Source organism: Oncorhynchus kisutch, linkage group LG5 (assembly GCF_002021735.2).
Source record: "Oncorhynchus kisutch isolate 150728-3 linkage group LG5, Okis_V2, whole genome shotgun sequence".
NCBI lineage: Eukaryota > Metazoa > Chordata > Actinopteri > Salmoniformes > Salmonidae > Oncorhynchus > Oncorhynchus kisutch.
Window position 1 is genome coordinate 60,053,296 of NC_034178.2, and position 119,878 is coordinate 60,173,173.

General features: G+C 42.5%; 5 protein-coding genes and 2 pseudogenes across 11 annotated transcripts; 4 read left to right on the forward strand and 3 right to left on the reverse strand.

Annotated features, from left to right (window-relative positions):
- Positions 1-18,423: 18,423 nt before the first annotated feature.
- On the reverse strand, positions 18,424-36,311 carry LOC109891366 (ubiquitin-associated protein 1). Its single transcript, XM_020483844.2, has 7 exons — positions 36,125-36,311; positions 29,264-29,304; positions 29,017-29,141; positions 28,002-28,778; positions 27,685-27,831; positions 26,659-26,760; positions 18,424-21,102 (listed from the first exon to the last, which is right to left on the reverse strand). Exons 2-7 carry the CDS (start codon positions 29,295-29,297, stop codon positions 20,962-20,964), a joined length of 1,326 nt encoding a protein of 441 aa, XP_020339433.1. The 5' UTR covers positions 29,298-29,304; positions 36,125-36,311; the 3' UTR covers positions 18,424-20,961.
- A 4,839-nt stretch (positions 36,312-41,150) lies between these two features.
- On the forward strand, positions 41,151-54,478 carry LOC109891367 (ubiquitin-conjugating enzyme E2 R2). 2 transcript variants are annotated; one of them, XM_020483845.2, is made up of 6 exons: positions 41,151-41,521; positions 42,486-42,675; positions 44,104-44,190; positions 44,291-44,388; positions 45,290-45,424; positions 51,186-54,478. In XM_020483845.2, the coding sequence occupies exons 2-6, from the start codon at positions 42,499-42,501 to the stop codon at positions 51,475-51,477; spliced, it is 789 nt and encodes a 262-aa protein (XP_020339434.1). In that variant the 5' UTR covers positions 41,151-41,521; positions 42,486-42,498; the 3' UTR covers positions 51,478-54,478. The 2 variants fall into 2 exon arrangements, with proteins under 2 accessions (XP_020339434.1, XP_020339435.1); XM_020483846.2 differs by having other exon boundaries at positions 41,199-41,823; positions 51,186-54,474.
- On the forward strand, positions 51,934-52,091 carry LOC116374254 (uncharacterized; annotated as a pseudogene).
- Positions 54,479-54,783: 305 nt separating the features above from the next.
- On the reverse strand, positions 54,784-55,954 carry LOC109891630 (endonuclease domain-containing 1 protein-like; annotated as a pseudogene).
- Positions 55,955-60,397: 4,443 nt separating this feature from the next.
- nudt2 (nudix (nucleoside diphosphate linked moiety X)-type motif 2) lies at positions 60,398-64,664 on the reverse strand. Of its 4 annotated transcripts, none has more exons than XM_020483849.2 (3): positions 64,499-64,664; positions 62,260-62,389; positions 60,398-61,736 (listed from the first exon to the last, which is right to left on the reverse strand). In XM_020483849.2, exons 1-3 carry the CDS (start codon positions 64,628-64,630, stop codon positions 61,429-61,431), a joined length of 570 nt encoding a protein of 189 aa, XP_020339438.1. In that variant the 5' UTR covers positions 64,631-64,664; the 3' UTR covers positions 60,398-61,428. The 4 variants fall into 4 exon arrangements, with proteins under 4 accessions (XP_020339438.1, XP_020339437.1, XP_020339440.1 ...); XM_020483848.2 differs by having other exon boundaries at positions 62,260-62,392; XM_020483851.2 differs by lacking the exon at positions 64,499-64,664 and adding an exon at positions 64,328-64,457.
- Positions 64,665-65,360: 696 nt separating this feature from the next.
- On the forward strand, positions 65,361-72,456 carry LOC109890283 (Rieske domain-containing protein-like). Of its 2 annotated transcripts, XM_020482265.2 has the most exons (3): positions 67,572-67,737; positions 71,267-71,301; positions 71,853-72,456. In XM_020482265.2, exons 1-3 carry the CDS (start codon positions 67,572-67,574, stop codon positions 72,138-72,140), a joined length of 489 nt encoding a protein of 162 aa, XP_020337854.1. In that variant the 3' UTR covers positions 72,141-72,456. The 2 variants fall into 2 exon arrangements, 1 of the variants encoding a protein (XP_020337854.1); XR_004209909.1 differs by lacking the exons at positions 67,572-67,737; positions 71,267-71,301 and adding an exon at positions 65,361-65,399 and having other exon boundaries at positions 71,853-71,964.
- An 8,299-nt stretch (positions 72,457-80,755) lies between these two features.
- On the forward strand, positions 80,756-114,547 carry rhobtb3 (Rho related BTB domain containing 3). 2 transcript variants are annotated; one of them, XM_031825557.1, is made up of 13 exons: positions 80,756-80,853; positions 81,130-81,438; positions 81,895-82,123; positions 91,141-91,333; positions 99,135-99,292; positions 99,726-99,834; positions 101,165-101,569; positions 105,150-105,259; positions 105,936-106,041; positions 107,050-107,223; positions 108,277-108,443; positions 112,114-112,210; positions 113,042-114,547. In XM_031825557.1, coding segments are annotated over exons 2-13 (1,869 nt in total). In that variant the 5' UTR covers positions 80,756-80,853; positions 81,130-81,436; the 3' UTR covers positions 113,161-114,547. The 2 variants fall into 2 exon arrangements, with proteins under 2 accessions (XP_031681417.1, XP_020339443.1); XM_020483854.2 differs by having other exon boundaries at positions 80,817-81,438.
- Positions 114,548-119,878: the final 5,331 nt, after the last annotated feature.

Consider the following 119,878-nt stretch of genomic DNA (forward strand, 5'->3'; position numbering starts at 1 on the left):
CATAGATATCGAAATAGATTTTGCAACGCTCGCACACGCGAGCGGTGAAGTCATCCTGTAAAATAGAAGTTCTATTTCTAACGCAGATTGCGCTGCAAGTCCTGCCTCTCCCATCTCCTCATTGGTTTAACAGAAGCAGCTACCCATGTGCCAGCTCCTCATTGGTTACACCCACGTGCCGGTAATGCACCTGATTTATGAAAGTTGCCAATCACAATATAACGTCAATGTTTTATGAGCTGAAATTAAAGATCCCAGAAATGTTCCACATGTACAAAAAGCTTATTCCTCTCAAATTTTGTGCACAAATTTATTTACGTCCCTGTTAATGAGCATTCCTCATTTACCAAGACAATCCATCCATCTGACAGGTGTGGCATAACAAGAAGCTGATTTAACAGCAAGGCCATTACAAAGGTGCATCTGGTGCTGGGGACAATAAAAGGCCACTCTAAAATGTGTAGTTTTGTCATACAACACAATGCCACAGATGTCTCAAGTTTTGAGGGAGTGTGCAGTTGTCATGCTGACTGCAGGAATGTCCACCAGCGCTGTTGCCATAGAATTTAATGTTCATTTCTCGACCATATGCCGCTTCCAACGTCATTTTAGAGAATTTGGCTGTACGTTCAACCACCCTCACAACCTCAGACCACGTGTAACCATGTCTGTCCAGGACCTCCACATTCGGCTTCTTCACCTGCGGGATCGTCGTATTTCTGTCTGTAATAAAGCCCTGTGGTTAAAACCTCATTCTGATTGGCTGGACCTGGTTCCAAAGTGTGTGGGCCTATTCCCTTTGAGAATGGATAAGTTATTAATTACACTTTTGGAAGGTGTATCAATACACCCAGGCACTACAAAGATACAGGCATCCTTCCTAACTCAGTTGCTGGAAAGTAAGGAAACCGCTCCGGGATTTCACAATGAGGCCAACAACAACGGTGACTTTAAAACAGTTACAGAGTTTAATGGCTGTGATAGGAGAAAACTAAGGATGGATGAAAACATTTTAGTTACTCCACAATCCTAACCTGATTGACAGAGTGAAAAGACGTAAGTCTGTACAGAGTGCAAATATTCCAAAACATGCATCCTGTTTGCAATAAGGCACTAACGTTAACCTTCAAAGAATGTGGGATAGAAATTGACTTCATGTCCTGAATACAATGTGTTATGTTTGGGGCAAATCCAACACAACACATCACTGAGTCCCACTCGACATATTTTCAAGCATGGTGGTGGCTGCATCATGTTATGGTTATGCTTGTCATCAACAAAGACTAGGGAATCTTTCAGGATAAAATAAAGTGAATAGCACTAAGCACAGGCTAAATCTTAAAAGCAAAACCTGGTTCTGTCTGCTTTCCAACAGACACTGGGAGACAAATTCACCTTTTCAGCAGGACTATAACTTAAAACACAAGGCTAAATATACACTGGAGTTGCTTACCAAAACAACATAGCATGTTCATGAGTGGCCTTGTTACAGTTTATTTAAATTGGCTTGAAAATGGCTGACAAGCAGTGATCAACAACGAACTTGACAGAGCTTGAAGAATTTAAAAAATAATAATTTGCAGACCTACCCAGAAAGACAAAAGGTGTTGATTCTAACATGTATTGATTGACTCAGATAGTTCAATACATATCTAATGAAGATACACTGAATGTACAAAACATTAAGAACACCTTCCTAATATTGTGTTGAACCCCCCTTTTGCCCTCAGAACAGCCTCAAATCATGGGGGCATGGACTCTACATGGTGTCAAAAGCATTCCACAGGGATGCTGGCCCATGTTGACTCCCACAGTTGTGTCAAGTTGGCTGGATGTCCTTTGGGTGGTGGACCATTCTTGATATACACAGGAAACAGTTAAAAGTTGTTTTTTTAAACAAGCAGCGTTGCAGTTCTTGACACAAACTGGTGCGTCTGGCACTTACTACCATACCCTGTTTAAAGGCACTTACATTTTTTGTCTTGCCCATTCCTCCTTTGAATGGCACACACACAATCCATGTCTCAATTGTCTCAAGGCTTAAAAATACATCTTTAGCCTGTCTCCTCCCCTTCATCTACACTGATTGAAGTTGATTTAAAAAGTAACATCAATAAGGGATCGTAGCTTTCACCTGGATTCACTTGGTCAGTATATGTCATGGAAAGAGCAGGTGTTCATAATGTTTTGTACACTTTTTTTAAAATGAATTTCTTACAAATGTTAGAATTTTTTCCACTTTGACAAAGCATTGTGTAGATCGTTGACAAAAAATATATAAATATATATTTTAACCCCACCTTGTAACACAACATGTGAAAAAAAGTCAAGGGGTGTGAATACTTTCTGAAGGCACTGTTTGTGTGCAGAAATGCTTGATTGTGTGTTTGATGTTAACAGACAGGTCTATTTTCTGGGTGACCTGAATATTGACTGATTAGCTACTATCTGTCCTCTCAAGAGGAAGCTTCTAACTGTGATTAATGCCTGTAATATGATCCAGGTTATCGCACAACCAACAAGAGTGCATACCAATAGTGTTAGATGTGAAATCCAGTTGTCTTGATCATGTCTTCACTAATGCTGCTGAGCTTTGCTCCAAAGAAATATCAGTTCCCACTGGCTGTAGTGACCATAACATTGTGGCAATAACAAGGGAAAGCCAAAGTGCCAAAGGTTGGGCCTAAAGTAATACAGTGGGGAGAACAAGTATTTGATACACTGACGATTTTGCAGGTTTTCCTACTTACAAAGGATGTAGAGGTCTGTAATTTTTTATCATAGGTACACTTCAACGGTGAGAGACGGAATCTAAAACAAAAATCCAGAATATCACATTGTATGATTTTTAAGTAATACATTTCCATTTTATTGCATGACATAAGTATTTGATCACCTACCAACCAGTAAGAATTCCGGCTCTCACAGACCTGTTAGTTTTTCTTTAAGAAGCCCTCCTGTTCTCCACTCATTACCTGTATTAACTGCACCTGAACTCGTTACCTGTATAAAAGACACCTGTCCACACACTCAAACAGACTCCAACCTCTCCACAATGGCCAAGAGCAGAGAGCTGTGTAAGGACATCAGGGATAAAATTGTAAGGATTTTTGTTTTAGATTCCGTCTCTCACAGTTGAAGTGTACCTATGATAAAAATTACAGACCTCTACATGCTTTGTAAGTAGGAAAACCTGCTAAATTGGCAGTGCATCAAATACTTGTTCTCCCCACAGTATATAAGAGATCATACAAAATGTTTTGATGATGTAAAACATGTATGTTGGTCTGATGTGTACGAGGAAGTGATTCCAGAGGCAACACTTAAAGTATTTCTAAAATTATTCATGCCAGTTGTTGACAAAGCATGCACCTGTTAAGAACTTAACTGTGGGGCCTCCCGAGTGGCCCATCGGTCTAAGCCACTGCATTGCAGTGCTTGAGGACATCACAATTGCCATAAAAGTTTGCTTATCGACCTGTCCCCAAATTAATATAGTTGGTTCAGAGTTCGTTTTGATATTTCAACCTGCTTGTCCTGATCACATCTGGTGTGGGTGGACAAAATCAACATGCGCGTGAGCGGTCTGGTCAGCATGTTAGGCAGAATGAGTCATTCTGTCAATGAAAGGGATATTTGGTCAATAGAATAAACAATCATGGCATCAAAAGCCTGCAGTTTCACATTACCACAGGTATCAACTGATGAAGTGCTCAAAGCGTTCATGTGCTTACCTGAGGAAAAGTCACCTGGGCTCGATCTCATTGACAAAAAACGACTGACTAGCAGCACCCTATATTGCAGTGCTAATTAACCTTATTTTTAACCTCCCATTACTCAAGGGAAAGTTTCCTAAATGAATGGAAGCATGCAAAATTGTGTCCAATTCCAAAAGACAAAAAAAATACTTTTTAGTGTATCAAAAAGTAGCCTACTGTCGTCATTTAGTAAGATTTTGGAAGCAATTGTCAGTAACCATGTATGGGAGTATATAGAACAAATGAAAATGCTCAAAGCCTACCAACATGCATACCGTAAGGATCACTCGACTGCAACAGCTCTGGTTGATTTAACAGATCAATAACTTAGGGCCTGGTTGCATAAAACATCTTCAGTGTATCCCTTAAGTATTTACCTCAAGGAATAATTTCCCCTTATCTAGGGGAATTGTTTAAGGCGGTTGCATAGGGCCGCGCAAACGTTTTCCTTAGGTAATGGCATACTTAAGGGGTTTTACAGTAGTTTGAAGGCATGTATGGCAGAAATTCTCTGGTTATCACGATTCACTATATGAAGGTGATCTCGTCAAATAAAATCACATTTATTTTAGGAGATCACAAAATAGAACTTCTACATTCAAGACAGGATGTTTCTTGGAGTTACTTTTTTCTCAACTAGTTTCTATTACTTTCTAGCATGTCAGGTAGCCATGGATTGTGCACATTCCATTGTTTAGCTAAGTAGCTAGCTAGCTATACACCTAGCTTTCTGGTAGATATTTTCCATTTGCAACCAGGGCAGAGGAAAGCAACATTCAACTCCAAAAATGATATTTAAATTGACACCCATACTGAATGAAGCACTTAAGGGACCTCATGGGCACCCTTAACATTTTCCACTTAATTTAAGAGGGATATTAGCTGTAAAATGTTGTACTTGCTGTATACAAATGATTTCCCTCTGGTGCTATCCAAATATATGGCAACCATGTTTGCTGATGATACCACTGTCTATGTAACAGGCAATTCTGTAGGGCAGCTGAAAGAGGCTCTTGAAGCTGACAAAAATATTTCAAATTGGATAACCCAGAACAAATGAGTGCTAAATATAAAGGAAACCAAGGCAATGCTAATATGTACGAAGAGGAGAAGGAAGACGCTACCCTCCTTACAGCTGACGGACACCCATAGAAGAGGATTTAGAGACACGGCTGTTTGTTGTTTAGCAGCACACGGTCTCTCTTGTTCATCACACATTTCACAGCTCTGCAACAAAATCAGAAATATATGCCAGAGCACATTTTAAAACAAACCTCAAGCTCTCATCCATAGTCAAATTAACTACTGTACTGCTCTGTCATCTGGAGTAATGCAAGTGTTGGTGACCTAAACAGACTGCAGATGGCGCAAAATAAGGCAGCCAGAATGGTTCTATAATGTGGTTACAACAGGTCTTCCAAAGAGTTACATAATGCACTCAAATGGCCGACTGTCAAGGAACTGACAGAAAATACACAAATCCTTTTTCATAAAATTAACCACTGAAAGACCAACCGGTATATAGGATAAACTGAATATGGTGAAAGACAAACGCTGTCGTAACACAGAGCAGAACCTTGGCCTCCTTTAGACCACCAAATCCCAAATTAGAGCTGGGCAAGATAGCTTTTAGTTTCAGGGCAGTAAAGACCTGGAACGTCTTGCCAGAATGTTCCAAAAACTTGCCAAATAGTTGTTTTAAGAGATTAATTCACAAATGTCTTGAACAACTGAAGTTGGTCTTAGAGGATATTGTAATATGTTATGTTTAAATTCATATATGCACATGAGGTTCTGGGGGGTCGGGGGGTGTATTATGTATAACTAGTATTATGTGTAGGTAATGGGAATGTGAGATCCTAATAAAATAAAATAAACTGTTAGAGCCCTCTGGATTGATGATGAATTGAAAAACTGCATGGTTCAAAGAAATGATGCCTAAAAGGTGGCAAAGAAGTCAGGCTGCTCAGCTGATTGGTTGACATAACTTAAATTGAGAAATGTTGACTAAACTTAACAAAAAAAAGAAATTATATTACAAAACCAAGATAAATGACATAAAACACAATGGAAAAAGACTTGAGTACCTGATACCATGGGCAGAAAGCCAAATTAATCTCCATCGTTCATTGAAGTTGATGGGTCATTTCTAACAAAATCTTTCAATATTACCAATCACCCGAGTGGTGCAGCAGTCTAAGTCACTGCAGTCCCTGGTTCGAATCCAGGCTGCATCACATCCGGCTCTAATTTTGAGTCCCATAGGGCGGTGCACAATTGTCCCAGCTTTGGCCGGGGTAGGCTGTCATTGTAAATAAGAATGTGTTCTTAATTGAAATATATATATTTTTCAATTACTATTTCACTAGGAAAGTGAAATGACAACATTTTATTTTTGTATACAATATCTAATAATGAAAGAATTTGGTCAAGTTAATGTGGGAGGTGGAAAAACAATGGTTATCCGTAAGCTGCCAGGTATAGACAGCATTGATGGGATACTATTGAAAATGGTAGCAGACTGAATTTCCAACCATATTTGCTATATCTTTGGCTAAAGCTTAAATGTGTGTGTGTCCACAGGCGTGGAAGGAAGCTAAAGTAATTCCACTGCCTAAAAATAGTAAAGTGCAATTTGCTGGCTCTAACAGCTGCCTGCTCTTAGTAAACTGATGGAGAGAATTGTATTTGCTATTTTTCAGAGAACAAATTAACTGACTTTCAGTATGCATATAGAGAAGGGCACTAAACTTGTACTGTTCTGACTCAGATGACAGATGATTGGTTAAAATACATGGATAATAAGATAATAGTTGGAGCTGTATTGTTAGATTTAAGTGCAGCTCTTGATGTTAATGATCATAAATTGTTATTGAAGAAACTCACTTGCTATGGCTTTACATCACCTACCATCAAATGGTTGGAGAATTATTTATGCAATAGAACCCAGTGTTATTCAATGGAAGCTTCTCTAACAGCAGATATGTACAGTGCGGTGTCCATTAACAGTAACAGCCCAAGGCAACTGTCCTATCTATTTTTACAATTGATTTGCCACTGGTCTTACACAAAGCTAGAATGACTATGTATGTGGATGATTCCATTTGGATCATTGCCATTTTAAATAATTACAGCCAGTCACAGAATGGGTGATAATAATAAACGGGTCTCAAATACAACTAAAAGCATTGTATTTGGTTTAAAACATTCTAAGACCTACACCTCAACCATTGAGCAAGTTGAGGAAGCTAAACTCCTAGGTATAACATTGGAAGCTCAATTATCATGGTCAAGTCATATTGACAAAGTGGTTCTGAAGTAGTTTTAAAATATATATATATATATTGTTTTTTGGCACAACAATAACTTGTACTAGCTGTTCAGGCTCTGGTCTTGTCCCATCTTAATTACTGTCAATTAATATGGTAAAGTGCAGCAAAAGAAAGACCTCGAAAAAATACTGCTGACTCATAACAGAGCAGCACACCTTGCCGTTAACTGCACGTACAGAACTAACATCAGCAACATGCATGCCAGTCATTCCTGGTTGAGGGTTAATGAGAGACTAAGTGCTTCTCTACTAGTTTTTATGAGATGTAGTAATGTAATGAATATTCCAGATTGTCTGCATAATGAAATAAAATTCAGCTCAGACACCCATACATTATCCACAAGATATTTACATTTAAGTCATTTAGCAGACACTCTTGTCCAGAAGGATTTACAGCATTCATCTTAAAATAGCTGGGTGAGACAACCACATATCACAGTCATAGTAAGTACACAATGAAGTAGCTATCAGCAAAGTCAGATATAGTAAGGGGGAAAGCTTCAAGTGCGTGTTAGTTCACAAAAGGCTTTTGGAAATATAACACTCAACAAAAATATAAAAACGCAACAACTTCAAAGATTTTACTAAGTTACAGTTCATATAAGGAAATCAGTCAATTGAAACAAATTAATTAGGCCCTAATCAATGGATGGGAATACAGATATGCATATAAAAAAGGCGGACCAAGGCACTCTTCATATAATTGATTAAAATGCCTTTATTAGTATGGCACGTTCAATAGAAACAACTTTTTTTTTTTTTTTTTTTTTAACCAACACGTTTCGGCTGCATGGCCTTCGTCAGGGAGTACCAAAAAAAGGAATGCAAAGCTTTTCAATTAGCCCTAATTGGAAGAAGGTGTGGTTACACAATTGATTGGACACACCTAGTAAGCAATACTATACACATTAAAAGGTGAAATACTGTAGCTATGTTATCATAAAAATACAACTCCAAACTAGAAGTATCAGAACACTAAAATATAGTTTTAACCTTATATGACTGGGAGAGGTGTCAAGAATAAGAAAGCTATATATTCCATAGTACACTAGAACACAGCAAAACATGAACAGTCGAACCATAGCTGAGGGCAATTGAGCAAAATGTCCACTAGATGACAGCAAATGGACCCATCACGACCCTACAGGAAGGGTGAGAAATCCATATCTTCATTTAAACCAGGGTATTTAGTGGCCTGTAGTTTGTAAATCCATATCTTCATTTAAACCAGGGTATTTAGTGGCCTGTAGTTTGTAAATCCATATCTTCATTTAAACCAGGGTATTTAGTGGCCTGTAGTTTGTAAATCCCAAAACTTTCCCTTTGGTTAACTGTTTAAGACGGTCACCTTTTCTAATAGAGGCCGGAATATGATCAATACCCATAGCTTGTAGGGAGGCAGGGTTGCCATGGTGTAGGGACTTGTAGGGCCTTGCCATGGGGTAGTCTTCATTGCCTACCCGTATGGCATACTTGTGTTCCGCTAAGCGGTCTTGCAGGCGTCTCTTTGTCCGTCCAATGTAGAACACCACTGTGGACATTCCAATCTATAGATGACATTTTATTTATTTATTTATTTTACCTTTATTTAACCAGGTAGGCAAGTTGAGAACAAGTTCTCATTTACAATTGCGACCTGGCCAAGATAAAGCAAAGCAGTTCGACAGATAAAACGACACAGAGTTACACATGGAGTAAAAACAAACATACAGTCAATAATGCAGTATAAACAAGTCTATATACAATGTGAGCAAATGAGGTGAGAATGGAGGTAAAGGCAAAAAAGGCCATGATGGCAAAGTAAATACAATATAGCAAGTAAAATACTGGAATGGTAGTTTTGCAATGGAAGAATGTGCAAAGTAGAAATAAAAAATAATGGGGTGCAAAGGAGCAAAATAAATAAATTAATTAAATACAGTTGGGAAAGAGGTAGTTGTTTGGGCTAAATTATAGGTGGGCTATGTACAGGTGCAGTAATCTGTGAGCTGCTCTGACAGTTGGTGCTTAAAGCTAGTGAGGGAGATAAGTGTTTCCAGTTTCAGAGATTTTTGTAGTTCGTTCCAGTCATTGGCAGCAGAGAACTGGAAGGAGAGGCGGCCAAAGAAAGAATTGGTTTTGGGGGTGACTAGAGAGATATACCTGCTGGAGCGTGTGCTACAGGTGGGAGATGCTATGGTGACCAGCGAGCTGAGATAAGGGGGGACTTTACCTAGCAGGGTCTTGTAGATGACATGGAGCCAGTGGGTTTGGCGACGAGTATGAAGCGAGGGCCAGCCAACGAGAGCGTACAGGTCGCAATGGTGGGTAGTATATGGGGCTTTGGTGATAAAACGGATTGCACTGTGATAGACTGCATCCAATTTGTTGAGTAGGGTATTGGAGGCTATTTTGTAAATGACATCGCCAAAGTCGAGGATTGGTAGGATGGTCAGTTTTACAAGGGTATGTTTGGCAGCATGAGTGAAGGATGCTTTGTTGCGAAATAGGAAGCCAATTCTAGATTTAACTTTGGATTGGAGATGTTTGATATGGGTCTGGAAGGAGAGTTTACAGTCTAACCAGACACCTAAGTATTTGTAGTTGTCCACGTATTCTAAGTCAGAGCCGTCCAGAGTAGTGATGTTGGACAGGCGGGTAGGTGCAGGTAGCGATCGGTTGAAGAGCATGCATTTAGTTTTACTTGTATTTAAGAGCAATTGGAGGCCACGGAAGGAGAGTTGTATGGCATTGAAGCTTGCCTGGAGGGTTGTTAACACAGTGTCCAAAGAAGGGCCGGAAGTATACAGAATGGTGTCGTCTGCGTAGAGGTGGATCAGGGACTCACCAGCAGCAAGAGCGACCTCATTGATGTATACAGAGAAGAGAGTCGGTCCAAGAATTGAACCCTGTGGCACCCCCATAGAGACTGCCAGAGGTCCGGACAGCAGACCCTCCGATTTGACACACTGAACTCTATCAGAGAAGTAGTTGGTGAACCAGGCGAGGCAATCATTTGAGAAACCAAGGCTGTCGAGTCTGCCGATGAGGATATGGTGATTGACAGAGTCGAAAGCCTTGGCCAGATCAATGAATACGGCTGCACAGTAATGTTTCTTATCGATGGCGGTTAAGATATCGTTTAGGACCTTGAGCGTGGCTGAGGTGCACCCATGACCAGCTCTGAAACCGGATTGCATAGCAGAGAAGGTATGGTGAGATTCGAAATGGTCGGTAATCTGTTTGTTGACTTGGCTTTCGAAGACCTTAGAAAGGCACGGTAGGATAGATATAGGTCTATAGCAGTTTGGGTCAAGAGTGTCCCCCCCTTTGAAGAGGGGGATGACCGCAGCTGCTTTCCAATCTTTGGGAATCTCAGACGACACGAAAGAGAGGTTGAACAGGCTAGTAATAGGGGTGGCAACAATTTCGGCAGATAATTTTAGAAAGAAAGGGTCCAGATTGTCTAGCCCGGCTGATTTGTAGGGGTCCAGATTTTGCAGCTCTTTCAGAACATCAGCTGAATGGATTTGGGAGAAGGAGAAATGGGGAAGGCTTGGGCGAGTTGCTGTTGGGGGTGCAGTGCTGTTGTCCGGGGTAGGAGTAGCCAGGTGGAAAGCATGGCCAGCCGTAGAAAAATGCTTATTGAAATTCTCAATTATGGTGGATTTATCAGTGGTGACAGTGTTTCCTATCTTCAGTGCAGTGGGCAGCTGGGAGGAGGTGTTCTTATTCTCCATGGACTTTACAGTGTCCCAGAACTTTTTTGAGTTAGTGTTGCAGGAAGCAAATTTCTGCTTGAAAAAGCTAGCCTTGGCTTTTCTAACTGCCTGTGTATAATGATTTCTAGCTTCCCTGAACAGCTGCATATCACGGGGGCTGTTCGATGCTAATGCAGAACGCCATAGGATGTTTTTGTGTTGGTTAAGGGCAGTCAGGTCTGGGGAGAACCAAGGGCTATATCTGTTCCTGGTTCTAAATTTCTTAAATGGGGCATGTTTATTTAAGATGGTTAGGAAGGCATTTTAAAAAAAATATCCAGGCATCCTCTACTGACGGGATGAGATCAATATCCTTCCAGGATACCCCGGCCAGGTCGATTAGAAAGGCCTGCTCGCAGAAGTGTTTCAGGGAGCGTTTTACAGTGATGAGTGGAGGTCGTTTGACCGCTGACCCATTACGGATGCAGGCAATGAGGCAGTGATCGCTGAGATCTTGGTTGAAGACAGCAGAGGTGTATTTAGAGGGGAAGTTGGTTAGGATGATATCTATGAGGGTGCCCGTGTTTAAGGTTTTGGAGAGGTACCTGGTAGGTTCATTGATTATTTGTGAGATTGAGGGCATCAAGTTTAGATTGTAGGATGGCTGGGGTGTTAAGCATGTTCCAGTTTAGGTCGCCTAGCAGCACGAACTCTGAAGATAGATGGGGGGCAATCAGTTCACATATGGTGTCCAGAGCACAGCTGGGGGCAGAGGGTGGTCTATAGCAGGCGGCAACGGTGAGAGACTTGTTTTTAGAGAGGTGGATTTTTAAAAGTAGAAGTTCAAATTGTTTGGGTACAGACCTGGATAGTAGGACAGAACTCTGCAGGCTATCTTTGCAGTAGATTGCAACACCGCCCCCTTTGGCAGTTCTATCTTGTCTGAAAATGTTGTAGTTTGGAATTAAAATGTCTGAGTTTTTGGTGGTCTTCCTAAGCCAGGATTCAGACACAGCTAGAACATCCGGGTTGGCAGAGTGTGCTAAAGCAGTGAATAGAACAAACTTAGGGAGGAGGCTTCTAATGTTAACATGCATGAAACCAAGGCTATTACGGTTACAGAAGTCGTCAAAAGAGAGCGCCTGGGGAATAGGAGTGGAGCTAGGCACTGCAGGGCCTGGATTCACCTCTACATCGCCAGAGGAACATAGGAGGAGTAGAATAAGGGTACGGCTAAAAGCTATGAGAATTGGTCGTCTAGAATGTCTGGAACATAGAGTAAAAGGAGGTTTCTGGGGGCGATAAAATAGCATCAAGGTATAATGTACAGACAAATGTATGGTAGGATGTGAATACAGTGGAGGTAAACCTAGGTATTGAGTGATGAAGAGAGAGATATTGTCTCTAGAAACATCGTTGAAACCAGGAGATGTCATTGCATGTGTGGGTGGTGGAACTAATAGGTTGGATAAGGTATAGTGAGCAGGACTAGAGGCTCTACAGTGAAATAAGCCAATAAACACTAACCAGAACAGAAATGGACAAGACATATTGACATTAAGGAGAGGCATGCTTAGTCGAGTGATCAAAAGGGTCCGGTGAGTGGAGAGGTTGGTTGGTGATTTAGACAGCTAGCCAGGGCATCGGTAGCAAGCTAGCATAGGATGGAGGTCTGTTGTTAGCCACCTCCTGCGCTCCGTCAGTAGATTAGTGGGGTTCCTTGTGGTAGAGGGGATCAATCCAAATCACACAACAACAACAAAAATAAAAACAATAGATATAGTTATAGAGGCCCAAGAAGAAAACATAATAATAATAATTAAAATAATTTAAAATTAAAAATTAAAATTAAAAAAAATTGTCCGATTGTCTATTCAGATAGCAGCCGGTAAGACAGCTAACGGTTAGCAGGCCGCAGATGGGCGTTCAGGTAACGTCGCGACGGAGGAGCCAGCCGAATAACTCCTTCGGGTAGATAACGTCGGCAGTCCAGTTGTGAAGGCCCGGTGGGGCTCCGCGAAGGCAGCAAAACGGGTCCGGATAGGCGACTGCAGCCCAGGTGCGATTGATGGAACTCAGGAGTGATTGACGGAGCTTGCTAGCTCCGGAACAATTGATGTTTGCTCCGGAATCGACGAAGGCCGATAGTCACACGGATAGCAGCTAGCTAGCTGTGAGATCCGGGCATGAATGTCCAGAGAGCAGTCGAAATCCAGGGACATGGAGAGAAAAATTGGTCCGGTATGCTCCGCTCCGAGCCGCGCTGCGCCATACAGAACTGGCGATAGACTTTCGAGCCAAAGGATAGCCGATGACCACAAACCGTGGTTAGCTGAACACCAACGACTTGCCAGTAAAGGAGCCAACTAGCTTCTGAACTAGCTTCTGGATTAGCTTCTGGCTAGTTTCAGGCCAGCCTCCTGGAGTTTCTGGCTAGCTTCTTGGAGGATTACAGATCTGAGGTAAATAATACTTTTTTATAAATATACATTGGTGAGGCGGGTTGCAGGAGAGTGTTTTGAAGATGAGTTGATGGAAAATAAAAATAAAATGTATGTGAAAAAGTTGTAAATATATATATATACAGGACACGACAAGACGAGGACAAAAGACGTCTGAACTGCTATGCCACCTTGGAGAAGTGGTGAGTGGTTTTACAGTTAATGAAATGCTTGGCGTAATACTCCATTTAGGAAGCTGTGTCAACAAAATACTTCTTCTGTACAATATTACTGCAATGGTTGCAATGGTTACATTTAAAAGAGACCTTGGGTTTGTGGTCAAGCCAAGTTTTTTGAGTCACCCGGAAGATAACTGTGGACTAATTTGTCATTTAGGGTAGGACATCTCTTAAAGCTTATGACTGGTGGCTCAGGAAAGACTTGGCATAGTAGCTTATCACTTTGGATTATTCCCCAATTATTTTAATGATTATTTTAATGCTCTCTGCTTCAGTCCTGTATTTTGTAACAAAATACACTCTCTCTGGTGTATCACAAGGCATTCCCCTTCGCAACAAGTTCTCTCTGTCAAGTAATCCAGCCCTTATACCTGTATCTTTCAGGACCTGAACGCTGTAGCACTGATTCAAGAAGCGATTCTCCAATTCAGCAGATTTGACACTGTAGTTTGTTTCCTGATTGCAAATTCTGTGGACTCTTTGGAATTGGCCATATGGAATGTTTTCTTTTAGCCTTTTGGGGTGAAAGCTGTCTGCCCTCAGAATGGTATTCCCATCTGTAGGCTTCCTAAAGATTGATGTGTGCAAATAACCTGTCATTTTTACTAATGTCAAGGTCCAAAAAATTTACGTTATCCTTGCTGTACTCCATAGTTAGTTTGATGTTAGGGTTAATGTTGTTAAGGTATTGATGGAAGGAAATAAGTTCATCTTCTGAGCCGGACCAAAGCAGGCAAACATCATCAATATGGAGTCCCCACTATATAATCCGGTCAAAGAAATGGTTATTAGAAGGAGCCAAAATGAAGTCATTTTCCCATTTACCCAAGTACAAGCCAGCGTAGGAAGGGCGGTAAGCTCCCATGGCACACCCTTTGACCTGTTTAAAGATACGGTCCTGAAAGATGAAGATGTTATGATTAAGAGTCCATTCAGTCAGCGAGACAATGAATTCTGTAGGAGGCATCTCAGTCTCAGGCCGGGTACTCAAGAAATGGTGCATAGCTGCCAAACCTTGTTCATGCTCAATGGTGGTGTATAGAGACTCCACATCCATGGTGACTAAAAAGGAAGCTGTACCTATATTGTTCAATTCATTCATTTTGTTCAACACATCTGTGGTATCTTGAAGACAGGCTGGGAGTGACGTCAGAAAAGGCTTAAAGTAATCAATGTACGTAGAGATGGGTTCTGTCAGACTTTCATTACCACTAATGACTGGTCTGCTGGGGGATTTAACATTTTTGTGGACCTTTGGAAGAAGGTAAAAAGAAGCCATACTGTCATTGAAAAGAAATTTGAACTCATTGTCTGAAATGTAGCCATTCTCCTCAGCTTCTGTGAGGAACCCTTTAAATTCAGTTTTTAGGTCCTCTGTAGGGTTGAAGGTAAGAGATTGGTAGAATTCATCGTTGTCTAATGACCAATTTACCCCTTTTACCAAAGAGCACCTTCTATCTACCAAAATGTACTATTGTGTACCTTAGTAGCGCTTCCCTCCCACTTTCTACAGATATGCATATGTTGGTCACAGATACCTTAATAAAAATGGGGCTTCACAAAGGGCCTCAGGATCACATCACAGTATTTCTGTGCAATCAAATTGCCATCAATAAAAAGCAATTGTGTTCGTTGTCCGTAGTTTATGCCTTCCCATACCATAACTCCACCACTACTTTAGGGAACTCTGTGCACAACGTTGACATCAGCAAGCTGCTTGCCCATACGGCACCATCTGCCTGGTACAGTTGAAACCGGGATTCATCTGTGAAGAGCACACTTCTCCAGCATGCCAGTGGCCTTCGAAGGTGAGCATTTGACACCGAACTGCAGTTAGGTCAAGACCCTGGTGGAGGACAACGAGCATGCAAAGGAGCTTCCCTGTGACGGTTTCTGACAGCTTGTGCAGAAAATCTGGTTGCTGGTCTCAAAACGAACCCGCAGGTGAAGAAGCTGGATGTGGAGGTTGTGGGCTGGCGTGGTTACATGTGGTCTGCAGTTGTGATGCCGGTTGGACATACTGCCAAATTCTCTAAAACCGTATTGGAGGCAGTTTATGGTCTAGAAATGAACAGTAAGTTCTCTGGCAACAGCTCTGGTGGACATTCCTGCAGTCAGCATGTCAATTGCACACTCCCTCAAAATATCTGTGGCAATGTGTTGTGTGACAAAACTGCACATTCTAGAGTGGCCTTCCATTGTCCCCAGCACAAGGTGCACCTGTCTAATGATCATGCAGTTTAATCGGCTTCTTGATATGCCACCCCTGTCAGGTGCATGGATTATCTTCGCAAAGGAGAAATGTTCAGAGAGAGAAATAAGCTTTTTGTGCGTATGGAAAATTTCTGGGATCTTACATTTCAGCTCATGAAACCTACCTGTTGCATTTATATATTTGTTCAGAATACATGTTTTTTGGGGGAGGTTCTGTGGGATTATTTAAGATACTCTTTGAAGAGATAGGGCTTCAGACATTTTTTGGAAGACAGACAGGGACTCTTCTGTCCTAGCTTCAGGGGGAAGCTGGTTCCACCATTGGGGAAAGAGGACAAAGAGGAGCTTGAACTGGGTTGAGTGGGAGCTTCCCTCCCAAAGGGGTGAGGGGGTCAAGAGACCAGAGGTGGCAGAACAGAGTACTCAGGTTGGGGTGTAGGTTTTGAGCAGAGCCTGAAGGTAGGGAGGGGCAGTTCCTCTTGCTGCTCCATAAGCAAGTTCCAATGGTCTTCTAGTGTATGCAAATTTTGACTGGAATCCAAGCTGAATGTGCAGAGGAGCGGGGTGACATGGGAGAATTTGGGTAAATTTAACCCCAGGCAGGCTGCAGCATTCTGGATAAATTGCAGGGGTTTGAAGGCACAAGCAGGGTGCCCAGCCAACAGCGAGTTGCAGTAGTCCAGATGGGAGATAAGTGTCTGGATTAGGACTTGCGCCGCTTCCTGTATGAGGTAGGGTCGTACTCTGCGGATGTTGTAAAGCATGAACGAGTCACTGCTTTGATTTTGGTAGAGAACGGCAGGGTGTTGTCCAAGGTCACGCCTTGATTCTTTGCACTCTGGGATGGGGACACTGGAGTTGTCACCATGAGACTCTTTACAGTCCCCAAGTCCAAAACAAATTCACAGCAATGCACAGTATTATACAGAGCCATGATGATCGCATGGAACTCCATTCCATCTTCAATTTCAAACAAAATTACCTTAACTGCAGGGACTGTGATGGGACATGTTTTATTGTATTGTTTGTATTATATTTTTGTTGTATTATTTAAATATCTTTGTATTTTACATTTGTGTTAATTTCCATGTCTACAAGTGTACCAACGTTTTGTTACTTGTCATGTTGTGTGTTTTGTGCACCCCAGGAAGAGCAGCTGCTGCAAAAGCGAATGGGGTTCCAAATCAACTACTGGTGCTTGCCTGTTCATGTCACTGCAACGTTACACAAGCCCTTGAGCAGGACTCAAAACCATTACATTACACGTAAAACATTGGACGAAGGCATCTTCTGTATGGGGGAGTTGTGTTAAGAGTCCCGACATTGTCTCAATGTTAACACGCGTTGCTTGCGGTACGGTTTTGGAAGCATAAACAACTTATCTTTCATATTAGCGATAAATATTTTTTTTAAAGACCTACACACTTTTATAAGGTTATGGCTAGTGTTCCCATACAGCCATATTTCCATGTTCCAGCGCTGGTTTACCAAAAACAGACTGAAGAGTGCACTACCTGTGCTAACTAGCTATCTCCGGACAGCTGTGTGTAAGCGTTAGGATGCCACAAACCTGTTGTCACTGAAAAATACTGTCAGCTGCAACTGTGTTGAACGTGGTGAAAAACAGTCTTGCAAATATATTTTTGATGTGATATGAAAGAGGGATTTATGTTAATAGAAGAGTACCGCAATTGAGAATCGATTCATGTTTAGAGGGAGTATTTGGATGCTTTGGCTTCCAGAGCCATTTCGTCTTTAAACAGAACATGTAAGGTCCTTGGACTATAAAGGAGTCATGTTAGGCTCCTTTAGTCCAACATTAGGCTACGTTACACAAGAGAATAGTGACTAGACCATACAGGGGTCAGGGTTGGGAAAGGTGATCAGTCTGAGGCAACCTCTGCTGCCTTGGAACAGTTGAGCAACTGGTCACGACCTGCAAATAAAATACATAATCTAGTCTGATCACCAAAGTCTATATTCCCAACAGTGTCAAGATCAGGAATAGTAAAATAAACATGGTATATTAAGGAAGCACACAGGAAATACAAATATAGGTCATGGCCTACATTGTCATGCATTGGCTTTTAGCCCACATTCAGCTTAGTTCCATTTAAGTCTAGTTCTCTTTGGTGTTTCCTGAGTCCCAGTCTGTCGGTGCTGTCAAACAAACTCATTGTCACTCATTATCATGCCTAATGTTTGGCTTGACAATGACAGCATTGGAGTTGGCAATATAACAAAAACAGATCTGAGACCAGGCTACAGTACTTGTGGTGTTCACAGGTCATAGAAGACTGGTTACTTAGTTGTAAGCAGTATGGTTATTACTCGACTCAGCTGCTCAATAGGCAAAGTCTAGCTGTAACCATATTGCTTTCACCTATACAGCTTAGAGATCTCTGTGAACACAAAAAGTAATTTTACACTCTGGCATTTTCAAAATGGAACAAAACCGTTATATGCTCTGTGATGTCACAGTAATGGTATATGAACAGAACAGCTCATCTGCTTTGACAGACAGCAGAAATATGGCTCCATTATTGTTTTTTTCTGCTGACCACACCAAAGGTTTTTGCCATTACCCATAATGCTCAGGGAACAATCATCTCTTTGCATTGTTGTCGCTTCACCATTGTGCTGCTGTACACACCAAGTGAGAAACACCCCAATCTATGAAATATTGATCATTTCTAATCTGCTTGAGTACTAACAAATTCATTGTTTTCCAATAACCATGGACAAAACCCATACACCTTATAAATAGTAACAGCCACACCATTGAAAAGATGTGTACATTTAATCACATTGAAGAATTGCCAAATGATTCAGGAGTAAACTGACATTTTTTAAATCACATTTCAGGGGCTACCAGGAACACAACTCCTTATTTTTTTATAATTTAAGACGTCATATCAGACCCACACTTCAAGTCTCTCACTGACTCCGAGGCTTACTACAAAACCAAGATCTCAAGTTAAGATTAGACCCAATAATGTCCACAATACAGAAAGCAGGCCAGCAATATTTTTTCCCCTCAACCATCACCATGTTCCATGTGGCTTGGCATCTTGTGCCCCCCCCCCCCCCCCCCCCCCAGTTTCTTATGAAAGCCCCTTCGGTCTGCTCTCCTCTACCACTCTCAGATGCAGACGCACACACGTATTGCCAACATATTATCAATACAAAGATCAAACTCCACAGACCGTATGCTCTCAATAACAGATCCTTCTTACAATAGTAGGCCTATGTGATAATGTAAATCTGCAACAATTGATTTGTGCATGTCTTCTGGTAGAACTAGGTACAACCTCAGAGGTAAGTGCCAATTTTCAGTCACATTCCCATGTACTGCATTCAACTTCTCAGCCCTGAATCTTAAAATCAAATGTTAATGTTGTCATTTGTCACGAGATCCTCTTGATTACCAGAGAGATCAAGACAGTTGTATTCTAAAGACATTGGTCATTACACTAGGAAAGTAATCATGAAGCTTGAATCGACTGGCTGCTTGGTTGGGAGAGGAAAGCAGCTTTCTGCACACAAGATTCACACATGAAATGGAGAGCATCATGGCACTGCAAAATCACCTGTAGACTCATATACACAGGTCAATAAAAAAGGGTTGATGCAAGGTGAAAACATAGCTATATGAAATACAATTATAAAATCAAATAAATCACCCTAATGAATTTGGTTAATAATTTAACTGACAAGCTGTTTGATCTTCTGACCTGTTCTTGGAAGATTTGCCAGTCCGATTCCTATGCATGACACCAGGCAAAGAGGCAAAAACACTTTCAGATCAGCATGAATGTGTGTTACAAAGATCACAATCATAGTTGATAGCAGAGCCTGATCTTCAGTAAATGAGGGGAGTAAATGACAGCAGACAATTAAATCAAATGTTTTTTACAGATTTCCTCCTCCAGTGAGTGTGTCTCCAGCAAAGGCAATCTGTCATTTTGGGAGTTACTCACTGCTTAGACCCAAGGTTTACTGGGTCCCAAAAATATGCCAGTCAGTCACACATCATAAAACATATTGCACAAAAGTTTAGGTTGCAAAAACAATTATTTTTTCCCAGCTCTCTGTCCAGTCTGAATCAAAACCAAAAGGGACCATTTCAAAGCACCACTTGCATCCTAGTGCTTGCTTCTCATACAAGGTTCTCATTTTAGATCATATTTCATCTCTTTATTACTAAATGTCAGTGTCATTTTAAATAAGTCAATATCTATCTTGGCGAGGTGTGTGTGTTTGTCTGTACAGTTTGTCACACTTCTCTGTGCCAGTGAGTGTTTGTATGTGTTTGGACATGTTTCCTGCAAAATAATTTGACCACCTCTTCTCCACTGGTCTTGCAGTCCTTTCCAGTGCAGGACGAGCCAACGGGCAGTAGTAGCAGTTATGTTATTATTACTTTTAAGGTTTGTTAATGCAGTTCCTAAAACAGAAAGCAAAGAAAGAATCTCTATACAAGGACTCGGGAAACAATAACAATGTGTGTCCTTTTGAACAAACTGACAAATTAACAAGCAAAACGACAGCAGAGAAAAGATGAGGAAGATCGGTGAACGCCAGTCGCGGGAACAGAGGGGGCACTTCTTGAACTCAGTTCTCTGTTCTGCGACGATGCCAGTTGTGTTTTTAGGTTCTGGCGTCAGTCGGTCAGTTAGTCACACATGGGCCACTTGGCGTCCCCTCCACTCTACCATTTTGTAGGCCTATGTTGGGCAGCGGAAGATGGCAGCTTAGTTAGCTGGGAGTGTTAACTGTGCATCTGTAGAAAGTAGAGCCTGGCTAGTGGTTCCTCCTAGTTCGGGGCCCATTGTCCCCATCCACAGAGTCAGACACACTCACCAAAGTGCTGTGCAGCATTGGGTCTCCTCTTCTATGCTCCTTTGGGAAGTTCATGCCTCCTTTCCAACCATCACGGTGCACACACGTCGATTGACATGCTAGGAAATGTAAAAGAAAAAAACAGGCAAGTTTCCCTGGTGTGGTCAGCACAAACCAACCACCTCAACTCGCAGGTGCTCCTCATATTCTTCCATTTACACCCCCACACTCTAAGAACAGAAGAATAGACTATGGAAGTGTACGTGTTTGCTCGCTTAGAGTCACTGTGTGAGAGTGGAACAGAGTGGGATCATGAGCGGAAGTCATGAGCTGCGTTGGGTCAGAGTTCACCCCTCTGTGCTGCAACACTGTTGAAACATGGGGGTTGTGCGTGTGTGTGTGTGGGGTGGGAGGAAGCCAGCAAGGAGCATGTGGGTGGATGGTTGAAGCGGGGGCTCAGCTGGCTGTGGCACGGGACATGAGGTCCTCCAGAGCCTTTTCCTGGTCGTTGTTGTGCACCAGTAGCACCTCTTTGATGGTGTCCCTTTCAAAGCCCATCTCGCCGAACCGTGTCATCAGCGACAGGAACTCTAAGGCCTGAGGAAATCATGAAAAACATACATTGTAATTGGGAATTCTTGTTACGTATTGTTTGTCAAATTTAACTAGATTTTTTATTTTTTATTTACAAACATTTGCAAGGCGATCTATGAGAACCTGAACAGATCAATGATATTAGCTATCTGGTTAGTAACATAGTAGTATAAAGTCGTTATTTACAATCAACAATGTAGTTATGAATACAAGTGGGTTGGATTTTCATTGTCTTCAAGTGGCCTTACGCAGGAGCTAACGTTCATGAGTTTCACACCTTCTAATGTTGCTTGATAGGCCTATCAGCGGGCCAAAATGGCATGAAAAGTGATAAAAATATTAACAGTATTGCAGCAATTTCTGCAGTTCAAAAATAAAATAGGTAGCAATGCAACCGATGCCCTATCCTAAACTGGTTGGACGCGAGAGGCATCTTGATGTCATTCAATAGCCATGTCATTTTGAGCCGCATCACATCTCATGCTAGCCCTAGCCACTTACCTTCACTACCTACCAACACAGCTACACCAATCCAATGCTTTAAATCTTTGAGGCGGTGTGAATGAGTGCACAGGTGAGGAGGGGTGCAATATGGGATTGGGCTCCATTCAGCCTAATAGTAAGAAATGCACGGTCTTTCCGCTTTCTAATTAGTCATCAATCATCGTTGAAGCCGACTTCTCAGATAAATAGTAATGTCGTTTTGTTTAATTAGATAGTTAGTTGTCATTACTTTGAGCTCTGAATAACCGCTTATCAAGGATTACTTCGAGAGTGGTTTCAACATGGTCTTCATGACAATTTACTTTAATATGGAGCCAAATAAATAAGACTGATAAAATCATGGGCAGGCTCAAAGATCTGGTTGTCAGCACTGGATATAAGGTGGTCTTCACCATGGAGCACTTGGCTAAGGTAAGAATGACAACCTAGTGGTTTGTGTGTGTGTTAGACATCTGTGTGTTTGTCCAGAGTGTCAAATGAATGAATACCAATATGAATTCAATCCTTCTTACCCACTGCCATCTGGGCCTTCAACAACACCAGGTCGTAGTTACATGGCACTACCCAGTCCCTATCTGCTTTTACACACTAGTACTGTACTATTTTATTTGCCTCTACTGTTATATTTATGCTTTTGTGCAATTGTCTTGTAGTATTTTTGATTTTACTTTGCATGTATGAAAAACAAAAATTTTATATCTCAGCAGACAAGATTGTTCCTCCTTGCCATGGAGACGTCAGCGACACTTTCCAGTACCCGTTAGATTACTTGAAGTTATTAATTACACTTTTGGATGGTGTGGCAATACACCCAGTCACTACGAAGATACAGGCGTCCTTCTAACTCAATTGCCGGAGAGTAAGGAAACAACTCAGGGATTTCACCATGAGGCCAATGGCGACTTTAAAACAGTTAGAGTTTAATGCCTGTGATAGGAGAAAACTGAGGATGGATCAACAACATTGTAGTTACTCTACAATACTAACCGAAATGACAGAGTGAAAAGGAAGCCTGTACAGAATAAAATAATATTCCAAAACATGCATTCTGTTTGCAATTAAGTAATACTGCAAAAACATTTTGTACTGAATACAAAATGCTATGTCAAATATAACATTACTGAGTTCCACTCTCCATATTTTCAAGCATAGTGGTAGCTGCATCATGTTATGGGTATGCTTTGGACTGGGGAATTTAAGATTTTTTAAAAGTATTTTTTTTAAAGAAACAGAATGGAGCTAAGTACAGGCAAAATCCTAGATGAAAACCTGGTTCAGTCTGCTTTGCACCAGGCACAGGGAGATTAATTCACCTTTCGGCAGGACAATAACCTAAAATACAAGGCCAAATCTACACAAGTTGCTTACCAAGACAGTAAACGTTCCCGAGTGGCCGAGTTAGAAATGGGCAAATATTGTACAATCCAGGTGTGCAATGCTCTTAGAGAGAAAGGGGATTCTACCATGTATTGACTCATGGGTGTGAATACTTACGTAAATTTGAAATTTGTGATTGAATAAATTTGTTGACATTTCTAAAAACATGTTTACACTTCGTCAGATGGGTGTGCAAAGCGGGGACCGAAATAAATACAGCTTCTATCTCAAGGCCATCAGACTTAAATAGCCATTACTAACATTGCGTGGCTGCTGCCAACAGACTCATCTCTAGCAACTTTAACAATGAACAAATGTATGTAATAAATGTATCACTAGCCACTTTAAACAATGCCACTTTATATAATGTTTACATACATTACTCATCTCATATGTATATACTGTACTCTATAGCATCTACTGCATCTTGTATACGCCGTTCGGCCATCGCACATTCATATTTTTAGTTAGTTAAGGAATTTATGGATTTCACATAACTGGGCAAGAGGGCAGCCATCAAAATGAGTCTTTCCACCACAAAAGGGCTTTATTACAGGCAGAAATACTCCTCAGTTTCATCAGCTGTCCAAGTGACTGGTCTCAATCGATCCCGCACGTGAAGAAGCTGGATGTGCAGTGGTGTAATGTACTTAAGTAGTACTTTCAAGTATATTTACTTAAGTAGTTTTTTGGGGTATCTGTACATTACTATTTATATTTTTGACAACTTAATGTACTTTTAGTTTTTTTTAAATAATGTACGTTTTGCTCTGTTTTCCCTGACACCCAAAAGTACTCATTACATTTTGAATGTAAAAGGGTCCAATTCCAATCCAACTCTGATCTGGCAGACTCACTAAACACATGCTTTGTTTGTAAATTATGTCTGAATGTTGGAGGGGCCACTGGCTATTGGTGTTAAATAAATATATATTAATTATACACACACACACACACACACACACACACAGTGGGGAGAACAAGTATTTGATAACCTGCAAAATCAGCAGTGTTTCCTACTTACAAAGCATGGTCTGTAATTTTTTATCATAGGTACACTTCAACTGTGAGACGGAATCTAAAACAAAAATCCAGAAAATCACATTGTATGATTTAAGTACTTAATTTGCATTTTATTGCATGACATAAGTATTTGATCATCTACCAACCAGTAAGAATTCCGTCTCTCACATACCTGTTAGTTTTTCTTTAAGAAGCCCTCCTGTTCTCCACCCATTACCTGTATTAACTGCACCTGTTTGAACTCGTTACCTGTATAAAAAGACACCTGTCCACACACTCAAACAGACTCCAACCTCTCCACAATGGCCAAGAGCAGAGAGCTGTGTAAGGATATCAGGGATAAAATTGTAGACCTGCACAAGGTTGGGATGGGCTACAGGACAATAGGCAAGCAGCTTGGTGAGAAGGCAACAACTATTGGCGCAATTATTAGAAAATGGAAGAAGCTCAAGATGACGGTCAATCACCCTCGGTCTGGGGCTCCATGCAAGATCTCACCTCGTGGGGCATCAATGCTCATGAGGAAGGTGAGGGATCAGCCCAGAACTACACAGCAGGACCTGGTCAATGACCTGAAGAGAGCTGGGACCACAGTCTCAAAGAAAACCATTAGTAACACACTACGCCGTCATGGATCAAAATCCTGCAGTGCACATAAGGTCCCCCTGCTCAAGCCAGCGCATGTCCAGGCCCGTCTGAAGTTTGCCAATGACCATTTGGATGATCCAGAGGAGGAATGGGAAAAGGTCCTGTGGTCTGATGAGACAAAAATAGAGCTTTTTGGTCTAAACTCCACTCGCCGTGTTTGGAGGAAGAAGAAGTATGAGTACAACCCCAAGAACACCATCCCAACCGTGAAGCATGGAGGTGGAAACATCATTCTTTGGGGATGCTTTTCTGCAAAGGGGACAGGACGACTGCACCGTATTGAGGAGAGGATGGATGGGGCCATGTATCGCGAGACCTTGGCCAACAACCTCCTTCCCTCAGTAAGAGCATTGAAGATGGGTTGTGGCTGGGTCTTCCAGCATGAGAACGACCCAAAACACACAGCCAGGGCAACTAAGGAGTTGCTCCGTAAGAAGCATCTCAATGTCCTGGAGTTGCCTAGCCAGTCTCCAGACCTGAACCCAATAGAAAATCTTTGGAGGGAGCTGAAAGTCGTATTGCCCAGCGACAACTCCGAAACCTGAAGGATCTGGAGAAGGTCTGTATGGAGGAGTGGGCCAAAATCCCTGCTGCAGTGTGCAAACCTGGTCAAGAACTACAGGAAACGTATGATCTCTGTAATTGCAAACAAATTAAGTTCTGCTTTTCTGATGTATCAAATACTTATGTCATGCAATAAAATGGAAATGAATGACTTAAAAATCATACAAGGTGATTTTCTGGATTTTTGTTTTAGATTCCGTCTCAGTTGAAGTGTACCTATGATAAAAATTAGACCTCTACATGCTTTGTAAGTAGGAAAATCTGCAGTGCATCAAATACTTGTTCTCCCCTGTGTGTGTGTGTGTTATATATATATATATAGTGCAGTCTGGTTTGCTTAATATAAGGAATTTTAAATGATTTACACTTTTACTTTTAATACTTAAGTATATTTAAAACCAAATACTTTTAGACTTTTACTAGTCATTTTCTATGAAGGTATCTTTACTTTGACTGAAGTATGACCACTGTACTTTTTCCCACCACTGCGGATGCAAAGGTCCTGAGCTGGCGTAGTTACACGTGGTCTGCAATTGTGAGGCCGGTTGGACGTACTGCTAAATTCTCTAAAAACAACGTTTCTCTTATGGTCGAGAAACTAACATGAAATGCTCTGGTGGACATTCATACAGTGAGCATGACAATTGCACACTCCCTCAAAAACTTGAGACATGTGGCATGGTGTTATGACAAAACTGCACATTTTAGAGTGACCTTTTGTCCCCCAGCACACGATGCACCGTTGTAATGATCATGCTGTTTAATTAGCTTCTTGATATGCCACACTGCCACTGGTGGATGGATTATCTTGCCAAAGTAATTCATGTTCACTGGCATGGATGTAAATACATTTCGGCACAACATTTGAAAGAAATTAGCTTTGTGTGTATGGAAAAATTCAGGGATATTTTACTTCAGCTCATAAAAATAAATAAAAAACAACACTTGAAAATGTTGTCTATACTTTTGTTCAGAATAAATCGTGACAATAAATCGTTTGAAACAATCAACCAGTGTTGGTGTTCTTCTCTCAAGTGTTAATGGATTTTTTTTTAAATAACAGTATCTTAGAATGCAGTTGTAATTCTTTATTTTGTCCGAAGTCAACTCTAAAAGCTCATAACTCAGGGTCAGAAATATATCTTGATTTGGGACAGTTTGCAATTTTCAGAAATAGTCAATATCCCGATGTGACGGATTTCCCTAAGCCGCCACACATTTGAGAAGAAAGGTGGAGGGAGGAGAACGGAACATGCTTGGTGTATCTAAGTGCAGGGAAACCTGGAAGTGACCCTTACCTTAGGCCACTCAACATTTGTGTGTTGAAACAGAGATAATGGAGTTGGCTGGATAGTCATCCTAACTGTCTTTGGTTCTGCATGCTGAGTTCATCTGTATAAACGTGCATATCTATGTGACGGTAGAGACTGTGGGTGAACTCACCTTCTCTTCAGAGCACTGGTACATCTCTAAACCCTCCTCTACGGCACTGGGCTCAAATCCCCGCTCACAAAGACGCGTATGAGTAAACAGGTACTCCAGCACCTGGGTCACAGGATGACAGGCATTGTTGATCTTTTGGTGATGGCTTCATGTGCAAGTCCAGACTGTCTATTTGCTAGGTGGGTTTACAAACTGAGAGCAAGATAATTATGACTGCAAATATGGTGACCAAATTCTTGGAGGTGAATTTATGAAATAGCTAATGTTGGCATTTAATAGAAATACATGAATATTCATTGTTGATTAGAGGGATAGCTAAATTCACATGATAAAATATTATACTTGCGTGATGCTTGAGGAGACTTTCTTTTTGGAAGCTTGCTGTCAAACATATCAACTACCACTGTGTCATTCCATTGTTAGCTAATGTTTATTCAAATGTTTTTTTGTAACCTTTATTTAACTAGGCAAGTCAGTTAAGAACAAATTCTTATTTACAATGATGGCCTGCCCCAGCCAAACCCGGATGACGATGGGCCAATTGTGCGATGCCCTATGGGACACCCAATCACAGCCAGATGTGATACAGCCTGGATTCACGTCTTGCACTGAGATGCAGTGCCTTAGACCACTGCACCACTCGGGAGTTAACTAGCCCCTAATGAGTGTCTCCTACAGTACTACTGTAATCAATCACTGCAATGCCATCATAGTGTTGAGGCATCAAACAAAGGTGATGGATGGTGTATTTTGAGACAAAAGAAAACACTGCGTGAACGCAATTAATTTATTCACAAAAACCATCCTCAACTTGTTGCCTGGTGGACTTTTTTGTGATGACAGACAATCACATAACGTAGACACCTGATGACTTCACAGTCAACCATGACACAGAAAATTCTCTGGGAGCAATAGGCAGTGAGTGAATGACATCACAGAATCAAATAGAACATTTCTTTGTAACAGATTGTGTAGAGAAAATGGACCTAGGGTGCTGTGATCGGGAGGGAGAGCGGAGGGTCGTACCTGCTCCACATTCTGGCCTCGCCTCTGCATGGCCCGCAGGACCCCCTCGTAGGAGTACCCCATGGACACGATGGTCTCCACACATTGCCGCCCACTGGGAGACAGGTTGAGCAGTGCCGCGCCACACGGGAGAGGACCTGCATTTATCTTTGCAGAGAGAGTTTTTATAGCATCACATCTGTATAAGAGTCCAAAAAAAAGCATCTTCCTCTGGTCCACAAAACCTCTAAGCTTTTCAGAAGTTTGAAATAATTCAGCAATACATTTAGTCATTGAAACAAAGCAAAGCCCACTTCACCTTCTTTGTGTCAGCTTACCTGCTTTGGTGCCCCATTTTGGGTGTGCCTGGGTGGCTCCTCTGTCTTCTGCTGGGGTGCCGGTGGGCTGCCGGTGGATAGGCTAGGTGGTACAGGGGCTGGAGAGTAGGAGTCAAATAACAAGTCCCCTTGGTCCGACAGCTTGGGGAAGGTCAGCGAGCGGATGTTGCAGGGCCGGTCTGGGTCCATTGTCCGTCCCTGGGCCAGACTCCCAGCTCTGTCCATGTCTAGTTGCGCCACCAGCCCGTTGAGGGAAAAGGCCGTTTTTGCCGGAAGGCTGGTGGCGAGGAGTTGGGGTGGAGGCGTGCTGCCTCGTGATGCCAGCTCGGGCTGGGGTTCCCCAGGTGGGGATACAGACTGCTGCTGGGGCTGTGGCTGGCTCTGGAGGATGTTGCGCAGCTCCTCCCTATCGTCCAGCGTTTTCAGCTCCAGCTTGTCGAAGGGGTCCTCCTCTCGCTCAAAGTCAGCCAGGTTAAGGTACTGGGGCTCCGGGATGCTGGGAGCGGTCTGCCTGGCAGGCGCGGGCAGCGGGGTGAGGATGGCGTTGTGGCGCAGTGCGGCCATCAGCGGATTCAATGCGGGTGGGAGAGCATCCTGCTCCTCGGCGGGGCGAGGCCTCTTGCCCCCGCCGGCCAATCCCCCGTCAGGGTCTTGTGCGGGGGGTAAATGCTCCCTGCTCTCCACCCAGGCCAACTCTGCAGCTCGGGCCTCTGCCGCCCTGGCTTCGGCCAGCTCCGCCCCCCAGCGCACACTCCGCCTCTCCAGGGAGAAGTCATACTGCAGTGTCCAAAGAGAGACAACCAGCATGACTAGTTAGAGCGGAGCAGCAGACAAAGGACTAAAGGAATGGAGACTAATCAACCTGGGTGAATCTGGTTGAGTCATGAGATCTTATTTTCAACATTTACAGAGGTGCCCCCCTAATACAGACTATTACAGGGAAGCAATAAAAATGACCAAGCATCCCCATCATTGAAATGCTTGATGCAACAGTGACATAAATCAGAAGGCTTACCTGCAGGTCTGCAAGCACAGAGAGACAGTCGGGCAGGCAGAAGCCAACAGGAAGACCCACTTTGGCAGGGCAGCGGAACTTATCGTTGATTTTAAATGGAACATCATCAAGGTAGCTGATGGGTCCTGGAAAAACAGGATGAATGAATGGCCTAAATGAAAAATGACACCATGATGCAAATGCAGGAATATTTTAAAACAAAATGAGCAGATGGAGAACAGAGGAAGAGGCCGAAAGACACACTCACCATTGTTGTGGGTATCAGACTTCCTCGCAGCCATTTAGAGTCTGTAAAACACAAAGGGCTCTTGAATGAACGAGAGATGCCTTAGAGGAAGCAGTGAGGGTGTTTTCACACAGTCCTATTTAAAGTGAACTCTGGGGTAAAAACAAAGAGCAAAAGTCGTCAGATCTCTTTGTATTCACACTGCCCTTGCCTTTGAATGAGGACTCAACTCTTTTGCCAGTTCACTTCAACTATTTTGTGGTCCTCTTTGCATTCACATTGCTATGTTAAGAAAGGAACCAATATCTCTTTCCAACATGCTTCTGGGTTTTTACAATGTGTAGGACAAGCCATTCAATCAGAAAGCGTTATTGGACAGCTAGCTATACATTTTGTACGCTAATACATTGACAGCATTTAGTTAAAATATGAGACAGAATTGCAATCAGAAGATGATATTAATATTTGCATTTGATTGGTAACAGAATAACTACCACTATTATTATAAAACCCTGCTGGTCATCTATGAACATCTTGGCCATTTTCTGTTATAATCTCCATACAGCACAGCCAGAAGAGGACTGGCCACCCCTCATAACCTGGTTTCTTCCTAGGTTCCTGCATTTCCAGGTAGTTTTTCCTAGCCACCGTGCTTCTACATTGCTTGGTTTTTTGGCGTTTTAGGCTGGGTTTCTATATTGTGACATCAGCTGATGTAAAAAGGGCTTTAAATACATTTGATTATTTATTCCGCAATTATTCAATCAATGCTGTAATTGAAAAAAACATTTGTACACCCAAGGTAGGCTACTACCCCGTTAAGAGCTAAAATAGAGTACAAAATCTGTTTCTCACCAAACATGTCATCTTCTCACACTATTCAAACCCTACAATCAATGAACAGCTTATGAAGCTCTCAGCCTATTGATCACATAATGCAAACAATCTGAACAAAGACATTTTGTTGTGTTGTAGTAGTCTAGTGTGTGGTGCGGGAATAATGACATGTAAACCTGGGGAGCTTTGCGTTAAAATTGTCTTCAAAAAAGGAGAACCAGACCGCTGAATTCAAGAGAACCAAACTCAGACCACCTCACGAGATGGTTACAGTTCGGGGGATCTTTTGAAGGGTCTGAGTTCATTTGGAGAGTTCACACTGCACAAAAAAAAAGAGAACCGCACTGAGTACACAAAAATTGGTTGAACGGGACCAAGTGTGAAAACACTCTGAAACAAGACAAAACATCAACACCATATCCACCATTATGCAGAGCATTTGGAAGTACAGACCCCTTGACTTTATTTATACTTTTTTTAGACATTGTTACATTTCAGCTTTATTCTAAAATGTTATTATTTTTTTATCCCCTCAATCTACACACAATACCCCATATTGACAAAGCAAAAACAGATTATACACTACCGTTCAAAAGTTTGTGGTTACTTAGAAATGTCTTTGTTTTTGAAAGAAAGGCATGTTTGTATTGTATTGTGTGTGACTAGTGTGCATTGTGTATGTCGTCCATTATGTGTGCAGAGTCAAAAAGGAGTCCATGCAGAGAGTAGAATGTAGCTACCTGGACTATCTATACACACAAAACTATGTGGACACTTATTCAAATGAGTGGATTCTGATATTTCAACTGTGGCTGACAAGTGTATAAAAATGTAGCACACAGCCATGCAATCTCCATAGACAAACATGGGCAGTAGAATGGCCTTACTTTAGAGCTCAGTGACTTTCAATGTGGTGCAATCTTAGGATGCCACCTTTCCAACAAGTCTGACAAATTTCTGCCCTGCTAAAGCTGCCCCTGTCAACTGTAAGTGCTGTTATTGTGAAGTGGAAACAAGCTCACAGAACAGGATCAACAACACCTCAGCGTGAAGTGGTAGGCCACACAAGCTCACAGAACGGGATAGCCAAGTGCTGTAGCATGCAAAAATCATCCGTCCTCGGTTGCAACACTCACTACAGAGTTCCAAACTGCCTCTGGAAGCAATGTCAGCACAAGAACGGTTCATCGGGAGCTTCAAAAATTCAGTGTCTATGGCTGAGCAGCCACACACACAAGCCTAAGAGCACCATGAACAATGCCAAGCATCGGCTGGAGTGGTGTAAAGCTCGCCACCATTATATTCTGGAGCAGAGAAAACGCATTCTTGGGAGTGATGAATCACGCTTCACCATTCGACAGACAAATCTAGATTTGGCTGATGCCAGGAGAATGCTACCAGTCCCAATGCCGTGCCAACTGTAAAGTTTGGTGGATGAGGAATTATGGTCTGGTGCTGTTTTTCATGGTTCGGGCTAGACCCCTTAGTACCAGTGAAGGGAAATCTTAATGCTACAGCATACAATGACATTCTAGACAATTCTGTGCTTCCAACTTTGTGGCAACAGTTCGAGGAAGGCCCTTTCCTGTTTCAGAATGACAATGCCCATGTGCACAAAGTGAGTTCCACACAGAAATGGTTTGTCGAGATCGGTGTGGAAGAACTTGATTAGCCTGCACAAAGCCCTGACCTCAACCCTATCAAACACCTTTGGGATGAATTCAAACGCCGACTGCGAGCCAGACCTAATTGCCCAACATCAGTTACCGACCTCACTAATGCTCATGGCTGAATGGAAGCAAGTCCCCGTAGCAATGTTCCAACATCTAGTAGAAAGCCTACCCAGAAGAGTTGAGGCTGTTATAGCAGCAAAGGGGAGGACTAACTCCACGTTAATGCCCATGATTTTGGAATGAGATGTTCGACAATCACGTGTCCACATACATTTGGTCATGTAACATATTTGGTTAATAATTTAGCAGTCTTATGACTTGGGGGTAGAAGCTGTTCAGGAGCCTTTTGGTCCAGTACGTAGCGCTCCAGTACCGTTTGCCATGCAGTAGCAGAGAGAACAGTCTATCATATTATGGGTATGCATGTAATCGTTATGGACTGGGGAATTGTTCATGATAAAAATAAAAAATAAACGGAATGAAGCTAAGCACAGGCAAAATCCTAGTGGAAACCGGGATCAGTCTGCTTTCCACTAGACACTGACATGAATTCACCTTTCAGCAGGACAACCTAAAACACAAGGCCAAATCTACATGAGTTCTTTTCCAAGACAGTGAATGTTCGAGTGGCCTAGTCACCTGGGGTGGTTAGAGCGTTGGGCCAGCTCGAATCCCCGAGCTGACAAGGTAAAGAAATCTGTTGTTCTGCCCCTGAACAAAGCAGTTAACCCGGGTGTTAACAAGGCAGTTAAACCACTGTTCCCTGGTAGGCCATCATTGTAAATAAATTGTTAAATTTATTTATTTTTAAAAGTTAGCTCATATTAATCTGCTTGAAAATCTGAAAATGATTGTCTAGCAATGATCAACATCAAATTTGTCAGACCTTGAAGAACTTGGAAAATAATCCAAATAAAATTGGCAAATGTTGCACAATCCAGATGCGGGAAGCTCTTAGCGACTTACCCAGAAAGACCCACAGCTGTAATCACTGTGAAAGGTAATTCTAACACTCACAGGTTTGGACACTTACCTAATACCATTTTTTTTCAATAGATGTTAAACAAATATTAATATTGCTTCCACTGACAGAGAAGTGTGTAGATTGATGAAAAAGAATAACAATTAAATACATTAATACCAATTTGTAACAAAGAAATGTTGAAAAAGTCAAGGTGTGTAAATACTTTCTGAAGGCACTGTAAATATTTACCCCAATTTCCTCAAACCCCAGGAAAAATCCACTCTGTACTAGTACCCCATATATATGTATTTTTTTTTATTTAACTAGGCAAGTCAATTAAGAACAAATTCTAATTTACAATGACGGAATACCCCGGCCAAACCCTCCCCTAACCCACAATTGTGCGCCGCTCTATGGGACTCCCGATTGCGGCCAGTGGTAATACAACCCGGGATCGAACCCGGGTGTGTAGTGACGCCTCTAGCACTGTGGTGCCTTAGACCACAGCACCACTCAGTGCCCTAAAATGTCTAAATTAAAAGTTTAAGTTACCCAGTAAAATTCTACTTGAGTAAAAGTCTAAAAGCAGCTGGTTTAAAATGTACAATGGTGGGAAAAGTACTAAGTAAAAGGTACACAAATTCCTTATATTAAGAAAACCAGACTGCACACATTTTTAAAACACTGTTTACTGTTATGTAATACAGCCCCCCCAGAAGCAGATCATACTTCGGGATCACAACACTTTTTAGGCAAGTCGTCTTGAGATCCCTAAAGATTGGAAAGCTGCCGCGGTCATCCCCCTCTTCAATGGGGGTGACACTCTAGACCCAAACTGTTATAAACCTATATCCATCCTGCCCTAACTTTCTGAAGTCTTCGAAAGCCAAGTTAATGAACAGATCACTGCCCATTTCGAATCCCACCGCACCTTCTCTGCTATGCAATCCGGTTTTCTAGCTGGTGCACCACAGACACGCTCAAGGTACTAAACGATATCATAATCGCCATCGATAAAAGACAGTACTGTGCAGCTGTCTTCATCGACCTGGCCAAGGCTTTCAACTCTGTTAATCACCGTATTCTTATCGGCAGACTCAACAGCCTTGGTTTCTCTAATGACTGCCTCGCCTGGTTCACCAACTACTTCTCAGAGTTCAGTGTGTCAAATCGGAGGGCCTGTTGTCCGGACCTCTGGCAGTCTCTATGGGGAGGTACAACAAGGTTCAATTTTTTGGGTGGACTCGTTTCTCTGTATATATCAAAGATGTCGCTCTTGCTGCGGGTGATTCCCTGATCCACCTCTACGCAGACGACACCCTTCTGTATACTTCTGGCCCTTCCCTGGACACTGTGCTAACTAACCTCCAAACGAGCTTCAATGCCACACAACTCTCCTTCCATGGCCTCCAACTGCTCTTAAAACGCTAGTAAAACCAAATGCATGCTTTCAACAGTTTGCTGCCTGCATCCGCCCGCCCGACAAGCATCACTACTCTGGACGGTTCTGACTGAATATGTGGACAACTACAAATACCTAGGTGTCTGGCTAGACTGTAAACTCTCCTTCCAGACTCATATTAAACATCTCCAATCCAAAAATCGGCTTTCTATTTCGCAACAAAGCCTCCTTCACTCACACCACCAAACATACCCTCGTAAAACTAACTATCCTACCGATCCCCGATCCTCGACTTCAGCGAAGTCATTTACAAAATAGCTTCCAATACTCTACTCAGCAAACTGGATGCAGTCTATCACAGGGCCATCCATTTGGTCACCAAAGCCCCATATACCACCCACCACTGTGACCTGTATATGCTCTCGTCGGCTGGCCCTCGCTACATACTCGTCGCCAGACCCACTGTCTCCAGGTCATCGATAAGTCTATGCTAGGTAAAGCGCCGCCTTAGCTCACTGGTCACGATAATACCCACCCGTAGCATGAGCTCCAGCATGTATATCTCACTGGTCATCCCCAAAGCCAACACCTCATTTGGCCACCTTTCCTTCCAGTTCTCTGCTGCCAATGACGGGAACGAATTGCAAAAAAAAAAAATATATATATAAAAAAAAAATTCGCTGAAGCTGGAGACTTATATTTCCCTCACTAACTTTAATCATCAGCTATCTGAGCAGCTAACCGATCGCTGCAGCTGTGCATAGCCCATCTGTAAATAGTCCACCCAATCTACCTACCTCATCCCCATATTGTTTTTATTTACTTTTCTGCTCTTTTGCACACCAGTATTTATACTTGCACATCACCATCTGCTCATCTATCACTCCAGTGTTCATTTGCTGAATTGTAATTACTTCGCTACTATGGCCTATTCATTGCCTTACCTCCTCACGCCATTTACACACACTGTATATAGACTTTTTTTTCTCCGATTGTGATATTGACTGTAAGCTTGTTAATTCCATGTGTAACTCTGTTGTTGTTTGTGTCGCAATGCTTTACTTGATCTTGACCAGGTCGCACTTGTAAATGTAAATAAAGGTGAAATAAAAAATAAATGTAAAAAGTAATGGGTGGACTTATTAGCGTACCATGGAGCAAAATATAGCTCGATCAGTCGGAATGTCGATGCAGTGACAGTCGATGCAATGGCCACCCGTCCTTAACAACATATTTTAGTGCACTTTACTCAAACCATAATCAACAAAAACACGTGACATTTTCAAGCAGCTATAGCTAGCCAACTGTAATCTCATCTTGGAAACATTGAACGAGTCATACTTGCATGACTCATCCACAGAGGTAGCAAGAGTAGCGACAACTTTTTATGAAATAACATTCCAGTAACCAGCTAAGTAATTCATTAATGAAATACATGTGATGTGTAAAGAACGTACTCGAAAACGTAACTAACTATGACAGTCATTAGGGTGTACTTTTCTAGCTGTCAGAGTGGCTTTAAAAGTACCCCTTACTGACTGTAGACTGCTAGCTCGGTAGTCACAAGCTGAGACAATCTACATAGTTAGCTAGTATTTTGAGTGATTCATCCTTGGAAAACAAATGGCGAGTAACTGTTAGATTAAGATAATTCAAGAGGAGAAAGATAGCAGGCTAACATAGCATAGGACGGTAATTTAGTCAGTTTAACGTTAATACGTTAGCTACAAATGAGCTAACTAACTTTTTCATGACCAGCTAACGTTAGCTTGATAGCTGACACAAAATAACCCACAAGTTAACGTAAACCTTAACTGAAAGTCTGGAACATAGCTAGCTAGGAAGACAATCAGAAATAAAGAATATCCGATGTGGACATTTTAGATAACGTTAGCTAGCTAATGTTAGTTTGGTGGCCTGCACTAGACAGTGCTGGCTAGTTCACTCCCTCTCCGCCACCGCCCCTGAAAGAAAACTGAGATAACATCTTCCATTAACCCCCTTACCCGTATTATCTGCTCCGTCTTGCTTCTCCAAAAACGTACGTACACCTCAAAGCAAAGACACCTTCTTCAAACTTTATGTTAAAATAAATGTTATTGGAATCGAAATCTCTTTCATGCTTCATAGTGAAACGCCATCTTGATTTATTCGCCTTCCTTCCTATGGTTCCTGTTTGAAGTCACGTTTTCACTTGATGACGACACAAGTGTAGATAAATAAACATACAGGGTGCAATGTCATTTTATTCACAGCATTCTCTCATCACATTGAATTGCACATAATAGTTTGTTGTGTACGTTTTTGTAATATTTTTTTACATTAAAAAATTGAAAATTATACACTTTTGGACACAACCATAACAGAAATTGGACAACGAATGTAATTTCTCTCAGAAAACACAAAATGTAATTTAAAAAACATAAAACAATTAAATAAAACAATGGCACATGCCAGTGCAATGTATAGTATTTTTTTTGTCTATCATCCTTTGGCAACACTGAAGAGATGTTCCCAGACATTTTCTTTATAAGAATTTTGTCACCCTACTCTGGATTCATTCATTATTTAATCCCCTCGAATATTGTCTGAACTGAATAGGGATCAGGAGATCATGATGGCTAGTCAATCAAGTGTTTACATGGAAACATGGTTAGTGTTCCCTTGAGAACCATAACCATGCCAATGTCGTTGAGTCATTTTCATAAAACAGTGACGAGCTTGGTGTCCAATGTTGCCCAAAAGCTTATCACCATGAGATACTTCAGCATTATGCATGAAGACCTTTCAGAACAAAATAGCACTAAAGCTTCATCTGCTCACGGCTACAAATCTCTTTAAAGCCACAATCCTAAGGTTTGGTTTGGTATAAAGTTAAGGGATGGCGCTGGGGAAATGTAACCACTCTCAAATCCAAACCCAGGTCTATGTGACTGTTAGTCCAACACCTTATGCATTACACAAATAGGTCCAGGTAAGGTGTTGTACCAAGGTCACTACTCAACACCCTTCATTCTAAAAACATGTCCCCACACCAACATAACGAATTCGGGGGGTAGCCCAACTCAATCCTGAGTCTCTTGGCGAGATGGCTGGGTGTTGGTCTAAGTTCCCTACAATATGATATGCTAATTGAAATGACAATTGAACAGCAGGTAATATCCCAGATTGTGCCTTGAATGAAACTAAGATCAGCCACACACTTATATTCCTTCCAATGCATTGATCAAGGATAACATCAGAACTGACATTATCAAATCAATAGTGATGTCATCATCATCAACAGTCAAATGCAAGTGTACTGTACCACAGTAGCCCTTATGATGCAAAGATCCAGTTTAGGAAAATGCCTCAATACCTAATGATTGAGAAATCTAGATTATCATCATTTTGGATTGTCTATCCTTCCCATTAATTTGTGTAGCATGCTTTAGAGCCATATACAGTGCACCTTCGTGAAGTATTCAGAACCCTTGACTTTTTCCATATTGTTACGTTACAGCCTTATTCTAAAATGTATTACATTGTTTTTTCCCCTCACCAATCTACACACAATACCATATAAAGACAAAGCAAAAACAGTTTTTGAGAAATGTTTGCAAAATTATAAAAAATAACAAATGCAAATTTCACATTCACATAGGTATTCAGGCCCTTTACTCAGTACTTTCCCTCGATCGTGACTAGTCTCCCTGCTGCTGAAAAACATCCCCACTGCATGATGCTGCCACCACCATGATTCACTGTAGTGATCATGCCAGGTTTCAGACGTGACGCTTGGCATTCAGTCCAAAGACTTCAATCATGGTTTCATCAAACCAGAGAATCTTGTTTCTCATGGTCTGAGAGTCATGAGGTGCCTTTTGGCAAACTCCAAGCAGGATGTCATGTGACTTTTACTGAGGAGTGGCTTCCATCTGGCCATTCTACCATAAAGGTCTGATTGGTGGAGTGCTGCAGAGATGGTTGTCCTTCTGGAAGGTTCTCCTATCTCTACAGTGGAATATCTGGTGCTCTGTCAGAGTGACCATCGGGTTCTTGGTCACCTCCCTGACCAAGGCCCTTCTCCCCCAATTGCTCAGATTGGTGGGGTAGCCAGCTCTAGGAAGAGTCTAGGTGGTTCCAAACTTCTTCCATTTAAGAATGATGGAGGCAATTGTGTTCTTGGGGACCTTCAATGCTGCAGATATTTTTTGCCACTCTTTCCCAGATCTGTGCCCCGACACAATCCTGTCTCGGAGCTCTACGGACAATCCCTTCGACATCATGGTTTGGTTTTTGCTTTGACATGCACTGTCAACTGTGGGACCTTATATAAGCAGGTGTGTGCCTTTCCAAATCATGTCCAATCAATTGAATTTACGACAGGTGGACCCCAATGACGTTGTAGAAACATTTCAAGGATGATCAATGGAAAAAAGGATGCACCTGAGCTCAATTTAGAGTCTCACAGCGAAGGATCTAAATACTTATGTAAAACTTTTTTGACATGTCTTGAGTCAATAAGTATTCAAACCCTTTGTTATGGTGAGCCTAAATATGATCAGGAGTAAAAAGGTGATTCACAAGTCACATAAGTTGCATAATAAGTTGCATGGACTCACTCCGTGTGCATTTATGGTGTTTAAACATGATTTTTAAATGATGCCCCCATTCTCATAGATGTGTCTGTGGTTGCATCACTACCATCACTGCCTGGTATGGCAACTACTTGGCCTCCGACTGTAAGGCACTACAGAGGGTAGTGCGTCCGACCCAGTACATGACCAGGGCCAAGCTTCCTGCCATCCAGGACCTGTATACCAGGCGGTGTCAGAGGAAGGCCCTAAAAATCATCAAAGACTCCAGCCACCCAAGTCATAGACTGTTCTCTCTGCTACCGCACGGCAAGCGGTACCGGAGCGCCAATACTCTCTGTTTATTATCTATGCATAGTCACTTTAACTCTACTTATATGTACATATTACCTCAATCACCTCAACTAACCTGTGCCACCACACATTGACCATGTACCGGTACCCCCTGTACTGTTATTTTACTGCTGCTCTTTAAATAAATCTTTATTTTTTTTAAACAACATTTTACTCATTTATTTTTTATTCAAGATGTATTTTTCTTGCATTGTTGGGTAATGGCTTGTGTGTAAGCATTTCACTGTAAGGTCTACTACACCTGTTGTATTTGGCGCATGTGACAAATAACATTTGATTTGATTTGGAAAAAAACACTATTATCTGTAAGGTCCCTCGGTCGAGCTGTGAATTTCAAACACAAACTCAACCACAAACACCAGTAAGGTTTTCCAATGCCTCGTAAAGAAGGGCACCTATTGGTAGATGGGTAAAAAAATAAACAATAAAGCCATTGAATATCCCTTTGGCATGGTGAAGTTATTAATTACACTTTGGATGGTGTATCAATACACCCAGTCACTACAAAGATACATGTGTCCTTCCTAACTCAGTTGACGGCGAGGATTTCATCATAAGACCAATGGTGACTAAAACTGATACACACTTTAATGGCTGTGATAGGGGAAAACTGAGGATGGATGAACAACATTGTAGTTACTCCACAATACTAACCTAATTGACAGAGTGAAAAGAAGGAAGCTTGTACATAATACGAATATTTCAAAACATGCATCCTGTTTGAAACAAGGCACTGAAGTAATACTGCAAAAATTGTCGCAAAGCAATTAACCTTTTGTCCTGAATACAAAGTGTTATGTTTGGGGCAAATCCAATCCAACACATTACTGAGTACCACTCTCCATATTTTCAAGCATAGTGGTGGCTGCATCATGTTATGGGTATGCTTGTAATCGTTAAGGGCTGAGGAATTGTTCAGGATAAAAAATAAACAGAAGGGAGCTAAGCACAGGCAAAATCCTGGAGGAAAACCTGGTTCAGTCTGCTTTCCACCAGACACTGGGAGATAAAAACTTTTCAGCAGGACAATAACCTAAAACACAAGGCCAAATCTTCACTGGAGTTGTCTACCAAAAAGACAGTGAATGTTCCTGAGTGGCTGAGATTTGACTTAAATCTACTTGAAAATCTATGGGAAGACCTGAAAATGCTTGTCTAGCAATGATCAACAACCAATTTGACAGAGCTTGAAGAATGTTGAAAAGAACAAAGGAAATGTTGCACAATCCAGGTGTGGAAAGCTCTTACAGACTCAGAAAGACTCACAGATGTAATTGCTGCCTAAAGGTGCTTCTACAAAGTATTGACTCAGGGACGTGAATACTTATGTAAATTCAATATTTCTGTATTTAATTTTTCCATAAATTAACATTTCTAAAAACATGTTTTCATGTTATGGGTTATTGTGTGTAGATGGGTGAGGGGGAAAAAACGATTTAATCAATTTTGAATTCAGGCTGTAACAATAAAATGTGTAATGAGTCAAGGGGTATGAATACTTTCTGAAGGGTCTAGCATGCACCATCTCTTGGATTCGATAATGCTCTCTCCGGCACACCAAAAATAATCACACACGCACCTCTCGTTGGTGACAAGACTAGAGTAAGCATTCTAACATGTTCTAGAGTGACTAACTTGTTTTTGCTTTAATGGTATTAGTTTGACAATGAGTAGGCTTACACAGACCAATTATCATTGAGGGTTATATACCCTAGATCAGGGTTTCCCAAACTTGGTCCTGGGGCCCCCTGGGTGCAAGTTTTAGTGTTGGCCCAGGCACTACACAGCTGATTTAAATAATCAAAGCTTGATGATGAGTTGGTTATTTGAATCAGCTGTGTAGTGCTAGGGCAAAAAACAAAACGTACACCCAGTGGAGGCCCCAGGACCAAGTGTGGGTAACCATGCCCTAGATTAGAATCTGTGCATGGGTTCCAATTCACCATATTTTGATGTCACTATTGACAGTCCATAATCTCAACTCTATCTGTAAATTATACATACAAACATTATAGGCCTAAACTACGTGAAATTATGTAAACTGTCATTGCATTACAAAACCTATCAGCCAATTTAAAAAAATTGCACATCTGAGAGGACCGCGCATGTCGGACGTGAGTCTATCTACGCAAGTACGTAGTGGAGAGACAGACACGCGCAATGATAGCCGGAAGCATCGATAGGGTGAAAATAGAAATCGATCAAATTCAGTGTAGTTCGTAAGTGCAAAGCTTCGACGGACTGCCTTTTCCACGAAAGTTAGCTCGATAAATTACAGACCTCTTGACGTGGCGGTGGAGGAAATGTTGTGGAGAGAGAAGGCCGTTTCTTTTTTCAAGTTACTTGGTGGGGGTTGAGCTGACGTGTGGAGAAGTTCGAGCTGCCAGAAAAGAGCAGATAAACAAACAAGCAGGGAGTCAGCTGAGCGCCTGCCTGTCCAAACGGGGGCTAACGTTAACCAGGCGAGACTGGGTAAATGTCAGCGAGATCAAATCGTCGCTAGAGTTTTTGACCCAATAATTGCTAAAATAGTGTTCTAACGTTGGTGTTTACCCACACGCCAAGTTCAAAGAGTGGCACAAAGAAGAAAAATACCACGCGAGGACAACATTATTTCACTGTGTTCCTGTCGCCTAGCTTGATAGAACACTGTCAACAACTTGATATGTGCCATTGATTTGACTGTGCTTTCTTCAGCAGTTAGCAACAAAAGAAACGTATTGCTTTATCCCATTGAAACGGTACAATATAGTACAAACGCTGAGTGGATAGAGGTAATTCGTGTGTCATTAACTTAAATCCGTATGAGTTGTCAAAGGCCTAATCGTTGCAGTCAACGCCAGGCTTTGCTACACGAATAAAGACAGCTTGTCCTGCTTTGAGTTCGTAACTAATGATTACATATGATGTTTCCGTTTGCTAGTCTCGTCATTGCCCCATCTGTACTCAAACGGCATGCAACTTTTCCTTAATAGCCTAACTCATAAATCTTTTCGAAGTTAAACTATTGTTTGTTTATATTGCTCATTAGGTCCCGGGAGTTTCCAGCTTAAACCCCTCCCGTATATGCATATATAATATTGTTATAGGCCTATGTATTTATTGTAGCCAGTAAGCCAACAAGGCCCAGTTATTGTGCCGCGTTGATTTGCTTGTCTGAACTAGGAACATTTCTGACTTGCTAACTGGTTGAACGCAGCACGTGTATAACTAGAACCACTTAGCAAGTCTGACATTTCCGAGTTTCCTAGTTCCGACAAACACGTGAACTTGGCATTGTTTGATTTGGTTGTGGCATTATTAAAACGTAATTCAATTAGCCAACCCACAAGGAGGAAATTCTGAAATTTGAGTGTTGTACACTTAAAGTTACCTGAACATCCCTTTCGCCTCTCTCCTTTCCCCTAATTTACCACTCTCCCTCTCTTTGTGTCAGAAGTGGGATAGCCATGGCCCACCATTCGACGCCCAGCTCCCAGAAGGCCCTGATGATGGAACTCAAGTCCCTGCAGGATCAGCCGGTGGAGGGCTTCCGCATCGGCCTGGTGGAGGAGTCAGACCTTTACAACTGGGAGGTGGCCATATTTGGCCCCCCTAACACACTGTATGAGGGAGGCTACTTTAAGGTGAGGCAACTGTGGAGGGATGGGGAAGGGAGGGGTCATTCATTGGATGCACAACACATTGTTGTGTAGCATGTTTGTGCGTGTATGACGTGTTCAGGTGTTTCTCACTCCCTGTCACTATTTCAGTCTTCCATTCTCCCACTCTCTCCTTTCCTATCCAGTCTCTCACCCCCTTCCTACCCGGCCTCTCACCCCCTTCCTACCCGGCCTCTCACCCCCTTCCTCCCCGGGCTCCTCCTCACCCCCCCTACCCACCCGGCCTCTTTCCCCCTTGCAGTGTGATCGTTATGCTCCAGACTCCTATTTTTAGCTGTGGACGGATATAAATGGCATCTCAGCATAGAGGTAGAGAGAGAAGGGCATGATGAGGCTCTTCTCCTTTTTCCCTGTATAACTTATTCAGTGTGGCTAGTCCTCCACATTAGCATATCAGTTTGGTGTGAGAGTTCACATCCAGCCCAGGGCATGCAAACTCTTCCAAGAAGGCAAAACTGATTGCATTGACAGAGATGCAATGATCATTATAGCATATTTTGTGAGTGATCTCATGGTCAGGTTGTATACTGGTTGTGTAAATGTTTTTTTGGCAACCACATATGTTTTCGTCTTGCTATCGGACCAGATAAACTGTCTTACAGATAACAAAAATATGCTTTTATATGATGCCTTCTCCACCATAAATCCAGTTAGAATGAGAATCATCAAATGTCATTATCACATTCCAACTTTTTCTGGATTTGGAGACTAGGTTTTCAGCTAGTGGTTGAGGCAGAGGTATGCCTATAACAAGTAAGCTACTGTTTGCACCTGTTATAGGTTTAGAATTTTAAAATATAGGTGCCGTAGAGGGAACTGATCCAAAAGGGGAGTGTAGTGAAGAGTGTCAAAGGTGAAGTTCACACTGACCTCAACATGTCTACACAGGGCATGTTTTGAAATGGTGCTAATGCTATCTGGAAGCAGAGCAGTGCTCCCCAAAGGGCTGGGGCTGCTGGACAGAATGTTCTCACACTTCTCTTTGGTTTAATTTTGATAGTGGATTCATTTCTATAGTGGATTACACACAGTGGAGAGAGGCAGTATATTTGTGTCAAATTGAATGGCTATGGTAGCGTGTTGATGGCACAGGCCTGGAATGTTGCACATATAACAAGCACTGTGTGTGATTGGATTTTGCTGAATTGGCACAATTCATATTGTGGGAGGTAGCGATAGAGAAGTACATTTAGTCACACACGTGCATGCACATACTCCTGTACATGTACACATGCAGACACACACACACGTGGCATCCAATACACACTAAAATGACCTACAAACCAGGATCATTCTCATGCCAAATTCTAAAATCGAACTGTAATTGTCAGGGTTATTTGGCTGTCAATTAAATGTTTGAAGGTGATGGCAATTTCTGTGTCTCTCTATCAGTCTCACATCAAGTTCCCCATTGACTACCCCTACTCTCCTCCGACCTTCCGTTTTTTAACAAAGATGTGGCATCCCAACATCTATGAGGTAAGAGTTAAGCCCAGTTAATGTATTCCCAATGTATATGAATTCAAAAATATTTGAAGAGTTTTCTCCATCCAGAAGTTGACAGGTCGTGTTCCAACAGAACGGCGACGTGTGTATCTCCATCCTTCACCCTCCCGTCGACGACCCCCAGAGCGGGGAGCTCCCCTCAGAGAGGTGGAACCCCACTCAGAATGTCAGGTACCTCACCTAGCTCCAAACCTGTTTCAACATGTATAAATACTTGAGGTTTGCTTAATTTAGCTCAATGGAACAACTGAACCAATGGAATAGTCTTAAAAGTAAAAAGTCCCCCCCACCTTGCATGCGGGTCAAGCTATAAAACCAAAGTGTTTATCTATTTGAAATGATTTATTAGATGTATTTGATGTAGGTTGGTCACTTCATTGGTGCTCCCTGTGTATAGCTCCATTCTTGTGTTTTTGTGTTACTATTTTATTTTTAAACTCTGCATCATTGGGAAGGACTCGTAAGCAAGCATTTCACGCTAAAGTCTACACCAGTTGTATTCGGCGCATGTGACAAATAACATTTGATTTGACTTTTACCAATTTTTAGCAGTTTTCCACAAAAAGACAATCAACATTTACAATATAAGTTGATACAAGTGACACTGGATTACATCGGCAGAAAGAGCCATTGACTTCACAACCTACTGGCTACTTGGGGGAGACAAAAATGCAATATGGTGTGTCATCATAACTGCTCAAATATGTGTCAAATGTTTAAAATGCAGAGCATAGGAATAGACACAGTCCCTAACAGCAGTAAAAGTGTCAAAGACACATTACCCTTCGTGGGACAATTCCTCAACCCCCGGGGCAGGTTGAAAGTTCTGAGTGTGTGTTAAAACCAACCACCCAGAGGAAGTAGCATCAAATGGAGCAACACTGGGGGATGGTGAGGTAACACTGCTCTCACAGAGGAAGTCAGGTCAGATAACTCACCCACTCAAGGAAAATGAAGGCCACATTACTTAGAAGGTAAGCTAAGGTAAACTGTGTACTTTAAGGTAATGTTCAGGTAATGGGTTTGTTTTAGAGGACATAAAGTCATATTAGTGACGTGTGTGTGTGTACAGGACCATCTTGCTGAGTGTGATCTCTCTGCTGAATGAGCCCAACACCTTCTCCCCGGCCAACGTGGATGCCTCAGTTATGTTCCGCAAGTGGAGAGACAGCAAGGGCAAGGACAAGGAGTACGCAGAGATTATCAGGTAGGAAGAACATATGCACACTAACCCAACCATTGAGTACCTTTTTCACAACAAACAAGTTGGCTTACCCACACACTAGGGCTGACCTCATTTAGTCTACTGGTTGATTGTTTGGTCGATAGGCTATTGGTCGACCAACATTTTATTTTATTTCATGGTGCACAAGACGCCTGTCTCAGTGGATTAACCCATTGTGGCGGCTGTGGGGATGGCACAGTCCATCACTCTAAGATGTGATATGGAAATTGTATATGGCAATATTATGTAAAAATGTTGGTGCAACACTAATAAATCAAATATTATTTTATAACAAATGCCCTTTCTCCCGCGTTGGATACGGTCGCTGTCTGCTGTTCTGAAACAAAATCTTCAGTTCCCTGTAGAATTAGAACCTTTCCCTATGTTGCTACGTGCATAATAACAAAGTTAACCATCATATTGGGATTGAGAACAATGCAGCGGAGGCAGCTGCCGCAGCAGAGACAAGGGAACAGCCTTTTCCTCATCCTAATTGTCTAAGAAAATTGAGGAGAGAAGAAGAAACCCCAACTTAATTAGGTCTATAATCAATAGCCTGGCTTTATAAATCATCCATATGTATGTCTACATAAGTAAGACAGATCCTGCTTCTGTTGCCTGTTTGAGTTATTTATTATATACATTTTTAAAAACCTTTATTTAACTAGGCAAGTCAGTTAAGTTCAGAACAAATTCAGTTAAGAACAAATTCTTAATTACAATGATGGGCACAGTGTTCAGGGGCAGAACCACAGATTTTCACCTTGTCGGCTCGGGGATTCGAACTTGCAACCTTTCGGTTACTAGTCCAACGCTCGAACCACTAGGCTACCTGCCGCCCCGTTTAGTAGCCTACCTATTCCGTGAGCACCAAGCCTCATGCAAAATATCACATGAAGCAATTTCACAGATTCGGCTGTTTTTAATCCTTGCTATGCTGTAATAAAGGCTTTACAATGTGTTTTTGTTAGAACAGACAGGTATTACTTATGTATATACTGTTTACACTGTTCCAAACAGGCAGAACAATAGTATTGTAATTTAACAGCACCTATTTGTCACACATAATATGCACCCAGGTCTCGCTCCTATACTCTCCTTTTTCTTGATCTCCTTCTTATTGTTATTATTACAATTATTATGATCATCATTATAATAATAAGTAATGTCATTATCATTAGTAGGCTTAGTATAGCAGCCTTGTATAACCACCATCGTGCCTTAGGCCTAAGAACGCATCCTGTTTAGTCTTAATACTGTAATTTACTTAGGCCTATAATTCAAAATATAGGCTACTGTATCGGTGAATCAATTATTAATTTGTTCATGTCATCACACAGCATACGAGACATTCATGTTTTGAAATGCAATCAATCATTTTAGTTTTGAAATCAAATAAAGAAAGCTTTGAATAATTAGTATGCTGTAATAAAGGCTATATACACTGCTCAAAAAAATAAAGGGAACACTTAAACAACACAATGTAACTGCAAGTCAATCACACTTCTGTGAAATCAAACTGTCCACTTAGGAAGCAACACTGATTGATAATACATGTCACATGCTGTTGTGCAAATGGACTAGACAACAGGTGGAAGTTATAGGCAATTAGCAAGACACCCCCAATAAAGGAGTGGTTCTGCAGGTGGTGACCACAGACCACTTCTCAGTTCCTATGCTTCCTGGCTGATGTTTTGGTCACTTTTGAATGCTGGCAGTGCTTTCACTCTAGTGGTAGCATGAGACGGAGTCTACAACCCACACAAGTGGTTCAGGTAGTGCAGCTAATCCAGGATGGTACATCAATGCGAGCTGTGGCAAGAAGGTTTGCTGTGGCAAGAAGGTTTGCTGTGTCTGTCAGCGTAGTGTCCAGAGCATGGAGGCACTACCAGGAGACAGGCCAGTACATCAGGAGACGTGGAGGAGGCCTTAGGAGGACCGCTACCTCCGCCTTTGTGCAAGGAGGAGCAGGAGGAGCACTGCCAGAGCCCTGCAAAATGACCTCCAGCAGGCCACAAATGTGCATGTGTATGCTCAAACGGTCAGAAACAGACTCCACGAGGGTGGTATGAGGGCCCGACGTCCACAGGTGGGGGTTGTGCTTACAGCCCAACACCGTGCAGGACATTTGGCATTTGCCAGAGAACACCAAGATTGGCAAATTCGCCACTGTGCTCTTCACAGATGAATGCAGGTTCACACTGAGCACATATGACAGACGTGAGAGTCTGGAGATGCCGTGGAGAACGTTCTGCTGCCTGCAACATCCTCCAGCATGACTGGTTTGGTGGTGGGTCAGTCATGGTGTGGGGTGGCATTTCTTTGGGGGGCCCGCACAGCCCTCCATGTCCTCGCCAGAGGTAGCCTGACTGCCATTAGGTACCGAGATGAGATCCCCAGACCCCTTTTGAGACCATATGCTGGTGCGGTAGGCCCTGGGTTCCTCCTAATGCAAGACAATGCTAGACCTCATGTGGCTGGAGTGTGTCAGCAGTTCCTGCAAGAGGAAGGCATTGATGCTATGGACTGGCCCGCCCGTTCCCCAGACCTGAATCCAATTGAGCACATCTGGGATATCATGTCTCGCTCCATCCACCAACGCCACGTTGCACCACAGACTGTCCAGGAGTTGGCGGATGCTTTAGTCCAGGTCTGGGAGGAGATCCCTCAGGAGACCAACTGCCACCTCATCAGGAGCATGCCCAGGCGTTGTAGGGAGGTCATACAGGCACGTGGAGGCCACACACACTACTGAGCCTCATTTTGACTTGTTTTAAGGACATTACATCAAAGTTGGATCAGCCTGTAGTGTGGTTTTCCACTTTAATTTTGAGTGTGACTCCAAATCCAGACCTCAATTGGTTGATACATTTGATTTCCATTGATAATATTTGTGTGATTTTGTTGTCAGCACATTCAACTATGTAAAGAAAAAAGTATTTATAAGCATATTTCATTCATTCAGATCTAGGATGTGTTATTTTAGTGTTCCCTTTATTTTTTTGAGCAATACATACATACATACATGCATACATACATGCATACATGAGGTTGACCGAGTAATCGGAATGGCCGATTTAATTAGGGCCGATTTTCAAGTTTTCATTACAATCGCATATCTGTATTTTTGACACTTGATTTGGCAGACTTTTTTATTTTTATTTAACTAGGCAAGTCAGTTAAGAACACATTCTTATTTTCAATGACAGCCTAGGAACGGTGGGTTTAACTGCCATGTACAGGGGCAGAAAGACAGATTTTTACCTTGTCAGCTCGGGGATTCAATCTTGCAACCTTACAGTTAATTAACTAGTCCAACGCTCTAACCACCTGCCTCTCATTGCACTCCACGAGGTGCCTCCTGTTACGCGAATCCAGTAAGAAGCCAAGGGAAGTTGCTAGCTAGCATTAAACTTATCTTATAAAAAACAATCATAATCACTAGTTAACTACACATGGTTGATGATATTACTAGTTTATCTAGCGTGTCCTGCGTTGCATATAATCGATGCAGTGCGCATTTGTGAAAAAGGACTGTCATTGCTCCAACGTGTACCTAACCATAAACATCAATGCCTTTCTTAAAATCAATACACAAGTATATATTTTTTAAACCTGCATATTTAGTTAATATTGCCAGCTAACATGAATTTCTTTTAACTAGGTAAATTGTGTCACTTCTCTTGCAACAGAGTCAGGGTATATGCAGCAGTTTGGGCGGCCTGGCTCGTTGCGAACTGTGTGAAGACTATTTCTTCCTAACAAAGACAGCCAACTTCGCCAAACGGGGGATGATTTAACAAAAGTGCATTTGCGAAAAAAGCACAATCTTTGCACGACTGTACCTAACCATAAACACCAATGCCTTTCTTAAAATCAATACACAAGTATGTATATATATATATATATATATATATATATATATATATATATATATTTAAACCTGCATATTTAGCTAAAAGAAATCCAGGTTAGCAGGCAATATTAACCAGGTGAAATTGTCACTTCTCTTGCGTTCATTGCACGCAGAGTCAGGGTATATGCAACAGTTTGGGCCGCCTGGCTCGTTGTGAACTAATATGACATAATTTTACGTAATTATGACAACACTGAAGGTTGTACAATGTAACAGCAATATTTAGACTTAGGGATGCCACCCGTTAGATAAAATACGGAACGGTTCTGTATTTCACTGAAATAATAAACATTTTGTTTTCGAAATGATAGTTTCCGGATTCTACCATATTAATGACCAAAGGCTCGTATTTCTGTTTGTTATTATGTTATAATTAAGTCTATGATTTGATAGAGCAGTCTGACTGAGCGATGGTAGGCAGCAGCAGGCTCGTAAGCATTCATTCAAAGAGCACTTTTGTGTGTTTTGCCAGCAGCTCTTTGCTGTGCTTCAAGCATTGAGCTGTTTATGACTTCAAGCCTATCAACTCCCGAGATTAGGTTGGTGTAATCGATGTGAAATGGCTAGCTAGTTAGCGGGGTGTGCGTGTTTCAAACGTCACTCGCTCTGAGACTTGGAGGAGGAGTTCCCCTTGCTCTGCATGGGTAACCCTGCTTCGAGGGTGGCGGCTGTCGATGTGTTCCTGTGTTCCTGGTTCGAGCCCAGGTAGGAGCGAGGAGAGGTACGGAAGCTATACTGTTACACTGGCAATACTAAAGTGCCTAATAAGAACATCCAATAGACAAAGGTATATGAAATACAAATGGTATAGAGAGAAATAGTCCTATAAATACTATATTAACTACAACCTAAAACCTCTTACCTTGGAATATTGAAGTCTCATGTTAAAAGGAACCACCAGCTTTCATATGTTCGTTCCCATGTTCTGAGCAAGGAACTTAAACGTTAGCTTTTTTACATTGCACATATTGTACTTTTACTTTCTTCTCCAACACTTTGTTTTTGCATTATTTAAACCAAATTGAAGATGTTTCATTATTTATTTGAGGCTAAATGGATTTTTATTGCTGTATTATATTAAGTTAAAATAAGTGTTCATTCAGTATTGTTGAACATGTTCAATTTGGTTTAAATATGTAATCAGCTTTTTTTGGTCCACCAATAATTGGTTATCGGTGTTGAAAAATCATCAGTCGACCTCCATATATATATATATGAGGTTGACCGATTTTTATGATTTTTCAACACTGATACCGATTAATCGGGCATTTTTTTTTATTTGAATTTTATTTTTTTACTTATTTGTAAATGACAATTACAACAATACTCAATATTTTCCGCCGATCTGATTTCCCCTTTCCCTCCTGAGCAACCAGTAACTTTTTTTTCAGTAAAAGTAATCAACTAAATGGCTGTAATGATGTTGCAGTTTCAGCACGGACAGCGCAATGCACACTTGCTGTGCTGTGGTGCCTTTTTGCTGCATTAGGGAGGAGAGCGCGACAACTTGTGTCAGTCACACAGGCTCTCACTGTAAAAAATGTTTTAACACAGTGTGACCATTGGACTCTTTCTTGAGCCATTTGTCTTAATTATTTAATCAAACAGTGTGCTTAAAGCATCAGACAAGCTCAGTGCGTATGTAGTTGGTTTTATTCAAACACAGGGTGTCTGTCAATAAGTTTAAATGTTTTGACCAAACGATTGGTCGAAAGAACAGGATGACTCTCGGTTGACCAATATTTTTTTGTTGTTGCCGGGGACAGCCCTACCACACACACACACACAGTGAGTGAGACCTTTATGACTTCTCTTCCCCTCCCACAGGAAGCAGGTGGTGTCCACAGTGGCTGAGGCGGAGCGCGACGGTGTCAAGGTACCCACCACGCTGGCAGAGTACTGCGTCCAGACCCGGGTTCCCTCCCAGGACAGCAGCTCAGACCTACTCTACGACGACCTCTATGACGATGACATGGAGGAGGAGGAAGAAGAGGATGAAGAGGAAGAAGATAATGACATGGAGTCAGGAGGAGAGGCAGGTGGGACAAGTGAAGGAGGAGGCGTCTCTACTCGCTGCTATGACGACGACCAGGAGGATTCTGGGAACGAGGACTCTTGATGATGATGATGGACGCCCTAAATTGACGCCTTACACCCTGCTACGTCCAATCCTAGCCTCCCTTCTGATCCTGTTAAGCTTAGAACATCCCCTAAGAATAACACATGTACTTCGTCTGGTACATTGATAGTCAAGTAATAACTGGACAAATAGGACACCTCAATTTGAGTGGATTCCAATTAAAGGCGCGTACAACAATGACAAATATTGAATATCTCAGCGAAATATAATTTGTGTAGTTAAAATTATATTTTTAGCACAGATGGAGTCAGAAATGTTTTAATTTCTCCTTTTGAAATGTGACTTTAACGCATGCTTTTGGTTTCCTTACTCAATGGTCATATAGTCAAAGCCTGCCTCCCTGGTCTGATAGCTTGATAGAAAGAAGATAGTTGTTGAACATAAACACAAACAAACATCCAAACCCCAGGGGAGCTAGTTTGTTGCAAAATGTGCAGATAATCTCTGCCTTTAGGCTAAGATCAAGTGTAGTATCTGTTATTGTCAATTTAAAATCTGAACAAAATTTTAGAACGGGGAAATGGAAAATGGGCTTCTGTCTGCTCTACGGAACCACCTGGTATTGCAGTGCCTCTGGTACGGAGCACACACAAGAAAGATGCTTCTAAATGAAATGTGGTGTTTGTGTTGCTTTACAGCATTGGGTGCGGTTGCTTTTGTTTATGTCCAACAACTGTGCTTTTTGTCATGTCACTAAATGTATTTGCTAGAAGAATGTTCTGGGCTTAAATCTTTTATTTTGGTCCACTCTTGGCCCCTTCATACCATGTTAATCTTTCATTTTGTGTTGTACGTCTGGCTGTCTGGTGCTTTCTCTGTCTGTCTCACTGTCTGGATGGCTGAATCTCGGTTTTGTGTGGCATGCTGTCTTGCTCTGTCAATGTTTCCCTCTTTCTGTCTCATCACCCTCACTGCTTTGTCAGCCAGTCGTCAGCCAGCCAGCAGCAGTCGTTCTGTCCGTTTGTGTGTTTGTTCACTCTTAAGGCGATCAACTTTAACCTACAGACACAACACAAATTCTGCCCTGACCGACCCCACCTTCACCCCACACCTCCTGTTTCACCTCTGAACTCTGATCCCTGTAGAACTGGGGGGTCTTCATTAGGTACCAAAATGGACAGAAACAGGGATGAATTACCATCTTCAATTGTCTAGTAAGAAATGCTAATTTTTGTTTTCTGTAGCAAAACGTTATGACTGAGCCTTTATAAGATACTGAGAGGATATGCCGTCTCGGGCACAGAACCACAGGAGTTACATCCTCCTTCACTCTTTCCATCCATCCTTTCCCTGCCGCAGGGCCTCCAATAGACTCTCACTGGGAGAGAACCAGGGATGTAGTGGAGAATAAACGCACCTTAACGCCATCTACGCACCTCTATATGTTGTGAAAAGTGTTGTTGGCACTCATTCAGTGTTTACCCACCTTATGTCTTTACTATTACATCCCTGGAGAGGGCTCACTCAAACTGCTCCTCAGCTTGAGCTTGGTATTGTTTAGATTCTTTAAAAAAAAATGTTGTGGTTGTGTGTTTACAGAGGGAACTTCAAATCTCCAACAGCACTATCGATCCCCATGTCTCTTACATTTCCCCCCCCAACCTCCATTCAGGGTTTCCTTCTCTTTGTTATTTCTGTGTTGCCCTGTTCCGTTGGCCATGCTTCACAAAACTAAACCAGACCAGGTTCTTTGTCGTGTTCTTGATATGCTTTCTTGGAATTGGCGCAAACTCCTGGAATTCTATGCGAGCCAGTCAGGTGGTCAAAATGGAAAGTGAAATTGAATAAGTGGTATTCTGTATTTTAATCAACTATTTACACATGCCAAAAGGCATTAGCCATTGTTTATGTTAGTTAGCACATATATAGCCGAAAGAGCACATTTAGTCATCAACAACATGTATCAGCCAGGAAAGTAGATTTTGCTAATTCGTGACTGAGCACATGCTGCATTGGTGATTCAGAGTTACACATGGAGCACAATTGCATTTTTTTGGGTGGAAAAAAATGATGCTTCTTGGAACTCTGCTGCAAATACTTGGGTTGTGTAAGTGAGGTGACATCACAGACAAGTCGACCTATCATCTGTGCTCATTAGGCCTGCAGTTTTCACGTTTCCATGCGTGTGTGTTTTACCATGACCCCATTCAATGGAACACAGAACCTGTTACACCTCGCATTCACAAGGAGGTGCTGGCCTGGATTCTATGCCAAGGAAATGTTTCATGACCACTTCCAGTAACGCTACAACCATCAGTCAGTTATGGATATGTGTGAAATATGTCCTGTTTTTAACAACTATAAAGGAGAGACTTGACAAATCAGTCTGAGGAAGACTAACAGAATCAAAAGAAACTTTTCTCCTCCCTTGCTCTGTTGAACTTATGTCCTCACTGGGGCTGGCTTCATGTCAAAAAAATAGTTGACTGATGGATCACAAATAGATTGTTCTTCTCCTCAGCCACTGGACTTTCAGGGATATGATGTCAACGACCGGGGTGAACCATGTCTCAATACTCCTTAAATGGCTTCCTCTCTTCACCCCCTTTTTCTTCATGATCACTGATAGGTGAAAGGAATGGATACATTTCCACTAGGAAGGAAGCCATTGAGTATTGAGACCCAGCGTTCTTATTCTCACTGACTTTTGCCTTCTGTGTTGACGTGGCGCAGGCAGTTGGAACAGCGTTTACCTGGTCCTGAATCCTAGATCAAAATGACACTCGTTTAGAAGGACCACATGCTAGGCTGTCAGAATCTCACTATTGCGAAGTGTGTGTACCAGTGTTTGAGGAGCTTTTCCCTCTGTGGCTGAAAACGGTCACGTTTGGACAAACTACTTCACTGTTTCCACAGCCAGTGATATGGATGATGCAGTCCTCCTTTGTTTTGTAGTTTTTCATTTAATTATCTCTTCCTATTGTGTTGTGAGGATGCAAATGTCACCTATTAAATTTATATTCTAAAAATGTTGAATTGACAGAATTGTCTGGAGTGTTGTCAATGGTACCAGTTGGTATTGAACTCATTTCTGTTTCTTAGAAAGCAGCTACTGTACTTTGACATACTTTATGAAATGGAAGAACAAATCATTTTGAAAAGCAGGAAGTTTAACTAGTTTAAGTGCATATTTCTTCCTTGAACTGTAATATCTGATCCAACACAATTGTATAGGTGAACACAGGGGTTCCACTACATGGTAAACACTGATCTGAGATGAACAGGTTGGAAGTATCCAAATGCCCACATTTCTCATTGTATTTACCACAAAACTGCACACTTAAATGTAAATTCATTACTTTAATATGATATTCATAATGTAGTGATACAATTTGTGGCATTTAAAAAATGGCATTGCAATGATAGATCAGGTGAGTCCAAGCATGTTAACTATTCAATCCCAAGAAACATTTCACTGGTGTATCGGAATATACATTTAGACCCCCCCCCCCCCACACACAAAAATATACATAAAACCAAATTCTTTTGCATAGACAAAGTTGGATGATTTTCTTCTTGGTGTTGAATAAAATATTGAAATATTTTCTGAATGAGGTTGATAAACTTAACTCAAGCACATGTCAAATGTGGTCCCCATGCTTACAATGCACACCACCAGGAACCAGATCTCCGCAAGAGTGAGCAGTAGTAACAATGCTGGTAGTGGTGGGAGGAGAGGGAGGTGGAGAGATACAATCTTCAAGGTTTTTAAGTCCCCTGTCCTCAGATGTAAAGTCTCTCGGACAGTGCTCTGGAAACAGCCGGACACCTCCTGGGTAGAATGAGTTCATCATGTCATGCAGCTCTACCAGGGTTTTTGGGTGCAAGTCTTTTTTTGGGGATTCCTCCCTTTCGTTCAGACTTGTATGCTTCGGCCATCCACTGTCCAGTCTGTCCCACCTTGCTGTTGAAACAACAGGCTGTCCACAGGAGAGATGGGATGTTCACTCTGTTCAGAGTGTAGTTCACAGTGCCATTACTGGGTACCACTCCAGTCACCACAAAGCCTTTTGTCTTATTGTGTTATCATTGCAGTTATCCAAAAGCCTTTGACTTTGCACTCCATACGACACCAGCTCCCACTGTTGGAGGACTCTACCTGAGGAACACTGTTGGTCAGGGTGAAGGTGGAAATCTTGGTATCATTGCCAGACGTGTGCAAATTTGGGAACATGTGACCTCTTTTCACCCCTGTTGTGTTCAGTGAGTTCCTATAGTCCTTGTTCACAGCCTGATGTGTGTAATTTACACATTTTGACTCCAGACTCATTGTCTCGTTTCCCCCTTCAAGCTGAGGTTCTATCATCCATGTTACATTTGGTCTGCCTTTTGTAGCACCAGTGAAGCTGTAGGCTGAGAACACAGGGATCTGTTTTTTTGTGTCGTAGAGGGTTACATACCTGTAGTTGTTCTTGTACAAATTGGCATGAAGCGGTTCTGGCCCTGGATGTTCCCATCAACCAAAATAACTGAGATTTTTGAAGTCTCCTCCATGAAGAATCCTTGGCACCCTGAAATATCACTGAACCTCTCCACCACATGAGAGATCACAGGGAGGGAGGAGAGAGGAGAAGAGCAGAGAGATGCGTTGGCATAAACACCCTCATCATCATCACCTGCATGAAGACTATTCCACTGAGATAAAAGTTCAGATGCTGATACAAGTTTGTGGAGTAGACTAGAGCCGAGTCTTGACTGGCTGCTTTAAATAGGTTTTCAACAGGATCCTTGAGATCGCAAGGCTGGAGGAAGTTTTGATTAATTTGCATCAGGTGAATAAGGGAAAGCCCCATGCGATAAATATTCTTCACCAACCTGGTCTCAAATAATTGTATTTTCTGTACGTAAAGCAGAGACACTCCATTGAGTATATGTTATGCTTTGAATGGCGTGTATTAATTTGTGGATCTCCATCACACATTCCTTTTTATGTTACAAGTTTGCAAAACGTACAATCTGTTACGAATTCTGGCTAGATGGCTAATGTTAGCTAGGCTAAGGGTAGGTTTAGGGGAAGGGTTAGTTAACATGCTATGTAGTCACAAAGTAGCTCCTTAAGTTTTTGCCCCAACCATCTGTATTATGTAACCATACCAAACATAGCATATCATAGAAATGTGAGTTTCCCGAATTTACATTTACCTTGTTACGTCTAATCTATGAGACAGGCTGTCTTCACTCCTACCTCATTGCAGTTCCTTGGATGTGGATTTCTGCCAACCTGAGTTAAACATGAACTTTATATGAATAATATTGGTTAGAACAAAACAAGTCTGTGTAGTGGATGTGAAAGTGGATTTGATTTGAACTCACCAGTAGCATGTTGGCTGGAGTAAATCAGTGACATTCACCATGAGATCGAAAGTGAACAGATTATCTCTGTTGCCTAAAATGGTTGGCTTTGATTTACAAGTGGTGTTGTATAGGTTACTAGTTCGATCCCTGTTCAGGCAGCACAAAATGCACTCTTACATCTGCATAGTTCAGAGTATGTAGCCCTTTCTATGATTATGCAGTCAGGATATTACTTAGTTCTTCAAATCAAATCAAATTTATTTATATAGCCCTTCGTACATCAGCTGATATCTCAAAGTGCTGTACAGAAACCCAGCCTAAAACCCCAAACAGCAAGCAATGCAGGTGTAGAAGCACGGTGGCTAGGAAAAACTCCCTAGAAAGGCCAATACCTAGGAAGAAACCTAGAGAGGAACCAGGCTATGTGGGGTGGCCAGTCCTCTTCTGGCTGTGCCGGGTGGAGATTATAACAGAACATGGTCAAGATGTTCAATGTTCATAAATGACCAGCATGGTCGAATAATAATAAGGCAGAACAGTTGAAACTAGAGCAGCAGCACAGTCAGGTGGAAGTTGAAACTGGAGCAGCAGCATGGCCAGGTAGACTGGGGACAGCAAGGAGTCATCATGTCAGGTAGTCCTGGGGCATGGTCCTAGGGCTCAGGTCAGTTGAAACTGGAACAGCAGCATGGCCAGGTGGACTGGGGACAGCAAGGAGTCATCATGTCAGGTAGTCCTGGGGCATGGTCCTAGGGCTCAGGTCCTCCGAGAGAGAGAAAGAAAGAGAGAAGGAGAGAATTAGAGAACGCACACTTAGATTCACACAGGACACCGAATAGGACAGGAGAAGTACTCCAGATATAACAAACTGACCCCAGCCCCCCGACACATAAACTACTGCAGCATAAATACTGGAGGCTGAGACAGGAGGGGTCAGGAGACACTGTGGCCCCATCCGAGGACACCCCCGGACAGGGCCAAACAGGAAGGATATAACCCCACCCACTTTGCCAAAGCACAGCCCCCACACCACTAGAGGGATATCTTCAACCACCAACTTACCATCCTGAGACAAGGCTGAGTATAGCCCACAAAGATCTCCGCCACGGCACAACCCAAGGGGGGGGGCGCCAACCCAGACAGGATGACCACAACAGTGAATCAACCCACTCAGGTGACGCACCCCCTCCAGGGACGGCATGAGAGAGCCCCAGCAAGCCAGTGACTCAGCCCCTGTAATAGGGTTAGAGGCAGAGAATCCCAGTGGAAAGAGGGGAACCGGCCAGGCAGAGACAGCAAGGGCGGTTCGTTGCTCCAGAGCCTTTCCGTTCACCTTCCCACTCCTGGGCCAGACTACACTCAATCATATGACCCACTGAAGAGATGAGTCTTCAGTAAAGACTTAAAGGTTGAGACCGAGTTTGCGTCTCTGACATGGGTAGGCAGACCGTTCCATAAAAATGGAGCTCTATAGGAGAAAGCCCTGCCTCCAGCTGTTTGCTTAGAAATTCTAGGGACAATTAGGAGGCCTGCGTCTTGTGACCGTAGCGTACGTATAGCTATGTACGGCAGGACCAAATCAGAGAGATAGGTAGGAGCAAGCCCATGTAATGCTTTGTAGGTTAGCAGTAAAACCTTGAAATCAGCCCTTGCTTTGACAGGAAGCCAGTGTAGAGAGGCTAGCACTGGAGTAATATGATCAAATTTTTTGGTTCTAGTCAGGATTCTAGCAGCCGTATTTAGCACTAACTGAAGTTTATTTAGTGCTTTATCCGGGTAGCCGGAAAATAGAGCATTGCAGTAGTCTAACCTAGAAGTGACAAAAGCATGGATAAATTTTTCTGCATCATTTTTGGACAGAAAGTTTCTGATTTTTGCAATGTTACGTAGATGGAAAAAAGCTGTCCTCGAAATGGTCTTGATATGTTCTTCAAAAGAGAGATCAGGGTCCAGAGTAACGCCGAGGTCCTTCACAGTTTTATTTGAGACGACTGTACAACCATTAAGATTAATTGTCAGATTCAACAGAAGATCTCTTTGTTTCTTGGGACCTAGAACAAGCATCTCTGTTTTGTCCGAGTTTAATAGTAGAAAGTTTGCAGCCATCCACTTCCTTATGTCTGAAACACATGCTTCTAGCGAGGGCAATTTTGGGGCTTCACCATGTTTCATTGAAATGTACAGCTGTGTGTCATCCGCATAGCAGTGAAAGTTTACATTATGTTTTCGAATAACATCCCCAAGAGGTAAAATATATAGTGAAAACAATAGTGGTCCTAAAACGGAACCTTGAGGAACACCGAAATTTACAGTTGATTTGTCAGAGGACAAACCATTCACAGAGACAAACTGATATCTTTCCGACAGATAAGATCTAAACCAGGCCAGAACATGTCCGTGTAGACCAATTTGGGTTTCCAATCTCTCCAAAAGAATGTGGTGATCGATGGTATCAAAAGCAGCACTAAGGTCTAGGAGCACGAGGACAGATGCAGAGCCTCGGTCCGATGCCATTAAAATGTCATTTACCACCTTCACAAGTGCCGTCTCAGTGCTATGATGGGGTCTAAAACCAGACTGAAGCATTTCGTATACATTGTTTGTCTTCAGGAAGGCAGTGAGTTGCTGCGCAACAGCCTTCTCTAAAATTTTTGAGAGGAATGGAAGATTCGATATAGGCCGATAGTTTTTTATATTTTCTGGGTCAAGGTTTGGCTTTTTCAAGAGAGGCTTTATTACTGCCACTTTTAGTGAGTTTGGTACACATCCAGTGGATAGAGAGCCGTTTATTATGTTCAACATAGGAGGGCCAAGCACAGGAAGCAGCTCTTTCAGTAGTTTAGTTGGAATAGGGTCCAGTATGCAGCTTGAAGGTTTAGAGGCCATGATTATTTTCATCATTGTGTCAAGAGATATAGTACTAAAACACTCTCTCTTGATCCTTGGTCCTGGCAGAGTTGTGCAGACTCAGGACAACTGAGGTTTGGAGGAATACGCAGGTTTAAAGAGGAGTCCGTAATTTGCTTTCTTCAGAGGGTTGAAGGGTATCCTGACCTGACACTGCATGAACCCTGAAGTGGGATGGGTTGGCAAAAAGCAGATTCCTGAGTCGAAATTTAACCCTCACATGGTAATCCGTCAAAGCATTTTTTCTGTAACTAAAATCTTAATTTAATAAAGCTCAATCAGCAAAGTCAGTAGACAAGACATTTTTTCTACAGTAGTTATTTTTTGTTCCCTTGGACATCCTTTCTCCTGTCATTACCCCAAATCATATTCTCTCTCACCTGAGGATCAGATGTTTCTTTGTTTGCCTTGCACTGAAAAAAACTCTTATTTAAAAATGTGTTCAGGTTTCAATCTTTGGACTTGGAAAAGGGGGAAATTAAGAATTATTTTCATTCCTGGTTCAATCATTGTTAGGCAACATTAGTTATGGACACATAGCCAGTCCCGGTCTCAAGCTTTCTCTCTGTTTCCTTCTCCCTCCTTCCCTCTCTCAGCCCTCCCACCATTTTAATGCACTTCCTAATGAAAGTTTAATGAGCTGTTAGGCTATGTGATTATGGAAAGAAGAGTGAAGGTTCTGGTGTAGGAAAAGATCAAATGCCACAATGAGTTTACTGCAACTTTAAAAGGACACACAGTTTAACAGAATTTACTTCAGGTGAATTTAACCATATCCTTTTGCATTCACGGGAACTTGTTTAGGACGCCATTGGAACTGGTAGGTCTGAGGACTTGAATTGGGTGAATGCTCTGGGGCTTTTCCTGAATGAGTTCCCATTGGATGTTGGTCTGCTCATTTGACCTGAAATATTGATCTAAATTCATTATTGTCAAAAGTACCTCCCATCTGGTTTCTCAAGCATGAAATGAGCCACTGGTTGAATTGTGCCCTGGCTGACCGGAGAATGAATTGGTGCACCTCAACTTGTTTTTGTCTCTCCCTGGTGGTGATGTGTTGCAGGATCGCAGTACATTATAGGTGAGTGTGCAATTCTCAGCAGTAGTTGCCTTGTCCAATTAACTATCATATAGTTGTGTATAGATTTGCCCACTCATTGTGATCATAAATCATATTACTGTATATTTACCATAAATATATCAGGAGTAAGGGTGAAAGATCGGTTAGTCAATGCTGAAGTTGCATATTGAAAGGTCCATATTTAAGGGATGGTTTTTAATCTTGTTTAAAGTGCAAGACAAAAAGGTTATTGGTCATCACACAATGTTAACACATAAAACACTTATTGTGTCTATTGAATGATTTGGCCACTGATTCCCAAGCACAGGGGTAGTCAATAAAGTACAGAGGTTATCCTTTTCTGACCCTTAAGTTTGGTGCCAGTTCCTTGGGGGTATAAGTATGTGACACAGGGGTTCAATGACTTGCTCAGACCAAATTACCACCATAGAATTAGGAATTATAACTCACTTTAGATTCACACTTTCTGTTCCATTAATTATCAAGGCTGTGCAGTCCCACAGACACTAGTCTCGCGCATCTGTGCCCAATAGCCTGGAGACGAGGTTACAAACACGTTTTTTAAAGCTAGAGACTTGCTTTTGCAGCTTGCTCTTCACAATTCCTAGCACAACATTGTGTGCATTAGTGTCTTAATGTTTCCCTTGCTATGGGTCTAGGTGTTGCTGTGCTGCCCTCAGGGTGTCCTGTAGGTCTTTATGCTGGGCAAGGGAGCAGGCCTCCTCCAGCTTGGCCCAGCGGTAGTCCTGGTGCTCCTTCGACAACGTGACGGCCATCTTGGGGTCCCTCAGCTCCGCGAGCCAGTACAGAACAGTCTTGGGCCGCCCTCTCACCTCGTAGCGCAACTCCTGGAGAAAGCCATCCACCACCTGCAGATGCTCCTCACGCAGCCCTGCTTCTTCCTGCGTCTCCCTCAGAGCGGTGGTGAGATCATCCTCCCCAGGGTCCACGTGGCCTAGAGACCAGCACAGGGTTGTGTTCATTATGCACCAAACAAAAGAAAACAGACAAACAGGGAGGGACTTCCTGGCCGTGATCAATCAGAACCTTTTTGTTTTCTGTTGCAAAATATTTTGATACAGTGTGCCCTAATGACATAACAAAAGGTATTTCTGTGTTTCACGATTTGGTATGGGACCAAAGATAGTGCAAGCTAGAATAGAGCATGTATTCTACACCTTATTCTGCACATTAGAGAACATGTGTCACAAAACATGACATGGGTCAGATGCCATGAATGGCATGTTGATTTTCATACTCCAGGTCTGTTTTAAGAGGCGTAATGTAATGTCATACTTATAAAAACCCACAAGGGGACGATTGACAGTAGGCTACACCTCAAGTAAAGTGTTAGCTACTAAAATATGTAGCCTGCTGTCAATAGACCCTTATGACCCCCATAAGAGTGATATTATGCCTGTTATTTATAACAGGCCGAAAGGGTATGAACACTAATATCTTACTGATATGCACCATACCTTTGGGTGGGGTCCAGTGGTGCTTGCCATATGAAGTCTGTAGGAGGAGGTACTCAATGTTGTCAGGGGGAGGTGAAGACTGTGCCAGCCGACGAAACACAATGAATCCACACGCACGCAAGGCCATCACCTGCTGAAGCACAGAAATAGTGAAGACCTTCACTTTTCCCACATTTTTACAGCCTTATTCTAAAATGGATTAAATTGTTTTCCCCCCCTCATTAATCTACACACAATACCCCTAATGACAAAGAAAAAACAGGTTTTTAGAAATGTTTGCAAATGTATAAAAAAAATATATAACATTTTCAGACCTTTTACTCAGTACTTTGTTGCGATTACAGCCTCAAGTCTTCTTGGGTATGAAGCTACAAGCTTGGCACACCTGTAGTTGGGGAGGTCCTCTGCAGATCCTCTCAAGCTGTCAGGTTGGATGGGGAGCGTCGCTGCACAGCTATTTTCAGGTCTCTCCAGAGATGTTCGATCAAGTTCAAGTCCGGGCTCTGGCTTGGCCACTCAAGGTCATTCCGAGACTTGGCCCGAAGCCGCTCCTACATTGTCTTGGCTGTGTGCTTAGGGTCGTTGTCCTGTTGGAAGGAGAACCTTCACCCCAGTCTGAGTTCCTGAACACTCTAGAACAGGTTTTCATCAAGGACCTCTCTGTACTTTGCTCCGTTCATCTTTCCCTCGATCCTGACTAGTCTCCCAGTCTCTGGGACCACCACCACCATGCTTCACTGTAGGGTTTGTATTGCCCAGGTGACGAGCAGTGCCTGGTTTCCTCCAGATGTGATGCTTGGCATTCAGGCCAAAGAGTTCAATATTGGTTTTGTCAGACCAGAGAATCTTGTTTCTCATGGTCTGAGTCCTTTTGGTGACTGTTGGCAAACTCCAAGTGGGAAGTCATGTGCTTTTTACTGAGGACTGGCTTCTGTCTGGCCACACTACCATAAAGGCCTGATTGGTGAAGTGCTGCAGAGATGGTTGTCCTTCTGGAAGGTTCTCCCATCTCCATGGAGACTCTGGAGCTCTGTCACAGTGACCATCGGGTTCTTGGTCACCTCCCTGACCAAGGCCCTTCTCCCCTGATTGCTCAGTTTGGCCGGGTGGCCAGTTCTCAGAAGAGTCTTGGTGGTTACAAACTTCTTCCATTTAAGAATGATGGAGGCCACTGCAGACATTCTTTTGGTACCCTACCCCAGATCTGTTCCTGGACACAATCCTGTCTCAGTGCTCTATGAACAATTCCTTCGACCTCATGGCTTGGTTTTCGCTCTGGCATGCACTGTCAACTGTGGGACCTTATAGACAGGTGTGTGCCGTGCCACAGGTGGACTACAATCAAGTTGTAGAAATATCAAGGATGATCAATGGAAACAAGATGCACCTGAGCTCAATTTAGAGTCTCATAGCAAAGGGTCTGAATACTTATGTAAATAAGGTATTTATTTAAAAAATTTAATACATTTGCTAAAATTTCTAAAAACCTGTTATTATTGGGTATTGTGTGTAGATTGATGAGGAAAAACAATAATTAAATGCATTTTAGAATAATGGCTGTAACTTAACAAAATTAGGAAAAAGTGAAGGGGTCTGAATACTTTTCGAATGCACTGTACATTCACAAATGCATTTATGATCACTCAAACATTAACTCCATGATGACTTACTTCATGACACTCCAATGATTTTGTTATTTAACAATTAAGGCAGGCTGTACTAGGCCTAGTAGAGCGCACATTGATTTGAAAGACTGTGTTGTTGAATCATTGGCTACTGAAACTAGCCTATGAGTTCGTGGTTACTGTACATACAGTAGCCTCTCTAAAATGCAGCAAGCTATATAACTACATTTACAGGATTTTAGCAATGCCCCCAAATAAACATAGACAACGCAAGACAATAATTCCACATCGTCTGTTAACACTGAATGCGGAAAACTAGCGTTAGCATGACATGTTCTCTTGTCGCTGGGAAAATGGAATTTTGCCTTTTGCTCGCTAGCTTGGTCTCACACTAGTCTACCATGTTTCTGAAATAAGTTATATCATTCACTACACTAACTTACTGTGAGATTACTCAAGTTACATCAGAAATACTTGTAAGAAGCGCGGGTGTTGATGAACATTTCTTGATTTCAGACACTCTTGAACGTAGCTTTCCTTATTCTAATTTCGCGTTCCCGCTGGCTGAATAGTTCATGCTATTCCTGGGACGCCCCTACCTCTACACCTCTTACCTTAACCAAATTAAATGGGAACTTGAATGGGGGCAGGGATGTCCCAACTCGAGGATAGCGTGAAAGTAGGCTGAATGTCCAAAGATACTTTTGAGGAAATGGGAAACTGCATTGATTACTATTAACGCACATTGACGACGCATGGGCAACGTACACAATGGGCCGCGCGTTGCATTTTGGGCGATTTTAGGACAAGGGGAGCATTCCTTCAAGGCGTGAATGGTAGTCCATTGGGCGCTAAAGCTCAAAAAACAAACATTAGCATTCATTTTGTGAACAAGAAGCACAACATTACAAATATTTTCAGAGATGTCAGATGATTAACTTGTTCGCTGTAATATCGCATACCTTTGGAATCGTGACATTACATATTGTAACGACCCTGGGTTTATAAACGCGGAAATCGACAATGCTGCTCGAGCATGCTTTTGCGGCACAGTCGATAGCGCGCCGGACCTCGGGCTAGAAGGTCGAGGGTTCGAGACCTGCTCCCTGCCTGTTTCATTACAGTATTTTCGAGGAAAAAGGGCATGTTATCATTTCGTTGGATAAAAATAAATAAAAAAACGTAATTAATTAACAACAACAAAAATTACAGCGCATATCTCAAAGATAACATTCTCATAGTTAAGATGTTATTTGTATTATGAAATATTTAGCAGGTTATCACGGAATTCATCAAACATTCTAGTCTGTCTGTGCGAATATCCACCTTGTGTTAGAGATTTTTTTTAAACAACGTGCCCACTTGGGAGAGTGAGATGGGTAGATATGACCAACGGAAATGGGCCGGTGGGACAAGATAACGACATGGTACCTCCTTATTAGACCAGGCCACTGGGTGCATCTAAAATTAGTACATTACAACTTCAGTAAGAGAGGAGAACAAGCTGCTACCAAGGTAAAAAATAAAACACTATATGACATAATAAAATCAAAAAATGGAAATGTGTTTTTACTTTATTAAAGAGAAAAGGTAGTGGAGAGTAAGGGGGAGGGGAGGAGGGGTCGTTTTTAAAATTTAAACAATCTTGTTTTAAAAATAAAATGCATCTTCTATGGGTCAAATTATTATGGGCCTGAATACTTCAGAAAGTATTCACACCCCTTAACTTGGATTTAATAGCATTTTTTTTGTCAACAATCACAAAATACTCTGTAGTCAAAGTGGAATAAATATATATATATTACATTTTTTATTTATGTAAAATAGAATCACCTTTGGCAGCGATTACAGCTGTGAGTCTTTCTGGGTAACCTAGATTGTACAATATTTGTCCATTGTTTTTAACAAAATGAGTCCATCTCTGTCAAGTTGATTGTTAGACAGCAATTTTCAAGCCTGGCCATACATTGTAAAGCTGATTTAATTCAAAACTGTAACTAGGCCACTCAGGAACATTCAATGTAGTCTTGCTAAGCAACTCCAGTGCATATTTGGACTTGTGTTTTAGGTAATTGTCCTGCTGAAAGTTGAATTTGTCTTCCAGTGTCTGTTGGAAAGCAGACTGAACCCAGTTTTCCTCTAACCCTTACAAAAAGTCCTACAGGAATTCTGTAGAATATATATACTGCAAGAATAGGAAGTCCTGCAGGATATCGCACAGTATTTTTGTAAGGACTGAACCAAGTTTTCCTCTAGCCCTTACAAAAAAGTCCTACAGGAATCCTGCAGAATATATATACTGCAAGAATAAGAAGTCCTGCAGGATATCGCACAGGATTTTTGGGGCCACTTTCCTATTGGACAATCCCTGCAGGATCCTGTAGGAATCATGACGGTAGTCCTTCAGGAATACAATCCTGCAAGATTTCTGTAGGACTTTTTTGTAAGGAAGGATTTTGCCTGTGCTTAGCTCTATTCCATTTCTTTTTATCCTAAAAAACTCCCTAGTCCTTGCCGATGACAAGCATACCACGATGACAAGCATACCAATCACCATTGGCCTCATGGGGAAATCCCTGAGTGGTTTCCTTCCTCTCCGGCAACTGAGTTAGGAAGGATGCCTGTATCTTTGTAGTGACAGGGTGTACTGATACACCATCCAAAGTGTAATTAATAACTGCACCATGCTCAAAAGGATATTCAATGTCTGTTTTTTTTAAGCATCTACAAATAGGTGCCCTTCTTTGTGAACCATTGAAAACCTCACTGGTCTTTGTGGTGGAATCTGTGCTTGAAATTCATTGCTCGACTGAGGGACCTTACAGATAATTGTGTGTGTGGGCTACAGAGATGGGGAAGTCATTTTAAAATCATGTTAAACACTATTAGTGCACACAGAGTGAGTCCATACAACCTATTATGTGACTTGTTAAGCACGTTTTTACTTGCCATAAAATAAGGGTAGAATACTTATTCTATTAAGTAGAATACTTATTCAGCTTTTAATTTTTAATTAATTTGTAAACACTTCTAAAAACATAATTCCACTTTGACATTATGCGGTATTGTGTGTAGAATCAGTGACACAAAATCTAAATTTAATACATTTTAAATTCACAACAAAATGCGGAAAAAGTCAAGGGGTGTTAATACATTCTGAAGACACTATAAATAGGCCTATATTATTTAGAATGCATCAGGCGAGTAATATTTTTGCAACATGAAATATGCAGCTTACTACATGGCATGGTTTTGCCAGAGGGTGTTGACATGTGGCACAGACTCCTGCTGCTCTTACTATTTATGTACTCTCAGAAATTACTCAACTTGAACTTGAATATGCTCATTATTCCGCTCTGTAATACATCAAATACTTAAGGGTCAGATTCCATCAAGTAGCCATGAGAGATTTTCTACACTGTCACTTACATTATATGGACATACTCACAGACACAACATATTAGTCACAAAGTCATCACTTTGTAATTCATGTTTTGAAGATGTGAGAAATCAAATACTTTATGTATTGCATCTGCCTTTTAGGCCAAAGCATTTTGTTAGTGTTTATATACTCACCATTAAATATTGAATTTTTTAAAAACTCTGTTAGGACAGTTGAAAGCTATGCTAAAAATCTCACATGTTATTCTACAATATGTAAGAAGTGTTTGGAATATCAGCATATCCATGGAGGAGAGGGAAGAAAGACAAGAGCCTGCAACAGGTTCGCACTTTGTGGGCAAGAAGGAGGACCTGATAAAAGCCAAGCGGTCGTTCAGGACCGTGGAGGGCCGGGACATACTTGTGCTCTATCACCAGGAGACATTCTACGCTCTGGACTTCCACTGCTACCGTAGAGTAACTGTTCCTTCATGTGCCTGAGTACCAGATCTGTTTGTGCATCTTGCCATTACCAACTCCTTTGTCATTAACCCCCTATACATGGGCTAACATACATCCTTTGTCCTCATCTTGTCCCCATTATGATTGTGCTTACATTTTTAGACAAGTGTAGACGATTAAAAGACGCATAATGATCTAATTGTGATCAGATCTTCCAAATCTACCTCTGGAGGTAGTCAGCCACCAATTGTGCAAGTTCTCCCACTTAAAAAGATGAGAGAGGCCTGTAATGTTCATCATAGGTACACTTCAACTATGACAGACAAAATGAGAACAAAAAAAATCCAGAAAATCACATTGTAGGATTTTTCATGAATTTATTTGCAAATTATGGTGGAAAACAAGTATTTGGTCAATAACAAAAGTTTATCTCAATACTTTGTTATATACCCTTTGTTGGGTTTTCACACACTGTTGCTGGTATTTTGGCCCATTCCACCATGCAGATCTCTAGAGCAGTGATGTTTAGGGGCTGTTGCTGGGCAACACGGACTTTCAACTCCCTCCAAAGATTTTCTATGGGGTTGAGATTTGGAGACTGGCTAGGCCACTCCAGGACCTTGAAATGCTTCTTACGAAGCCACTCCTTTGTTGCCCGGGCGGTGTGTTTGGGATCATTGTCATGCTGAAAGACCCAGCCACATTTCATCTTCAATGCCCTTGCTGATGGAAGGAGGTTTTCACTCAAAATCTCACGATACATGGCCCCATTCATTCTTTCCTTTACACGGATCAGTCGCCCTGGTCCCTTTGCAGAAAAACAGCCCCAAAGCATGATGTTTCCACCCCCATGCTTCACAGTAGGTATGGTGTTCTTTGGATGCAACTCAGAATTCTTTGTCCTCCAAACACGACGAGTTGAGTTTTTACCAAAAAGTTATATTTTGGTTTCATCTGACCATATGACATTCTCCCAATCTTCTTCTGGATCATCCAAATGCTCTCTAGCAAACTTTAGACGGGCCTGGACATGTACTGGCTTAAGCAGGGGGACACGTCTGGCACTGCAGGATATGAGTCCCTGGCGGCGTAGTGTGTTACTGATGGTAGGCTTTGTAACTTTGGTCCCAGCTCTCTGCGGGTTATTCACTAGGTCCCCCCGTGTGGTTCTGGGATTTTTGCTCACCGTTCTTGTGATCATTTTGACCCCACGGGGTGAGATCTTGCGTGGAGCCCCAGATCGAGGGAGATTATCAGTGATTTTGTATGTCTTCCATTTCCTAATAATTGCTCCCACAGTTGATTTCTTCAAACCAAGCTGTTTACCTATTGCAGATTCAGTCTTCCCAGCCTGGTGCAGGTCTACAATTTTGTTTCTGGTGTCCTTTGACAGCTCTTTGGTCTTGGCCATAGTGGAGTTTGGAGTGTGACTGTTTGAGGTTGTGGACAGGTGTCTTTTATACTGATAACAAGTTCAAACAGTTGCCATTAATACAGGTAACGAGTGGAGGACAGAGGAGCCTCTTAAAGAAGAAGTTACAGGTCTGTGAGAGCCAGAAATCTTGCTTGTTTGTAGGTGACCAAATACTTATTTTCCACCATAATTTGCAAATAAATTCATTAAAAATCCTACAATGTGATTTTCGGGATTTTTTTCCCTCATTTTGTCTGTCATAGTTGAAGTGTACCTATGATGAAACTTACAGGCCTCTCTCATCTTTTTAAGTGGGAGAACTTGCACAATTGGTGGCTGACTAAATACTTTTTTGCCCCACTGTAGATGGTCAAATCATTTAAATCATCATTATACCGCCATGGAAAATCATTAACAGGTGTGACCGTTGACTTATGACATCAATCATTGTTTTAAAATAAATATATTCATATTATTATGAGAGAATATCTGTCAAATAGTTTGCATACAGGGATGGACTAGGAAATCTGAACACAGTGGACGGATAAGAGACTCATTTTAATACCATGTGTAGACTCAACAAACAATGGTCAGATAGTGATTGGATTATCTTCTTTTTTACATTTGAATATTTCTTATTGAATGTTTAAAACAGATATATACATAATATACTTGCAGTGAAGCAGCTCAACAACTACATCACATTAGTCATCTAACAGACTCCCATCCAGAGTGACACACCGAAGCAACCAGGGTCAACGACCTGCTCAAGGGCACGTCAACAGATCTCCCACAAGGTCAAAAAACGGGGACCTGAACCAGCGATCCATCAGCCACCGGCCCAAGCTCCCAACCACCAGCCCTCCAAGATCCCCCACACAGTTCCTCAAGAGCTGCCTCTCAACCATTCGAGACCCCCCCACCCCCCACCCCCAAAATAAACAATTATTCCATTCCCCACCCCCAAGACACCCCCTCCCCCCAAAAGCAACAACAACCAACAAAATGAACAAAATACAAAAAAAGACAAAGACAAAGGAAAACAAAAAACAATGCAAAAAAACAACGAAGACATCAAGGACTACATAAATCATAACAGCAAGGCCAACTGAATATGTTTGGGTGCATGTTGGTCGCTATTTACCTGTGTATGTCGGTGTATGTGCACATGTGTGCATTTGAATGAGAGTGTGTGTATATGCATGTGTACGAACACATAAGCCTCAGGCAAACCAGCATTAGCTTTAAAAACACTGCCCCTCGGTGTCATTCAAACATACCTTTTGTTATGTTATATTTTGACTTAATTTAAAAAATACTTTTATCTTGGACTGTCATTCTATCCCCCGCCCATCAACTCCACTTCAACTTGTCTCCAATTCCACATCCTGATCATCTTGATCAGATCACAAAATACATACTGTGCAAGGTGTTAACAGGGTTTTGTTTGGTGTGACAATGATATCGGAGTTGGGCAAGACAGCAAACAGATCTGTGACTCGAGCTAGCTTTGAAGATGCATTCTGCATGATCTTCAGTGGCTGTTATATATGTCAAAAGTGGTATCAATCAGGGCCTCCAGGAGACCCATGAGGCGGCGCATAATTGGCCCAGCGTTGTCGGAGTTAGGGAAGGGTTTGGCCAGACTGGATTTCCTTGTCCCATCGTGCTCTAGCGACTCCTTGTAGCGGGCCGGGCGCATGCAAACTGAGTGCAGTCGTCAGGTGTTTCTTCCGACACATTGGTGCGGCTGGCTTCCAAGGTCAAGCAAGCAATGTGTTAAGAAGCAGTGCGGCTTGACAGGGTCGTGTTTCGGAGGACGCAAGGCTCTCGACTTTCGCCTCAACCGAGTCTGTACGGCAGTTGCAGCAATGAGATAAGACACTAACTACCAATTGGATATCACGAAATTGGGGAGAAAAAGGGGTTAAAAATAAATAAATAATAATAAAGTGCTATTAATCCACTGTAATTAAATAAATGCTATTGGGGAGCATCTCTCGACCACGGAGGTAGATTTACGTCACTATCTATGGGACATTTTCCCACATAACATCGGTATGGTTACAGTGCCATAAACTGTTTGCTTAGTCTGCAAAACTCTGATCTTCTCGTCTTTGGACTGATGCTGGAGTACCATTGCAAAATGGAGACATAGAGGTAAATTACCTAGTATTGTAATCTATTTGATCTTTGTTGTAATCAATATCTCAGGTGCCACCTACAGTCGTGGTGCCCTTGAGCAAGGCACACAAACCCCAAACTGCTCCAGGGTTTCTGTGTGTGCCTGTGTCAGTGTTTGTGTTGTGTGCCATGTTTTTAACAGTGTCATCAAATAAATAATTGGTTTCTATCGTAAATAAATATAACATTCATGCATATCTTTCAAATTTTCAGTTTGCTCCTTTATTCATGCACCTTAGTTGGAAACAAGGTACTAGTGACCAGAGGAGGCTGATGGGAGGAGCTATAGGAAGACTGTCTCATTATAATGGCTGGAATCGAATGAATGGAAAGGAGTCAAACATGTGGTTTCAATATGTTTGATATTGTTCTATTAATTCCATTCCAGACATTACAATGAGCCCGTCCTCCTATAGCTCCTCCCATCAGCCTCCTCTGCTAGCGACATATTTTCCTCTGTACATATACGCTCAATCTAAATCTAAATTGATAAAGACCTTATCGTCTTAATTTGGTTCTTCTTGCAGGAATTTGACGGCAAACTGTGCAAGTTCAAGATCTCTCTGGCCGAGGGGGAGAGCATCTATAGGGCCACCAACCCCTATGACCCTGTGCTGACACCAAGGTGGTACTCCAAGGGCATCAAGCAAAGAATCCACACGGTGACCGAGACCGATGGGGATGTCTATGTCACACTGTCCCACGTTTCCTGTTTTATCGAGTCTGATTACTTCCAGGGAGAGAAGGGCAAAGTAGGGAGAGAGAGCATAGAGGCCGAAGATGCTGCTAAGAAATCTAAGGCCACAATCTTCTGATGGACTGATTGGCTGCATGTCAATAGTCCAAAGTTGCTTCCTCTCCTCGCTTTCTCATCTGCACTGATCTGAAGGGAAGGTGAAAGAGGGAAGGAGGCAAGGACATGATGCCACGTCAAACTATTAATATACAGTTGGGGGTTTTCCTGAAGTTTACTTGTATTCAAATGGGGATGAAGTATTTATGGCAACCTCGACCTTTGACATTTGATTCATGTCCAGGTGCGTAAGTGGCAAATCAGATCACGACATAAAAATTCTGAAGGCAGGATTTGACTGAACTAAAAACGAATGTCTCTGTCCTTAATGTGTGGGGTAGGGGGTTATGTTTTGTTTGTTGAACATTTGACTAGAGGGAGGGGAGGGCAGGCTCGTAATAATGGCTGGAGCGGTTTGATGCCATTCCATTTGCTCCGTTCCAGCCAATTTCACGAGCCTGCCCTCCCCAATTAAGGTACCACCAACTTCCTGTGTTTCCGGGTAGACTTAACTCATCCAACTTGAGAAGGAGCTACAAGTCAAATGTGAATTATTATTTGTATTTCATTATCAAATGTCCATTATTATTTATATGTATTAAGGATCTCTATTAGTTCCTGCCAAGGCAGCACTACTCTTCCTGGGGTCCAGCAAAATTAAGGCAGTTTATACAATTTTAAAAACATTACAATACATTCACAGATTTCACAACACACTGTGTGCCCTCAGGCCCCTACTCTACCACTACCACATATCTACAATACAAAATCCATGTGTACGTGTGTGTATAGTGCATATGTTATCGTGTGTGTGTGCGTGTGCCTATGTTATGAGCCATCCTCCCCTCAGCGGCTTCCACTGCCTGATTAGCACAAGACTCCTGTGGTTCAGATAGTAAAATGAGTGCTGATGGCTTGTTTTCCTCCTATGGACAGGCTAGGCCGCATTCCGCCTACGGTCAAGAGTGTGTCCCGGGTGTTCAACACCAGAAGAAGAAAAACAACTCACATAATATAAAGAGATGATGTCTATCTAGATGTCATAGTGGACAGTAAGCTTAGTGGACCTACGCAATGTGTAGGTCTACTCATGTTTAGTAGTGGAAGGAGTCTACCAAAAAGAGTCCAATAGCAGTATTGCAATAGATTTTTAGCCTATTTATTTCACAATTTAATTTGTCAGGGGAATGGGAACAATAGCAAATCCGTGGCAGAGTCTGTCAGCAGGCCAAGCTTCCTACAGCCCTAGCCCCACCCATTGTTGCATGGTCATGGTGATGTTATTTTAGTTTGCACTGATCAAAGGCACTGTCCATGGTAGGCTACTGAATGTTTGTGCCTGGGGCTAGTAAACTGCTGTTGCAGCCCTCCTGGCAGCTACATGCTTAAATAAAGGATGTTTTTTGGCAATCTACACTGAACAAAAATATAAACGCAACTATTTCAAAGATTTTACTGAATTACAGTTCATAGAGGGAAATCAGTCAATTGAAATCTATGGATTTCACATGACTGGGCAGGGGCGCAGCTGTGGGTGGGCCCGGGAGGGCACAGGCCCACCCACTGGGGAGCCAGGCCTAACCCTTGCGGAGTCAGGCCCAGCCATTCAGAATGAGGTTTTTCACCACAAAAGGGCTTTATTACAGACAGAAATACTCCTCTACCCCCCCCCCCCCCCCCTCAATTATCTGGCAGCAGCTCTGTTGGACATTCCTGCAACTGAGCAAGAGGTCAAGTACATTAGAGTGTCTGGTTTGAGAAACAGACGCCTCACACGTCCTCAACTGGCAGCTTCATTAAATAGTACCCGCAAAACACCAGTCTCGACGTCAACAGTGAAGAGGCGACTCCGGGATGCTGGCCTTCTAGGCAGAGCTGCAAAGAAAAAGCCATGTCTGAATAAAAATAAAAGATTAAGATGGGCAAAAGAACACAGAGTTCCTCTGCCCAGTGTCTGTGTTCTTTTGCCCATCTTAAACTTTTCTTAATGTGCTTTTCTTTCAATAAAAAATAACATTTCTAAGTGACCCCAAACTTTTGAATGGTAGTGTACATATGAGATGAGTAATGCAAGATATGTAAACATTATTAAAGTGGCATTATTAAAGTGACTAGTGATCCATTAAATAAAGTGGCCAATGATTTCAAGTCTGTATGTAGGCAGCAGCCTCTCTGTGTTAGTGATGGCTGTTTAACAGTCTGATGGCTTCGAGATAGAAGCTGTTTTTCAGTCTCTCGGTCCAAGCTTTGATGCACCTGTACTGACCTTGATTTCTGAATAATAGCTGGGTAAACAGGCAGTGGCTTGGGTGGTTGTTGTCCTTGATGATCTTTTTGGCCTTGATTACCGTCGTGGGTGATGGAGCCGCTTGCGCTGCTTATGGAAGACATCCTCCTTCTCCTGAAGATAGTGGCATTTAACTACTATGGGTCTGGACAGCTCCCCATTCTTCAGTGCGGACTGTATGCTTCTGTGCGCATGGTCAAGGGTGGGGGTGTAATCGAGGCAGAGACTTTCCTGTAAAAGTTTACCTATGGACAGGCTAGGCCGCATTCCGCCTACGGTCTCGAGTCCCTCTCTCATGCAGAAAATGTGACCGTTCCCCCGGCGCTGTCTGTTCTCAAGGTCCTCAACCTTGGAAGTGAGTTTGACGACATCTGATGATAGCCGGGTGACTTTGCTCTTCCAGTGTCACCACTTATTCGGGAAATATTTGCGCCATCTTTCAGGCTATTCAGACGGATGTCACGTCTCGCTTCCTTAACAGAGTCGATCTTTATGTAGACCTCGGTGGCGAGAATAGCTATTTGTGTGGATATGTCAGTGAATAGTGACTCCACCTTAGTCAGCAGTCTGTTCAGATGTAATGATAGCCGCCATTACCATGGCTAGGTCGGGGGATCAGAGTCCGTGTCAGGTGAGCCCGAGACTTCAGCAGAGACCTGCTCCTTTGTGGCTCGCAGCCGTTGTTGTCTCGACATTTTACGATTAAAAGGCCAAAAATGTCAGAAAAAAAGCCCGATTAGTAAATTGGGTTCGATTCCAAATGAAATGTTACAAAATGAACATGGTGAGGGAGATGTTGGTCAAGTATTAATAGTATATTGTTCGCCCTTCACATGTTGCTGCTCACCAGCACCCCCAAGCCTACTACTGTTGTGTCGTCTGCAAACTTGATGATTGAGTTGGTGGAGTGCATGGCCACGCAGTCATGGGTAAACAGGGAGTACAGGAGGGGGCTGAACACGCACCCTTGTGGGGCCCCAGTGTTGAGGATCAGTGAAGTGGAGATGTTGTTTCCTACCTTCATCACCTGGGGGCAGCCCGTCAGGAAGTCCAGGACTCACTTGCACAGGCCGGGGTTGAGTCCCAGGGCCTCAAGCTTAATGATGAGCATGGAGGGTGTTGAATGCTGAGATATGGTCAATGAACAGCATTCTTACATAGGTATTCCTCTTGTCCAGATGGGATAGGGCAGTGTGCAGTGTGATGGCGATTGCATCGTCTGTGGACCTATTGGGGCGGTAAGCAAATTTAAGTGGGTCTCTGGTGAAAGGTAAGGTGGAGGTGATATGATCCTTGACTAGTCTCTCAAAGCACTTCATGATGACAGAAGTGAGCGCTACAGGGCGATAGTAATTTAGTTCAGTTACCTTTGCCTTCTTGGGTACAGGAACAATGGTGGCCATCTTGAAACATGTGGGGACAGCGGAGGGAATAACTACACTGTTTGTATTCGGCCATATTCCCAGTCACCTTTCCATGGTTAAATGCAGTGGTTCACGCTTTCAGTTTGCGCGAATGCTGCCATGTGGAGATCATCTGTTCACCTACTCTGCGTCACACAAAAACACGGCGGTTGGAACCAAAAATCTCAAATTTGGACTCATCAGAGCAAAGGACAGATCTCCACAGGTCTTATGTTCATTGCTCGTATTTCTTGGCCCAAGCAAGTCTCCTCTTCGAATTGTTGTCCTTTAGTAGTGGTTTCTTGGCAGCAATTCAACCATGAAGGCCTGATTCACGCAGTCTCCTCTGCACAGTTGATGTTGAGATGTGTCTGTTACTTGAACTGTGATGCATTTATTTGGGCTGCAATCTGAGGTGCAGTTAACTCTAATAAACCTATCCTCTGCTGCAGAGGTAACTCTGGTGGTTCCTTAGCCGTGGCAGTCCTCATGAGAGCCAGTTTCATCATAGCGCTTAATGGTTTTTGCAACTGTGCTTGAAGAAACTTTCAGTTCTTGAAATCTTCCAGATTGATTGACCTTCATGTCTTAAAGTAATGATGGACTGTTGTTTCTCTTTGCTTATTTGAGCTATTCTTGCCATTATATGGACTTGGTCTTTTACCAAATAGGGCTATCTTCTGTACACCACCCCTACCTTGTCAAAACATAACTGATTGGCTGAAACACATTAATAAGGAAAGAAATTCCACACAATAACATTTAACAAGGCACACCTGGTAATTGAAATGCATTCCAGGTGACTACCTTATGAAGCTGGTTGAGAGAGTGCTGTCATCAAGGCAAAGGGTGGCTAATTTGAAGAATATATTTAGATTTGTTTAATACTTTTTTGGTTAGTACATGATTCCATATGTGTTATTTCATAGTTTTGATGTCTTCACTATTATTCTACAATGTAGAAAATAGTAAAAATAAAGAAAAACCCTTGAATGAGTAGGTGTGTCCAAACTTTTGACTGGTACTGTATATTTTAGTTCAGTGTAGTTTCAAGCCCAAATAAATGGCCCTATGATCCTATGATGTGATTAAGACACCAGGGTTCCATTTCCCTGCCAGGCTATTGTCACGCCTTGGTCTTAGTATTTTGTGTTTTCTTTAATTATTTGGTCAGGCCAGGGTGTGACATGGGTTATTGTGGTGTGTTTTTGTCTTAGGGGTTTTGTGGGGTGTCTACGTAGTCTAAGGCTGCCTGAGGCGGTTCTCAATCAGAGTCAGGTGATTATCGTTGTCTCTGATTGGGAACCATATTTAGGCAGCCATATTCTGTGAGTGTTTTTGTGGGTGATTGTTCCTGTCTTTGTGTTTGCACCAGATAGGGCTGTTTCGGTTTTCACTTTTCATTATTTTGTAGTTTCTGCTTGTATTGTTTTTTCCTTCATTAAAATTATATCATGAATCATCATCACGCTGCATTTTGGTCCGATCCTTGTTCTACCTCTTCGTCAGAGGAGGAGATAGAAGAGAGCCGTTACAGCTATAGCCTATAGAATAGTGCAATGCCAAGCTATAGTCTATAGAATAATGCAATGCCATTTCAAATTCTAACTAAAGAGGTGACAGTACACACAAAAAAATCTGGGTTTCTTTGGGAAGGGTGATGGTTTAATGTGGATCCATAATGCCTCAAATAACCCTCTGAGCTCTTCAATGGTGCTTTGCAGTTCACCAAAGCGTTTTAAAAACTTTTTGTGATAATTAAAATGTAGGGCAGGTGGCTCATTAGAATGTTTTTGAGCGTGGTTTACTCATAGCTCATTCCGGTTGATCTAATCTGTTGTGTTATGCCATGACATATTATATATGACTATGACCATTGAATGGAATTGTGTCAATTGTGAACGGTTGACTAAATCAGTCAGTGGTTCTCAATTACCTCCTCAGGGACCCCCAGCTGTTCCAGAGGTAGCTCACTTCATTCACCTTAACACAATAATACCACCTATGGAATTTTAACAATATAATATGACTGTCCAGAATAAAAAACCCTGTATGGTTCTTCAAAAGGATCTACAAAGAACCTTTGAGATTGAGAAAGGTTATTTATAGAACCCTTCTCCATAAAGGTTATATAAAGTACCATAAGAAAGGGTTCTGTATATCCCCAAAATGTTTGTAACCATAGTGAAAGCCTGTTATGGTGCTATATAGAACCTTTTTGAATGTTTCTTTCTAGAACCTTATGAAAGGGTTATTTATAATAGCACCATACAGTTTCCATTTAGAACCTTGGGAGCATGGTTCTTTATTGAACCTTAAAAAAAGGGTTCTATATACTGTAGCACCCAAAAAAGTTCCGCTATGGTTACAAGACAAAGAACCCCTATCTGGTACTATTTAAAAGAAAAGAAAATAGTTCCATTGAAAATTAAATCCACATATTACCAGCCAATTTCTCACCACAAAGGAGCATTATTATGCTTGGAGTTGAGAGTGATCGGCCTAGTTGTACTCTATCGGCCTTTGAATAGCAGAAGTCAGTGGTCCGGGAATTTGTGTGGGGGGCATATTAATATGCTCTCGTGCGTGAATGATCCTGTTTTCTTCTGCTGATCTGCAGTAACCTCTGATGCACGCGAATAGAGCCACAAGCCCTTATGTGACGCATTGCATTGCATCAAGACATGACAAATGCCCAAGGTAACATAAAGCTGAGCACAATAATAACTAAGAAATTAAATATTATAATATGGTAATGCAATTCACAAACGTAGGCATGCACAATCAAACAATGTTGAATTATAGATGTTATTTTTTAGGAGAGTCATGTCATGGAAAGGTAGGTTAATAGGCTCTTAGGCTTTATTTGGTTCCAGACAAGGGCACATTTGGTAAGCATCCCAGTGCAAAGTTTGCGACTGTTTCTTTTGAAGTCATGAATATAAAATAAAAAACATGATTTGTCAGTCATAGTGCAGGTCTGAGTTCACCAACTCTGTTTGAACCCTGTTCTTCTATGCAGAAGACTGTGTTAGCCTACTAAGCTAAAGGCTACTCATCGCGCAAGCTGAAACACCTGCATTACACTTCACCCCCCGCGTTGACCTTTTGTTCCTTGCAGAGATCCATCCAAGTCAGAACACCAATGTGACCCTGGGTTCGGACAGTGTTAGCCCGCTGAGCTAAGGTGCAAGGGCATTTGCTCTGGGAGTCAACTCAAATCTTCAGGTCTCACTTAAGCAAGATACTCTTCACATGAGTGTGGTTCACCGAACAACCCCTGCTACATATAGGCCGAATGGCTACCCCCAAGCCATTAGACTGCTGAGCAATTAATCAAATGACCACCCAGACTATTTACATTACACTGCTGCTACTTGCTGTTTATTATCTATGCATAGTTACTTTACCCCCATCTACATGTACAAATTACCTCGACTAACCTGTACCCTCGCACAATGACTTGGTAGCCCTGAATATAGCCTCGTTACTGGTATTCTATTGTGTTACTTTTTATTACATTTTTTACTTTCGTTTATTTAGTAAATATTTTCTTAACTCTATTTCTTGAACTGCATTGTTGGTTAGGGGCTTGTAAGCATTTCACAGCGCAAAATTGATTTGATTTGTCTTCATTTCTGTCCCCTTGAGGGAACAACCCCATTAAGATCCTGGGGTTTGTCCAAAGGGGACTCTACCTACTGCACATAACTCATTAAAAGTGACAGACAGCTCAGTGCACTTAACATATCAATTCCTCTCACTTTTAGTGAGTTATGTGCAGTAGGTAGAGCCTACTGCAGTAGGTAGAGCCTACAGAGTCCCTACCTACTGCACATAACTCATTAAAAGTGAGAGGAATTGACATGTTAAGTGCACCGAGCTGTCTGTTTGAACTACTGGCACACAGCTCGTACACCCATGCATACCCTACAAGACATGCCACAAGAGGTCTCTTCACAGTCCCCAAGTCCAGAACACACTATGGGATGGGCACAGTACTTCATAGAGCCATGAGTACATGGAACTCTATTCCACATCAGGTAACTCATGCAAGCAGTAAAATTAGATTTAAAAAACAGATAAAAATACACCTTATGGAACAGTGGGGACGGTGGAGCTACACAAACATAGGCACAGCCACATGCATACACACACACTTTAACATGCACACTATACACACGTACACATGGACTTTGTATTGTAGATATGTGGTAGTGGTGGAGTAGGGGCCTGAGGGCACACATTGTGTTGTGAAACCTGTGAATGTATTGTAATGTTTTTAAAAATTGTAAAAACTGCTTTCATTTTGCTGGACCCCAGGAAGAGTAGCTGCTGCCAATGGGGATCTGTAATAAATACAAATACTACAGTATCACACTGCATCAATCAATTAACACCAATTATTCCATCCAAGCTTAATTGGCATATATGCCAGCTTCAACACTGCTTCATTATCACGACATTATCACACCGTTATCTTCCAATTACCATACAATTATCATGCCATTATCATTGCATAAGGCACAGTGTCTTGGTGTATAGGCCCTATTGGCGATCATGTCACGACTTCAAGAATTGCAAGTCAATTACATACATTCATTGGGAGAATAAATGAGCCTCATTCATTATACATGATCATAGATTGCTGAGAGGCGCAATGTGGGAATAGACAATTATCATGCAATCACTATATTATTATAGTGAGAATAGAGCGGTCCGGTGTTTGTCACTTTGTCGCAGTGACATGTTTTGACGATAATCCCTCCTAATTTAGCTTCTGTTGTTGGATTTATTTGTGTTCACAGCCACCGAATAATGCAAATCAAAGACCATGTTGTCAAACCCAATCACTTGCATTCATTATTATCTGCTGGGTAATAAGAATAAATAAGATTAGGTCAACGAACGGGCGAGTTTTTTTTATACATACTATGGAGAAAGCAGTGGGTGTGTTGAGAGGGCCACGTAAAGAGTGGACATTACAATGCAATTTGGGCTGCGCATCATTTGTGGACGTGTGCTGCTGTTGGCGTGTATGTAATGTAAGTGTGTGTCTAGTCTTTGTTGCTGAGTCAGGCGAGTCCACTCTCCAGAAGGTCTGTTGCTCTTTTCCAGTCTTTCCCCCTTTTCCCTCCCCCTCTCTCTCTCTGTATATTATCTCCCCACTTTTCTTCCTCTGCCCAGGGGACTTTGTTTTATAAGGTGACGTCCATTTTAATTGGATCGAGCCGAGACACGAGCCTCAGGTTCTGCTTTCTCCGCCTAGTTTTTTATTTTCATTTTTTTCTTACTGATTTACAAATGGTTTCTTTTTTTAGCGCATTGGTAGTCCATGTCGCCGGCTAGATCCAAGCGGTGTTTACATTCTTGCAAGCCTGGACGCAGCGTCTCTATGCGGACAGGACATTACCGTAAACTGTAGGAGGTTGTGCTTTATGAATGAACAACGAGAAGGAAATACAACAATCCAAACGTGATCGCGGTGAGCGAGCCACGGATATGAGGGATTAGCGTCCTTGTACCAGAGACTCATTGCGGAAAAGCCTTTCACTGCGGACTCATGTGAAAACGCATCGGGGGAGAACGTGTTTAAGAGGCATTGACCAGCGGAAAACCGTGGTGACCATGTAAGTTGCTCTCTGTACCTCTCCTTGCATGTATGTGCTTGCACCACACATGTTTCGCCAAAAATAGGTTATAGGATTAGGCAATTGCCTAATGATAATAATATTTATAATAATAATAATAATAATAATAATGCAATTCTCCTCCAATTATTTTCTAATTAAAAAAATTCAGACTGAGTATCGCCTGTCAAGTGTCATTCGCTCAATGACACAACGTGATGCATTGTCTCGGTGATTGACATGTATAATAAGGGAAAAATGCACTTCTTAATTTTCTCCTTGCTGCATCCCTCACAGGTACAGCATTAGAGACATGTTCACCACACTTTCCCCCTAAATTACATCCCCTCCTTTGCTGCATTCAACAATGTATTTGAGAGACACATCACATTCACCCCCATGGTGTACCAGGTTCCGACTTTCACTGTGTCCCCCGCTGGTGTGCTTTGCTTACAGGTCCATTCATATTGTTGCGCTGGGGAGCGAGTGCCCCGGGGGAGCGAGGCCTGGGGAAGAGGCTATGGGTCAGGGCCAGCTCCAGGGGGGCCTGCTGTGGAGCTACTTGGGCCATGGAGCTGTGGCTGGAGGACCTGAGGAGAGCAGTCTGTCCAACTCGGCCTTCATGGAGTACACATCCCGCGTGTTTGGAGACGTCACTGTGGTGGTGCAGGACTGCCCTAGCTGGGTGTGTGTGTATGTGTGTGTGTGTGTGTGTGGTGAGTCAGAGGGTTGTTATGTAGGTTTGGCCCTGGAGCTGTGGGGGGCTGTGATAGAGTAAAGGGAAGGGGGGCTGGAAAAGGGGGAGTACAAGACATGGGGTTAGAGAGTATTACAAGTGAGAGACCAAATTACTTGCACAGTTCTGTAAGGTGATAAGAAATGATTGAGAGTTAAAACAGACAAGTAGGAAGACAATGACATCCTAATAAATGTTGTCCCCTTCAGCGTCGTCCCCTATGGGAGTGTTTTATTTTTTTTGTAAATGAACTCAGTCCGGCATTTAACTTACTCTTGAAAGTTGTAATAGTAGAATGCACAAGGTGCAATTTCGAAATTGGATAGTGTATCATCAGTTTTTCTCTTGTCATTTGCATTTAGCATTTTAGTCATTTAGCAGACACTCTTATCCAGAGCGACTTACATTTAGCGCATTCATCTTAAAATAGCTAGATGGGACAACCACAAATCCCAGCTAGAATGTGGGGGTAGAGTGAAGTGCAAGTGTTGGTTAAGGGAAAAAAAATTAAGTGGGGGTGGTTGAGGTGAGAAAGGGGATTCATTATTTAAGAAACTCTTTGAAAAGTTAGGGTTTCAGGTGCTTTTGGAAGATGGGAATCTGCTGTCCTAGCTTCAGGGGGAAGCTGGTTCCACCATTGGGGTGCCTGGATAGAGAAGAGCTTGGACTGGGCTGAGTGGGAGCTGCCCTCCCGTAGGGGTGGGAGGGACAAGAGACCAGAGGTCGCAGAACGTGTTGCTTGGGTTGGGATATTGAGTTTGAGGGTGTAGGAGCAGTTCCTCTGGCTGCTCCGTAGGCAAACACCATAGTCTTGTATTGGATGTGAGCCTTGACAGGTAGCCAGTGGAGTGTGCGGAGGAGCGGGGTGACATGGGAGAACTTGGGAAGGTTGAAAAGCAGGCTGCTGTGTTCTGGATAAATTGCAGGGGTTTGATGCACAAGTGGGGAGCCCAGCCAACAGTGAGTTGGCAGAAGTCCAGACTGGAGATGACAAGTACCTGGATTAGGACCTGCACCGCTTCCTGTGTGAGGTAGTGTCGTACTCTACAGATGTTGTAGAGCATGAACCTGCAGGAGCGAGTCACTGCTTTGATGTTTGCAGAGAATTACAGGGTGTTGTCCAGGGTAACGCCAAGGTTCTTTGCACTCTGGGAGGGCGACACTGGGGAGTTGTCAACTGTGATGGAGAGGTCTTTGAGCGGGCAGGCCTTCCCTGGGAGGAAGAGATGCTTGGTTTTGTGAAGGTTGAGCTTGAGGTGGTGGGCTGACACCCAAGCTGAGATACCTGCCAGGCACGCAGAGATGCATGTTGCCACCCGGGTGGGGGGGGGGGGGGGGGGGGAGTAGTTGAGTGTCATCCGCATAGCAATGATAGGAGAGACCATGTGAAGATATGACAAAGCCGAGTGACTTGGTGTATAAAAAGAAGAGAAGAGGGCATAGAACTGAGCCCTGGGGGACACCAGTAATGAGAATACGTGGTGCAGACATAGATCCTCTCCACATCACCTGGTAGGAGTGGCCTGCCAGGTAGGATGCAATCGAAGAGTGTGCAGAGCCTGAGACACCCAGCCCTGAGAGGGTGGAGAGGAGGATCTGATGGTTCATGGTTCTCGAAGGCAGTGGATAGATCTAGGAGGATGAGAACAGAAGAGAGAGAGAGTCAGATTTGGCAGTGTGGAGAGCCTCTGTGACACAGAATCGACCAGTCTCGGTTGAGTGACCCGTCTTGAAGCCTGACTGGTTAGGTTCAAGAAGATCGTGGTTAAGTTCAAGAAGATCGTTCTGAGAGAGATAATGAGAGTGTTGATCAGAGACAGCACGCTCGTGTTTTGGAAATAAAAAAAAGAAGGGATACAGGATAAAGCATGCCTATCTATATAATGAATAGGAATTGGGTGGGTTGAGATGATTAGGCTACCTAGTGGTTAGAGCGTTGGACTAGTAACCGGAAGGTTGCAGGTTCAAACCCCCCAGCTGACAAGGTACAAATCTGTAGTTCTACCCCTGAACAGGCAGTTAACCCACTGTTCCTAGGCCGTCATTGAAAATAAGAATTTGTTCTTAACTGACTTGCCTAGTTAAATAAAGGTTAAAACAATAAAAAATAGAAAAGCACTACACCTCTCTCTATAAGCTTCACTTATTCAAATGTTTTACTTGAACCCTTAATGGTTCTCAAGTAGATTACTAAGAAAAGTTCATCCATTGTTTAAAAATGGCCTTTGCAGATTACCATGTCTCATTTTCTCTTTTTCAAACAAGCATTGCAGAGCTGGCAACAATTTCAATTTCATCCCCCTGAAAAGATAGAACAAATATTACAACAAATATTATAGCTGAACTCAAATGTGCTGGTTGATAAAATACCTGTATTTGAGAAAGATGTTTGAAAGGAATTTTGTTCTTAAATTATATTGTATATTGTAATGGTAGAGTTATGTCCTTCATGGAGTTATCAGAATTGTATGGGAAGGTCTGCTCAATCCAAGAGTACAACCAATTGATTATAGCATTACCCCCAAAATTGAGGAGGCTGGCGAAGGAATAAAAATGGCATAAATAGGAAAGTATACCAGTTTCATTTGATGACCAGGATGTTGACAACTGTGCAATACAAATCGCAAAGTAGTTGGGAAGTGATTTTTGATGTACCGATTCTATGGTACAGGGTGTATGAGTTGATATATAAAACGACACAAGATTCAAGACTTCGTGCTTTTCAGCTAAAATTATTATATAGAATTCTTGCCACCAACAAAATGTTGAATATTTGGGGCATAAAATCATCGAAGCTCTGCAGAATTTGTTTTGAGAATACAGAATCAATAGACCATTTATGTTGGTATTGCCCTCAAGTAGCCTGTTTCTGGTCTCAGGTTCAGGAATGGCTGAAAATGCATAGCATTGATCTAAAATTGACCCTAGAAATGGTACTGTTAGGAGATCTGGAGAGACTGGGTCAGTCAATTACTAATATACTAGTACTCTTAGTAAAAGTATTTATCTTCAACAACTCTGTGGATTCTATTCAATTAGATTGAAATTGTACGTTAAACATCACAGCACAGTTGGAAGATATGTTCCGTAGAAATCCGAAGAGGGTGGCCAGCAGAGATAGGTGGGATGGGCTGAGGGTTTGGATGTGGGTGGAATTGGAGACAAGTGGGAGTGGAGTTGCTGTGAATGATGGTCAAAGATAAAAGTCAAAAATAAAGTCAAAATAAAACATAGTAAAAAGTAAGTTTGAATGACATTGAGGGGCAGAGTTTTTACAGCTAATGCCTGAGGCTGATGCCGTGCAGGTGTTTGTACACATGCATATACACACACTCTCATTCAAATACACGAACACACACATGTAATAGTGCCAGACATGCATTCAAACATATACAGTTGGCATCGCTGTTATGATTTTAGTTGTCCTTTATGTCCTTTGTTTATTTTTATGTTTTTGCATTGTTGATTGCTGTTTTTCTTCTGCCATTTTCTTTTCTCTCTTTGGTTAATTTTCTTGGTTGTTGGTGCATTGAGGGGTTCTTGGGGTGGGGAATGGAATTAATTTTTTATTTTATTTAGTTGTTTTCTTCTTGGGGGGGACTGTGGGAGGGGTCTCGGAAGGTTGAGGGACAGCTATTGGGGAACTGTGGGGGGATCTTGGAGAGTTTGGGTTCAAGTTTTGTGGCCTGGTGGGAGAACTGTCAATGTGCCCTTGAGCAAGGCATTAACCCTGGATGCTTCTGTGTGTCACTCTAAATGGGAGTCTGTTGGATGACTGCTGTGGTATAGTTGTTGAGCGGCTTCACTGCAAGTATATTGTATGTTTCGGATATTCAATAAAATAAAGTAAAAAAATAAATAAGGGATACAGGTCTATAGTTTCTGACGTCAGATGAGTCGAGTGTTGGTTCCTTGAAGAGGAGAGAGACATGGTCCATTTTGAAATGAGAGGGGATGCAGCCAGTGGTCAGGGATGAGTTGATGAGGGAAGTGAGAAGATCTCCAGAGATGGTTTGGAGAAGGGAGGAGGGGATGGGGTCAATCTGGCAGGTTGTTGGGCGGCCAGACCTCACTAGTCATAGGATTTTGTCTGGAGAGAGAGGGCAGAAAGAAGTCAAGGCGTACGGTAGTTCTGTGTCAGTGGGACCAGTGGACTCAATAGGCTGAGTGAATGAGAAGCAGATGTCGTCAACCTTTTTTTCAAAGTGGTTGATAAAGTCGTCCGCAGAGAGGGAGGAAGGGGGGGTGGAGGATTAAGAAGGGTTGAGAAGGTGGAAAATAGTTTCCTAGGGTTAGAGGAAGAACCTTGACATTTAGAGTGATAGAAAGTGGCTTTAGCAGCAGATACAGAGGAAGAGAAGGTAGAGAGGAGGAAGAGAAAAGATTATAGGTCCTCCGGAAGTTTAGTTTACTTCCATTTTCGCTCAGATGCCCGCAGCCTTGTTCTGTAAGTTCGCAATGAGTCACTCCGCCATGGAGCAGGAGGGGAGGGCCGAGCCGGCCTTGAGGAAAGGGGGCAGTGCGAGTCACTCATAGGATGCAGAATGGGAGGAGAGTAGGGTTGAAGAGACAGAATCCGGAGAAAGGAGGGAGAAGGATTTAGCAGAAGTGAGAGATGATAGGATAGAAGAGTAGAGAGTAGTGGGAGATAGAGAGTGAAGATTACGATGGCGCATGACCATCTGGGTAGGGGCTGAGTGGCTAGGGTTGGAGAAAGGGAGACAGAAATGGAAAGAAAGTAGTGATCAGAGACCTGGAAGGGGTTTGCAGTGACATTAGTAGGAGAACAGACTCTAGTAAAGATGAGGTCAAGTGTATTGTCTGCCTTGTGAATTGGAGGGGACTGGGAAAGGGTGAGGTCAAAAGAGGTAAGGAGGGGAATAGAGAGATCTGGAAATGTCAGGAGGTTGAAGTCTCCAAGTACGAAGAGTGGTGAGCCATCGTCAGGAAATTAGCTTATCAAGGTGTCAAGCTCATTGAGGGACTGTCTAAGGGCACCTGGTGGGCGATAGATGATAACAATGTTATGCTTGAGTAGACAAGTGACAGTATGGAATTCAAATGAGTAGATTGACAGGTAAAAGAGGAAGAAAAGACAAAATCTCCACTTAGGACAAATTAGTAGCCCTGTGCCACCACCGCGATGACCAGATGCTCTTGGTCTATGAGAGAAAACGTAGTCAGATGAAGAGAGAGCAGCTGGAGTAGCAGTGTTCTCTGGGGTGATCTGTCAGGGCAAAAAAGTCAAGGGACTGGGTAGCATAGGCTGAGATTAACTTTGTGTTCTTGACTTCAGATCGGCAGTTCCAAATACGTCCAGAGACCTGGAATTTCACATGGGTTGTGCACATAGGATACACTAAATGACACTGAACAAGTGTTGGTCCCATGTTTCATGAGGTGAAATAAAAGACCCCAGAAATGTCCCATATGCACAAAAAGCTTATTTCTCTCATAGGTTGTGCATACATTTGTTTACATCCTTGTTAGTGAGCATTTCTCATTTGCCAAGATAATCTATCCACCTGACAGGTGTGGCATATCAAGAAGCTGATTAAACAGAATGATCATTACACAGGTGCACAAAATGTGCAGTTTTGTCACACAACACAATGCCACAGATGTTTTGAGGGAGTGTGCAATTGGCATGCTGACTGCAGGAATGTTCACCAGAGCTGTTGCCAGAGAAATTAATGTCATTTTCTCTACCATAAGCCGCCTCCAATGTTGTTTTAGAGAATTTGTCAGTACATCCAACTCGGCTCACAACCGCAGACCACGTGTATGGCATTGTGTGGGGCTGAGCGGTGTGCTGATGTCAACGCTGTGAACAGAGTGCCCCATGGTGGCGGTGGGGTTATGGTATGGGCAGGCATAATCTAAGCACAACGAACACAATTGCATTTTATCGATGGCAATTTGAATGCACAAAAATACCGTGATGTGATCCTGAGCCCCATATTCTTAGTTTAGGTCCTAATGAATTGATTTCAATTGACTGATTTCCTCATATGAACTGTAACTCAGTAAAATTGTTGCATTTATATATTTTTTCAGTATTGAAGGGTTGCAGCCAAGGGCGGGGGAGTGTCTGTAAAGCCTGCAGGGAGAGGAGCAAACAGGGTATAGAGAAAACACATACAGTTGACAAAGCTACAAAAGAACCAAAGGAAATCATCAGAAAATACACTATATATACAAAAGTATTTGGACACCCTTCAAATTAGTGGATTCAACTATTTCAGCCACAAACAATGCTGACGGGTATAAAGTTGAGCACACAGCAATGCAATCTCCATAGACAAACATTGGCAGTAGAGAGGTTGTTACTGACAATGGCATTTGATATTTTCAGTGGTTTTGTTAACAAACACGCCACCATAAAGAAAATGAGAATTAAAAACTAGTTCAACCGTGATTTTGCAGTGTTCTCCACTTCAAGAATTGCATTTGGTGAAAGGTTCGGTGCATGCATACTCAGGCTGACTGACTATCGTTCAGGCAAATTATAAATAAGTGCACTCAGGCTATACGGAAGGCCAAAGTTAGTTACTTGAACGAGCAGTTCTCTCTCTGTGAGTCTAACCCCAAGAAGTTCTGGAAAACGGTTAATGACCTGGATAATAAACCCTCCTCCTCACAGCTGCCCATGCCCCTTAAAGTTGATGATGTGGTTGTTACTGACAAGAAGCACATGGCTGAGCTTTTTAATCACCACTTCATTAAGTCAGGATTCCTATTTGACTCAGCCATGCCTCCTTGCCTGTCCAACATTTCCTCATCTCCCACCCCTTCTAATGCGACTATCCCTGATGCTTCTCCCTCTTTTTCCCCTGCCCTGCTACAAAGTTTCTCCCAGGAGGCAGTCACTGAGTCCGAGGTGCTAAAGGAGATCCTTAAACTTGACCCCAAAAAGCCATCTGGGTCAGATGGTTTAGACCCTTTCTTCTTTAAGGTTGCTGCCCTTTTACCCCCTTTTTTTCTCTCCCCAATTTCGTGGTATCCAATAGTAGCTACTATCTTGTCTCATCGCTACAACTCCCGTACGGGCTCAGGAGAGACGATGGCTGAAAGTCATGCGTCCTCCGATACACAACCCAACCAAGCCGCACTGCTTCTTAACACAGCGCGCATCCAACCCAGAAGCCAGCCGCACCAATGTGTCGGAGGAAACACTGTGCACCTAGCAAGAACTTGACTGGCCTGCACAGAGCACTGACCTCAACCCGATCAAACACCGTTGGGATGAATTGGAACAGCGACTGCAAGCCAGACCTAATCGCCCAACATCAGTGCCCGACCTTACTAATGCTCTAGTGCTGAATGGAAGCAAGTCCCCACAGGAATGTTCCAACATCTAGTGGAAAGCCTCCCCAGAAGAGTGGAGGCTGTTATAGCAGCAAAGGGGGGACCAAATCCATATTAAGGCCCATGATTTTGGAATGAGATGTTCCACGAGCAGGTGTCCACATACTTTTTGTCATGTAGTGTAACTAGGTAGTAGGCAAGATAAGTGAGAGAGTGGTGTGGAGCCTTCCTCTCTTTCCTTCCTTGAATAACTTCACAGAGCAGTCTTTGTTTTTCAGACAGTCTTAGTATTTCCGATGAGACCGCCACTTACAGCTGCTGCTGAGCAACCAGGGGAGACTGAAGTACTAACACTAATTGCTAATTATCTAGCAGAGGTGAAGAGCAAAGCTCCCAGTATTAATTGATGATTGCCTAGGAGAGGAGAAACCACTCCCCCTCCAATACAGCAACTGATTACCAAAACAAGTCACAAATTGCCTTGCACCTTATTCCTGGTTGATGTTATGAGCGGTCAGCAGTTCACACACCAAGTAGGCTACTGTGAAGTCAGGCAGCACTTAAAGTAGTTGGCCCTTGCAAACAAAAAGACAGTACTAAACAACAACAGATAAAGACAAAAAATATACTTATCACTCCTGGAGATGTATCCTAGAGATATCAGGAGTCCTCTAGCTATAGAATGAAGCACCTTAGAGAGCTATTTATAACTTGTCAAAAATGTCCAGATCAACTAGGCATTGTCAGCTACATTTTGTAGCTAAGTTTTTTTAGCCCATATATTTTGTAGTAATGTTCAAGTCACTCAAATATCACATGAGTACACATTAGACATGGTAAAATGTATAGAATTGCAAGAAAATGTTTTAAAACGGCAACATCTTCTCTGCATCCCATGACAAAATGTGTAGAATGGCTGGAAATAGGCAGAGCTTTGTCTTCTCCACAACGGTGGCTAATCTTTTCCCTTTCAGGATAGATTTGATTAGTGGAGACAGACGGAGGTTATCAGGGGCCAAGCCAAGCCAGTCCAATAAGCAGGCAGGGAAGAAAGGCCTTTGTTTTATCACAAGACTATTGTCATCATAAAGGAGTTAGTGAGTCACTCTGCCAGCCACTGTTGATGTTTGTTTACCCGGCTGGCCTGATTGTGACACGTGCTCTTGGGATGTAACCACATTTTGAATTCCAAAACCGTTTTTAGCAGAGGCAGCGGAACAAATCTAACCACTTCTTCTCTGAGCGCTTAGATGAGATAGCATGTAATTAAGCATACCACAGCTACTGTTACTTTTTTCAATCTTTTTCCGGTATAAAACCTTTGGGGCCTGTTTGGTTTAGGCCAGACCTGGGTTCAAATTCTATTTGAAATCTCTTAAATATGTGGGCGTTGGCTTTAGCCTGCCTGGAGTATCAGATGGGTGGGGTATAACTTTTTGAGGCCACTCTATTGGTTCCTGTAAGACAGGCAAGCTGAATCAAGCACAACTAAGGAAACTGAAATGATTTCCAAAATATTTGAACCCAGGTCTGATGGAGACTGATCGCAAGTCTCAATTTGCATTTCTTTTTAGTCCAGGATGAGGCTTAATCTGGGTCCGGGAAATGGCCCCTATAATGTTCATGCATTACTAATGAGTTGGTGTGTGTGTGGACAGGATCTGTTGGACAGTGACTGGGCCGGCGTGCGGAGTGTTCTAGAACAGGCTGACATCCTGGTTATCAAGTACTCGGTCAACGACAAGCTGGCCTTCCAGCAAGTGCGCAACGGATACGCCCCTAGACTTCGCCCCCTCCTACACCACTGGGGCATGCCTGTTATTCTGGTTGCTGTGGGTGCCCGCCTAAACGGTGAGATAACATTGGTCTATCCTCGACCACAACACCATTTTGTCCTGTTGTGTTCTTGTGCTATATTTTGTATTGCCGTGTACCAGTGACGGTCAGTGCCGTTTCAGATGAGGGAGGATTTTTTTCATTTTTATGATCATGGCCTCATGTCTATTACAGCATATTGGATGACTGTCATTCATATTCCATTCACCCAGTTAAATGTAACAGCGATAGGTTTAGGCTACTACACTACATCAAATATTCCCTATACCCATCATGAGGTTGCTACAACCTAGCCTATGAATGAAAGTTTCAACGTAGTTGCACACAGGTTGAGAGACACATTTGAGGTGACAAACAGTGAAACATGGACAGACAGTGACATTCAATACCGCCTTGCACACTCTTGCCTTCATCTAGCTAATCTAGGGTGTAATCATTAGCCCTACAGTTGCAAACAAGAGTTTCTATTGGAGAAATTCAGGTATGTTTATCCCCGTTTTGTGCCGTTTGCTTCTGTTGAAGAAACGTTTTTCAACAGAATTGGCGGAATGAATACACCCCTGATCACACGCACACACAGTTCAGTTTCATAGAATCCACATTGTATCCATTCTTGCGTCTACATTATGCACTCTCCTCCTTTCACCTCTTTCCATCGCCTGTGGACTTCAATGCACAACACATCAGCTTTATGGGACCAGGCGAAAAAACCTTTCCAAGCAAAACCTGCTACACACAGCCTAGATCAAATAAAATGTATTTATATAGCCCTTTGTACATCAGCTGATATCTCAAAGTGCTGTACAGAAACCCAGCCAAAAACCCAAACAGCAAGCAATGCAGGTGTTGAAGTACTTTGGCTAGGAAAAACTCCCTAGAAAGGCCAAAACCTAGGAAGAAACCTAGAGAGGAACCAGGCTATGAGGGGTGGCCAGTCCTCTTCTGGCTGTGCCGGGTGGAGATTATAACAGAACATGGCCAAGATGTTCATAAATGACCAGCATGGTCAAATAATAGGTCTGGGACAGGTAGCACGTCCGGTGAACAGGTCAGGATTCCATAGCTGCAGGCAGAACAGTTGAAACTGGAGCAGCAGCACGGCCAGGTGGACTGGGGACAGCAAGGAGTCATCATGCCAGGTAGTCCTGAGGCATGGTCCTAGGGCTCAGGTCCTCCGAGAGAGAGAGAGAGAGAGAGAAAGAAAGAGAGAATTAGAGAGAGCATACTTAAATTCACACAGGACACCAGATAAGACAGGAGAAGTACTCCAGATATAACAAATTGACCCTAGACCCCTGACACAAACTACTGCAGCATAAATACTGGAGACTGAGACAGGAGGGTCAGGAGACACTGTGGCCCCTTCCGATGATACAGGGCCAAACAGGAAGGATATAACCCCATCGAACACCGAAATTTACAGTTGATTTGTCAGAGGACAAACCATTCACAGAGACAAACTGATATAATTCCGACAGATAAGATCTAAACCAGGCCAGAACTTGTCCGTGTAGACCAATTTGGGTTTCCAATCTCTCCAAAAGAATGTGGTAATCGATGGTATCAAAAGCAGCACTAAGGTATAGGAGCACGAGGACAGATGCAGCGCCTCAGTCTGATGCCATTAAAAGGTAATTTACCACCTTCACAAGTGCAGTCTCAGTGCTATGATGGTGTCTAAAACCAGACTGAAGCATTTTGTATACATTGTTTGTCTTCAGGAAGGCAGTGAGTTGCTGCGCAACAGCCTTTTCTAAAAATGTTGAGAGGAATGGAAGATTCGATATAGGCCGATAGTTTTTAAAGTTTAGGTTTTTTCAAGAGAGGCTTTATTACTGCCACTTTTAGTGAGTTTGGTACACATCCGGTGGATAGAGAGACGTTTATTATGTTCAACATAGGAGGGCCAAGCACAGGACGCAGCTCTTTCAGTAGTTTAGTTGGAATAGGGTTCAGTATGCAGCTTGAAGATTTAGAGGCCATGATTATTTTCATCATTGTGTCAAGAGATATAGTACTAAAACACTTGAGTGTCTCTCTTGATCCTAGGTCCTGGCAGAGTTGTGTAGACTCAGGACAACTGAGCTTTGAAGGAATACGCAGATTTAAAGAGGAGTCCGTAATTTGCTTTCTAATAATCATGAACTTTTCCTCAAAGAAGTTCATGAATTTATTACTGCTGAAGTGAAAGCCATCCTCATTTGGGAATGCTGCTTTTTAGTTAGCTTTGTGACAGTATCAAAAATAAATTTTGGATTGTTCTTATTTTCCTCAATTAAGTTGGAAAAATAGGATGATCGAGCAGCAGCAAGGGCTCTTCGATACTGCACGGTACTGTCTTTCCAAGCTAGTCGGAAGACTTCCAGATTGGTGTGGCACCATTTCCTTTCCAATTTTCTGGAAGCTTGCTTCAGAGCTTGGGTATTTTCTGTATACCAGGGAGCTAGTTTCTTATGAGAAATGCTTTTAATTTTTAGGGGTGCAACTGCATCTAGGGTATTGCGCAAGATTAAATTGAATTCCTCAGTTAGGTGGTTAACTGATTTTTGTCCTCTGACGTCCTTGGGTAGGCAGAGGGAGTCTGGAAGGGCATCAAGGAATCTTTGTGTTGTCTGAATTCATAGCATGACTTTTGAGGCTCTTGGTTGGGGTCTGAGCAGATTATTGGTTGCAATTGCAAACGTAATCAAATGTCCGATAGGTCCGATAGTCCAGGATTATGAGGAAAAACATTAAGATCCACAACATTTATTCCATGGGACAAAACTAGGTCCAGAGTATGACTGTGACAGTGAGTAGGTCCAGAGACATGTTGGACAAAACCCACTGAGACGATGATGGCTCTGAAAGCCTTTTGGAGTGGGTCTGTAGACTTTTCCATGTGAATATTAAAGTCACCAAAAATTTGAATATTATCTGCTATGACTACAAGGTCTGATAGGAATTCAATGAGGAACACTGTATATGGCCCAGGAGGCCTGTAAACAGTCGCTATAAAAAGGGATTGAGTAGGCCGCATAGATTTCATGACTAGAAGCTCAAAAGACGAAAACTAGATTTTTTTTTTGTAAATTGAAATTTGCTATCGTAAATGTTAGCAACACCTCCGCCTTTGCGGGATGCACAGGGGATATGGTCACTAGTGTAACCAGGAGGTGAGGCCTCATTTAACACAGTAAATTAATCAGGCTTAAGCCATGTTTCAGTCAGGCCAATCACATCAAGATTATGATCAGTGATTAGTTCATTGTCTATAATTGCCTTTGAAGTAAGGGATCTAACATTAAGTAGCCCTATTTTGAGATGTGAGGTATCACGATCTCTTTCAATAATGACAGGAATGGAGGAGGTCTTTATCCTAGTGAGATTGCTAAGGAGAACACCGCCATGTTTAGTTTTGCCCAACCCAGGTCGAGGCACAGACACGGTCTCAATGGGGATAGCTGAGCTGACTACACTGACTGTGCTAGTGGCAGACTCCACTAAGCTGGCAGGCTGGCTAACAGCCTGCTGCCTGGCCTGCACCCTATTTCATTGTGGAGCTAGAGGAGTTAGAGCCCTGTCTATGTTGGTAGATAAGATGAGAGCACCCCTCCAGCTAGGATGGAGTCCATCACTCCTGTGGGTGAGTCCCAGAAAGAGGGCCAATTATCTACAAATTCTATCTTTTGGGAGGGGCAGACAACAGTTTTCAACCAGCGATTGAGTTGTGAGACTCTGCTGTAGAGCTCATCACTCCCCCTAACTGGGAGGGGTCCAGAGACAATTACTCGATGCCGACACATCTTTCTAGCTGATTTACACGCTGAAGCTATGTTGCACTTGGTGACCTCTGACTGTTTCATCCTAACATCGTTGGTGCCGACGTGGATAAAAATATCTCTATACTCGACAGTTTTAGCTTTAGCCAGCACCATCTTCAGATTAGCCTTAACGTCGGTAGCCCTGCCGCCTGGTAAACAGTGTATGATTGCTGGATGATTTGTTTTAAGTCTAATACTGCGGGTAATGGAGTCGCCAATGACTAGGGTTTTCAATTTGTCAGAGCTAATGGTGGGAAGCTTCGGCGTCTCAGACCCCGTAACGGGAGGAGTAGAGACAAGAGAAGGCTCGGCCTCAGACTCCGACTTGCTGCTTAATGGGGAAAACCGGTTGAAAGTTTCTGTCGGCCGAATGAGCGACACCAGTTGAGCATTCCTACAGCATTTCTCTCCAGAAACCATGAGAAAGTTGTCCGGCTGCGGGGACCGTGCGATGGGAGTTATACTAACGTTACTATCTGTACTTACTGGTGGCACAGACGCTGTTTCATCCTTTCCTACACTGAAATGACCCTTGCCTAACGATTGCGTCTGAAGCTGGGCTTGCAACACAGCTATCTTCGCCGTAAGGCGATCATTCTCCTGTATATTATGAGTACAGCGACTGCAATTAGAAGGCATCATGTTAATGTTACTACTTAGCTTCGGCTGTTGGAGGTCCTGACGAACCACATCCAGATAAAGCGTCCGGAGTGAAAAAGTTGAATGAAAAAAAGTTGAGTGAGGGAAAAACCCAAAATATAAACGGTAATTAAAAAGTAAAAAACGTAAAGTTGTCAGGTAGCAAAGTAAGGTTGGCAACAAAACGCACAGCAACACGTAAACAAGTCTGCAAGTTGTCGTTGTCACCATATTAGCTAAAGTAACGTCATAGTCAGCTAGGCTAATAGAACTAACGCGTTCGTGAACTCACTACAATCATGCAGTAACGTTACAGTGTACAGTCAGCAAGCAGTTACACCGGTAGGCCCTGGTGGCAATAAATTCGTTAAACCAAAAGCTTACCTTGACTTGGAACAGTTCCAGTGTTGTGTTGGATAGTCATAGCCAGCTAGCTAACATAGCATCCATCTGTTTGAGCAGGGTGTTTTTGTAGGCTAAACTAGCTAGCTGCATTAGAGGAGTTAGAGCCCTGTCTATGTTGGTAGATAAGATGAGAGCACCCCTCCAGCTAGGATGGAGTCCGTCACTCCTCAGCAGGCCAGGTTTGGTCCTGTTTGTGGGTGAGTCTCAGAAAGAGGGTCAATTATCTACAAATTCTATCTTTTGGGAGTGAAACTGAAAAAAAATGACACACACTCTCTCTCTTGCTTCTCCTTCATTTAGGAATAAATTCATGTTAAAAACTGCACAACTATTTTCTTTCTCTCCCCTTGAGTCAACTACTCACCACATTTAATGCACTGCAGTGCTAGTTGGCTGTAGTTTATGCTTTCAGTACTAGATTAATTCCCTGATCCTTTGATTGGGTGGACAACATGTCAGTTCATGCTGCAAGAGCTCTGATAGGTTGGAGGACGTCCTCCGGAAGTTATCATAATTACAGTGTAAGTCCATGGCAGGGTGTGAGAACCGTGAGCCTCCTAGGTTTTGTATTGAAGTCAATGTACTCAGAGGGGGACAGAAGCTATCTGTCCTCCGGCTACACCATGGCGCTACCCTGTAGAGGGCTGTTGAGGCTACTGCAGACCTTATTTGGAAAATAGTGTGTTTTAATCCATTATTTGGTGACGTGATTATATTTAGTATTATCTATAAAGTTTTTAAATGTTTTAAATTGTTTATTTTTATTAAATTCACTGAGGAGGATGGTCCTCCCCTTCCTCATCTGAGGATCCTCCACTGCCATGTACTTACCACATGCCAGGTTGCCATTGTCTTTATTAACCTGCCTGGTTAAATAAAGATTACATTTTGTATAATGTGTCAAGTGGGGAAGTTTTGTTCAGCAGTCTTTACAATCCATTGCAGTCAATGATTCCCTTACAGCACTTTTAGAAACACGACATTGACTGGATATGAGGCCTCTCACACCAGTCATAATAGGTTATTGCTTCCAACCATGTTAATGCCATCTGACATAACTCTGTTACGATGCAATAAACTGAAACTAAACTCATATCATCCAAAAATATAATCTATAGCATTTTGTGTCTTTTGAAAATATGGCTACATTACATACTGTAGGAGCAGAGGAAATGGCTGAAGGAGTGGATTTGTCTTTTCAGTTAAGAGGATGATTCTCATTTTATGATTAAATCTCAAACAGGCCCCAGGCTTTTGCATCTAAGTAATGTGTCTTCGTGGTTTAAACAACAAACAAACCAAGCATAATCTGGTACAAGAAAGAAGTAGGCAAAGACCAAACCCTCACACACACACCCACACACACATTGAGTGGTACAGTGACACCTGGTATTACCCAGGTCAGTGGTGTTAAACTAGCAACGTCCAAACCCTCACACACACACCCACACACACATTGAGTGGTACAGTGACACCTGGTATTACCCAGGTCAGTGGTGTTAAACTAGCAAAGTCCAAACCCTCACACACACACCCACACACACATTGAGTGGTACAGTGACACCTGGTATTACCCAGGTCAGTGGTGTTAAACTAGCAAAGTCCAAACCCTCACACACACACCCACACACACATTGAGTGGCACAGTGACACCTGGTATTACCCAGGTCAGTGGTGTTAAACTAGCAAAGTATTAACCATCATGCCCACTGTAATGTCTATGCTTCTGTGCCCCCATCTTTTTTATTTCAGTGGTGTAAACGAATACACCACATTCATGATGGGTTATTTTTAGCTTGGTGAGATGCTTTAAGATCTTGCCAGAGCTTCATTGCAAGATGATAATAGTATTTGATAACTCTTTGGTGGTGAGAGAGGGGTCTTGTGGGATGGTGGTGGATCTGACACCCTGTTTTTGTATTGTCTTGTCGCTGCTTTATTGTCTGTGCTAAAGCTATCCCCAAATGAATGTGGCGGATGACAGCTGTGTGCAGTTGTTTCCTGTTGCCTTGGTTAGGTGACTTAGGGCAAAATCATTGCAGCACACACATACACACACGCACACACGCACGCACACACACACACACAAACGCACAACAGACAGTGTCTACCTTTCACTCTATGCCTGCAGTTTTATTAGCAGAGTGATTTATTCCTTGCATTTGGCAGTGAGCAGACCACCCCAATATGTCTCGCTCTATGGCTCCTTCACCACGTCTTTTTACTTCTCCCTACATTTCCCTCTTAAATGTAATCCAGAGTCCACAGACGCAGAGATGCGATAATCCGACTTCCCATTGAGTCCACCATCCGCAAGGGACTCAAAAGCCCAAAACGCACACCTCCCCAAAAATCCCAACCAACGCGGCTCTGCGTACGTGTCCTCTATTAATTTGAAAAGGGTGACTGTTGAGGAAATTGCTACACCCCACTGAGAATTTGAAAAGTATGAACGGTCCAATATTCTAGAACACTGCTGTGCTTACAAGTACACATTTAGGATGCTGATAGATGTGTAATTATTTTCTTTATATTCTCGCTCTCTGACTTTGTCTCTCTGCATGTAGGCTGAATTATGCATATGCAGGGTATGCCTATGCATGCATTGTAAATCCATCTGAATGTCAGTATGTGCTTATATCTATGATGGATAAAATATAATCGTGAGATTTTCTGCTGGAAGTTTTGTGGGTGGTACTGTGTTTTTGAGCACTGAGTGTGTGTACAACACAGGAAGTTGGTGGCACCTTAATTGGGGAGGACGGGCTTGTAATGGCTGGAGTGGAATTTGTGAAATGGTATCAAATGTCATCTAACACATAGTTTCCATGTGTTTGATGTCATTCCATTCACTTTGTTCCGGCCATTATTATGAGCTGTTCCCCCCTCCGCAGCCTCATGTGGTGGACATTTAGAGGAGGTACATTTCATCCTGTCTCACTCACCTCTCCTGTCCTCTCACCGTCTAGATGAGGGGCCCCCCTGCACATGCCCCCTATGTGCATCAGACTGGAGCAGCTGTGTCCCACACAGCGAGGGCCTGCAGCTCTCTAGGGACCTGGGGGCCACTTATCTGGAGCTACCCTCCCTCAACCATGTCTTTGTGAGCCGCTACTTTGGCAGCGTGGTGAGTGTCGGCATCTGCCAGTTATGAAATGATCATTGTTTGATGGTGTGATTTATGACGGGTGTGTGATCAATGTTATCATTCATCATTGATGATGTAGAGCAGGGATGCAATGCCAGGCCTCACGGGCCTGATTGGTGTCAAACCTTCGCCCCAGCCCCAGCTAAATCCATTAATCAACTAATCATATGATCTTCAGTATAGAATGCAATTAGCTGTGTTTGCTAGGGGTCGGGAAACAGTGTCACACCACTCCGGCCCCCGAGGACTGAATTTGCTCATCCCTGATGTAGATGGCAGAGTATTATGTTATTGGCCATAGTGGAGATAAGAATGGGACTGGATGCAGTGTGATTATAAAATTAATAGTGTCACAATTTTATTTTGGTGTGTATGTTTATGCTAACTAGGGTGTGTTTGTATATGTATTCAGCTGGAGTACTTCATGATTCAATGTTTGAAGCAGAAGGCCAACGACCGTCCAGAAAAGAGGCGTGGCAACAAGCTGAATGAGCCCCGCCCCCCTCATCTGGAACAACCAGGTGAGAGAGAGACTAATACTAGAATAGGGCACCTTTAAATCAGTTCTATGCATATATTATATCAACTTTACTTGTTATGTTCCTCAGGGTATAATTCTCAACCCTTTCTATTATATCAACTTTACTTGTGGTGTTCCTCAGGGTATAATTCTCAACCCGTTCTTGTTCTCCCTGCACATGCTACTGTTGTTATAAACATGCTACTAGATGTTTTGAATTATACATGTATTTTTTCTTCTGATATTCACCCGACTGTATGTGACTACATTGTAACCAATCACTTACACAGTTGGGTGTTTTAACCAAATGTATAGTAGACACAGAATAGTCAAATTACAACATTTCTACAGCTGGACCAATCTAATAGATACCTTCCTTTTGGGGGATTTATTTTGCATAGATTCAAGGTCTGTGAGATCTGAGATGAGAATATCAGGACTATTTTAGCTCATGAGATTAATTATGAATTATGAAAAGAGAGTAATTGCGCATATCCAAACATGCCAGAGGAGCTGAATAAATAATTGGGGAGTTTCCTGCCCAAATGGGATCTTCGACTGAAGGTTAGTGAAAATACATCATTATACAGGTGACCTGACGAAGATCATATCATGTTGGTTGAAACTTTGTTGCTGTATCTTAAGCTTCAGTAGATGATCACATTTTGGTTGTAGCAAACTGAGTGTACATTTGCTTCCTTTTCTCAATATAGAACACAAATTTTCACTGCTTTATCAAAGTTTAGAATGATCTGTTAGTCAGCCCCTCACCCTATAGTGTTCATTCTTTGTTTGTTTATTCCTGTGAATGTGTAGTACACATACTACACCAATACACCAATAATGACACATATCTGTGTTCATGTACAGAGCACACGGCTAAGCTACAGTAAACATACTAAATATAGCAGCCATGCCATTTAGCCACTATGTCTGATGAACTTTGACTTGGTGATTGACAGCGAAGGGCAGCACTGCCAAAGTAGGTGGGTGGATGGGTTGGCTTGCCTGGGGCCCGTCCAACTCTACTTAACTCTCTCTCGCTCTGTCGTGCAACATCCATTAAATATGAAGTGCATTGATTCCTGGAGAAGCTTTCCTGTAAACCAGGCCAAAACTGAGTGGCAATAAAAAAGTGATGAGGTGCACAAGGGTGCACAGGGGTGCACAGGGGTGCAGCGTGGATTAAGCATAAATAGTATTATAAGGACATTGATTTACCTTAACACTGTCTCTGTTTACCTTCCACCTAATACTCTGCTTTTCCCTCATCCCCTCGCCCAACTCTCTAATCTCTCTCTTTCTCTCCCTCTCTCCATCCATCCATCCAGCACGTCTTCCCCCCATCCGAGTGGAGGAGTCCAGCTTCTCTCAGGACCTACAGTGGCTGTTGGAGCGCGGTGTCCAGTTTGCCGATGTAGCCTTCTACGCTGGGGACTCTGGGAAGGAGCTGGGCTGGGGGCATGCCGCCGTCCTCTGTGCTGTCAGCCCCTACTTCAGACAGCTGTTGCTGGGGCCCAAGGCCAGGGAGAGGCCCATCTCGCGTTGCGCTTGCCGGGGGGACGGCCGGGGAGACGGGGGACCCCCATCACTGCTCTCTACCTGGGATGGGGGTCTGGGCAAAGAGGACGGGTTGCGGCCTGATGGGCATCTGGCTGGACGGCTATCACGCCTGGTGGTAAAGGACCCTCTGCTGTGCCTGTGCCTGTGGGAGACACTCATGTTCCTCTACCGAGGTAAACTACTGGTTCAAGTGCTGTTAGCTATAAGCACGTGGAGCAGAGATAGAGAGCGAGACTGTAGCTAAGTGAGATAATGTTGTCTTCTTTTATAATGGATAATTTACCATCACTGTATGAAATCTACTGCTACGACTATCTGCAGTCTCCATTCTGTGTGTTTCTAATCTAATTGTATTTGTCACGTGCCGAATACAACAAGTGTATACTTTCCCAACAATGCAGTTAGAAATAAAATGATCAAATAGATAAAAAGAAAATAACAAAATACACAATAAAATAACAATAACGAGGCTATATACAGGCTGTATACAAGGAGCACTGGTACCGAGTCAGTGTACTGGGGTACAAGGTAGTTGGGTGAATGATTGAGGTAGTATGTACATTTAGGTTAGATTAGGTGATAGTACTTTAATCAATGTACATGTACACTATATATACAAAAGTACGTGGACACCTCTTCAAATGAGTGGATTTGGCTATTTCAGCCACATCTGTTGCTGACAGGTGTATAAACTTGAGCACACAGCCATGCAATCTCCATAGACAAACATGGTTAGTAGAATGGCCTTACTGAAGAGCTCAGTGACTTTCAACATAGTACCGTCATAGGATGCCATCTTTCCGACTGGTCAGTTTGTAAAATTTATGCCCTGTTAGAGCTGCCCCAGTCAACTGTAAGTGCTGTTATTGTGAAGTGGAAAAGTCTAAGAGCAACAACGGCTCAGCCACAAAGTGATAGGCCGCACAAGCTCACAGGATGGGACCGCTGAGTGCTGGAGCACGTAGCGTGTAAAAATTGTCTGTCCTCAGTTGCATCACTCACTACCGAGTTCCAAACTTCCTCTGGCAGCAACGTCAGCACAAGACCTGTTCGATGGGTTTCCATGGCCGCGCAGCCGCACACAAGCCTAAGATCACCATGTGCAACGCCAGGCATCTGCTGGAGTGGTGTAAATTTAGCCGCCATTGGACTCGTTCTTTGAAGTAATGCATCACGCTTCACCATCGTATCATCGTACTAATCTGGGTTTGGCAGGATGCCAGGAGAACTCTACCTGCCTGGATGTCAACTGTAAAGTTTGGTAGAGGAGGAATGATGGTATGGGGCTGTTTTTGATGGTTCAGGCTAGGCCCCTTAGTTTTAGTGAAGGAAAATCTTAACGCTACAGCATACAATGATATTCTAGACGATTCTGTGCTTCCAACTTTGTGGCAACAGTTTGGGGAAGGCCCTTTCCTGTTTCAGCATGTCAATGCCCTCGTGCACAAAGCAAGGTCTTGACCTTGACCCCATCGAAACCTTTGGGATGAATTGGAACGCAGACTGTGAGCCAGGTCTAGTCGCCCAACCTCACTAATGTCCTTGTGGCTAAATGGAAGCAAGTCCCCGCAGCAATATCTTGTGGAAAGCCTTCCCAGAAGAGAAGAGGCTGTTATAGCAGCAAAGGGAGGATCAACTCCATACTAATGCCGATGATTTTGTCATGAGACGAGCAGCTGTCCACATACTTTTGATCCTGTAGATAGGAGTGAAAAACTGAAAGTCTGAGTAGCCATTTAATTAACTGCTCAGCAGTTTGATGGCTTGGGGTTGAAGCTGTTCAGGAGCCTTTTGATCCCAGACTTTGCGTTTCGGTACCGCTTGCCGTGTGGTGGCAGAGAGAACAGGCTTTGACTTGGGTGGCTAGAATCTTTGAAAAATGTTAAGCCCTTCCTCTGACACTGCCTGGTATAGAGGTCCTGGGTGACAGGGAGCTCGGCCCCAGTGATGTACTGGAACGTACATACTACCTTCTGTAGTACCTTGCGGTCCGATGCTGAGAAGTTGCCACACCAAGTGGTGATACACCCAGTCAAGATGCTCTCAATGTTGCAGCTGTAGAACTGAGGGCTCATGCCAAATCTTTTCAGCCTCCTTAGGGGGAAGAGGTGTTGCCGTGCCCTCTTCACGACTGTGTTGGTGTGTTTGGATCATGACAGGTCCTTAGTGATGTGGACACCGAGGAACTTGAAGCTCTCAACCGTCTCAACTTAATCTCTGTCGATGTGAATGAGGGCTTGCTCAGCCCTCCGTTTCCTGTAGTCCACGATCAGCTTCTTTGTCGTGCTGACATTGAGGGAGAAGTTGTGTGTATTTGTGTGTGTGTGTTGGCTGTGGCTTTTCTCATTCATTATGGAAACTGATTACTGTAGTGCTCAAGTTGGCAAGCTGGGACCTGGCTGATTCATGCCTTTACATACATGTGAGGAAGAGTGACTGTCTGAGCATACGGTGTGTGTCTGCAGCTAAATATATTTGTCTAAATGGCATCTCTGTGAATTGCTTGTGTGTGCGCTCACATGCACACCTGTGTGTGAGAGAAAGTGGGGATATTTGAGAAACAGAATGGAATTGAATAACTACCCGCAAAACATCAGTCTCAACGTCAACAGTGAAGAGGCGACACCGGGATGCTGGCCTTCTAGGCAGAGTTGCAAAGAAAAAGCCATATCTCAGACTGGACAATAAAAATAAAAGATTAAGATGGGTAAAAGAACACAGACACTGGAACTCTGCATCCTGGAGTCGCCTCTTCACTGTTGACGTTGAGACTGGACAGAGGAACTCTGCTTAGAAGGCCAGCATCCCGGAGTCGCCTCTTCACTGTTGAAGTTGAGACTGGTGTTTTGCGGGTACTATTTAATGAAGCTGTCAGTTGAGAACTTGTGAGGCGTCTTTTTCTCAAACTAGACACTAATGTACTTGTCCTCTTGCTCAGTTGTGCACCGGGGCCTCCCACTCCTCTTTCTATTCTGGTTAGGGCCAGTTTGTGCTGTTCTGTGAAGGGAGTAGTACAGTGTTGTACGAGATCTTCAGTTTCTTGGCAATTTCTTGCATGGAATAGCCTTAATTTCTCAGAACAAGAATAGACTGATGAGTTTCGGAAGAGAGTTCTTTGTTTCTGGCCATTTTGAGCCTATAATCGAACCCACAAATGCTGATGCTCCAGATAATAAACTAGTCTAAAGAAGGCCAGTTTTATTTCTTCTTTAATCAAAACAACAATTTTCAGCTAACATATGCTAACATAATTGCAAAATAGTTTTCTAATGATCAATTAGCCTTTTAAAATGGTAAACTTGGATTAGCTAACACAACTTTCCATTGAAACACAGGAGGGATTGTTGCTGATAATGGGCCTCTACGCTTATGTAGGTATTCCACGAAAATCTGCCGTTTCCAGCTACAATAGTCATTTACAACATTAACAATGTCTACTATATTTCTGTATACTATATTTCTGATCAATTTGATGTTATTTTAATGGACAAAAAATGTGCTTTTCTTTAAAAAACAAGGACATTTTCTAAGTGACCCCAAACTTGTGTGTGTGTATATATATATATATATATATATATATATATATATATATATATATTTATATATTTATATATTTATATATATATATATATATATATATATATATATATATATATATATATATATTTATATTTATGTTTATATATGTCTGTCTGTTTCTGTGGTATATATGAGTGTTTGTGTGCCTGTGGTTCTGGTTCTGGTGTGATCCAGGGGCGTGGGAGTGGGAGCACCTCCAGGAGGCCATGGGGGAGAAGCTTAACAACTCTCTGGCCGTGGCTCAACTCATGGACCGCATCCGCTCCTTCCTGGGCAGAGACAAGGTGACCCAGAAGCTTGAACAGATACAAATGCATGCACGCACCCTAACCCCGATATAACACAATATGTGGCTCTGGTCAAAAGCAGTGCACTAAATGATTCATTTGGGATAGGTTAAACTCTCAGATTGAGCCAAAGGAATGTGATGTGGGACTTAACATCAGGAGACGTGACATGCAGGGTAATAATTAGATCTGGTGATGAGGGTTGAGTTAATTCTTTTTCAATTCCATCAAAAACGAAGTGTCACTTTTGCACTAGTTCTTATCAAGGAGCATTTCATATGTTTGGTTTCAAACCATCAGTGGAATTGACTAAGCAGCTGAAAATCAATGATCCATGCGATGTTATAACAAAATGCAACATAATGAAGCCATGCGTTTGATATGCAGACTACTCTGGAAGCGAGCCTGCCTGCCAGTCTGTTTCAGCATTAGCCAGCTCCATTGAGGCGGTCTTGGCAGTGAGGCCAGGGACAGTCGAGTTACCTGCTGCTGAGGCAGGCTGTTAGACAGGCTATTTTGATGCCACTGGTGAGCTGGATGTGGAAGCTCTGAATGAAATGGCACTTATGCTTGTAAACACCAACAGTGGCGGAATTCTCAGACTTAACCCACGCTGTGTGTGTGTGTGTGTCGGTTTGTGTTTGTGCACACATGTTCCTGTGTATGTTTGTAGGGTCCCCGGGACACGCCCAACGCCCGAGCCGCCCAGCTTGGTCCTCAGTCTCTGGTCAACCTCTTCAATTCTCCTCTCTACTCTGATGTCATTTTTATGGTGCAAGGCAAGTTCACACACCCCAGACAATTACATGTAGTGCCAGGTCACCTTTTTTTATTAAACATGATTAGCTGATTCCTTCATTGGGGCTCTCAGGGAGTCAGTCCATTTCATTATTGCACCGAATAGAGAAAATGCCGTCAACATAATTCAGGGTGCTTCGTATGACATGCACTTGCTATACAATAACCACAGTGCTAGAAGGTCCTTTAGAAATATATGTACAAATCATGTATTTTTGTGCAATTATTGTATCTTTTTGGGGGTATAAACACTCAGTAATGTTAAAAATCTCCTGATATTATGTTCCAGATGTGTGTGCACATTTTTAATGCCTTTGATGCAGCAACTGTACATTTTTCTTTTTAACAATGAGAAACTATTGCATGGTGACGCCAAGCTCCAAGTGTGTTAGCAATCATCTACAATAACCCATATAATGAAATGCATTTTCTTTCTGCTCCTGACACTTCAAAATGTCCACTTTGCTTCACCTGTGCTGCATCCAACTATAGAGAGCACTTTCATGAGTGTAACAATGCCTGTCATTAGATGGAAAATACTTCAAGACAACCATTATGTCATGCTTTATAGCGGTCATAAGGTCTGGGTTAATTAAAATGACCCATTCCTGAAAGGCATCAATTCATAACTATGACAGTTTTAGATTAAATTCACCTTCCACCTAGACTGTGTATGAGAAGATCATTCAGTAGATATGATTGGCTGATGTGAAGCTGTAATGTGGAAGCTTGTCAGAAAAGTACAAGAAACCAACAATAGCTGTAGCTATTATCCTCAGCGGTATCGTGAAAACCTTCCCTCTTACAACTGGGGTATGTCAGGGAAACGATTAGCAACATGTTACCGAAAACCGCCATTCAACCTCTGTCCTCCAGCAACTTCTCCCCGAGGTCTTGCTGTGAAGGAGACTGTATAAAGGATAATGGATTCTAATTCTCAGTAAGTTTGTCAAAATAAGTATTCAATTTAAAAACAGACTGTGTTTCAGGGAGTGTGTTACCGGCTCACCGGGCGGTCCTGGTGGCCCGCTGTGATGTCATGGCGGCTATGTTCAGCGGGAAGTATGCGGAGGCACGGAGTCGGGTGGTGCCCATCCACGGAGTCTCCTCTGACACCTTCCTCTCCTTCCTGGAGTACCTTTACACTGACACCTGCTGTCCTGGTGGGTCCACTGCAGTGCAGGAACAAAAACAGGCTCATTATAGACCGGGGCCCACCCACTTTAGACTGCTGTGTATGAAAACGCTACTACCGGTAGCTGTCAAATTCTTTCTTCCTCCGCCCTTGTTTCCTCAATTTCTCGCCTCACTTCCAATTTCATTGGAAGAGGAGGTCCGGGGGAGGGACTGTGGATCCTCTCCACCAATGTGCTATGAGGGGAGTGTGAGTAATTGAGGAAACAAGGACGGATGAAGCAAGAATTTGAGGGCTAGAAACGTTTTCGTACACAGCCCAGGGGTGGCTTTACCCTCCTCCTGGACAGCTACGGAGTATGCAGGCTTTTGCTGCAGCCTTGCTCTTACTCAGTGTTTCAAGCTTGATGAGTTGGTTATTTGAATCAGCTGTGTAGTATTAGGGCAAAACAATTAGACGTGCACCCAGGAGGGGACGCAGGACCAAGTTTGGGAAACCCTGTCTAACCAACACTTGGATTCAGAAAATGAAGGTCATTATAATGAGCAGTTGATTCTCTAGAAGCAGGTGTGAATCAGCAGGGCAGGAGCAAAAGCTTACAAACTTAAGATAAAGATGTATTTCTATCTGCAACCTGTCAGTGAACATGCCCCAGGTCCTCAGTGCTACTCAGTACAGGCTGGAAAAATTAATGGCGGTGGATTTACACTCTCAGATGGAACTAACAGTATCTCATAAGCCCCAGAGGGATTTGACTGACAGCTCCCCCAAAATGATTGACAGGCTGGGGGAAGATCAAGAGCAATTGGAGTGGACACCGTGACACTACGATATGATGGATAGTAATGTAGGCCAATTTGTTTGAAGGGGGAGGGATTTTGTGTGTTTGTGATGTTATCTTGGGGTTGATATGTTTCCCAGTTGGTTAATGTGATATGACAGTACAGCGGCGTGTGTGTGTTATAAATCACAAGTGTGCATTTCAACCACAATTTACAATCAAATTTGTGCATGAGTATGAACATTTTCTAAACGAGGTTCCAGTATGTTTGACTGTGTGTGTGTGTGTGTGTGTGTCCAGCCAGTGTATTGCAGGCCATGGCCGTGCTGGTCTGTGCAGAGATGTACCAGGTGAAGCGTCTGCAGCACCTGTGTGAGGTGTGTGTATGCGCCTACCTCCAGAGCATGCCTAGCCGAGAGCTGGCATCAACCGGCATCAGTGTGATCCGCCTTCTCCGCAGAGCTAAGGTTCGTGCGTGTGTGTGTGAGAGATATACAGTTGAAGTCGGAAGTTTACGTATACCTTAGCCAAATACATTTAAACTCAGTTTCACAATTCCTGACATTTAATCCTAGTAAAAATCCCGTTTTAGGTCAGTTAGGATCACCACTTTATTTTAAGAAAGTGAAATGTCAGAAAAATAGTAGAGTGATTTATTTCAGCTTTTATTTCTTTCATCACATTCCCAGAGGGTCAGAAGTTTACATACACTCAATTAGTATTTGGTACCATTGCCTTCAAATAGTTTAACTTGGGTCAAATGTTTCAGGTAGCCTTCCACAAGCTTCCCACAATAAGTTGGGTGAATTTTGGCCCATTCCTTCTGACAGAGCTGGTGTAACTGAGTCAGGTTTGTAGGCCTCCTTGCTCGCACACGCTATTTAGGTTCTGCCCACAAATGTTTTATAGGATTGAGGTCAGGGCTTTGTGATGGCCACTCCAATACCTTGACTTTGTTGTCCTTAAGCCATTTTGCCACAACTTTGGAAGTATGCTTGGGGTCATTGTCCATTTGGAAGACCCATTTGCGACCAAGCTTTATCGTCCTGACTGATGTCATGAGATGTTGCTTCCATATATCCACATAATTTTCCAACCTCATGATGACATCTATTTTGTGAAGTGCACCACTCCCTCCTGCAGCAAAGCACCACCACAACATGATGCTGCCACCGCTGTGCTTCATGGTTGGGATGGTGTTCTTCATCTTGCAAGCGTCCCCCTTTTTCCTCTAAACATAATGATGGTCATTATGGCCAAACAGTTATATTTCTGTTCATCAGACCAGAGGACATTTCTCCAAAAAGTACGATCTTTGTCCCCATGTGCAATTGCAAACCGTAGTCTGGCTTTTTTATGGCGGTTTTGGAGCAGTGGCTTCTTCCTTGCTGAGCGGCCTTTCAGGTTATGTCGATATAGGACTTGTTTTACTGTGGATATACATACTTTTGTACCTGTTTCCTCCAGCATCTTCACAAGATCCTTTGCGGTTGTTCTGGGATTGATTTGCACTATTCGCACCAAAGTACGAATCTCCTTCCTGAACACGGCTCCAGTCTCACGTCTCCTTCCTGAGCGGTATGCCGGCTGTGTGGTCCCATGGTGTTTATACTTGTGTACTATTGTTTGTACAGATGAACGTGGTACCTTCAGGCGTTTGGAAATTGCTCCCAAGGATGAACCAGACTTGTGTATGTCTACAAAAAAAATTCTGAGGTCTTGGCTGATTTCTTTTGATTTTCCCATGATGACAAGCAAAGAGGCAGTGAGTTTGAAGGTAGGCCTTGAAATACATCCACAGGTACACCTCCAATTGACTCAAATTATGTCAATTAGCCTACCAGAAGCTTCTAAAGCCATGACATACTTTTCTGGATTCCAAGCTGTTTAAAGGCACAGTCAACATAGTGCATGTAAACTTCTGACCCACTGGAATTGTGATACAGTGAAATAATCTGTCTGTAAACAATTGTTGGAAAAAAATACTTCTCATGCACAAAGTAGATGTTCTAACCAACTTGCCAAAACTATAGTTTGTGAACAAGAAATTTGTGGAGTGGTTGTAAAACGAGTTTTAATGACCTCCAACCTAAGTGTGTGAACTTCCGACTCCATTCCAAATCAACCCCTACTCCTTAACCTCTCCACACTCCTATATATCTAAAACATTCGATCGGTGGAAGCAATATGGTGAAGATTCTCACAACCATAAATATTCAGATATAGAGGAGTGCCTAGAGCAGGGCTGTTCAAGTCCGGTCCTGGTGGGCCAAATCACTAACTGGTAGTTAATTGCACTCACCTGGTGTCCCAGGTCTGAATCAGTCCCTGGTTTGAAAGGGGGCATGAAAACCAGACGTGTTTTGGCCCTCCAGGACCAGAATTGAACAGCCCTTTCCTAGGGGAAGGATTTGGTATTCAGCAAGAGAGTGTGTATGTGTTCTCTCTTCTGTGTATGTGGCTAGCTCCCACAATCCTCAATGGTCTCCTTTCCTTCACAACCTGACGAAGACCATGGGTCTATCATCTGACCATGGATCTAAATAATATTCCTCTGCTTGTATTCGTTCCTTATCTGCACTGACAAACTTCTCCAGCAGCATCCTCCACAGTGCTTTCCAGAGAGATGAGACAAGGAGAAAACACTTCAGACTATTGAGATGCACCCCTTGAGGTTTCAACAAGGTTTATAACTCTGTGCCAATAAAGAGAGAAATGATTAAATAATGCTAGTAATTTTTTTTAAATTTGTGGATGTGGTTGGTGAAAGCCACTTGTATCCTAAGCTGTGAAGTGTTTCTACCATTGTGTTGTCACCTATCCAGCTTTCAGGTCATTGGTTAAAAAAGCTTGACGCAAGGAGAGCATATGCATGCACGCACATTTCACAGCGTTGGAAAATTACATTTTCCATGTGGAAGTCATTGTTGTATTCTGTCTTGCAGTTTCTATTTTAAAAGCTACAACATAGCTGACTTACCACCTCCATATCCCTCTTTTTAGTGACAGTACATATTTCCTCAAACAGCTGACACGTACCACATTTATATGCGCACCAATGACCCATTGTTATTCGGGATACTCGAGTATTCTGTTTTTGAGTTGATGCATATAAACATATCCTTACATTTTGTTAATCTCGGTTATGAGAAACCTGGATAAGAAGCCTGGGCTATGCCGATTTTAGACTTGATACTATGGCATTTAAACATTTTAGCCCGTTTACTGTTGTTTTTCGCAGTCTGCGGAGTCCGTTTTGCATATCATGGATGTTGTGTGTTGATGTTTTCATCTCATTGTGAAACAAATAACTTAAAGTAACCTGAGTAGTTTATTCCACCATAATAATTCATTTGGCTGATAGTCCGTATTGGACCATATAGCCTACTGGTTACTTTCACCCCTAATTTAGACAAGTTTCTGTTTATAATTCCCAACATTTGGTAGGCCATTTATTTGTCAACTATAGTTAGATACATGCATCTTCTCTTCTGTTATAACATGTTGCCATAAAGTAGTGCTCCACAGAATATTGTCTTAACTAGATTACTAATGAATTATATCAATGTAACAACGGTAAAGTTGTCTTTCGTTTAGGGACTGGGGAGAAAAACGCAATAACTCAAACAGTGAAAAGATTCCTGTGGTTTTAAGAGAATGAAAAGCTGAGAAAACGATTTAACACGTTTCTGATAAGATTTCAGTTGGTCTGGTGTGCATATTTTATGCGGTTGAAATACTGTCTGCTTGCATAAGTGTCAAATGTAACAAAAGTTACAGTACATTTGCATTTTCTCATGAGATGCTGAAATAAATAATTTATCCACACATGTTAGAGACAAAATGAACATTTGTTCGATCATTTTAATGCAAGGAATGCATACTTCTGCAGGAGTTAATATCCCGGTACATATGAGAGGTTATAAAGCCTACAGTCAGTGTCCATACTTCAGTAACTAAGCCATTTAAACAATTGGAATATTCGGTTCATGGATTCAGGCATACTCGTGAGTGGGATATCAAAAGGTACATGTCAAAAGCTTATCCCAAATAAAACCTGAAGCGGGATATGAGCTACTTACTATCAAGAATACTATGAGTATGTAAACGTGGTCACTGTTCCCCTCTCTCTCACAGTGCCACAATGCAGAGCAGCTGTATGTATGGCTACTCCACTTCATAGCCAATAACTACCTAATCTTCAGCCACAAGCCTGACTTCCTGGAGCTCTCAGGTGAGAAACCATAGGGCAGATCACAGGGCATATTAATAAGTCAAAGCTACTTACTAAGTACAACTGGTGTTGCAAGCCCTATGCGTCGACCAACTGAGCAATTGGACCTGCATGACAGTCACCATAAGCTATGGCTGATGCAAGCTGTTGTGAAAGCTAATGGCTTTTTGTATATAATTTATCATATGATAAAGTGAACTGTAAACCCATTCAGTAGACATACTGTCAGTTTTATTAGCACGGAATATTAAGTAGAGGACAAATTCTGAAAGGGTACATATTACAAGTTAAATGAATAATTATGACTGCCGATGTAGTGGAATAGTGGATTGCTAAAGCGTGTAAAAAAACATTTACACCTTCCAATTTTGTAAATAGGGCTTGTACACCTACGACGCTAAATTGGCGTTCACCTTTCCTAATGCCTGTCAAGCCACGAGGTCCCTGGTTATGACAGATTTTGAAGACACACACTGGTTAATAAGCACACAATCCAAGTTTAGTAGCATATACAACAGGATTATTTCCATTAACAATGTCATCGCACACAATATATCAGGTCAAATAGATGGGTCTGGAAGGGCACAAGTGAAGAGATAAAGACTAGAGAGTAGGCCTACTACACATTTACACTGGTGCAGTTCTCAGGTGTAAGCACAGGGGTATCAGGCAGAACACTTAGGCGGCTTGATGGCTTCATTGAAAATGTTTGTTTAGGCAATGACAGAAAAATGTATCCTGGCACTGTTTGTGTGCAAGAGCGAAAGGTTGACATGTCGCCATGGTGATATCATCATGGCAACCTTGTGTTTTTGTCATCTCGGTTGACAGAGGAGGAGCGGGAACAGGTGGAGAGACTGCGCTGGCCGTCCCGAGGCTACCTGCAGGAGCTGAGCGAGTATCAGCAGCGCCGACGTAAACTCAAGAAGTCCCGCTGTCTCGTCATGTGACACCCACCCGCCGCCACACCTTGGAGAAATAGTGAGAGACCGAGAGGAGAAGGTGTGGGGCAAGAGACAGAGGACAAAGAAGAGGGGGAAAAGGTTGGCAGGGAGGACTTGAGAGAGAATGAGAGAAGACGCTATAAACAAACCAGACTTTAATTCCAAGCTATCTGCCTCAATTGGACAGTGAATAAGGGGAACAGAAAGCTAGGCAGCTTGGGAAAAGAAGACCCAGAGGGTTGAGCGTGGAGCAGAAAAGGTCAAAGGGCGACGTCAACGGGAGGTGAAATGCAAGACTGACGCACCCTGGTCCTTTAAGATCAACACGTGACTGTCTTTGGGACAAAATGACTGATCTATTTAACCAGGGAGAATTTCAAAATGACAGACTAGGGTGGAAAAAAGAAAATGGCTACATTCCAGGTTTATCTTTGCAGTCACGGTGGCTGCATATTTCAGAAGATTGCTATAGCATACTTGTGGTTCCTGAGATGTAAAGCCTTCTTCAGGTACTGTGCAGCTGCAAAAACAACCTGTCCATAGAGGATGCATCTATAGCCCGGAGATTATTGGTAGAAAAATGGCTGTGTCCATGGCGAACCATAACCCTTTTCAAGACAAATTAACTGTGTATCCATGTAGAATGGACAGTGATCATCTTTGCCATCTCCACACAGGAGATACATATATTTTTTATTTAAGCGAAGACGGTGCTCAACTGAACATATGTGCATGGGAAACGTTCAAAGGAACAGGCTGAAACGCATCTAAAACGTTTGGGAGTGTTCTGTCTAATGAACGTGACCATTGATTGTGCATCTATAGAGGATGTCTATTTAATCTATGGACACAATCCTTCAGTCCCAAATCAACCCCATGGCACTACACCCTACATACTTGTTAATGTCCACTTCCTTCATATCCATAATGGTTCCTCAAGAAATGTCTAGGGCTATAGTTGATTTGGGTCGAGGCCACCATAACTGTGAGTACATAGTGGTCCTACATGGTTGTCTTCCTGGGTTCTTCTGCAATGCTAAATCCTCAAAAAGAGAGCACCCATGTTTAACAGCATTGGGGCACCTGGAGACTTAACACGCACACACGTTCATTGAAACCCTAGCCAAACAACACCTCTGGTTTGACCACACCTCAAATGTTTATTTTTTTGCCATGAGATTATAATTGGATGGCGCTGCAACTATTTTTGTACTGTGTACTGCCTGTACCAGGGGGTGTTTTGTAATGTCTGGAGTGGAGCTAACTGCATGTGGAGACTAGAGGGTGTAGGTGTTTTATTTGGTGACCAGCCGGCCATGGGGGATGGTTGTGTACAGTGATAATTGTGACCTGAGTCACTTGGAATAAAAACATGTTTTAGTAATACACGTTGGCACACCGCCTACTGAATCGTTATTGTACATCTGAAGACATCTCTTACTGAGCAGTCACGAGTGTGTTAGTATGCATTAATAATGCACATACAGTATGTCATGTGTTAAAGGTTAGTCTGAAGCTTAGTTGCTTCTGTTGAATTTAAACTGTATAAACTCATACACACAATATGACTTGAAACAATTTCTAACCCCCCCCATGCTACACACACACACACACACACACACACACACACACACACACACACACACACACACACACACACACACACACACACACACAAATCAAATGTATCTATACAGCCCTTCTTACATCAGCTGATATCTCAAAGTGCTGTACAGAAACCCAGCCTAAATCCCCAAACAATGCAGGTGTAGAAGCTCAGTGGCTAGGAAAAACTCCCAAGAAAGGCCAGAACCTAGGAAGAAACCTAGAGAGGAACCAGGCTATGAGGGTTGGCCAGTCCTCTTCTGACTGTGCCGGGTGGAGATTATAACAGAACATGGCCAAGAAGTTCAAAATGTTCATAGGTGACCAGCAGGGTCAAATAATAATAATTGCACAGTGGTTGTTGAGGGTGCAACGGGTCAGCACCTCAGGAGTAAATGTCAGTTGGCTTTTCATAGCCGATCATTCAGAGTATCTCTGGTGTCTCTAGAGAGTTGAAAACAGCAGGCCTGGGGACAGGTAGCACGTCTGGTGAGCAGGTCAGGGTTCCATAGCTGCAGGCAGAACAGTTGAAACTGGAGCAGCAGCTCGGCCAGGTGGACTGGGGACAGAAAGGAGTCATCAGGCCAGGTAGTCCACACACAGGCAGCAATTGCTACATGACATAGGCCGTACATCAGGGGTACTCAACTACTATTTGAGAATGTCCGGATATATATTGTCATTTATTGGCTCAGTGAAAAAAAAAAATCGTGACGCAAAACTGTTCCCACCCCTTTTTAGAAATGTTGCCATTTTGAAGCTCATTCCTTGCAATTCTACACATTTTGCCATAGGGCAGAGAGAAAATCTTTGAGTTTTAAAGCAAGTGTCCTGCAATTCTAAACATTTTGCCATGTCTTGGGTGTGTTGGGATACCTGAGTAACTCAACAAAATCAATGTGGGCCTCCTGGGGGTTGAGGCCCCTGGGCAAGTAATCTGGCAATGATAACTACAATACTTAGAAATGTCCAATTCCACTACTTAGCTGACACGTTAAAATTAGCTCTAGGTTCTGTCAGTAAATGATAAAAGAGGAAATATACCCACGCACTACCAAATTAATTTAGAAATGAATGCTTGTGCATTGTACTATTACAATTCTCAACAGCAGCAAGTTAAAAGTATAATTTTTTAAAGCCGGGACCCTCGGTCTATATTGACCCCATTCGTTGAGTATGGCTGCAGTACACTATAGTACAGCGTTTCTCAACATTTACTGTACCAGTGAAAGTCTTCCTCGTTTTTTTATCGAGCTCATGTTTAAGACACATACAACATGTAAAAGCACCACTGGAGATACAACTCACCACCATAACTGTGCCTCTGTTACCTCCCTGTGTTTATTGCTATTCCATATAGAGCCAACATATTAGGGAACTGGCAGTACATCTGTGTCTCTTTTCTTCCTACCTCCACTGCACTCACCCCTGAGCTGTCTCAGCTAAGCTTAGCATACTTTCCCACAGCAATGGTACCAGAAGACCAGGGGAACACAATGCTTGTGCTGGGCCCAGAAACATCCTAGTTGTGAATGGATAAACACATTAGATAAAGCAGAAACTACTGTATATATGCCTTATAGATTACATACCTTAAGAAAGCCTAACTACTTATATTGCAAATATAAATGCCGGGCAGTTATAGATGTCTCTCCCTATCCTAAGGGTTAATTACTATTACAGTGCCAGTCAAAAGTTTGGACACCTACTCATTCAAGGGTTTTTCTTTATTTTACTATTTCCTACATTGTAGAATAATAGTGAAGACATCAAAACTATGAAATAACACATGGAATCATGTAGTAACCAAAAGTGTTAAATATAGTTGAGATTCTTCAAAGTAGCCACCCTTTGCCTTGATAACAGCTTTGCACACTCTTGGCATTCTCTCAACCATCTTTATGAGGTAGTCACGTGGAATTTCAATTAACAGGTGTGCCTTGTTAAAAGATACATTTGTGGAATTTTTCTTTCTTAATGGGTTTGAGCGAATCAGTTGTGTTTTGACAAGGTAGGGGTGGTATACAGAAAATAGCCCTACTTGGTAAAATACCAAGTAGATATTATGGCAAGAACAGCTCAAATAAGCAAAGAGAAAAAAACAGTCCATTATTACTTTAAGACATGAAGGTCAGTCAATCGGGAAATGGTCTAGAACTGAAAGTTTCTTCAAGTGCTATCGCAAAAACTATCAAGCACTATGATGAAATTGGCTCTCATGAGGACTGCCACAGGAAAGGAAGACCCAGAGTTCATTAGAGTTACCAGCGCAAATAAATGCTTTGCAGAATTTCAGTAAGACATCTCTGAACAGTTGATGTGGAGGAGACTGTGTGAATCAGGCCTTCGTGGTCAAATTGCTGCAATGAATCCACTACTAAAGGACACCAATAATAATTTGGGTGGCAGGTAGCCTAGTGGTTAGAGCGTTGTGCCAGTAACTGATAGGTTTAGAGATCGAATCCCTGAGCTGACAAGGTCAAAATCTGTTGTTCTGCCCCTGAACAAGGCAGTTAACCCACTGTTCCTAGCTAGGCCGTCAATGTAAATGAGAATTTGTTCTTAACTGACTTGCCGAGTTAAATCAAGGATTAAATAAATAAAATAAGAGACTTGCTTGGGCCAAGAAACATGAGCAAAGGATATTAGACCAGTGGAAATCTGTCCTTTGGTCTGGTGAGTTCAAATTTGAGATTTGTGGTTCCAACCGATGTGTCTTTGAGACGCAGAGTAGGTAAACAGATGATCTCCGCATGTGTGGTTCCCACAGTGAAGCATGGAGGTAGTGTAATGGTGCTTTGCTGGTGTCAGTGATTTATTTAGAATTCAAGGCACACTTAACCAGCATGGCTACCACAGCATTCTGCGGCGATATGCCATCCCATCTGGTTTGCGCTTAGTGGGACTATCATTTGTTTTTCAACAGGACAATGACCAACACACCTCCAGGCTGTGTAAGGGCTATTTGACCAAAAAGGAGAGTGATGGAGTGCTGCATCAGATGGCCTGGCCTCCACAATCACCCGACCTCAACCAAATTGAGATGGCTTAGGATGAGTTGGACTGCAGAGCGAAGGAAAAGTAGCTAACAAGTGTTCAGCACATGTGGGAACTCCTTCAAGACTGTTGGAAAAGTATTCCTTATGAAGCTGGCTGAGAGAATGCCAAGAGTGTGCAAAGCTGTCATCAAGGCGAAGGGTGGCTACTTTGAAAAATCTCAAATATAAAATATTTTGATTTGTTTAACAATTTTTTGGATACTACATGATTCCATATGTTATTTCATAGTTTAATGTCTTCACTATTATGTAGAAAATAGTAAAAATAAAGAAAAACCCTTGAATGAGGTGTGTCCAAACGTGACTGGTACTGTGTGTGTAATATATATACACTGCTCAAAAAAATAAAGGGAACACTAAAATAACACATCCTAGATCTGAATGAATGAAATATTCTTATTAAATACTTTTTTCTTTACATAGTTGAATGTGCTGACAACAAAATCACACAAAAATCAAAAATCTAATTTATCAACCCATGGAGGTCTGGATTTGGAGTCACACTCAAAATTAAAGTGGAAAACCACACTACAGGCTGATCCAACTTTGATGTAATGTCCTTTAAACAAGTCAAAATGAGGCTCAGTAGTGTGTGTGGCCTCCACGTGCCTGTATGACCTCCCTACAACGCCTGGGCATGCTCCTGATGAGGTGGCGGATGGTCTCCTGAGGGATCTCCTCCCAGACCTGGACTAAAGCATCCGCCAACTCCTGGACAGTCTGTGGTGCAAAGTGGCGTTGGTGGATGGAGCGAGACATGATGTCCCAGATGTGCTCAATTGGATTCAGGTCTGGGGAACCAGCGGGCCAGTCCATAACATCAATGCCTTCCTCTTGCAGGAACTGCTGACACACTCCAGCCACATGAGGTCTAGCATTGTCTTGCATTAGGAGGAACCCAGGGCCAACTGCACCAGCATATGGTCTCACAAGGGGTCTGAGGATCTCATCTCGGTACCTAATGACAGTCAGGCTACCTCTGGCGAGCACATGGAGGGCTGAGCGGCCCCCCAAAGAAATGCCACCCCACACCATGACTGACCCACCGCCAAACCGGTCATGCTGGAGGATGTTGCAGGCAGCAGAACGGTGTAAAAAAGTGAAAGCACCGCCAGCATTCAAAACTGACCAAAACATCAGCCAGGAAGCATAGGAACTGAGAAGTGGTCTGTGGTCACCACCTGCAGAACCACTCCTTTATTGGGGGTGTCTTGCTAATTGCCTATCATTTGCACAACAGCATGTGAAATTTATTGTCAATCAGTGTTGCTTCCTAAGTGGACAGTTTGATTTCACAGAAGTGTGATTGACTTGGAGTTACATTGTGTTGTTTAAGTGTTCCCTTTATCTTTTTGAGCAGTATATATATATATATATATATATATATATATATATATATATATATACATCACACACATACATACATGCATACATACATACACACACACATAGTTGAAGTCAGAAGTTTACATACACTTTGGTTGGAGTCATTAAAACTCATTTTTCAACAACTCCCCAAATTTCTTGTTAACAACTATAGTTTTGGCAAGTCAGTTAGGACATCTACTTTGTGCATGACAAGTCTTTTTTCCAACAGTTGCTTACAGACAGATTATTTCACTTATAATTCACTGTATCACAATTCCAGTGGGTCAGAAGTTTACATACACTAAGTTGACTGTGCCTTTAAACAGCTTGGAAAATTCCAGAAAATTATGTCATGTCTTTAGAAGATTCTGGTAGGCTAATTGACATAATTTGAGTCAATTGGAGGTGTACCTGTGGATGTATTTCAAGGCCTACCTTCAAACTCAGTGCCTCTTTGCTTGACATCATGGGAAAATCAAAAGAAATCAGCCAAGACTTCAGAAAAAAAATTGTAGACATCCACATGTCTGGTTCATCCTTGGGAACAATTTCCAAACGCCTGAAGGTACCAAGTACAAGCACCATAGGACCACGCTGCTGTCATATCGCTCAGGAAGGAGAAGCATTCTGTCTCCTAGAGATGAACGTACTTGGTGTGAATAGTGCAAATCAATCCCAGAACAAAAGCAAAG

Coding starts and splice junctions, on each gene's coding strand:
- LOC109891366 (XM_020483844.2), bottom strand. CDS start 29,297: ATGGCTGCGAGGAAGTCTGATACCCACAACAATG. Junction 27,832..28,001: donor AAAATGGGGCACCAAAGCAG/GTAAGCTGACAC, acceptor CTCTCTGCAAAG/ATAAATGCAGGTCCTCTCCC. Junction 21,103..26,658: donor ACCAGTGCTCTGAAGAGAAG/GTGAGTTCACCC, acceptor TGATTTCCTCAG/GCCTTAGAGTTCCTGTCGCT.
- LOC109891367 (XM_020483845.2), top strand. CDS start 42,499: ATGGCCCACCATTCGACGCCCAGCTCCCAGAAGGCCCTGATGATGGAA. Junction 42,676..44,103: donor ATGAGGGAGGCTACTTTAAG/GTGAGGCAACTG, acceptor TCTCTCTATCAG/TCTCACATCAAGTTCCCCAT. Junction 45,425..51,185: donor GAGTACGCAGAGATTATCAG/GTAGGAAGAACA, acceptor CCCCTCCCACAG/GAAGCAGGTGGTGTCCACAG.
- nudt2 (XM_020483848.2), bottom strand. CDS start 64,630: ATGTGCGTTAATAGTAATCAATGCAGTTTCCCATTTCCTCAAAAGTAT. Junction 62,393..64,498: donor TCCCATTTAATTTGGTTAAG/GTAAGAGGTGTA, acceptor TCTGTGCTTCAG/CAGGTGATGGCCTTGCGTGC. Junction 61,737..62,259: donor CCACTGGACCCCACCCAAAG/GTATGGTGCATA, acceptor GCTGGTCTCTAG/GCCACGTGGACCCTGGGGAG.
- LOC109890283 (XM_020482265.2), top strand. CDS start 67,572: ATGGAGGAGAGGGAAGAAAGACAAGAGCCTGCAACAGGTTCGCACTTT. Junction 67,738..71,266: donor TCTGGACTTCCACTGCTACC/GTAGAGTAACTG, acceptor GTCTTTGGACTG/ATGCTGGAGTACCATTGCAA. Junction 71,302..71,852: donor TGCAAAATGGAGACATAGAG/GTAAATTACCTA, acceptor TTCTTCTTGCAG/GAATTTGACGGCAAACTGTG.
- rhobtb3 (XM_031825557.1), top strand. Junction 99,293..99,725: donor GCCGCTACTTTGGCAGCGTG/GTGAGTGTCGGC, acceptor ATATGTATTCAG/CTGGAGTACTTCATGATTCA. Junction 99,835..101,164: donor CCCTCATCTGGAACAACCAG/GTGAGAGAGAGA, acceptor CCATCCATCCAG/CACGTCTTCCCCCCATCCGA.